The sequence below is a fragment of the Coffea arabica genome, chromosome 4c (assembly GCF_036785885.1).
Source record: "Coffea arabica cultivar ET-39 chromosome 4c, Coffea Arabica ET-39 HiFi, whole genome shotgun sequence".
Taxonomy (NCBI): domain Eukaryota; kingdom Viridiplantae; phylum Streptophyta; class Magnoliopsida; order Gentianales; family Rubiaceae; genus Coffea; species Coffea arabica.
The window spans coordinates 42355808-42499986 of NC_092316.1; the positions used below are offsets into that span (position 1 = coordinate 42355808).

The 144179-nt window shown below is 35.1% G+C and overlaps 4 protein-coding genes and 3 long non-coding RNA genes across 14 annotated transcripts; 4 read left to right on the plus strand and 3 right to left on the minus strand.

Moving 5' to 3' along the window:
- Positions 1-30866: 30866 nt before the first annotated feature.
- Positions 30867-36980, minus strand: LOC113738755 (urease accessory protein F). 4 transcript variants are annotated; one of them, XM_072046230.1, is made up of 3 exons: positions 36752-36980; positions 35105-35891; positions 30867-31204 (listed from the first exon to the last, which is right to left on the minus strand). In XM_072046230.1, exon 2 carries the CDS (start codon positions 35845-35847, stop codon positions 35107-35109), a length of 741 nt encoding a protein of 246 aa, XP_071902331.1. In that variant the 5' UTR covers positions 35848-35891; positions 36752-36980; the 3' UTR covers positions 30867-31204; positions 35105-35106. The 4 variants fall into 4 exon arrangements, with proteins under 4 accessions (XP_071902331.1, XP_071902330.1, XP_027121813.1 ...); XM_072046229.1 differs by lacking the exon at positions 30867-31204 and adding an exon at positions 34560-34990; XM_027266012.2 differs by lacking the exon at positions 30867-31204 and having other exon boundaries at positions 34560-35861.
- A 5823-nt stretch (positions 36981-42803) lies between these two features.
- Positions 42804-46904, plus strand: LOC140005353 (uncharacterized). The gene is made up of 3 exons (XR_011813180.1): positions 42804-43456; positions 45749-45804; positions 46723-46904. It is a non-coding gene; the product is annotated as an uncharacterized lncRNA (long non-coding RNA).
- Positions 46905-48951: 2047 nt separating this feature from the next.
- Positions 48952-53042, plus strand: LOC140005352 (uncharacterized). The gene is made up of 3 exons (XR_011813179.1): positions 48952-49604; positions 51897-51952; positions 52861-53042. It is a non-coding gene; the product is annotated as an uncharacterized lncRNA (long non-coding RNA).
- Positions 53043-55093: 2051 nt separating this feature from the next.
- On the plus strand, positions 55094-59190 carry LOC140005354 (uncharacterized). The gene is made up of 3 exons (XR_011813181.1): positions 55094-55742; positions 58035-58090; positions 59009-59190. It is a non-coding gene; the product is annotated as an uncharacterized lncRNA (long non-coding RNA).
- Positions 59191-85675: 26485 nt separating this feature from the next.
- On the plus strand, positions 85676-91110 carry LOC113738723 (protein ANTAGONIST OF LIKE HETEROCHROMATIN PROTEIN 1-like). Its single transcript, XM_027265972.2, has 3 exons — positions 85676-85938; positions 89228-89623; positions 90046-91110. Exons 2-3 carry the CDS (start codon positions 89446-89448, stop codon positions 91077-91079), a joined length of 1212 nt encoding a protein of 403 aa, XP_027121773.1. The 5' UTR covers positions 85676-85938; positions 89228-89445; the 3' UTR covers positions 91080-91110.
- Positions 91111-92787: 1677 nt separating this feature from the next.
- Positions 92788-109949, minus strand: LOC113740172 (protein LEO1 homolog). Of its 5 annotated transcripts, none has more exons than XR_003460400.2 (13): positions 109652-109945; positions 108407-108741; positions 107808-107940; positions 107508-107696; positions 104295-104471; positions 102403-102534; positions 101463-101642; positions 101230-101361; positions 101008-101118; positions 100641-100874; positions 94893-95042; positions 93434-93561; positions 92788-93223 (listed from the first exon to the last, which is right to left on the minus strand). XR_003460400.2 is itself a non-coding variant. In XM_027267697.2 (12 exons), the coding sequence occupies exons 1-11, from the start codon at positions 109772-109774 to the stop codon at positions 94908-94910; spliced, it is 1881 nt and encodes a 626-aa protein (XP_027123498.2). In that variant the 5' UTR covers positions 109775-109945; the 3' UTR covers positions 93263-93561; positions 94893-94907. The 5 variants fall into 5 exon arrangements, 2 of the variants coding, with proteins under 2 accessions (XP_027123498.2, XP_027123499.2); XR_003460399.2 differs by having other exon boundaries at positions 93410-93561; XR_003460401.2 differs by lacking the exon at positions 92788-93223 and adding an exon at positions 94572-94627 and having other exon boundaries at positions 93263-93561; positions 109652-109949.
- A 32295-nt stretch (positions 109950-142244) lies between these two features.
- LOC113739175 (uncharacterized) lies at positions 142245-143505 on the minus strand. The gene is made up of 3 exons (XM_072044956.1): positions 142936-143505; positions 142694-142767; positions 142245-142605 (listed from the first exon to the last, which is right to left on the minus strand). The coding sequence occupies exons 1-3, from the start codon at positions 143503-143505 to the stop codon at positions 142245-142247; spliced, it is 1005 nt and encodes a 334-aa protein (XP_071901057.1).
- Between the last annotated feature and the right edge of the window lie 674 nt (positions 143506-144179).

Consider the following 144179-nt stretch of genomic DNA (forward strand, 5'->3'; position numbering starts at 1 on the left):
TTTTTAAAAAAAAAGGAGAAAAGAAAAATAAAGGAAAAGAAAAAGAAGGAAAAAAAAGAGAAAAAAAGAAAAGAAAAGAAAATAGAGAAGTTCGGTTAGAATTAAACTGGGGTAAAATTTTATCTCTTTCCAACTCTAGACCGGAGCAAGTTTTTCGAAAGAGTGCTATCTTAAATGATTGTAAACCTATCATATGATCCGCTATCAAGCCTTTCCTGTCTCAACCTTTCCTTTACTACTTTATCCGATTCTAATCACAAGAGCCAAAATTGTTGACTTTTATCTTTTGCAGTATTTTGGGAAAAAATTTTTCTTAATCAACTGGCAAATGATGTAAATACAACTTTTCTGAAACATATCACAGATGATTGTCTCACTGATGCCATAAATACTACTCCATCCGATTCTAATCACAAGAGCCAAAATTGTTGACTTTTATCTTTTACAGTACTTTGGGAAAATTTTTTTCTTAATCAACTGACAAATGATGTTAAAAAAACTTTTTTGAAACATATCAGAGATTATTGTCTCACTAATGTTACAAATTCTCAAAATATGACTGGATTGATACATTTGGGGTTAAAATTGTCTTGTCCATGTCTCAAGGTGAAAACCTGAAAGGATACCTTCTTTAAAAAAAAAAGATAAAAGAAAAATGGTGGAGGTAACCTTAGTGAAAATCCGAAAGGGCGCTAAGGTAGGGTTTTGGATTATAAGAGGATCATGAATGCAGAACAAGATACTGAGATCTGAAATCTGGTGACTATGTTGATTTGGGTCTCTATCATGCTGTTGTTCTTTTGCCAACAATGAATTCCAAAATGGAGGACGTTGAAGGCGTCAGATAGAGCATTTTCTTCATCAAAGGCCGTCTTCTAAATATGTATCCAACTTTTGATCCTTGAATCCATGTTCATAAATTCAACAATTTTATTTTGCTATTCTATTTACTATTTTATTCATTTATTTTGTATCATTGTTTATTTCATATCAGCATTATTGCATGATGAATAATATATTTTTCAATAGTTTAAATTTCTCATTTATTGGATCTCATTCGAAAGACAATCCCCTATAATTTATCCTAAAGGAGTCATGAAATTAAAGGTCCTATGATAATAAAGTGCGGATAATTGATATTAGAAAGTTGCAAAGATTCTGAAGGGGTTGTAGACCAAATCTAAGGGAGCGATTTGTTGATATTGAAACTCATGTTTACACTGCTCTCAAGGCAAAGGGATCACATGGTGGTAGCAGTGTTTCTATCACAGTTGTTTCTTTTCCTTTTTTCCTTTTTGCAGGAAAAATTATATGACACAATACTGGTTTAGTTGAACATGATTCAAACTGGGGCAAACGGTAGAAGGATTGAGCTCCAAGTTTCGCTGTACATTTCCGAAGAAAGAAAAGAAAAATCATTATTTCCTTTCTTTTAAAATTCGAAAAATCAAAAGAGTTGTAAGTCCGTCAAGTAAGTTTTTCTTGATTTATTACCTTTTGAGCAACATGTATTCTGATCTTTCAGTTTGTTAGTATAGAACTTGTGTTTTCATTTCTTCCACTATTTAATTGGGCTCGGGTTTTATCCCACCAATTTGTATTTAATTAGGTTCGAATTTTATCTCACTGGCCGTTTTATTTTATTGGGTTTGGGTTATATCCCACCAACCTCGGCAAGCTCAGGTTTTATCCCACTGACCATTTTATTTTATTGGGTTCGGGTAGCATTCCACCAATCTCGGTAGGCTCGAATTTTGTTCCACTGACCATTTTATTTTATTGGGCTCGGGTTGTATCCCACCAATTTCGACAAGTTCAAATTTTATTCTACTGACCGTTTTATTTTATTGAGCTCGGATTGTATCCCACTAATCTTGGCAGGCTCAAATTTTATCTCACTGACCGTTTTATTTTGTTGGGATTGGGTTGTATCCCACCAACCACGGCGGGTTTGAATTTTATCCCACCAATCATTTTTATTTGCATTGGGCTCGAGTCTTATCCCACCAATCTGTTATTTCCTGACAATCAAATTTAATTTTCTATTGGCGAGTCTCAGCGTCCACCGCGCACCCTTCTACCTCACTTCTTAGAGCGTAACCGCATCTTTTTCTAAATCATGACAACCCACTTTTCTTGACTATTCTGATTAATAATTGTGCTTTATCATTCATTTTGTATTTTATGTTTAGAAGTTCTGAGAGCTCAGACTTTTTCGACTTTGCAAAGATCACAGATGGTCAATGTACTTGTTTCATTGTAGTTCACTTGTATTCGAACTACGTTTGACCTGATTCTCATGATGAGATACGTAGGTAACTCTATACGAGTTCGGTCACGTCTTTTGCAACATTATTACATCATTTTTGCCCAATAATTATAGCCAAATATTGGCTTCTTGTTTTAGCTCAGGCGCAGTTAGAAGAAGCAGGTGAGTATTTGGTGTCTATGTCTTTGTCTTGAATTTCTTCAAAACTCTAGACAAAGAGGGGCAAACTGTAGACACCAAATGTTCGCCAAATTTTTGTCAAATTTTTATGTGATGAGTCATTTATTTTCTTTCATTTTAATGTATATTTTTTCTCATTTTTTGTAGGTTTATTTTAAGAAAAGAAAATTATGAAAAAGAAAAAAATCAATCAAAATGAAATCATGACTAAACTTACACATTTTAATCATCTTCCCTACCAAAATCACTATTAACCCATTCCTACACTCAATTTTTTGACCTTTTTTTCAGTTGAAAATTTCGTCATTTTTATCCCATGGTTCTTTTTTGTCTTTGGTAAAAAACTATCATTTGGACCAACCTAACACTCCAACTTTCTGCATGAGAGATCATATATAGTGATTTGAAAATGTTACAACTTAGGTGCATTTGAGTGTCTGAATGTGCATTCAATGGCTAAAATGAAGTACAGAGGACTTATGAAAATTCTATTTCTTACCTCCCAAATAATGAAATTTTCAAGAAGGAAAAAAATCTGAAAAATTCCTACTGCTAACGTGACCAATAGCTGCAAAAGTATTTATACATAGCGTTTTAGATTTTTGATACTTCAAATCCTTCGAAAAGTGTTGTGTTTTCTCCTGTTACATATCCCTACATCTGAAATGCTTTTTTTGCCTTTAAGGAAAATGAGGCAAAGAATAGTAGTCTCTTGATAACATTAATTGATAGTAGTCTCTGGTCTAATTCTTTTCTGGTTTTTCTACCATTTTTCTTCATACATGTCTCTAGTTATTCTTATTGATTGGCTTCTTACAACTCAAACATTGATGTTATATGTTTTCTTCTCCCTCTCCCTCCAAAAAAAAAAAAAAAAACCTCGACATACTTTTTATTGTATGTTCCTTACCTTGAATGTTCTATTTCAGTCTTTTGGTTAATATTGCCTAGCTTGGTTCTTTCTGTGAATAGGGGACTAAGGTTTCAACTGTCATTTATGGAAATGACATTCGTTATTTTGTTAATCTGCTGCAGCCATATAAGCGATACTACATCACTGGTGAGACTATCAAAAAACAGGATGTAAAGTATAAAATTAGCGACTATCACTTCTCATTAGTGATTCATAACAAGACATTAGTTGAAAAGTATGTCGAGCCAAACCCACCAATGCTACTGTAGACACCAAATTTTTACCAAATTTTTGTCAAATTTTTATGTGATGAGTCATTTATTTTCTTTTATTTTAATGTATATTTTTTCTCATTTTTTGTAGGTTTATTTTAAGAAACGAAAATTATGAAAAAGAAAAAAATCAATCAAAATCAAAAGCAAAAAAATCAAAATCAAATCGTGATTAAACTTACACATTTTAATCATCTTCCCTATCAAGACCACTATTAACCCATTCCTACACTCAATTTTTTTACCCTTCTTTTCAGTTGAAAATTTCATCATATTTATCCCATGGTTCTTTCTTGTCTTTGGTAAAAAACTATCATTTGGACCAACCTAACACTCCAACTCTTCCCTCAATTGGCTGTCTCGGCTTTTTCTTGTTTCTTCCAATTGAAAACACACCATCAGAGAACTAGGAAAAAGGAGTCCACTCCAGGAGACTCTCTCGACCATTTGGTTTTCTTGCTCTCAACTCACAACATCTTCTCTAAAAACACACACAAGAGAAAAACACTCTTCCTCCCCCAAACTCAAACTCGGCTCCCCTCTCTTTTCTCTCAAATACTCGCATGCAACTAAAAAAAAAAGAAGGGCAGCTATCAGTCAAGGCTTGGAAACTTCATCAAATAACTGCAACCTAAAGATTTCCATATTTATTGAGGTATGGTTTTAGTTTTTTTTTGTCATATTAAATCAATGCTTCATTGTTTAATTTTCTTTTGTTTTTGCTGGCTTCCTTTGTTGTTGGGTTGCTGAATTTTGGGATAGGTCATGAACAAATTAGGAAAAAAAAAAGAATGATTTTTGTATATGCATGTTAACTGTTTGTGAAAATGGCAAAGTGAAAAAATAAATCAAATTAGTGAATCTTTTGTGCTTATTTTTTGTCAAAAATAGATGACCATTAGCTAGCAAAAGGTTCGAAAAATATTGGGTTATCTAAAATTTTTGAAATTTTGAGCTTTAAAGGCATTAGAATAATTTTCTTCATTTTTGGGGTTGTTTTGACTTAATACATCATTTTGTTGTTGTTTTCTTGTTAAATTAAGAACATAGTTGCATTGTGGAAATCACAAGTAGTGTTTTGGTATAAAATTTACAATTTTTGGGTGAGATTTTAGTGATTTTTGGGAGGCAAAACCGTGGCTGTCTTTTGGCCATTTGATCATTTTTCTTTCTTTTTTTTGTAAAAAATAACTCCGAAAATGAAATTTACGCGAAAAACTGAGTAGGGGTGTATTTTGGTGAAAAACTTGCTACTGGAAAATTTGCCGACAGCCATGGGCTGAAGCTTCTTCAATAGGCCGGACTAGAAGAAGAAGAAACGGAAGTGGAATGAGGAGAAAAAGAAGAAGAAAAAGAAAGGAAAGAAAGAAAATGGGTTGGGCTAATGTTTTAATTTTTGTGGGCCAATTTCTTCAATTTTGGTTGGGTTTTAGTGATAAAAAGACGGGCTGGCCTGTGTATTTTGGCTTGGACTTTGGATCGGGCCGGATGGCCTTGGCCCAAAGAAGCAATAGAGAATGGCCCAGCGGCCTGTTTTCTTAAGAATATTTGATACCGAAATTGCAGACTAGTCCCTATATTTTGGAATAATTTTGTTGTAGTTCTAAAAACTTTAGACTTCTTTCAATTAGGTCCTTAAATTAATTACATTTTAGTCCCTAAACTTTATCTTTTATTTAATTTTGACCCCTAAACTTTAGCAAAATGATATTTTTAACCTCAAAAGTTTTCAATTTTTGTAATTCAGTCCCTAGTGAATTTTGACTCTCTTTATTATGATTTTTTTCTTTAATAGTTAATCATGTTACTTTTGAGTATATTTAACTTGTAATTTTTAGATGATGTTAAATTTCTTTAAGTTTGACATGTTAAGATGAATTAGTATTTTTATCATTATTATTATTTTCAATTAAATTGGTGCCATGATTCTTTTGTTCATTTTGAGTATAAATAGGACAACTTGACTCCATTTAGTCACCACTTCAAAGGGAGGTACCCCTATTATTACTATTATTTCAATGTCAATTACGTGCTCTTATGTGCTCCTGTGTGTTCCAATGTGTTTATATATATTTTTATGTTTTATTTATTTCATTTAAATGTTCATTCAAATTTTCTTATATTTGTTTAGTTAATTTTTATAATTATTTGAGAGGCCTTTAAATATCTCAAGAATGTAATAGATAGGATAACTAGATTTGTTTTATTATATTTTCCCATTTAGATTGTAATTCGGTCCCCTATTGTAATAGATAGGATAGATAGGATTTTTTTATTATTTTATTTTATTTTATTTCCCCATTTTAGATTGTAGTTAAATTCCCCATTGTAATAGATAGGTTTTCACGTGTTTATGTGGTTTATGTGTTATGTGCTTTATTCACTTTTCTTAGAATTTTGCATCTAGATATTATGTTTATGTGTTATGTGCTACATGCTCTTACATGTTTATTTGTTTTAATTTATGCCTTATTTTTCTTACTATGTATTAAGAATGCAAGACGTCGCCACACTAGTCCAACGCTAGTTGTGGCTTCTCCCTCCGTTTACTTACTAGTCCAATGCTAGTAAGGATTTTTAGAAATGGGGTAATCCAACGCTAGACTCTTAAATCGTTCATGCGTTAGATTCATCTCTTGCGTGACATTCATTACATTTTCATGCATATTTTTATTTTAGGATATTTTTTTTTCATTTGTATGATATTTTTTATTATAGTATCCTCTATCCTCTATATGTGTTAATCATATCATTTAGAATTGCATCTCATTTAATAAATTGCAAAATAAGTTAGTTCATTTGCTTGTCTAGATTAGGAAAAATTATTCTTTGGACAAGGGAAATGGGTAATTATAACTTTTAGTTTGAATATCCCATCAATCCCTGTATAAGAAAATTATGTTACGAGTTTTGCCTCCCATACTCATTATGTTGCATTTCCTTTCCCTTTGATCACTTATACCTATATATATAAATTAATTTTCTTTTCTTTTAATTTCATCATTCGCATACTCGTGATCCTTTCAAGGAATTATTTTGGTCTTCGCAATTAATGCGATTGGTATCAATTAAACCCTTGAACGAACATTTTGTCCCTCTCGACGTTTTTATAAATTTAGATTTGCATCCATGTAGAAAACATTCAAACGTGATAAATTTAAGGGTTAAATTAGAGAAATTTCAACTAAACCACGCAACTAGCTTAGACTAGGTTAAAAGGGTGTTTTAGATTTGAGTCAATTGAACCTTTGCCTTTTCTTTCTTCAACTTTAACTCCCCAACTCATTTCTCTTATTTTTCTAAGATCTGGAGTTGTCGAAAAGGATTTTATTTCATTTCATTTCTATCAAAAATATTTTTGGGATGACTTGGTACACCAAAACTCAATACCAAGCGGTGACTCATAATTTTTCTTAGAAACCCTTTTGGACTAAATTTTGGATCCAAACTATCGCATAAGTCCCATTTTAGGTCCTTTTCATTTATTTTTAAATAAAATCACATCGTTTGTAAATACTATATTTTCATCGCGAAAAATGGGGCGCGACACTACCATGCACTTTTGAATTCACCAAATTTGAAGACCTCTTTAGGTTCGCAAACACAGAAAATGTTCAGAGAAAGTTATATCCATGCTTTACTAATTGAAATATAAATTCATTTTCATATTTCCTTTAATTATTGAAATATAGCTAACCTCTTCTCTTTTGGTTTGTACAAAGATTTACAGGCTGTTGTTGTCACTGCATTTGCGACAAAGGAATAGAATAACGGCTCTACAACAGGAGACTTCATTACTGTGAATGAAAAGTTAGTTATATAGACCTTACTTTTAATATTTCTATTCAATGCATAAAACTGTTGCATTCACATTTTCCCCATTTTTCCCCTTCTTTGTAAAGGAAAAAGCCAATGCATCTTACTCTTGGAATGAGTTTGAACAAAATCAAGGAACACAACTTGCAAACAGCATTGGGAATGCCAACGTTATCATTGGCATGAAACTGAAAATCACAACTTTAAATTGTAAGTGAAATTAATATACTTTTATCACCTCATACTTCTATGACAGTCATCCAGTTAGAATAACTTAGCCAATCACTATCTTGGAAATTGCTCTATTACTTAACAAAAACTTGTTTTTATTATTAAACTTATCCCTAACAACCAAGCCTGGAAGTGGCCTTCTGATTTATCCTCCCACTTCTGAAGCAAATGCATTCAAAGAATGGTACGTATGTTCTTCGACCATTTTAGTTAAACTCTTCCAGATCCCTTTGATATCTTATGGTCTGCTGCATTAATTTTTTGGATAGGTATAATGCAAATAAAGAAGAAATTGTAGAGTTGATACAACAAATGGCATACAAAGATTCATCTAAGCTGCTACCACCTCCAAGTGCTAATGATATGATCAGTGTAGCCAATGCATTTAACACACTCAAAGATGTAACTTTCTTTTTTTGTTTATAACCTGATTTATATCTTTTAGCCATCCAAAATAATGCAAACTCAGGTGTTCTTCTTTCTGTTCAAAAGACATCTATTATGTGAAAACAGCTTGGATAACAGGAAAACCCAGTTTGACCCTTGGACAACAAAAATTCTGGTTTGAAGCATGTGAGAACTGCCAAAAGGCTATCAATGTTGACATGGGATGGGTTATGAGATGCCCATCTTGCAAAAAAGAGAGCAAAGTTGTAGCAAGGTAATTACCAAATTAAGTTTCACTCTCTTGTAATGAAAAATTAGAATATAATGTTTTGTTTCCAATATGTAATAGGACCCGAATTGGAATTACAATGGATGATGGTCCCGGCTCCATAAATACTGTTATCTTTGGCCTTGATGCTGAAAAGCTTATCCCATTGACAGCTCTTCAATTCTAGGAAGCTCATAATGAGGTAAGCTAACAATCTTGCCAACACAAATTTTTTCTACAAGTTTAACTCTTGCTTAATGTTTAATGATAATACAACTACTAGCTTAATACATCTTGCTTAATGTTTTCGATTCTTTTTCCCCTTCATAGACTTCATCTATTCTTGTTTAAAATGCTGGTGTTGCGGAGCTCCGATGTTCATGAATATTATCAAACAAGAAACAATCATAACTAATAGGTTTATTGCATATAGCTAATAATAACCAAGTAACAAACTAAATGCTGACATGGGCCTAACTTTATCAACAAAGTATGAGTATCTATTCTTATATCATTGTTTGAGTATTAGAACAAGTAATAACTACCTAATAGTCTGATTTTTATGCTTTTTTTTTCTTGGGTATAAATGCTGCTCTCACCATGTAAAAGTGTAATGACTATAATCATTAGAATGACTATGTACAAATAAAAAAAAAATCAAGTATAAAAAATATTAATAATTTGTTTGTGCTTCAAATTAGTAGTACATTATGTGTTTAGTTGAATTTTTTTTTTAAAAAAAGGAAAGTTCTTCATTGCTCTTTATGACTTAGTTTATTCTCCAGTTTTGATCAAACAATATATCCATTTGGTTTTGCCTTTGTTTTAAAGTTGTTTCATTTGTCTTATACCATTTTTCTAGAACTAGGACAAATAGAATGAATGCTCGACATTGGGCTATATCCATTCTTTTTTCCTTCCATAACTTATGATTGGATCCAGTTCTTTTTGCACAACATGAAGTTACCCACAATTTGAATATCATTGCCCAAGTCAAAATCTACAATAAGAACTTCTACTTCCAAACAAATAACTAATATTTTAGGATACACTTGATAATTATTTATACTTTAAAACAAAAAATTGCGAGAGATTAACTTTTCTGCTGAACTAGCATCTGCAATCCACAAACATTCGATTGTGTGTTTCATCTGCTACTATGAGGTAGATTATCAAAGCTAGAAGAAAGGCAAGTATACTATTTTCAAGGCATACACTACTGATGAATTAGCTCACATTCCAATGGCAATCACGATTGCAGAAACGAATGAAAAAATTCCAGACCTTCATGCTACTGTCCTGCAGTCTGCTAAGAAAAATGAATTTTTCAATCCATCAACTAAAAAACTGTTTGATACCATCACTGAATATTCTGCTACTGCAAACAAAGTGCCGCATCCAGTGACCACAGCAAAAAGGGCCTTGGTTTTTGGAACTGTGCCTCCTGAAATTGGTTTGAATTCTGCTGAAGCTAATACACCTGCCTTTCTGTCCACCAATGCACTCTCAACTTTTGCTCCAACTAATCTTGCACCTGGAAGTCCCTTGAAGAAGCAGCATGATGATGAACTTTGAATTTGCTTGAAGCGTTTTGAATTGCTAATCTCGAAGCACTTTACAGCTAAATTGCTAATCTTGCATCTTTTGACACAATATTGACATCCATTAAGAAATTGTTCTTTTGTGCAACTTAATGGATCTCAATATGTGATATTTTGTAATGGCAACTTATCATTGCACTTTATATTAAGTAACCAGCATGTCATCTCCCATCTCTATAAGACTAACTTGCACTTGAAGATATCAAACTGTTTGTAAAACTACTTGCCAATCTTTTGTCATCTTCTTTTACCTTTTGCAATGTTGACGGTTTTTTTGGTTTTGTTTAGTCTTATATTGTTAGCCGCATGCTTGATTGGTAATTTATGATTTTAAGAATGTTATTTCACAAATATTACTGTTAATCTTATCTTATATGAAAATATATGACAACAAATTATAGGGGGCCTAGGTTGTGCTTAGCAAAGCCGAAAAGCTCCTACTACCTATTATATAAAAGTACAACTTAAGTTGTCCATGTATTGTCAAGTGTCAAGCTCTGATTGGAGGAAGGAACTTTGTTTTATTTATTTTGGACCTTAAAGAATGATAAATGTCTATTTGGGACTTGATCTTACAATTGAGAATTCCAATAGTAGCTTACTATTTAGGGGTCAATTGGTAATAATGGATTAAATATTTTTATTTTTTAATTTTGTTTGTGTTTTAATAAGTGTTAAAAGTCAGTTGCGTCCTTTCATGAATAGTGGTTGTGTGAATATTTACTAACTATTTAGGGCTATTTTTGTGCGTTCGAAAATATTTCCTTCTTATTTTTCTGTTTCGATGCAAACACTTTGATATTGTTTGTCGATTGACCTAAATGTAGACACCAAATTTTGGTGTAATTTCATTTATTTTTTATTTTAGTTTTTTATTTGTCATGTCAGTTTTATTTGATTTTTTTTAGTTTCTAGTTTTTAGCATTGAATTTCTTGAAAATGAAAATAAAAAGGAAAAAGAAGAAAAAAGTGAAAAGTGATAGAAAAATGAAAGAAAAGAATGAAAATGGCAAAAATGGGTGGAAGTGTGCATGTTGAACAAGTGTACAAAACAATCATGGGACAAGTGTCCCTTTTGTTTAATTGACAACACAACATTTAGGAGGACACTTGTTTAGCTTAGAAGGGAGGTTTTGAGAATTGGAAAAAAGGAGGCCACGGATGAAAAAAAAGGCGGGGGGAGATTTGAGAAAACAAAAAAAAACAAAAAAAAAGAGGATAAGGGGCATCGGGCAAACCCTCGAAGAGGCTTGAGAACAGGGGAAGAGCAAGGGAATGAAAGAAAAACAGAGAAAAAAATAGAGTGGCGGCTGAGGGGGTTTTGCGGACAACTGGAAAGGAAAACAGAGGATGGGCAGCGGATGAATTTGGGGGGGGGCCGAACAAAAAGCAGAGCAAAAGAAAAACTGAGAGGAATTGGGAAGGGAAAAACGGCAAAAGGAATCTGCAAAACTTGGGGTGGCCGGCTATAGGAAGAAAAGGAACAAGAAAAATCTGAAAAAGGGTAAGGTAGGCTCGGCTGAGGTTTTCGGCAATAGGGAGATCAAGAGGAAAAGAAAGAAAAGACCAAGAAAAGAAAAGGAAAAAAAGAGAGCCGGACTGAAACAAAGAGGAAACAGAGGCTTTGGAGTTGCAAAAGGAACAAGAACTAGAAACCCTGGAAAGAAATTGAGAGGGGGGTGTTTCTGGAGTTCGGACCGTGATTAGAAAGGAAAAGCTGTCGGGGCAAGCAAGTGAAAAGGGGAAGGAAGAAACAAGAAATAGAGAAAGAAAATCCGGAAAAGAGAGAGAGTCGAAAGAGGTCGACTTAGGAAAATCTGAGAAATTGCAATCGCCATCGCCGACCGCTTCTTCACCGCCGGCCGCCAATCGCCCCAACCCAAATCCTCCGATGCTCAGGTCAATGAAGTCACCGCTGTCGGCTGCTACCGACCATGCCATCATCGACCTCCTAGTCTAGCGGCAGCGGCAGGTGGTTGCTGCCCACCAGACGTTTCCTAGCGCTCCGACCGCTACCTCTGCTGCTCAAAACCACTCAATCTGTATCGGAGAAACCACCGTGAGAGGCCAAGGTAAGTTTTTCTTTCTCTTTTACATTTCAGTCTTCCTTCAAGTACGGGTTCTGGAAGCTCTCAGAGCATGGCTGCCGTGGGTCTGTCATCATGATTTTTTTTCTGTTGAGGGTCTGTAATTTTTTGTTCGCATATGTTTTCTGTGTGTGTGTTGGACTGAATTCCTTGTTTTTCTGATGATTTTGGGGCCGGTTGTAATGTAATTTGAGCAGAAATCTGTTGAGTTTTTTCATGCCCATTTGCTGTTAGTTAAAATGCCCGAATGAACCTTCTACTTGAAGATGATTAATTTTTTTTTTTATGGAAGAAAGCTGTGTTGATTCGTTGTAGTTTTCATGTTTTAGTCTCATACCTCTATGCTGAATTCGAATTGATGTTATGAGAAGGAGCATTGAGAGTCTCATTGTTCGTTGAAATGGTTAGAAATTGAAACCAGATTTCTGGTTGCAGAATGTTAATTGATGTTAGCTCGGCGGAGAAGACAATTACTTGTCAAAATTGTGATTTCAATCCTTCCATTTTGGTTTCGTGTTGTGTTTTCGCCCCAGAGTTCCAGAACTTCAGAATTTTGCCCCCCAAGCTGCTATAATTCATTCAATTGGGTTCCTGTTCTTGTTACATCTAAACCCCTCAAGTTGCCCTTTGTTCTGCATTGGCCCAGAAAATTAGATAATTTAACCAATTTTTGTCCTTTTAAATGTTTCCTTCTTTGATGCGATTTTATGTGACTTTGGATAGATTAATTTTGGGGTTTAATGCGTAATCAGAGGTTAGCGATTTTTTAGTTGGGTTTTATCTTGTTGGACTTTTCATAAAAATAAAATTTGATTTGGTGTGGACTTTTTTGTTTGGGCTCAAGCAAGTGGTTTTAGTTTATTTTGTTGGGTTTCTGACGTGGGTTTAGGAAGATAGAGCCCAACACTTTTGGTTGGGTTTTAGAATTGGGTTTGTGATTTAATTGGATCATTCTTAGGATCAGAATATTAGACTAGCCCATTTGTTTTGCTTGGATTTCTGTTGGGCCAAGTGAGTCTGACCCAAACAAATAAAAATGGCCCATTCTTTTTTGTTTTGAACTTCAGATTGGGCCAAGTGGTTTTGGCCCAAGAAATAATTAAAATGGCCCAACAGTTTGTTTGATTAAAAATCTGATAATTGGATTTGCGAATCAGTCCCTGAATTTCTCTTTAATTGTAATATGGCCCTGGATATTTTCAATCTCTTTCAATTGGGTCCTTACTTTAATTGCAAATAAGTCCTTGAACTTTATTTTTTCTTTAAATTTGGCCCCAAAATTTTGTCAATCTTTGCAATCAAGTCCTTTCTTCTTTTGACTTCTTAAATGTGGGTTGTTGACATGATTTAATTGACTCAAATTCATGTTTATTTTTTATCCTTTGTGATTATTTGCCAAATAAACTGGTACCTTGACCATTTCTTTTATTTTGGAGGATAAATAAGTTGATTTCACTCCATTAGAGCTTCATTTCAAGGGAGGTATAATTTCTTTTATCTTTTTGTGTCTCTCCTATGTGAATCAACGTGCTACGTGAGAAATACATGTCTACTTTGCTTTCTTAGCCTCTCCTTAATTTCTTTTATTTATGTCATTTACTTTTGCTTTTTATTTAAGTTATTCTTTATGAGGTATGTGTACACCTCTTGGCTTGTAATAGATAAGGCTTGGCGAGCTTTCTTGTCCAATTTCCTTTTCCCCCCTTTGTTTTAGTTAGCAAATGTAATAAGTTCAATGCTTGCTTTCGTTGCTACGTGTTTAATCGCTTTATTAGGTCCTTGCATCTAGTCAAGCATGCTAAGTGTTATGTGCTACGTGTTTATAAGTGATTCGCATGTCTACTCGCTTTGTATAGTCATGAATGAATGTGATGGATGAATGGACGTCACCACACTAGTCCAATGCTAGTTGTGGCCCCCTTTCCCGTCACCACCCTAGTCCAACGCTAGTTGTGGTTCATTGTTCCGTTTTCACTAGTCCAATGCTAGTAGAAATTCATAGAAAGGGCTAGTCCAATGCTAGACCCAATAAGCCATTTTCCCTTTCGTTAGTACATGATTTGCATGTTCATTACATGTCATGCATTTTTTTTTTTTTTAGTTTTATCATTTTGCATGCCCCTCGAACCCCTTTTCCCTCCATTTTAGGATTTTTGCATTCCATGCTAGTTATAGGGATCATTTGTTTGAGAGTCCCCTTAAATATGGGATATAGACGAGTGTGGCTTTTTCTAAACCTTAGCACGCTTGTATCCTCTCTATCAAAGGGCAAATTGAGTCACGATTTAGGTCTCCCCGTACCCATTATGCATGAATTCCCTAGGTTCATGCATCCACTCTATCATTACACTTTCATTTTTTCCTCCCATTTGCACACGTACACCTTTTTATCCCTTCATTTGCACACGTACACCTTTTATCCCTTCACTTGCACACGAACACTTTTATCATCACTTGCACACATGCACTTCATATTATCATTTCACATACCATACCTTACCCACTCACGTACACACTCTCACTTACACATTCTTGTCTTTTATTACTTTTTCAAACTCATGTCCTCACATTGCATACATGCATTCCATTCATTTGCATCGCACTCGCATTATTCGTGACTTCTTCAAAGGATCGTTATTGGGCTTTCACGATTAATGTGATTGGCACCACTCAACCTTTGAAGGGAAATTTCCCCCAATTCCCCTAGGTCTAGGGTTTGCATTCATGTAGTGCATCCAAATGTAATAAATTAATTGGTTGAAACAAGAAAATCTTTGATTAAATCATGCAACTAGCCTTGGCTAGGTCAAAGGGGTGCCTTGGATTTTATCCTTGCCTTCCCCTTTGTCAAATGTGACTCCCGAATCTTTTTCTTTGGTTTACGTGGACTAGGAGTCGTTTAAAAGGGGTTTCTTACTACTTTTTTCCTATTTTTTTTCTTTAAAAATTCATTTTAGGTGACTTGGTACACCTTAACTCATTACCAAGTGGCGACTCCGTATTTAGTTTTAAAAACCCTTTTTAAACTATAATTTTGGGTCAAATCGTCGCATTCTCAAAACCCCATTTAGACCCATTTTTCTTTTAAATCACGATTCATTTTCCAATCACAAAATACATTTTTTCAAACCATTTATTCATTTATTTATTTATCAAAAAATAGGGCGCGACAGTTGGCGACTCCACTGGGGACATTCGAGAGTCCGAGCAAATTTGATTTAACCAACTTTTTTGTTCTTTTAATCTTTTCATATATCACATTTGGGTGTTTAGGGTTGCATTTTTTTTAAGATTTTGCATTTTCACGCGTCTCAAACCACTCCCTCGCTCATGAATGCATGATTGGTTGATTGGATGTATGTTTACTTACTTATCCCGCGCTTGCATTGCATTTGGGGGGGTGTGTGCCACCTTTAGAGCCTCGCGTGGTTCTCAACCCCTTCCCTCAAAATAGGGAACACTTCATACGTGCACGTTTACTTATTGTTATCCCATTTTATTTTATTTTTCGTGGGCGCTATCCCACACCGCCTTGTAGGATTAGGATTGATTGCCTTGGGTAGGCGGATGGTGTGCACTGCGCCCATAGCGCTACCTAAGGAATCACTCGAGCCACCGATCGAAGGCCTTGGGAGTGATGACCCTTTGCCTTTAGGTCTGAAGGCTTGGGAGCCGAGCTTTGTCGAGTCTAGTTGCATTAGTGAACCCCAGCCTCATGCATCCATGTTAGCATTTTCCTAGGTTAGAGTCAGCCTCACCCTCTTTTAAGCACCTTAGGCACGAGGGAAGGGGTTCCACCCCTTTTACTTGTTTTTATTTGTATTTCTTAATTGCTCCCAATGTGTTATGTGTACTATCAATTGCACTAACCATTCTTTTGTTTTCTTGGCTTGCATTCATGTGCCTTAGCAATAAGAGGCCACTTTGGCACTCTTTTAGTGACCTACCCCATTAGACAACTCACATGTTTAAATTTCAGTCATTACACATAATTTTCAATAAATACATTTCATTTTAGACTTTTTTCCCCCCCGATGCATTATCTATGTCCTTTAGGCCATATTTGTGACATATTTACATCGCTTTAATAAATGGCATCATGCATCCACCTTAGAAGGGAATGCCACATAGGGAATCCCGTTTTAGAAATCAGCCACCCCATGTCTCGGATATATAATCCAATGAGACTTGCACGTTTACCTTTCTCGTACCATCCAAAGGGGTAGTGCACAAGGTAAGGTAGGATCCGATCATTTTTCATAAAGCGATCCTTGGAATATGAGCATCTAATAATCGCTTTTTGGCCATTTTTAAATCTAACTGGTAAAAATCCCTTGCGTAAAGGACATTAATTTGAAGAAATTCGCAAATGATTCCTCCTTTTTGAGACGATAAATAAATTGAGGCCAAATCGTGATTTTAGAAGGCTCATAGACTAATTTTTTTGAAACCATCAATGGCGGAACGATTCAATCGATCCATTTTGTCAATTCCTAATCAATTTTGAATAAATCAATTCATTTGACCAATTTACCCTTTTAGGGTGATTTGGTCGATTTTTGCATAAATCATCAATCTCCATTTTATTCATTGGACCAATTTACTCATTTCTTAGGTCAATTCAATCAATTTTGAATAAGTCATCCGATTTCATTTGACTAGTTTACCCTTTTTAGGGCGATCTAGTCAATTTTGAATCAATCATTCGATCCATTGGACCAATTTGCCTAGTTTTAGGGCGAGTTGGTCAAATCATCATTTCACTCGATCTGTTTGATCAATTGACTTCATTCATTTGATTAGTTTAATTCATTCTTAGGGTTATCCATTCAATTTTGAATAAATGCATTTGACCATTTTACCCTTTTTGGAGGCGATTCGATCGATTTTTGAATAAATCATCCATTTTATCCAATCCATTTTGTCAATTCATTCATCATTTGACCAATTCATTTGACCAATTTACCCTTTTTAGGGTCATCAAGTCGATTTTTGAAAAATCATCCATTCATTTAACCAATTTACCCTTTTTTAGGTTCATCCGGTCGTTTTTGAATAAATCATCAATTCATTTGACCAATTTACCCTTTTTAGGGTCATTTGACCAATTTACCCCTTTTAGGGTCATACGGTCGATTTTTGAATAAATCTTCTTTTCATTTGGCTAATTCACCCATTTTTAGGGCAATCTGATCGATCTTTGAATAAATCACCAATTTCATTCAATTCATTTGATTAGTTAGGGCATTTTTGTCGATTTTCGATAAATCATCAAGTTCATTGGACCAGTTTACCCTTTTAGGGCGATCTGGTCAATTTTGAATAAATTCTCAATTTCGTTCAATTCATTTGACCAAGTTCCTTTTTAGGATGATCCGATCAATTTTGAGTAAATTATCAAATGTCACTCAATTCATTTGACCCGTTTCCCTTTTTAGGGTAATCCGGTAGATTTTAAATAAATTGTCAATTTCATTCAACCCATTTGACCAATTAGGATTTCAATGTCGAATTTCAAAATGGAAAACCTAGTCGATTTTGAGAAAAACATCCATGGCATCCAGCCATTTGATTAGTTGGAGTTTTGACCCGTGCTCCACTGAGAAAATTTGTCAACGAATTCCAATCTCTTCGATAGAAAGTTCGTCAAGGTCAAAATCTGTACGTTTTTTTTTGCAAATTCTTATATCGATCAAAGGTGATCAATCCCTTCGGACGAGGTCCTCATTTTGACTATCGTCTCTTCTCATTCCAATGGGCCAAATTTTTCAAATTATTTTTCACTCAACAAGTTGATCGGATCCATCAGGTATTGTATGGTGCCTATTCTAGCGGATTGCATTTTCATGCTAGGCCTACCCTTGGCACAAAAAGGGTTCCCCCATAGGACATGCATACCGATTTTGCAGTTTTGCCTACTAACTCTAGGTATTTTTCTTTTGTTTTCCCCCTCCCCTGCATTCATAAAAATGTTTCTATAAGACGAAAATATTCTTCTATATCTGATGATAATTTTGATTCAATAAAGTTTGAAGATTACAAGTATTACTTGATTCTCGGGCAGACCTTGCCATGAAAACATGTAAGATCTATCTGGAAGCTCTATGCTAAAGCCTCTGAGAGATTTTGTAATTATTTCCAAAAGGGAAATTCTATTTATTTGATTTGTTAATACATTTTGTTCCAAAAGAAAAGGAGACAAAGAGTGTATATGTTGAGCTCTTTACGAGTTTCTCTCTTCTCATTTGTATCATAATTGAATGAAAATTTTGTTTCAAACTTTTTCAACAATAAAATTTTTTTTGGATAATTATTGTTTTGTGTATATTTATGTGCATTTCATTCTTTATTCTTACTCATTGGAGATTTCATGATGAATTTTGAGAAATAAGACCCAATTTGAGATTTCTCAACCTATAGCCTGAATTTCACAAGTGTATGCTTCCTAAAATCCTTACACTCGATTGGCAATCCGAGCCATACAATAAGAATGCTCAGGAAAAGAGGTGAATGGTCACTCAAAAAGCCCGATGAGATACCTTTTCTCCTTCACTTAACCCCAGAATAAAATCAGTCACATTGATTGATAAATTGCAAATTGGGGCCATCTTTGCTTGAAAATATCCATTGTGTAACCGATTCAATTCACATCTAAGTGAAAGCAAAAATGTGCATTATTCTTGTTTGTTTTGAAAATTTGGAATGATACTTCGAGCATTCTTTTCTCTACCCATACACATTTTATCATTTGCTCTCCCATTTGAGCCTTTGAAAGAATAATTTCGTTTCAAATGAGCGCCTTAATGATCACTACCCTTTATTGGAAAATTTTCAAATATCTAAAAGGGGAATGGATTTTCAATGACCATTTCGTTATTTTGGTTGTCATGAGGTGTAAGAGTGATGCTTTGGCCATCATTTCTACAACTTAAACACTGTTTTATCCCTTGCATCCCCGTTTGAGCTAAAATTGATGGTTCTTTTCAAAGCACCTATGATCGCACCCCATATTGGGGAAGGAGATTGGGAAATTTTGAAAAAAAGAAAAGGGGAAAGGGAATCGCGAATTGGGGAAATTTGACTCTACCTGAGCTTCAATTTTGAGAAAAAGAAGAGAGAAAAGAAAAAGGAAGAGTTTTGTCCGGTGGATCACCTATGCTTCACCGATTTCGATGAATAGGGTCTTCCTCAGTCAATTAATTCAGATACATGCAAGAAATTTCGCATTAATGAAAGTTTCCTTTCAGAGTTATTGTAAGGAACGGAATACAAGTCAGGCCATCTTCTTTTTCCGATCAAGCATTCTATCCCTAGTTATCCCTTTTGAGCCTTCAGAATAAAATACTTCATTTGGCAACCCCTGAGAATCGCAAACCCCACACTGGGGCAAGTTTGAGTTGAAAAAGAAATTTCAAGAAGTGAAAAGGTGAAAAATCACAAAATCAAAGGACAAAAGAAGAAAAGAGAACCTCAGTTCAAAAATAAACTGGGGCAAATTTTGTCAAATTTCAAAGGAATGGCAAAAGGCCGAAAAATCAAAAGAAGAAAGAAAATGAAAGAGAAAAAGCCTCAATTGAGCATAAATTGGGGCAAATTCTGATTTAACCCTAAAATAGGGTTGACGCAACAATGCGATCTCAGATTCTTCAAACCACTTTTGAAATCCGCTTTCAAGCCTTAACTTTTTTTTAGCACCCCACCTGACCCCATTACAAAAGCCGAAAGTCCTGACTTCTGTTTTTTGCAATGGCCCTGTCAAGAAAATTTCTGATGCCGGAAAATTTTAGCTGTATTTCTGAATTGCTTGGGTATGGGGTTGGCGCTACTCACCATATGAAAATCCACCAAGTTGAGGGAAAGGAAAAGGAGGCAAAAAGCAAAGCAAGAAAAGTAAATGTAAGAAAATGCAGAAAAATTCGACGCTGAAGTCCCTGGTGAGTGATGAGAAAAATGCAAACAAAGTTTGAGATCTTTAAGTTCAAAATAGGGGCAATTTTGGGAAAATACGATTTTCGGTGCAATGTCCTTGAAAGTTTTATTCTTTAACTATCGTTTCAAGCCGCATTACAAGCCAATAAAGTCCATCGTTGACTTATTCCTTCATGACAATCCAAAGTGAGGATCATGCTCATAAGAAATTCATCAAATCATTTGCGATCATGAGGGTATAACCCATTTCCACATGTTTAGCTATCACTTCTGTCGATACGTTACAAACCTAGAAAGCTTGTATGTTGACTAAACTTTCTTGAAAAATAAGGGTGACAAACTCTTTGCTTTCACTAAGATGTGGTATTGAAGGGATTACACACCATTTGGGCACAAAATTAAGACAACTCTTGACCTCCCATTTCCAAATCAGACATAACATCCATTACCCAAAGCATCGATGTTAAAGTGAGGAAGAAATCTTCTTGAATTTGGTGTTACTTCGAGGAATTCATCATGAAATTTCTGCATGAGTTCAAACTTGACGTTTAAAGTTTCTTCACATTGTTGTATATGTGCATTCTTTTCTAAATTTTAGAAAGTGCAGTTTTTCTTTGTTCAAATAAATGGAGAGGCATCCAAACCAATTTTTGCAATCAAATGGGCCCACACTGGGGCAAAATTTTTATTTGCAAAATTTTGCAAAATAGCCCACACTGGGGCAAAATTTTTGTAATACATTTGAGGATGTCAAATCAATCACGCTGTCCTTTCCAAATAAGAAATTTGAATGCATGTCATGCTTTGTTAAGCCCCCGGTGCAGGTATTCATGATTCAAAATGACGAGAAGCATCCCGTGAGGCGGAAGGCCGATACTGCAAAGAAAAGCCAAAAGAAGGAGGAAAAAATGGACCCGACAATGGGGCAAATTATTTTTGAAAAGATTCTCTCAAAAAATCAGAAAATTCAAAAATCGAGTTGGGCCTGGACTTTGTGCCGCCAACATCTCACAAATCACGTTGGGCCTGGATTTTGTGCCGCCAACATTTCAAACATCACGTTGGGCCTGGACTTGGTGCCGCCAACATTCCAAAGATCAAGTTGGGCCTGGATTTAATGCCGCCAACATTCCAAAGATCAAGTTGGGCCTGGATTTAATGCCGCCAACATTCCAAAAATCAAGTTGGGCCTGGATTTCGTGCCGCCAACATTCCAAATCACGTTGGGCCTGGATTTAATGCCGCCAACTTTACAAGATCACGTTGGGCCTGGATTTCGTGCTGCCAACTTCCCATTGGGCAGGCTTGGGTTTAATCCCACTGACCAATTCATCACACTGGGGCAAATTATTTCGACAAATCTCTCAGTCAAAAAAAATAAAAATCAAAAAAAATCAAAAAAAATCAAAAAATAAAAAAAAATCAAAAAATAAAAAAGGAAATCAAAAATGAAATCAAAGTCAAAAATCAAATCATGTTCATCACTGCAGGCTCGGGTCTATCCCGTTTTAAGTTTCCTGTTCGGGTCTATCCCAATTTAAATTTCTGTTCGGGTCTATCCCGTGGGTCTATCCCAATTTTACATTTCTGTCCGGGTCTATCCCAATTTAAATTTCTGTCCGGGTCTATCCCGTGGGTCTATCCCAAATTTAAATTCCTGTTCAAGTCAGTCCTGTTTTAAACTTCCAGTTCGGGTCTATCCCGTTTTAAATTTCTGTTTCGGGTCAGTCCCGATTTTAAAATTTCCTGTCAGGAGTCAGTCCCCATCGTTTGAGAAGTTCACCGCCGAATGACCCAGGTAAGCATTTGGTGTCTAATTCTTTGTCTCAAGTTTTTTCAAAACTCAGACAAAGAGGGGCAAATTGTAGACACCAAATTTTGGTGTAATTTCATTTACTTTTTATTTTAGTTTTTTATTTGTCATGTCAGTTTTATTTGATTTTTTTTAGTTTCTAGTTTTTAGCATTGAATTTCTTGAAAATGAAAATAAAAAGGAAAAAGAAGAAAAAAGTGAAAAGTGATAGAAAAATGAAAGAAAAGAATGAAAATGGCAAAAATAGGTGGAAGTGTGCATGTTGAACAAGTGTACAAAACAATCATGGGACAAGTGTCCCTTTTGTTTAATTGACAACACAACATTTAGGAGGACACTTGTTTAGCTTAGAAGGGAGGTTTTGAGAATTGGAAAAAAGGAGGCCACGGATGAAAAAAAAGGCGGGGGAGATTTGAGAAAACAAAAAAAAAAAAAAAAAAGAGGATAAGGGGCATCGGGCAAACCCTCGAAGAGGCTTGAGAACAGGGGAAGAGCAAGGGAATGAAAGAAAAACAGAGAAAAAAATAGAGTGGCGGCTGAGGGGGTTTTGCGGACAACTGGAAAGGAAAACAGAGGATGGGCAGCGGATGAATTTGGGGGGGGGCCGAACAAAAAGCAGAGCAAAAGAAAAACTGAGAGGAATTGGGAAGGGAAAAACGGCAAAAGGAATCTGCAAAACTTGGGGTGGCCGGCTATAGGAAGAAAAGGAACAAGAAAAATCTGAAAAAGGGTAAGGTAGGCTCGGCTGAGGTTTTCGGCAATAGGGAGATCAAGAGGAAAAGAAAGAAAAGACCAAGAAAAGAAAAGGAAAAAAAGAGAGCCGGACTGAAACAAAGAGGAAACAGAGGCTTTGGAGTTGCAAAAGGAACAAGAACTAGAAACCCTGGAAAGAAATTGAGAGGGGGGTGTTTCTGGAGTTCGGACCGTGATTAGAAAGGAAAAGCTGTCGGGGCAAGCAAGTGAAAAGGGGAAGGAAGAAACAAGAAATAGAGAAAGAAAATCCGGAAAAGAGAGAGAGTCGAAAGAGGTCGACTTAGGAAAATCTGAGAAATTGCAATCGCCATCGCCGACCGCTTCTTCACCGCCGGCCGCCAATCGCCCCAACCCAAATCCTCCGATGCTCAGGTCAATGAAGTCACCGCTGTCGGCTGCTACCGACCATGCCATCATCGACCTCCTAGTCTAGCGGCAGCGGCAGGTGGTTGCTGCCCACCAGACGTTTCCTAGCGCTCCGACCGCTACCTCTGCTGCTCAAAACCACTCAATCTGTATCGGAGAAACCACCGTGAGAGGCCAAGGTAAGTTTTTCTTTCTCTTTTACATTTCAGTCTTCCTTCAAGTACGGGTTCTGGAAGCTCTCAGAGCATGGCTGCCGTGGGTCTGTCATCATGATTTTTTTTCTGTTGAGGGTCTGTAATTTTTTGTTCGCATATGTTTTCTGTGTGTGTGTTGGACTGAATTCCTTGTTTTTCTGATGATTTTGGGGCCGGTTGTAATGTAATTTGAGCAGAAATCTGTTGAGTTTTTTCATGCCCATTTGCTGTTAGTTAAAATGCCCGAATGAACCTTCTACTTGAAGATGATTAATTTTTTTTTTTATGGAAGAAAGCTGTGTTGATTCGTTGTAGTTTTCATGTTTTAGTCTCATACCTCTATGCTGAATTCGAATTGATGTTATGAGAAGGAGCATTGAGAGTCTCATTGTTCGTTGAAATGGTTAGAAATTGAAACCAGATTTCTGGTTGCAGAATGTTAATTGATGTTAGCTCGGCGGAGAAGACAATTACTTGTCAAAATTGTGATTTCAATCCTTCCATTTTGGTTTCGTGTTGTGTTTTCGCCCCAGAGTTCCAGAACTTCAGAATTTTGCCCCCCAAGCTGCTATAATTCATTCAATTGGGTTCCTGTTCTTGTTACATCTAAACCCCTCAAGTTGCCCTTTGTTCTGCATTGGCCCAGAAAATTAGATAATTTAACCAATTTTTGTCCTTTTAAATGTTTCCTTCTTTGATGCGATTTTATGTGACTTTGGATAGATTAATTTTGGGGTTTAATGCGTAATCAGAGGTTAGCGATTTTTTAGTTGGGTTTTATCTTGTTGGACTTTTCATAAAAATAAAATTTGATTTGGTGTGGACTTTTTTGTTTGGGCTCAAGCAAGTGGTTTTAGTTTATTTTGTTGGGTTTCTGACGTGGGTTTAGGAAGATAGAGCCCAACACTTTTGGTTGGGTTTTAGAATTGGGTTTGTGATTTAATTGGATCATTCTTAGGATCAGAATATTAGACTAGCCCATTTGTTTTGCTTGGATTTCTGTTGGGCCAAGTGAGTCTGACCCAAACAAATAAAAATGGCCCATTCTTATTTGTTTTGAACTTCAGATTGGGCCAAGTGGTTTTGGCCCAAGAAATAATTAAAATGGCCCAACAGTTTGTTTGATTAAAAATCTGATAATTGGATTTACGAATCAGTCCCTGAATTTCTCTTTAATTGTAATATGGCCCTGGATATTTTCAACCTCTTTCAATTGGGTCCTTACTTTAATTGCAAATAAGTCCTTGAACTTTATTTTTTCTTTAAATTTGGCCCCAAAATTTTGTCAATCTTTGCAATCAAGTCCTTTCTTCTTTTGACTTCTTAAATGTGGGTTGTTGACATGATTTAATTGACTCAAATTCATGTTTATTTTTTATCCTTTGTGATTATTTGCCAAATAAACTGGTACCTTGACCATTTCTTTTATTTTGGAGGATAAATAAGTTGATTTCACTCCATTAGAGCTTCATTTCAAGGGAGGTATAATTTTTTTTATCTTTTTGTGTCTCTCCTATGTGAATCAACGTGCTACGTGAGAAATACATGTCTACTTTGCTTTCTTAGCCTTTCCTTAATTTCTTTTATTTATGTCATTTACTTTTGCTTTTTATTTAAGTTATTTTTTATGGGGTATGTGTACACCTCTTGGCTTGTAATAGATAAGGCTTGGCGAGCTTTCTTGTCCAATTTCCCTTTCCCCCCTTTGTTTTAGTTAGCAAATGTAATAAGTTCATTGCTTGCTTTCGTTGCTACGTGTTTAATCGCTTTATTAGGTCCTTGCATCTAGTCAAGCATGCTAAGTGTTATGTGTTACGTGTTTATAAGTGATTCGCATGTCTACTCGCTTTTTATAGTCATGAATGAATGTGATGGATGAATGGACGTCACCACACTAGTCCAATGCTAGTTGTGGCCCCCTTTCCCGTCACCACCCTAGTCCAACGCTAGTTGTGGCTCATTGTTCCGTTTTCACTAGTCTAATGCTAGTAGAAATTCATAGAAAGGGCTAGTCCAATGCTAGACCCAATAAGCCATTTTCCCTTTCGTTAGTACATGATTTGCATGTTCATTACATGTCATGCATTTTTTTTTTTTTAGTTTTATCATTTTGCATGCCGCTCGAACCCCTTTTCCCTCCATTTTAGGATTTTTGCATTCCATGCTAGTTATAGGGATCATTTGTTTGAGAGTCCCCTTAAATATGGGATATAGACGAGTGTGGCTTTTTCTAAGCCTTAGCACGCTTGTATCCTCTCTATCAAAGGGCAAATTGAGTCACGATTTAGGTCTCCCCGTACCCATTATGCATGAATTCCCTAGGTTCATGCATCCACTCTATCATTACACTTTCATTTTTTCCTCCCATTTGCACACGTACACCTTTTTATCCCTTCATTTGCACACGTACACCTTTTATCCCTTCACTTGCACACGAACACTTTTATCATCACTTGCACACATGCACTTCATATTATCATTTCACATACCATACCTTGCCCACTCACGTACACACTCTCACTTACACATTCTTGTCTTTTATTACTTTTTCAAACTCATGTCCTCACATTGCATACATGCATTCCATTCATTTGCATCGCACTCGCATTATTCGTGACTTCTTCAAAGGATCGTTATTGGGCTTTCACGATTAATGTGATTGGCACCACTCAACCTTTGAAGGGAAATTTCCCCCAATTCCCCTAGGTCTAGGGTTTGCATTCATGTAGTGCATCCAAATGTAATAAATTATTTGGTTGAAACAAGAAAATCTTTGATTAAATCATGCAACTAGCCTTGGCTAGGTCAAAGGGGTGCCTTGGATTTTATCCTTGCCTTCCCCTTTGTCAAATGTGACTCCCGAACCTTTTTCTTTGGTTTACGTGGACTAGGAGTCGTTTAAAAGGGGTTTCTTACTACTTTTTTCCTATTTTTTTTCTTTAAAAATTCATTTTAGGTGACTTGGTACACCTTAACTCATTACCAAGTGGCGACTCCGTATTTAGTTTTAAAAACCCTTTTTAAACTATAATTTTGGGTCAAATCGTCGCATTCTCAAAACCCCATTTAGACCCATTTTTCTTTTAAATCACGATTCATTTTCCAATCACAAAATACATTTTTTCAAACCATTTATTCATTTATTTATTTATCAAAAAATGGGGCGCGACACTAAACATATGGGTCAGTTTTAGGCCTATCACTAATAAGCCCATTTGCATCGTTCGTATCACACAACCCTTGTGACGGCCCCACCTTCTCTTAGGGCGTACCCCAGGATTCGGCGGGTCACCTGCCTAACTCTCGTCAAAACTCACTCACCCATATCTCATGCATACATCCATAGACAATAAATAACATCGCAATTCAAACTTATACCATACATCGATGCACAAATCAAGATACAAAACTTCTATACACCCAAAATACTGTCAAGTGGTTACAATTCAAGTACAAAGAACCCTTGTCGGGTGCTAGCGCGAGTACAATTCCAAAATTCAAAACAACTAAACTACGCTAATCTGTATACATCTCAGGCCTCGCTCGTACCCCCTGTAACGCTCGTACCCCCTGTAAGGAAAACAAATGGAGTGGAATGAGTTAAAAGTCCAGTGAGGTTCCAAATAGCAAGTTGACCATTATTTAAAGGTACACGTATCAACGTAGCAAAAGATAGCGAGCATAACAAATTCATAAAAGTGAACACTAACACTTCAAGTAGCAAATTTTCAATGAACGAGTATAAAGTGCTTTTGATTTTCAAAAGAACAATAATCCAATAAGCAATAATTATTTTCAAGTATAAGGATACGGATGGCTCTCAGGAGTCAAGTTCCCATTGCTTCACAGAGCTTGATCAAATATTAGTTGACACTTCGTCAACTTTCAAGTAAAGTAACCAATCCAGTATAGCACTACTTAACTCCAATCTCCGTCCACCAACCAAACCCCTTACCGGGCCCGAACTCCAAGATAAACACTGGTGGTAATAATCGAGTATACCGATTAGTCGAGGAGATAACACTCCACTCGACAACACTAGATACCCATGGTTCGTTATCTAATCGACCAAACCCTTGCCGGCTCGACTCGATTAACTAGCCAATGGGGTTTGGGTCCCCAAAAAGTCGATGAGATAACACTCCAATCGACTGAATCAAGATAAAAGTACGGAGACGGAAAGGAGAGGTACCTCCCACTCGGATCGAGTGTGCTATATACTGTCGCTCAATACTTACAAGTCACGCACAAGTATCTCAAATCAATTGCAATAATAAACAAGTACATATCACATTAGGGCAAGTGCAATAAAGTACACCCTTGCCCGATCATACCAATCACATATCATTCGATCATATTGGTCAAGTATTGAAAACCAGTGTCCAGTTCAATCAGGTATTTTGAAGCACTCACCAAAGGTCTAGTGCCTCTCAAAAATCACGTTCCGGTCCAACTTCTTGGTTGGAGTCCAAATCTGCGATAAATTATCATTTACGAATGTAAACCTTTCTAGAGTTCGAAACATAAGAGTTTCGTTTCAAGAAAATTAAGTAAATGCAACTCGTTATGTAGTATTCAAGATACTTATCAAATCCCAGAAAAGTCATGCTCGCTCTTAAACCTTTGAAACTTTGAAGCAATTTTACTTTGAAATACCATTTGAGTCAAAGAAATGGAGAAAACGTATTTCTATTAGTCATAATTTTCATTTTCCAAGGGTACAAGTTTCGGCCGAATTCTAACTCATATACCTCGATAAAAGAAGACGCAAATATCTTAGATGGTTCACGTGGTATTCGCTCTCAAGCCTTACGCGAGTCGCAAATATATCTACCTAGCCCTCGAGCATAAATTTGGGCAGCACGCCCTTTATATTTACCTATTTTCCAGCCATTTATGGTTTCATTCTTTTCTTCAATCAGTTCCAAAATCACACACAAAATAATTTCATTCCAATAGCTGTTCAATAGGCTTAAAGTCATACAAGTACAAAATCAAACTAGGAATATGTCCGGAAATGAAGTTTAAGTCATAAAATAAAAGACAGATTTGCCGTCGCTTAGCGTAATGGACACAACCGAAGCTACACTTATCGGATTGGCGTAAAATTTATACTATTTCGAAGCTAAGATAAAGGACTACAACTTTGATGAAGACCACTCAATCCAGTTCGTAGTGTAACTTGGTCAAAATTTCAATGTACAAAACCAGAATCTCACAAACAGGTTAGCTAACCACACTATGGTTAAACGACAATAACTCAGGCTACCAAAGTCTGATTGAGGCGTTTTCAGGGGCATTGGAAAGCTAAGACATAGCACTACAACTTCTATGTTTTGGCCAAATACTAATTCAGTACGGATCAGGGTGAACAGATGCGGTCAGATTGGTGAAATGTCAAAACTGTCCCTCAAGTTCTACCTATGGCAGTCAGGGGTATTTTTATCTTTTCACGTGATACAGTACTCAGATTGAGTTGAAATTTTACAGAAAGCTATAAAACATCATTCCCTACTACTTTTATGTTTTATTCTAAGCCTAATTCGACCTCCAACCTAGTCAAACAAAACCGGTCAGAACAGGGGAGGTGAAAAACTGAAATCTGGAATTTGGGGTTTGAAAGGGAAATCTCTTCATTTCTTGCTTAAATCACTACCACAACCTCTTATACAAGATTATAATCATCATATACCATCTATCCAACAAGAAATACAGTTGAAAACCTCAACCCTAATTCAAGAACATGCACCATATCCATCCAAACCATTGAAATAACTATCATTAACCAAAGATTTGAGGTGCTATACCAACTTAAGCAAGATTAAAAGAAAGAAAATGGTAAACCAGCATTATTACCTTACTAAAGATGCTTTCAAGAGTAACCCTAACTTTCCCTTCCTAACTTTTACCAACACACAGCCACCTAAGTACTCAAAGGAAGCTTTAATCGGTTTAGAATCTTGTTTTTCTCACTCAATCAAGCAAAACCCAAGATGGATTGAAATGGTTTCCTCTCTTCTTTTTCCTCTCACTCTCACGGCTGGAAGGCTGTAAATGAAAGCTCAAATGAAGTTTCAAGAAGATTAAAATGATAGAAATGAATTTGGGTCAAAGGTGACAAGTGTCACACTTTGATTGGTAGTCAAATTTTGTTCTTTTCTCTCTTATTTTGGGTCCAATATTTCGGCTGCCTTGAGGATATGTTGGGGCTGATATTAATCAATTAATAGCAAGGAGATTAAGATAATAAAGTAGTGTTCAAGTAGTGTACTCACTCGGTAACAAACAGTACCCGTCGATTCAACCCGTTTTTTCTTAAATCGCGTATACTAGAGTTTTAACTTATAATTCACTAACTTATTATTATCACTTCTAATCACACACTTAATATTATCTAAAACTCACTCTTAATCACCAAATTTGATCCACTCTCCGTACTAGATAGTCACACTACGGATAGGCATAAAAATCTTAGTTTACCCTAACGATAAATGCAAAAGGGAAAACTCTTAATTCTATTTTTTATTCTAAACATTGGGGATGTAAATGAGTAGTATAACTATTATAAGGGAATAAATGCCAAATAAAAAGAAATTTTAAGAAAATATGAAGGATTTTACAATTCTAGTGATTACAATTAGGGTTTTGATTCAAAATGAGAGATTTAAGTAAACCGATTAGTCACAAGTAAACTAGGATTTTTGTTTAGACTTTAGGTTTTCTAGAATTTAAGGTCTCTCATTTTTAAAACAAAACAATGTCTTAAATAAAGAAATCGTAATATTCTCTTGGAGACTAAACAACAATAGTATCCCAAAAGTTAGGGTATCACAACCCTAGTCATTAATTTTATGCTTCTGAAGAGTCTTCTTGAAGCTTCAAGAGATAGAAAATCTCTTCTGCTCGATTTCTTCCGCTCAGATAGCCGAATATGAACCTGTAAAAGATGCTACTGTTCTATCAATTTTCTGAACAAAGCATTGTACTTTCTTTCGGTTAGGACCACAAAAACCCTCCACATGCACGTGATTGCATTTCCCCCAAGAATCAGCTTCTTTTGAGGGATTGTAATTGGCTTGAATTTACCAGTGAATTCTTCCTTTTTTTTTTTCTGCTACGAAGTGATGTTTGCTTTTAGGAAACAATTTTTAATATCTATGGTACGGTTTCTAAAATCTACCATATATACAAAAGGGGGAAGGGAAAGGAGAAACCCTTTAGATGTTGGTTCTTTCATCATTTTGAGCAAAGGATAAAAAACTTAGGTACAATTATGATCTTGCCTTTTTTACTGTTGACTGTGATTTTTGCTTTAGATATCTTTCATATCTATTTGATTCAAAGAAAAACAGCTTGGCTTCAAGCAACTGTGAAACTTGCCTTTGGATACACTAAATACAGGAACAGTGAATGCAAACATTGATTGGATTATCAGTTGTCCTTCTTGCAAGCAACAAAGTGAAGTTGATATGAGGTAAAGTTACCAATTCATGCTATTTAATTACAATTTAATCCTCTTTCAGCATATAAATTGATGTTAATTTTTGTTGTTGAATTTGAGGGCTCGAATTCACATCGTTTTAACTGCTGATTCGGGATCAATCAATTGCACTATATCTAGAGAAGATGCAGAAAAAATGTTTCTATTCACTTCACTTCAGCATAAATAGGCACAAGAAAGTATAAGTGATAACTTTCGATTTTATATCCATGCATAACAAAAAAGATAACAACAGCTGACTACAACTGAAAAACTAATTTTTGCTGCAGCACTTTGAAGTAGACACTGAACTTAATGATTCCTTGAAAGAATATATAATTGTCTACTTTCTCAAGGCTTATGAGACTCACTTTTAAGATCAGGGACAAATTTATACTATTGTGTCCAAAGCTTACACCGCAGATGATCTGTTACTGTAACATTTCCAGATCGCACCGAAGTTTCTTCTGCAGTGCGCACTTCCTCACCAAGATATCAACAAAAAACAACAAACAAAGGAAGAAATGTTCACACCAACCACTAAGTTGGTGCTTGAAGAAATTGCTAGAGGCAATTGTTCCAAGAAAGATGATGGATATGGCAGCAGTGGAGTAAACAGGAGCCTTGATTTTCCAAAAGGGCTATCTGAAAATGAAGCTACACCAGTAAAAACACTATCCAAAGAGCCATCCAATATTTTTGAGCAGTGTACTAAAGAAGGTCCAGAAGACAGCAATCGCCTGAGAATATTGAAGATAAGTCCAGCAAAGAAGGTTAAGGGCAAGTAGGCCTGAAATGCTTTAATTATGTTACTTTAATTAAATCTTTTGTTAGCTAGCTAAATGATTAGGTCCATTGCTTTGATACTTTCTTTGGAACTGTTTCAGTCCTTGACAAATAATGGATCATAAGATAGCTATTAATAGCTTAGTTTGTTATCCTGCACCTGCATAGATCATGAAACTTAATTGCAGGTGCTAATATGAATGAAGATCCAATATTAAAGCACATGTGCTGTCAAAAGTTAATGATTTTGTTTATATAATCTTTGCCACTGTTTTAAATGTTATTTACCTCTGCCTTTTAAACACTATTTGCATATTAAATCCACATATACATATATTATCAACATCCACAAAATTATCTGGATTTTGCATAGGACAAAAAAAAAGGACTAAATAAACAGCGAAAATTATCAGTTGGTAGGCCAATGCATAGCACGGCTAGATCCTAGCTAGTACTTGGAACAATAAGGCAAGGAGGAACTAAAAATTTTGTTCTACTAATAGAGACCAATTTCCTCAATTACGAATGTGGACTTCAAGTCCTTAGAAAAACAAAACTATGAAAACCTATTCCAATTCGAACACCTAAAACACAACTCAACACTATTTCCAAAATCAACAATGAAACCAATTCTAATATAGTTACCAAATAACAAATCAATTTCTAAAAGGGATAATTTCAAAACCCTCTTCTAAGATTTCTAACAGTCTCACTGGCCTCCCTTGAAATTTTCAAAATATCAGCCACCCCCTTAAAACTAATTAGGTAGTAACAAACCCAACCCATTTCAAAAACACAAATAATATAAAATGTGTATTAGGAGAGAGGAAAAAAAGCTTGATTCCACAGCTACCCTTGATATTGTCATTAGTGGGTTCATTTGTAATGAGCAGTACTTAGGAATGTAACAAGAATGAAAATTCGGCAGCTGTATTTGAAACTCTCATCAAAGGCTAGGTTGCTACTGCATTTTGGAAACTAGCAACCAAAGGCTCTTTTCTGAACAGCTTTTAACGTCTATTTGCAGCCATACTCTTGCAGGAAACTCTATATAACAGCAAAATGAAGTAGCAATAGATACAAATGCATCTTGTTGGGTGTTTGATGAGTTTTGCATATGCTATTAGGATTATAATGCTTTAGAAGAGTAGCATACTTTGGCATCTTACTATATGAAGCAGCTTGTGTGCCTTCAATTTCATGTCTGAATCAAGACTTAAGTCATGTACATCAATCACAATTACAAAATGGCGCAAAAAAGGCACCTCAATTTGGCGCCCTTGCAAATGGTCGTTATTTCAATTAAGCACATTTAGTGATGATTTAATTAATTCAGTTAACATAATCATGAAATATCACATAAGTTCGGGGGGAATTAAGTCTTTTCACCATATAATTTGAAATAATCAGACCCATCAATCTGACAGGGAAGGTGGTTGATATTTTGAAAATCTCAGGGGAGACCAATGAGACTGTCAGAAACCTTAGGGGAGGTTTCTAAAATTATCCCTTTCTAAAAATATTAAAATTCTAAATATGTCAACATATTTTGTCACAAGTTTCATATGAATACCCGCCCTGTGAAAGTTCAACGGGATGAGAGAAATTATATATATATATATATATATATATATATAATACACAATATAATATATGTAATGTAAAATGAAGAATATGATATTTTCTTGTGATAATATAATATATTTTTTGTGATAAAACTTTTGTTATGTTAGTTTTTTGGTTATTCATGTTTATAAAAAAACTAATAATAATTGATTTAGAATTTATGTAATTTCAAATACAGAGAAACAGATTAACAAAGTCAAAATAATCTTTAAACTTTATCTCATGTTAAAATTTTTTAATAAAAATTCAAAAACATAATTAGTAAATTTATTATTAGTGTTCTACGTGTACAAAAATAAAATCACATAGAAAAGTAGGAGTAAACATAGTCGTGAGGTAGGACGTGAGCATCCATAAGAGTGACGGGATAGGCAGGATATGATTCAGAATAGCGGGGGATGGAACGAGGGATGAAAGAGCTATGAGGCAACAGGGTGTAGAGAGAGAGAGAGAGCCTACCCCACTCCAAACCGCCCCATTGAACTCTTTTTCCCCCCCCCCTTTTTTTCGAAGGAATCATTGGAGTTGAAAATATGAAGAATTTGATCTTGCCTTAGAAACTCATCTAGTGTTCGTAGTATTGGCAGAATAACAACTCAAATCCGTAGTCACCACTTGAGTTTATGTCTGCCACATTTCTCTCGTTTAGCCAGTAACATGCTAAGGAAAAATGTGGCTTTTGTCCTCAATATTTGGCATGATCTTCATGTTTGGCCCATTATATGAAACAAGTCTCTCATATTTCGATCAAAAAGAATATGGTCTCCAAAGTTTCTAATTTCAAGAAACATTTGATCTTTTGATACAAAGTAAAAAATGGCAAGCAGTCAAAATTTGGTTCTCAGATAAGCATGAACAACAGAAGGATAAAACCTGGAGACAAGAAAGAGCGAAGAAAAGAAGACAAGACACAAGAGTGAAAAGGCCGATCAAAGAATACAAATAGTTATGGCTGCATTTAGTTTCCTGGCAAATTTTGAAGACATATACAGGTTTTGGGCTTTCATTGCTCAATTTCTGGATGCAGACTTTGTGGAGAAAGAGCAATGGAGTTATACAGCTCTTGATCAAAAAACAGTTGAAGTCTAAGGTTAGCACATGTGTAGAAAGAGATTAGTGTTTTCACAACTGACATTTTTGAGGTTGAATCCAAAAATGTTCAGCATCATCTTAAAATTGAATGTTGCATCCAAATTATGAAGGAAGGAACTATACCTGGACATCTTGTAACAACTCATTTTCAGTGTCCTTTTGACTTTCAACAGAGAAAATAGAAGTTATCTTTTTGGCTTCTTTTAGCAAGATAACATCGCAATTAACCATCCCATATTTAAGTGTTTCACTACATTATTAACAGGACAGATGATAACATATATGTAGAGCATGAAATTTTCTACAGAAAGAGTGGCTATTAAGAAAACCAAAGTTTTAACATGAACTGTTACACCTGAAGAGAATCACAATTTTGTATTATTTACTTACGCTGCTATTAATGCAAGAGTTCAGTATAAATCATAGCTAATTGATATCCAAAAAGAAAATGACATCAGAACAGTAATTTAAGGTAAAGCCAAACTGGGGCAAAAGCTACAAAAAGTCAACATGGATTTTCTGGTTGGTCCCTTTAATATTCAAAATTGATATATTACACACTTTTGAGATCTAACAGGATAACCACACGTAAAAATTGTGTCGCTTAAACCCGACAAACTAGCAAGTATGACCCCTATGAAGTGGCCTATCTATTAAGAGGAAAAAATTTTGGAAAAACAGAGACAGATCTAGTACCTAATCGCTGACATGATGGCACTTTAATCCTGACTTAATACAGAAATTCGAATGGGGCAACTTCTCAATATTCAGGAAGGATAAGTTCCTGTTCAGATTGTTTCAAAAATTTGCAAATCTTTCTGCGTGGAAAATCCTTCAAACTCATTGATCTTGAAACTTGTTTTGAGCCAAAGTCTTCCTCAACAGGCTAAAACTGTGATTTACAATAGGATTCCATCTACCGGGACCCTTGAATGAGATTAGCAACTCATCATTCTGACGAAGCTAAAGTGGGAAACTCTAATATAAGGCAGAAAGATCAGACTTTCTAATAGAAGGCAGAAAGATCAGACTTACTCTAACCTTTAAGAGCAGAAGAGTCTAGAAAACAAATAGCCATGGCAGCCCTGGACTGTGTCAAGCAAAGGACTTGTCTGACAGGCTTCCTCAACAGCACGGTTCATCCATTTCTTTGATATGTCTTCCGCAACAATGGAGACCTGATGCTGCAACACAGCAGCTCCTAAAGGACCGACCAAATTTAGCCGAGTAGCAGCAGATATGACATCTCTCATTGTTATGAACATATAAGCCTTCTGAGAAGTTTCAGCATCTATTCCAAGAAGTCCACAGACAAGTCCAAAGATGGGGGCGTGGTGGAAAGATACAGTCCCCCTACTTAAAGATGCATTCCTCATAGACTTCAGGGAAGGAATTTCCAAGTAAACAGCAGCAGCTACTCTCATAAGTGCAGACCCTTGTAGGGTCGATGCCTTACGACCAACTTCATTTGTTAGTGTTGCATCCAACATTCTATCAAGCTTGTGCCACATTTCCAAATGGGGAAAGATGGTACAGGAGTATACATAAGGAAGAAGCAGGCTTCCAGTATTCTGTAGCACATGTATCACATAAGCTCGGAGGTCCTCAGGCCCAGAGACCAGACGAGCTTGAATTGCAGCCTCAAGACCAAAAGAATGAGCAAAGCCACCAGTAGGAAGTATGGAATCGAGCAGCTGCCATTGGCTCCATTGCACTAGAGATCCCATTTGAGGAGAATTTTCAACTTTGTCAAGATTATGGTCATTCCCCACTTTTTCCTCCATTTGAAGCTAGATTTCTGGTTAACAGAAGCAACACAATAACGCATCTGAAATAGGGTGCAATACCATCATGAAGTTGAGCAAATTATTAATCAAAAAGCAATGAAATTCTAATTTGACAAGCATATAGGAGTCAACCAATTATTGGACCAAAATATCTGTCAACTCCCGTTACCATTTTCACTGATATATGTGGAAAGGAAACAGCCGGGAATTGAGACCCAAGAACTACATGTCATGCACACTCTAGAAGAAAACATTTTTACAAGTATACCATATCCGTGCCTTAGAATCATAGATAACAGAGAAAAGTTTTACACCGAAGTAAAAAACATCCCTTTATTCAATTTAGATGGAATCTCAAAGAAAAGTTGCAAGATTCAGAACAACTAGTACCTAGTAAATGCACCCCAATAAAAAAAGTTAACACAACACTAAGAAAGGAGAGTAATTAGCATCTAGCAAAATAAATGTACAGCATGTGGTTAATACTTTAATGTAAATGGAGAATATTGAAAGAAAATGCCAACCCAGATTTCTGATCTAAAAGAATGAAGCTTATAAAATGTTGTTACTTGTCAAAACTGTATAATTGCACCTACCAAGAACCCTCCCCTCACCCAGTTCTTAAGAATTACAAAATCACTTAATCACAGACGTTAAATGGTTCTTTCGATTTAGGCCCTTAAAGATTGGAAGGATTAATGAAAGAGAGGTTAGCCTTGATTATCCAGCTAAACAAAATGTTCTTTTTTATCCAACTTATTTACCTTGCAACTACAATTTTCCGTTCTTAAATTTCAACATTAATCAAATAACCGTTTCCTCTTCTCCTAGAAACAAATTGAAAAAAATAAAAATAAAAACACAATCGCGAAGATATGAACAAGGTAGAGGAGTAAGAAACCTTGCGAGTAGGTCTCTGCTTAGTATTGCATTATTGGAACATAAGCCTATTTTGATTGGGAGTCTGCGGGAGGAGGATCGAAAGCTAGCGCTGAATTCGCCATTAACGTGGAATGCTGATGAAGACGACCAACAAGCAAACGACGACGTTGTATCATGTGAGCAGTAGTGGTTCAATGCCGACTCACCTTTCCAGTTTCCATGTCTCTAACTAATAAGTTGAAAGAAATTCACCAATTTGGTCCTGAGCTTTTATACTTAATCTAATTTCGTCCTTAATAGTTTTTTTTTCCAATTAGTCCTTAAACTGATTTTTCAGTTCCAATCAATGTTTTCAGAACCGACCGGTCCGGTCCAGTATTAAACCCGAAAGTTAATGAAAAATCGTTAGAAATCGGTTGAACCATATGAACCGTTAAAAACCGCACGAACCGTAACCCCGCGATTTTCTAATTTTCAAACAAAATATCAAGAATGTTGCTACGGAAGTTCAAACCTTGGTCTCTTTGTTCCTACAAGGCACTCTTCACCACTAGACCACAGCTTATTTTGTTGAATGTTCTACTTAACTTGACTAAAATATAGATTAAAAAAATCAAATCCTAACATTAAAAAAAGAAACAGCCGACGCACTTTTCTTTCAAGTTTCAATCTATCACTTTCTCGGCTTCAGGCGGCCAATGGGTCCAGTTCTCCTCTTGAATTTTTTTTCAATTTTTTTTTCTTAACCTTTTCAAACCCAAATATCCACAACAAAATTTTCTCAAGCCTTCACCTTTATCACTATCATCTTTGCAGATTGTAGACAAGTTGGAAATTTCAACTTTCACAAGATATTTGAAACTCAAGAGCTTTTCCTGTTTTCCATCATCTTGGTAAGTTTAATTTTTCCTTTTTCAAGGTTTTTGTTTTCTATATTATTATCTTTAGCCAATTTTTTTTGCATTTTCTTCTTTTTTTCCCCAATTTTCATCTGTTTTCCCTAATTTTTGTTTTATTTTTATTTGATTAATTAAGGATGAAATTATGAATCATTAATTAATTTGCAATCATATTTGGAGAAGCTATTTTTTTGGATGAAGTATCAAATTAAAGAAATTAGACATGGATGAAGTATCAAATTAATAAATTTTGTATCAATGATTGTTCTGTTTTTTCTATGCTATTTATTGTGTTTTTATTGCTTTTTCTATGCTGAAGTAATTAGTCTACTGAATGCTCATTCATCTTGAATTTTATAGGTTTCACTAAAGCAACAAATTAAAGACATGTTAAAGTTGATTTGTGAAAGTTGTCAAACAAAAGCTTAAAAAAAAAGTGTCAAATTGGACCACATGTTTGTATGTCTTGGTAAATTCCTAAATGGTAACCTCAGGACCACATGTTTTGTAGCAATTAATTTTTTATGTGTTTAGTTGTATCTTTGTTTTTTAAAATTTTTTGATTTTTTTTTTAGTTTGAGCAATTAGATTTATATTTTTATAATAAAATTTTAATTTTTTTCAGGTTAAGTTGATGAAATTGTGAAGGTGGTGTTGTTGCTTATCATGCCATTGATGGAAGTTTGTTATTCAAATAGTTTGTCCTGAATATGAGTTAGACTCTTTTATGGACTTTTTTAAGAATTGTAAAAGAATTTCAATATTTATTTTATTTATTTTTGTGTTTTTATTTGTGATAATTGGTGAACATTTGGATTATATCTATTCATGTTTGTAATGAATTTATGAAAAATTGTGGTGAATTATGATATTTTAATTATATTTATCATTCCAGGTTTTATGTATAACTTTTAGGAAATTTGTTATTATCTCAACTTAAATTTAATTATGTTGGTGAATGCATTTTAAAAACATAAGTTATCACTAACCATGTTAAATTGTACATTAGGTGTCAAGTTCAAGTGTAGAATGAAAACCTGTGAAATACTTAACACTCAAGTTGTAAAAAAAAAAAAAAACCAGAAAACCGGTGAACCGGCCGGTCGGACCGGTCAGACCCCGAACCGGACCCTCTCCGGTTCGCTGACCGGTCCGAGTTTTAAAACATTGGTTCCAATGTAGGATTTTTGCAGCAGCATCACCACATTTTGCCTCATTCTCACAATCAGGGGTATATTTGTCGCTCAAGGTCAGATTCTGTAATTTAGAGATTATGCAATTTAGAACTAATTCTTTCTCACAATTAGATCCTCCTTCACATGCAAAATTGGCGCACACTCGAAGACACTCAGCAAACCTTCGTTCATTTCCATTATGAGACTAGAAGGCCTAGGTGGTTTGGTTCTACTGCGGGATTGCTGCAATGGGACTACCTTAAGTTAGAACAAATTCGAATTACACGTACTTTAACTAACTTTCCAACCAAACACAATGCTTCCACAAGAAACCCATACAAAATCATCAAAATGCACACACCCTGGCGGAACAAGAACTTGTCCTATAAAAGATATACCAGCATCTTTGAGGATTTAGAAACTATAGAGCCAGCAACTAAATTAATCTATCATGCAAAAACAATCCTCAATAGACCTTAATGCATTGGCATATTGTTATGAACACATATTATGTGGCAACTTTGGAGAATATGCTTTGGTTGCTAAAAGCTGGTTGGTGGGGTCAAGTAGGTTTTAAAGTGGTCGTTAGTTCTGCAGTTATAAAGAAGGGGAAAAATCCATTTTTTATCCCTAAAATTTGAGTTAGAGACACATTTTATCCCCAAACATTTCAACACAACACATTTAGTGCATGAATTAATAATTTTTGGTCACATTTAGTTCAAAAACGGTAAATTGTTCAATTTGAACAGAGAAAGCTCACGTATTTAGCATGTGGCAAGCAAATTATCAGTCAAAACCAACGAAATTCAACGCAAAATTATACTCACACTTTCTTTCATCGCTTTCCTATCCAAATTTCCCCTTTTCATACCCATTTCCAATTTCCAATTTCAAACCCTAGCTTCTAGATCTGTAATCTACCAAGAAATGGAGTAGTGTCAATGGAGTAATCGGTTGGTTCAAGCAACAAAGCTTCATCTTCAATTGGTACTTGCCCTAAAATGAGGTCACGAAGCTCTGAATCCCCAATTTCATCCAATAGCAGCAGCTGTGTTTTCAGGTGTGGATTAAGACCAAAATTGATGATTTGTTGGTGGGATGATAATTCTGGAAGAAGATTCTATGGCTGTCTAAGATGGACGGTAAGTTATTCCTTGAATTCGTAATGTAATTTTTTGTAACTAAAGTGCAGAAAATTCACTTTGCTGATGCTGTAAGAATGTGGTTGCATTTGCAAAAGCCAAATATGTGTAAATATTTTGAATCGCTTGATGAACCAATCTATGCAAGAAGAAAAAGCATAATACCTGGTTTGCTGAAAAGGGTAAATCAGATGGAGGAAACAATTCAAAAAAGTTGAAGAAGGGAAAAAATTATGATTTGTATTATCCTAATGTTGGCTATGCTACTTATGATATCTGTTACTAGAAAAAAGAGGGGAAATATAATAGAGGAAAAGTTGGAACAAAGCTTGGAGTGAGTTACCGAATGGGAGCTGTTGATATGGTTTGTTTAGTTCATGGGGCAGAAATTTGACTAGATTTGTAAACATAGAAATAGCATGCTTTTGGATCTTGTAAATGATGGTATGCAATTCTCCAAATTAATGATTGATGTAGTATTGAAATAGTTGCTTGTAAGTCTGATTTAGAATGTTTATGTTGTGTACTAGTGCCCATGTTTTTGGTTGTTAATATGGAAGATGATTTGAATGGCTGTTGCATTGTATATTGTACACAATTTGGTAATGAAAATGCTTTGTTTCGGCAAAGGATAGTAAGCCCATATGGAACAACCAAAAGATGACCAGCACCATAATGAGACAAATTGTTTGTATGTAACAATAACAAGCCATTAGCCTCATTGTCGTTTCCTCCCCCTCTACGGTCATCATTAGGTCTATTAAAATTGTCATTACCATTAGTCCCTTTATTCTTACCAATCTAATACAAATCATAGCCTAGCTATTGAACTAAGATTTCATGGAATGAGACCTCAAGGTACAAAACAATTTCCCTATTTAATCCACCATTCCTCTTAATTTATCCATGCAATTGTCTATGTGTGTCTATCCTTTTAAAGGTGCTATTTTCACAACCATAGTACACTTTGTGTCCATACAAACTAGCATTTTCAGTCAATCCATCTACTTCAAAAACACTTGTGCCTATGCTTTTAACATAGTCAATGACAATACATCTCCACCCTTATAATGTGGATGAGGAGTGTATGAAATCAACCCTTCATGGTGCCACCTTAGAGTTATAAGTGTGCTACCTTGCTCTGACAACAAAAAAATGCACACATCAATCAGTCAATAATCAACATGCCATACATTAACAACAATGCACTCAATAATGCAAACATCATCCACCCATCTAAATATCATAATAAAAAATACAGACCACATACATATTATTCAAACATTTATGCTCCGACAATCCAAATAAAAATAATTAAACAAAGCAACCCAATTCAACTCTCATTAATGAGAATATACCCACAATGCGAACCTCAAGGACCACATTTAAATATTATATTCACAAAAGTTAAAAATTTTTACATTTAACTCTTTATCCAACAAATCAAAAACCTAGAAATTTTATTGTAATTTGCGGTGCTCGATCGTTGAATTCTTTCTTCTGAACCAACATTTTCTCCACATTGGGTGGCTTCAATCACAAATCGGAAACCTCCACTCTACTGATTGTGGATTTGAATCGATGTGAAAAGGGGAAATTTGGAGAAGAAAGCGACAAAAGAAAGTGAGAGTAAAATTCTGAGTCCAATTTTGTTGGTTTTGACAGACAAATTACTTTTTGTTAGCGGCCACATGCTAGACACATGAGCCTTCTCCATCCAAATAGAACAATTTACCATTTTTGGACTAAATATGGCTAGAAATTATTAATTCGTGTATTAAATGTGTTGCATTGAAAGTTTGGAGACGAAATGTGTCCCTAACTCAAAGTTTAGGAATGAAAAGTGGATTTTTCCCGAGAGAAGATACTAGACAAATGGCTTGCCTACTACAATTCCACACAGCTAGAAACTAATTGTTCATACTTGATCAAATTCGGCTTTTTAAACAAATTATCAGAATTCTAGGAGTGTATGATTTTTAAACAACTAATAATTCATAACAAAACACACCATGAAAAGAAAAACAAGAATTACCATACCCAATTTGAGAGCAAAAGGTGTACATGTCATGTCATTCAGTCTCTTTCTTCGCAGAGTTTATCCTGGCCGTCTGGGTCTGCCCAAGGCTACAATTAAGTATCTAATGGAGGTATCTATTTCTCTATGTATAAGCCATGAAAAGAGAGAGATGCGGGGGCTTATGCAGGGTTGGAATTCCAGAATGCTGTTCTATGTACTTGCCACAAGAATCTTTTGGTTTAGCTATGAAATTGTCAAAAGCATTTTTTTAATGCTAAAAATGGTTTAGAGAATGGCCGTATTTAAATTATTTTAATTCCTAAATTACAGAATTTGACCTTGAGTGACAAGTATATCCCTATTTGATTATGAAGTGTAGCATCCCATTTGTTGCAACAAAAGGGTGTTTACAAGAAATGTGGTTTTCATTTTACAAAAATAATTGAGTGTGAGAACCCTGAAAATATACATATAAATATCAGTGCATATTTTATTTGCATTTTAATTCTTTAATAAATTTTAGCACTAAGTCCCATTGTTTTTAAATAAGTACATAGAAATAAACGTTATGTGCAAAATAAAAGAATTGTGCTAGACTACCAAACTTCTTAGTTTTGTTACATTAACTTCATATTTCGATGGTAAACTATTTCATTGATCTAAGAATTAAATTTCTTTTTTGAATTCTAGTATTGTAATTAATTGTTTTGAAATAAAAGTGTAAAGATAATTTCTATGTAAAAAAAAAAATAATATAATTGTGCCCAATATTGAATTATTCGGTTTTGTTACACTAAATTAATATTTCTCGAGTTAGAGTAATTTTATTGCTTAAAAACAAACTCTTTGAATTCCGATAGCTAATTTAATCGTTAATAATGTTAAGAGTTAATAGGAACCTTAGTATTAAGTTGCATTTGATAATTTTAGACAAAACCATTACAAGTACACTTAGTATACTTAGGACGTTAAAATCTCGATAATCAAATCTTTGCGAGATTAGTATATTATTAAGTATTCAAATTACATTTGGGATAAATTTTGGAATTAGATTAAGTTAGAAATAGGGACTTAAGTGGATATTAGGAGTGGATATTAGGAGAGCAAGTGAAAAGATCAAAATTACCCTCACAACCTCACGAAATAACCGTCTGTCACCACCTCACATTCGGCCAATACATTTCTTTCCCACTCCAACACACAACCGCACAAGCACTCTACCTCCATTGCCAAAACCGCGGCTCCACCTCCACTTTTCTTCACAATCCAACTTCTCACCTCAGCTCCACAACACCATTTCCCTTTCGGATCAGCAGCTGGAGCAAGGTAGGAGAGCTGAAATCCGCAAGCTACACCCAGTTTTCCAGCCGCAACAACCACCACAGCTCCACCATCTGCTCAGCCAAGACAACCCCAAACCAGTCGCGAGCCTAGGGAAATAATTCTGCCCAGATTTGTTCGTGCGTGAACGGAGCATTAGCAGAGGTACTTCTTGATCTAGTTTGAGTTGATTAGAGGGTTCTGGAGCTAACTTAAAATCTTGCATGTTGATTATTAGACTTCGGATGGTAGTTACAAAAACAGCAAAAATTTTCTGATGTGCGATAGTGCTTCATCCGAGACTGATTGGAATGATGCTACCTTAGATGATCAAACTCTGTTATTCTGAGCTTGTTGTGATGTTTAATTAACTAATCACTAACTAATTAAATTGTTCAAAGCTTTGCATGGGAACTTGGAACTTTCGGATGATGAACCAAGGAACATAAGAAATTCTGTTTTGATGTAGTAATGTTGCCGTGAGCTTGAGCAGAAAATGTAAGTTTAACTTGCCTAAATGTGACCCTCTGAATTGATCCCTGTGCTTAATTAGTCAATAACTAATCAGTTAAGCTGTGCATGTAGCAATGAGATGGCCTAAACCAGAAAAATAAAAAGGAAAATTTGAAAGTGGTTCATGCATGATCACCGAGGCTCATGGGAGAATTTCTGGATTTTTGGGAAATTTGTAGTTGCTAATTGAATTCAATTTTTGAGTTAAAAATGTCAACTAGTTAGCTAAGTGTTTAAACGCTGAATTGAGTACCTAATACCATACTTAAACCAAGGAAAAATTCGAACTAAAGTAGATTGGTTGCTGGAAATTTTGGGTGATAGCCGAAGGGGTATGATCCAGAATTTCAATATCGTTGGGAAAATTGTAATTTGTTTCTGGAAATTTATTTTATTTCCTTGGATTATGGTGGCTCAGAATTTCATAAGAGATGCAAATTTCAAGATATACAATTTGTTTAGCAACGAACCAATTAGTACATATAAAGTTGGAACCAAAAACGCTAGTATACAATTGCTGGAAATTCTCTTGTGATTGCCGAATATTGAGTTGAATTATCAACTTGGATTCTGGAAATTTTCTTGAAAATATAATGGTTAAAATGCCTGGAATATGTTGTTTGGGAATCTATAAGGAATGCATGGACGGCTTGAAATAAAAACATGTTGGTGTTAAAAGAAAAAAAAAAAAGGAGTTTTTCATTAGTGGAAAATGAAACTCCAGATTTTCGGATGTCCCTGACCAGTCTCGATAAAATGTTTATATCTTGGTGTAGGAAAATCCGTTTAAGGCGCCGTCAGTGGTATTTGAAACTAGAATCATAGGCCTTTGACCTATAGAGATTTCGTATTTTTCCTCCATGTGTATCGCTGTCTGTGAATGTTTAAAGTAGACTGTTTTGCATGAATATCCTGTTTCTTTGAGAAACTAAACTTGAATTTGGATTGAGATTTTATCTTACTTGTGGTTCAAATTCTTGATTCAATTGTAGTTGGAAGTAACTAATGTCGTCAAGGGCCAATGATTGATGAAGCCCTTGGCCATTTGAATGACTTTATAAGTACCACGGTGTGATGAAAGTGAATTGCTGGAATGTCTTGGAAGCTTTACTTTTACTTTTACTTGCTTATGTTGGGTTTGCTGAGACCAAGTGCTAATGATTGATGAAGCCTTGGTTGATCATGTTAGCTTATTCGGAAATGCACTTGTTGAAATTTAAGGCTAATGATTGACGAAGTCCTAGTAATTTGTTATGTGATTTTTACCACATTTTGATTCATATTATGATTTCGAAACGGAATCGGAGCTGTGGAAGTTGTATCGACTTAGCGAACTCGAGTAACTGTGGTCAAATTAATCAAAAATATTTTTCCAGCTAGTATTATATTATAAAACTCCATATCTAGTGCTTTGCCTAAAAATTTTCCAACTCGATAATTTCCTTTAGCTCAAACTAGCCTTGATAGCTATAGTAAATAAGTTCTATAGCTTTTGAAAACTTTAAGTCTTATTTTAACTCCTTTTCTTTCCTTAAGCTTTGCACTTGGATAGTTAACTATAGGAAAAGTTCCAAAATACGAGTTTTACTAATTTTAGTGAAAAGCTTGAGAAACTTACTCGGCAAGAAACCTTATTTTTAGGTAAAATAGTTTAGTAATAATTTTGCAAAAACCATAGCTTTAAAGAAATGTTCAAAGTAACTTCCTAACGTGGATATTAAGAGATTTGTCGATTTATTTCAAGAAAGTAATACAAGTTATTTTTTTCAGGAAAAGTATCTTAATGAAAACTATAGGAAACAATCCTTCTACTTTGTCACGTATTAACCCAAGGGACTCTTGATTTCCTAAGGGAAAGTGAATTAGTAGTATGTAATTATACCTCAATGTCTATAAGCTTAAAAACGGAGTAAAAACTTATAGTTTCAATATTTGTTATTTTAGGGTATCGTGAGGAAGTGGAACTCGAATCCCAATTTGACATCTGAACTTCACTCTTGGTGAGTGTCCCTGTTTGTTCTATTCTTACATGATTAAGTGCTTCCTTGAATTTAAGTGTGATAATCGCAAAAATTGGTTTTGATCCATCGAAGTGAGCGGTGTGTACTTTACCACACTAGTCGTTCGAGTGGTGACTTGTGTAAAGCATTTTTTTTGTGAATCCAAGTGCTAGACGTAAAGTCGTTGGGTGAATCCCTCGACGAGTCAATAATAATAAATCAAGTGCTAGACGTAAAGTCGTTGGGTGAATCCCTCGACGAGTCAATAAGAGTAAATCAAGTGCTAGACGTAAAGTCGTTGGGTGAATCCCTCGACGAGTCAATAATAATAAATCAAGTGCTAGACGTAAAGTCGTTGGGTGAATCCCTCGACGAGTCAATAAGAGTAAATCAAGTGCTAGACGTAAATTCGTTGGGTGAATCCCTCGACGAGTCAATAATAATAAATCAAGTGCTAGACGTAAAGTCGTTGGGTGAATCCCTCGACGAGTCAATAAGAGTAAATCAAGTGCTAGACGTAAAGTCGTTGGGTGAATCCCTCGACGAGTCAATAATAATAAATCAAGTGCTAGACGTAAAGTCGTTGGGTGAATCCCTCGACGAGTCAATAATAGTAAATCAAGTGCTAGACGTAAAGTCGTTGGGTGAATCCCTCGACGAGTCAATAAGAGTAAATCAAGTGCTAGACGTAAAGTCGTTGGGTGAATCCCTCGACGAGTCAATAATAATAATGTAAGTTCAGGACGTAACGTCGTTGGGTGAATCCCTCGACCAGTCTAAGGTACACTTGGGTATTATCGCCTTCCTATTTGTTTACTTCAGTCGAATCAATACGTGCTAATTGTTTTAATTGATTGCATGTTTTTGGGGCACCACTGAGCTTTAGCTCACCCCACGTTTAATTGTTTTCCTTGACAGGTCTTGAAGTTTGAGAAATCTGAGCAGTGCTGATTTCTTTTAATTTGTACTTGAATCTTAAGACTGCAGTTTACCGTTGTATTGTATTGTGAATTGAAAAACGTATTGGTTATTTTGGATTGCCACTTGAAGCTGGAAAATGTTTAAACCCTAATTATTATGTTTGGCTTGTATGGTTGTAATCGTGGTGTGTGACAGTATATATCCGGATTGGTACGACCTTATACCTTAGAGGTAACGCGTGAGATGTATAAGAGCCGTCGACTGGCTATCTTCTTTACTGCTATCTCTGAAGTTAATGTAGATTTAAGGATGATCCTATCTGGGAAAAGTTGTTTTGTAACAGATTAGGTTATTCTTCGGAAGGATCCGGGTTAGTGTGCGTGCGTGAGTCCTGGCGAGAGCTGGGCAGACGGCCCGCCAACCCTCTGGTTCGCCTTAGGGGGAAGTGGGGTCGTCACAGGTGGTATCAGAGCTCTTATCGAGCTCGTGCCGGGAAAGGATTCTCGGACTGTGGGGATTGGCTTGTTAAGTGTGAAACAAAAGTCGATAGTTGAGGATATTAGATATGTATGTTGGGTAGGAATCTCAAATGTAGGTAAGTTACTCTTGGGACTGGCCAGCCTGAGATGTAAATTATCCTATTGTCGGATTCTTGTACCCGAATACCAGATATTTCATTCAATGATGTATTTGCAAATTTGGAAGAATTTAGTATATTGCATTATGATGTGATTAGAGATCAAATCCAGAAAAGTAGAACCGAAAGTATCAAGTTTAGCTTTTGAAAGATAAAAGTGAAGAGCCAATAGTGAGATCTTGAAGATTAGTGCCAATTCTGTACTTAAGATGAATAATTTTACTAGTCATTCAATGGTAAATGGAATATATGCCATCTCTTACCCAAAATAATGGTTTAGACATAGAATTGAGTGAAATAGTAGTTTAGACAGGAACTATGCAGTTGTGAACAGCTTTAAACCTTGAGGAGAGTCTTTAAAACTGAGGTGAGATAAGTTGACGAATTTGCCATGTGAGGTGAGTTATCGATGACATTGTGGTTCCTTAAGTTTTACTGGAGGACTATTCGGGACTAACGTCCAAAAGGATAAAGATAACTAGTTGTTAGGTTATTAGAAAAGCCAATGTATGAAATGTTTGAGATCATTTAGAATACTTAAGAGTCATTGATGTACTTAAGTAATGATCATGTTATTCGATTTAATATTAGACGTGGTAGATCTACAATCCACTAAGGTTAAGTTGAATCTAAACTAAGGGGTTGAGCTATTAGTTATGTGGTTATAATAATTTGCGTATTATTGAATTGTTTTCTTTCGTGTTTATAAAGATTGAAGTTTGAGTTATGTATGAAAATATTGAATGTATTCGTGAATTGTTTGGCTCTTGAAGTTGTATGAAATTGGTGTGCAATGTGACTCATATTGTGTGTATGAAACTTGATGACTACACGTCTACTTTGTTATAATGTTGAAAAAAAAATAAATAAATAAATTCTCGAACCAACTCAATTCCAAACACCAATGGGTGATAAGAATATAATCAGTAGCTTAACTCATAATAATTGCGAATTCTGGATCGGAGGGCATAAAATACTAGTGGATCTAATCAGAGTGGATATAAAAGGTTATGATGTTATTATAGGAATGAATTTTTTAACTCATCATCATGCTAAGCTTGATTTCAGAGCAAAAGTGTTAGAATTTTGGATTTCCGGAGAAGCAACTTGGGAGTAAGAAGAAGAAATACAGAAAAAGTATTCCGATTTGTTTCTCAAGAAAGTGTGAATTTTGAGGACAAAATTCATTGTAAGGAGGGGAGGATGTGAGAACCCTGAAAATATACATATAAATATCAGTGCATATTTTATTTGCATTTTAATTCTTTAATAAATTTTAGCACTAAGTCCCATTGTTTTTAAATAAGTACATAGAAATAAACGTTATGTGCAAAATAAAAGAATTGTGCTAGACTACCAAACTTCTTAGTTTTGTTACATTAACTTCATATTTCGATGGTAAACTATTTCATTGATCTAAGAATTAAATTTCTTTTTTGAATTCTAGTATTGTAATTAATTGTTTTGAAATAAAAGTGTAAAGATAATTTCTATGTAAAAAAAAAAATAATATAATTGTGCCCAATATTGAATTATTCGGTTTTGTTACACTAAATTAATATTTCTCGAGTTAGAGTAATTTTATTGCTTAAAAACAAACTCTTTGAATTCCGATAGCTAATTTAATCGTTAATAATGTTAAGAGTTAATAGGAACCTTAGTATTAAGTTGCATTTGATAATTTTAGACAAAACCATTACAAGTACACTTAGTATACTTAGGACGTTAAAATCTCGATAATCAAATCTTTGCGAGATTAGTATATTATTAAGTATTCAAATTACATTTGGGATAAATTTTGGAATTAGATTAAGTTAGAAATAGGGACTTAAGTGGATATTAGGAGTGGATATTAGGAGAGCAAGTGAAAAGATCAAAATTACCCTCACAACCTCACGAAATAACCGTCTGTCACCACCTCACATTCGGCCAATACATTTCTTTCCCACTCCAACACACAACCGCACAAGCACTCTACCTCCATTGCCAAAACCGCGGCTCCACCTCCACTTTTCTTCACAATCCAACTTCTCACCTCAGCTCCACAACACCATTTCCCTTTCGGATCAGCAGCTGGAGCAAGGTAGGAGAGCTGAAATCCGCAAGCTACACCCAGTTTTCCAGCCGCAACAACCACCACAGCTCCACCATCTGCTCAGCCAAGACAACCCCAAACCAGTCGCGAGCCTAGGGAAATAATTCTGCCCAGATTTGTTCGTGCGTGAACGGAGCATTAGCAGAGGTACTTCTTGATCTAGTTTGAGTTGATTAGAGGGTTCTGGAGCTAACTTAAAATCTTGCATGTTGATTATTAGACTTCGGATGGTAGTTACAAAAACAGCAAAAATTTTCTGATGTGCGATAGTGCTTCATCCGAGACTGATTGGAATGATGCTACCTTAGATGATCAAACTCTGTTATTCTGAGCTTGTTGTGATGTTTAATTAACTAATCACTAACTAATTAAATTGTTCAAAGCTTTGCATGGGAACTTGGAACTTTCGGATGATGAACCAAGGAACATAAGAAATTCTGTTTTGATGTAGTAATGTTGCCGTGAGCTTGAGCAGAAAATGTAAGTTTAACTTGCCTAAATGTGACCCTCTGAATTGATCCCTGTGCTTAATTAGTCAATAACTAATCAGTTAAGCTGTGCATGTAGCAATGAGATGGCCTAAACCAGAAAAATAAAAAGGAAAATTTGAAAGTGGTTCATGCATGATCACCGAGGCTCATGGGAGAATTTCTGGATTTTTGGGAAATTTGTAGTTGCTAATTGAATTCAATTTTTGAGTTAAAAATGTCAACTAGTTAGCTAAGTGTTTAAACGCTGAATTGAGTACCTAATACCATACTTAAACCAAGGAAAAATTCGAACTAAAGTAGATTGGTTGCTGGAAATTTTGGGTGATAGCCGAAGGGGTATGATCCAGAATTTCAATATCGTTGGGAAAATTGTAATTTGTTTCTGGAAATTTATTTTATTTCCTTGGATTATGGTGGCTCAGAATTTCATAAGAGATGCAAATTTCAAGATATACAATTTGTTTAGCAACGAACCAATTAGTACATATAAAGTTGGAACCAAAAACGCTAGTATACAATTGCTGGAAATTCTCTTGTGATTGCCGAATATTGAGTTGAATTATCAACTTGGATTCTGGAAATTTTCTTGAAAATATAATGGTTAAAATGCCTGGAATATGTTGTTTGGGAATCTATAAGGAATGCATGGACGGCTTGAAATAAAAACATGTTGGTGTTAAAAGAAAAAAAAAAAAGGAGTTTTTCATTAGTGGAAAATGAAACTCCAGATTTTCGGATGTCCCTGACCAGTCTCGATAAAATGTTTATATCTTGGTGTAGGAAAATCCGTTTAAGGCGCCGTCAGTGGTATTTGAAACTAGAATCATAGGCCTTTGACCTATAGAGATTTCGTATTTTTCCTCCATGTGTATCGCTGTCTGTGAATGTTTAAAGTAGACTGTTTTGCATGAATATCCTGTTTCTTTGAGAAACTAAACTTGAATTTGGATTGAGATTTTATCTTACTTGTGGTTCAAATTCTTGATTCAATTGTAGTTGGAAGTAACTAATGTCGTCAAGGGCCAATGATTGATGAAGCCCTTGGCCATTTGAATGACTTTATAAGTACCACGGTGTGATGAAAGTGAATTGCTGGAATGTCTTGGAAGCTTTACTTTTACTTTTACTTGCTTATGTTGGGTTTGCTGAGACCAAGTGCTAATGATTGATGAAGCCTTGGTTGATCATGTTAGCTTATTCGGAAATGCACTTGTTGAAATTTAAGGCTAATGATTGACGAAGTCCTAGTAATTTGTTATGTGATTTTTACCACATTTTGATTCATATTATGATTTCGAAACGGAATCGGAGCTGTGGAAGTTGTATCGACTTAGCGAACTCGAGTAACTGTGGTCAAATTAATCAAAAATATTTTTCCAGCTAGTATTATATTATAAAACTCCATATCTAGTGCTTTGCCTAAAAATTTTCCAACTCGATAATTTCCTTTAGCTCAAACTAGCCTTGATAGCTATAGTAAATAAGTTCTATAGCTTTTGAAAACTTTAAGTCTTATTTTAACTCCTTTTCTTTCCTTAAGCTTTGCACTTGGATAGTTAACTATAGGAAAAGTTCCAAAATACGAGTTTTACTAATTTTAGTGAAAAGCTTGAGAAACTTACTCGGCAAGAAACCTTATTTTTAGGTAAAATAGTTTAGTAATAATTTTGCAAAAACCATAGCTTTAAAGAAATGTTCAAAGTAACTTCCTAACGTGGATATTAAGAGATTTGTCGATTTATTTCAAGAAAGTAATACAAGTTATTTTTTTCAGGAAAAGTATCTTAATGAAAACTATAGGAAACAATCCTTCTACTTTGTCACGTATTAACCCAAGGGACTCTTGATTTCCTAAGGGAAAGTGAATTAGTAGTATGTAATTATACCTCAATGTCTATAAGCTTAAAAACGGAGTAAAAACTTATAGTTTCAATATTTGTTATTTTAGGGTATCGTGAGGAAGTGGAACTCGAATCCCAATTTGACATCTGAACTTCACTCTTGGTGAGTGTCCCTGTTTGTTCTATTCTTACATGATTAAGTGCTTCCTTGAATTTAAGTGTGATAATCGCAAAAATTGGTTTTGATCCATCGAAGTGAGCGGTGTGTACTTTACCACACTAGTCGTTCGAGTGGTGACTTGTGTAAAGCATTTTTTTTGTGAATCCAAGTGCTAGACGTAAAGTCGTTGGGTGAATCCCTCGACGAGTCAATAATAATAAATCAAGTGCTAGACGTAAAGTCGTTGGGTGAATCCCTCGACGAGTCAATAAGAGTAAATCAAGTGCTAGACGTAAAGTCGTTGGGTGAATCCCTCGACGAGTCAATAATAATAAATCAAGTGCTAGACGTAAAGTCGTTGGGTGAATCCCTCGACGAGTCAATAAGAGTAAATCAAGTGCTAGACGTAAATTCGTTGGGTGAATCCCTCGACGAGTCAATAATAATAAATCAAGTGCTAGACGTAAAGTCGTTGGGTGAATCCCTCGACGAGTCAATAAGAGTAAATCAAGTGCTAGACGTAAAGTCGTTGGGTGAATCCCTCGACGAGTCAATAATAATAAATCAAGTGCTAGACGTAAAGTCGTTGGGTGAATCCCTCGACGAGTCAATAATAGTAAATCAAGTGCTAGACGTAAAGAATCCCTCGACGAGTCAATAAGAGTAAATCAAGTGCTAGACGTAAAGTCGTTGGGTGAATCCCTCGACGAGTCAATAATAATAATGTAAGTTCAGGACGTAACGTCGTTGGGTGAATCCCTCGACCAGTCTAAGGTACACTTGGGTATTATCGCCTTCCTATTTGTTTACTTCAGTCGAATCAATACGTGCTAATTGTTTTAATTGATTGCATGTTTTTGGGGCACCACTGAGCTTTAGCTCACCCCACGTTTAATTGTTTTCCTTGACAGGTCTTGAAGTTTGAGAAATCTGAGCAGTGCTGATTTCTTTTAATTTGTACTTGAATCTTAAGACTGCAGTTTACCGTTGTATTGTATTGTGAATTGAAAAACGTATTGGTTATTTTGGATTGCCACTTGAAGCTGGAAAATGTTTAAACCCTAATTATTATGTTTGGCTTGTATGGTTGTAATCGTGGTGTGTGACAGTATATATCCGGATTGGTACGACCTTATACCTTAGAGGTAACGCGTGAGATGTATAAGAGCCGTCGACTGGCTATCTTCTTTACTGCTATCTCTGAAGTTAATGTAGATTTAAGGATGATCCTATCTGGGAAAAGTTGTTTTGTAACAGATTAGGTTATTCTTCGGAAGGATCCGGGTTAGTGTGCGTGCGTGAGTCCTGGCGAGAGCTGGGCAGACGGCCCGCCAACCCTCTGGTTCGCCTTAGGGGGAAGTGGGGTCGTCACAGGTGGTATCAGAGCTCTTATCGAGCTCGTGCCGGGAAAGGATTCTCGGACTGTGGGGATTGGCTTGTTAAGTGTGAAACAAAAGTCGATAGTTGAGGATATTAGATATGTATGTTGGGTAGGAATCTCAAATGTAGGTAAGTTACTCTTGGGACTGGCCAGCCTGAGATGTAAATTATCCTATTGTCGGATTCTTGTACCCGAATACCAGATATTTCATTCAATGATGTATTTGCAAATTTGGAAGAATTTAGTATATTGCATTATGATGTGATTAGAGATCAAATCCAGAAAAGTAGAACCGAAAGTATCAAGTTTAGCTTTTGAAAGATAAAAGTGAAGAGCCAATAGTGAGATCTTGAAGATTAGTGCCAATTCTGTACTTAAGATGAATAATTTTACTAGTCATTCAATGGTAAATGGAATATATGCCATCTCTTACCCAAAATAATGGTTTAGACATAGAATTGAGTGAAATAGTAGTTTAGACAGGAACTATGCAGTTGTGAACAGCTTTAAACCTTGAGGAGAGTCTTTAAAACTGAGGTGAGATAAGTTGACGAATTTGCCATGTGAGGTGAGTTATCGATGACATTGTGGTTCCTTAAGTTTTACTGGAGGACTATTCGGGACTAACGTCCAAAAGGATAAAGATAACTAGTTGTTAGGTTATTAGAAAAGCCAATGTATGAAATGTTTGAGATCATTTAGAATACTTAAGAGTCATTGATGTACTTAAGTAATGATCATGTTATTCGATTTAATATTAGACGTGGTAGATCTACAATCCACTAAGGTTAAGTTGAATCTAAACTAAGGGGTTGAGCTATTAGTTATGTGGTTATAATAATTTGCGTATTATTGAATTGTTTTCTTTCGTGTTTATAAAGATTGAAGTTTGAGTTATGTATGAAAATATTGAATGTATTCGTGAATTGTTTGGCTCTTGAAGTTGTATGAAATTGGTGTGCAATGTGACTCATATTGTGTGTATGAAACTTGATGACTACACGTCTACTTTGTTATAATGTTGAAAAAAAAATAAATAAATAAATTCTCGAACCAACTCAATTCCAAACACCAATGGGTGATAAGAAAATAATCAGTAGCTTAACTCATAATAATTGCGAATTCTGGATCGGAGGGCATAAAATACTAGTGGATCTAATCAGAGTGGATATAAAAGGTTATGATGTTATTATAGGAATGAATTTTTTAACTCATCATCATGCTAAGCTTGATTTCAGAGCAAAAGTGTTAGAATTTTGGATTTCCGGAGAAGCAACTTGGGAGTAAGAAGAAGAAATACAGAAAAAGTATTCCGATTTGTTTCTCAAGAAAGTGTGAATTTTGAGGACAAAATTCATTGTAAGGAGGGGAGGATGTGAGAACCCTGAAAATATACATATAAATATCAGTGCATATTTTATTTGCATTTTAATTCTTTAATAAATTTTAGCACTAAGTCCCATTGTTTTTAAATAAGTACATAGAAATAAACGTTATGTGCAAAATAAAAGAATTGTGCTAGACTACCAAACTTCTTAGTTTTTTTACATTAACTTCATATTTCGATGGTAAACTATTTCATTGATCTAAGAATTAAATTTCTTTTTTGAATTCTAGTATTGTAATTAATTGTTTTGAAATAAAAGTGTAAAGATAATTTCTATGTAAAAAAAAAAATAATATAATTGTGCCCAATATTGAATTATTCGGTTTTGTTACACTAAATTAATATTTCTCGAGTTAGAGTAATTTTATTGCTTAAAAACAAACTCTTTGAATTCCGATAGCTAATTTAATCGTTAATAATGTTAAGAGTTAATAGGAACCTTAGTATTAAGTTGCATTTGATAATTTTAGACAAAACCATTACAAGTACACTTAGTATACTTAGGACGTTAAAATCTCGATAATCAAATCTTTGCGAGATTAGTATATTATTAAGTATTCAAATTACATTTGGGATAAATTTTGGAATTAGATTAAGTTAGAAATAGGGACTTAAGTGGATATTAGGAGTGGATATTAGGAGAGCAAGTGAAAAGATCAAAATTACCCTCACAACCTCACGAAATAACCGTCTGTCACCACCTCACATTCGGCCAATACATTTCTTTCCCACTCCAACACACAACCGCACAAGCACTCTACCTCCATTGCCAAAACCGCGGCTCCACCTCCACTTTTCTTCACAATCCAACTTCTCACCTCAGCTCCACAACACCATTTCCCTTTCGGATCAGCAGCTGGAGCAAGGTAGGAGAGCTGAAATCCGCAAGCTACACCCAGTTTTCCAGCCGCAACAACCACCACAGCTCCACCATCTGCTCAGCCAAGACAACCCCAAACCAGTCGCGAGCCTAGGGAAATAATTCTGCCCAGATTTGTTCGTGCGTGAACGGAGCATTAGCAGAGGTACTTCTTGATCTAGTTTGAGTTGATTAGAGGGTTCTGGAGCTAACTTAAAATCTTGCATGTTGATTATTAGACTTCGGATGGTAGTTACAAAAACAGCAAAAATTTTCTGATGTGCGATAGTGCTTCATCCGAGACTGATTGGAATGATGCTACCTTAGATGATCAAACTCTGTTATTCTGAGCTTGTTGTGATGTTTAATTAACTAATCACTAACTAATTAAATTGTTCAAAGCTTTGCATGGGAACTTGGAACTTTCGGATGATGAACCAAGGAACATAAGAAATTCTGTTTTGATGTAGTAATGTTGCCGTGAGCTTGAGCAGAAAATGTAAGTTTAACTTGCCTAAATGTGACCCTCTGAATTGATCCCTGTGCTTAATTAGTCAATAACTAATCAGTTAAGCTGTGCATGTAGCAATGAGATGGCCTAAACCAGAAAAATAAAAAGGAAAATTTGAAAGTGGTTCATGCATGATCACCGAGGCTCATGGGAGAATTTCTGGATTTTTGGGAAATTTGTAGTTGCTAATTGAATTCAATTTTTGAGTTAAAAATGTCAACTAGTTAGCTAAGTGTTTAAACGCTGAATTGAGTACCTAATACCATACTTAAACCAAGGAAAAATTCGAACTAAAGTAGATTGGTTGCTGGAAATTTTGGGTGATAGCCGAAGGGGTATGATCCAGAATTTCAATATCGTTGGGAAAATTGTAATTTGTTTCTGGAAATTTATTTTATTTCCTTGGATTATGGTGGCTCAGAATTTCATAAGAGATGCAAATTTCAAGATATACAATTTGTTTAGCAACGAACCAATTAGTACATATAAAGTTGGAACCAAAAACGCTAGTATACAATTGCTGGAAATTCTCTTGTGATTGCCGAATATTGAGTTGAATTATCAACTTGGATTCTGGAAATTTTCTTGAAAATATAATGGTTAAAATGCCTGGAATATGTTGTTTGGGAATCTATAAGGAATGCATGGACGGCTTGAAATAAAAACATGTTGGTGTTAAAAGAAAAAAAAAAAAGGAGTTTTTCATTAGTGGAAAATGAAACTCCAGATTTTCGGATGTCCCTGACCAGTCTCGATAAAATGTTTATATCTTGGTGTAGGAAAATCCGTTTAAGGCGCCGTCAGTGGTATTTGAAACTAGAATCATAGGCCTTTGACCTATAGAGATTTCGTATTTTTCCTCCATGTGTATCGCTGTCTGTGAATGTTTAAAGTAGACTGTTTTGCATGAATATCCTGTTTCTTTGAGAAACTAAACTTGAATTTGGATTGAGATTTTATCTTACTTGTGGTTCAAATTCTTGATTCAATTGTAGTTGGAAGTAACTAATGTCGTCAAGGGCCAATGATTGATGAAGCCCTTGGCCATTTGAATGACTTTATAAGTACCACGGTGTGATGAAAGTGAATTGCTGGAATGTCTTGGAAGCTTTACTTTTACTTTTACTTGCTTATGTTGGGTTTGCTGAGACCAAGTGCTAATGATTGATGAAGCCTTGGTTGATCATGTTAGCTTATTCGGAAATGCACTTGTTGAAATTTAAGGCTAATGATTGACGAAGTCCTAGTAATTTGTTATGTGATTTTTACCACATTTTGATTCATATTATGATTTCGAAACGGAATCGGAGCTGTGGAAGTTGTATCGACTTAGCGAACTCGAGTAACTGTGGTCAAATTAATCAAAAATATTTTTCCAGCTAGTATTATATTATAAAACTCCATATCTAGTGCTTTGCCTAAAAATTTTCCAACTCGATAATTTCCTTTAGCTCAAACTAGCCTTGATAGCTATAGTAAATAAGTTCTATAGCTTTTGAAAACTTTAAGTCTTATTTTAACTCCTTTTCTTTCCTTAAGCTTTGCACTTGGATAGTTAACTATAAGAAAAGTTCCAAAATACGAGTTTTACTAATTTTAGTGAAAAGCTTGAGAAACTTACTCGGCAAGAAACCTTATTTTTAGGTAAAATAGTTTAGTAATAATTTTGCAAAAACCATAGCTTTAAAGAAATGTTCAAAGTAACTTCCTAACGTGGATATTAAGAGATTTGTCGATTTATTTCAAGAAAGTAATACAAGTTATTTTTTTCAGGAAAAGTATCTTAATGAAAACTATAGGAAACAATCCTTCTACTTTGTCACGTATTAACCCAAGGGACTCTTGATTTCCTAAGGGAAAGTGAATTAGTAGTATGTAATTATACCTCAATGTCTATAAGCTTAAAAACGGAGTAAAAACTTATAGTTTCAATATTTGTTATTTTAGGGTATCGTGAGGAAGTGGAACTCGAATCCCAATTTGACATCTGAACTTCACTCTTGGTGAGTGTCCCTGTTTGTTCTATTCTTACATGATTAAGTGCTTCCTTGAATTTAAGTGTGATAATCGCAAAAATTGGTTTTGATCCATCGAAGTGAGCGGTGTGTACTTTACCACACTAGTCGTTCGAGTGGTGACTTGTGTAAAGCATTTTTTTTGTGAATCCAAGTGCTAGACGTAAAGTCGTTGGGTGAATCCCTCGACGAGTCAATAATAATAAATCAAGTGCTAGACGTAAAGTCGTTGGGTGAATCCCTCGACGAGTCAATAAGAGTAAATCAAGTGCTAGACGTAAAGTCGTTGGGTGAATCCCTCGACGAGTCAATAATAATAAATCAAGTGCTAGACGTAAAGTCGTTGGGTGAATCCCTCGACGAGTCAATAAGAGTAAATCAAGTGCTAGACGTAAATTCGTTGGGTGAATCCCTCGACGAGTCAATAATAATAAATCAAGTGCTAGACGTAAAGTCGTTGGGTGAATCCCTCGACGAGTCAATAAGAGTAAATCAAGTGCTAGACGTAAAGTCGTTGGGTGAATCCCTCGACGAGTCAATAATAATAAATCAAGTGCTAGACGTAAAGTCGTTGGGTGAATCCCTCGACGAGTCAATAATAGTAAATCAAGTGCTAGACGTAAAGTCGTTGGGTGAATCCCTCGACGAGTCAATAAGAGTAAATCAAGTGCTAGACGTAAAGTCGTTGGGTGAATCCCTCGACGAGTCAATAATAATAATGTAAGTTCAGGACGTAACGTCGTTGGGTGAATCCCTCGACCAGTCTAAGGTACACTTGGGTATTATCGCCTTCCTATTTGTTTACTTCAGTCGAATCAATACGTGCTAATTGTTTTAATTGATTGCATGTTTTTGGGGCACCACTGAGCTTTAGCTCACCCCACGTTTAATTGTTTTCCTTGACAGGTCTTGAAGTTTGAGAAATCTGAGCAGTGCTGATTTCTTTTAATTTGTACTTGAATCTTAAGACTGCAGTTTACCGTTGTATTGTATTGTGAATTGAAAAACGTATTGGTTATTTTGGATTGCCACTTGAAGCTGGAAAATGTTTAAACCCTAATTATTATGTTTGGCTTGTATGGTTGTAATCGTGGTGTGTGACAGTATATATCCGGATTGGTACGACCTTATACCTTAGAGGTAACGCGTGAGATGTATAAGAGCCGTCGACTGGCTATCTTCTTTACTGCTATCTCTGAAGTTAATGTAGATTTAAGGATGATCCTATCTGGGAAAAGTTGTTTTGTAACAGATTAGGTTATTCTTCGGAAGGATCCGGGTTAGTGTGCGTGCGTGAGTCCTGGCGAGAGCTGGGCAGACGGCCCGCCAACCCTCTGGTTCGCCTTAGGGGGAAGTGGGGTCGTCACAGAGGGTCTTTCTTTGCTGTGGGTAGACCATCATCCATGGAGTAAAGAGGTTGGCTGCCTTTTACTCCATATATACTATTGAGTTAGCGAGGCAAGAATGCCCTTGCTAATTCCTCATGAAACGCACGTGATGATGTTTTCCATCATTCTTAACTGTTGGAACTGACAAAAGGACCAACATTTGGCACTTTTTGATAAATTGGAGACCAAAAGTTTACTTTTAATTATTGAAGGGACAAAAGTTCGTTAGGACAAAAGTTCGAGGGTCATTGGGACTTTTTCCCTAAATATTTCGACTCTTATCAAATTGGGCTATAGTTAAAAGGCTCCACGTCTACCTGACACAACCCTATTCTAAACTCTAAATTCCAGTAATCGTTATTAAACAACCACACCATGTAAAGCGCGACCATCCTAAAAATCGTGTCAACAAGAGGATACTACTTAGAGATGTTTATTACTTAGAGATGTTTACTTTCTGACAAGGAAGTAACCTGGCCTATTACTTTTTTTAGATGATGTTTATTTTTTGGGGTGTTCATTAGTCGGTAATCAGGAAATTTGATAAAAAAAATTTCAATAATTTGGGAATCAATTTTTTAATATCAATATTTGATTACCATCCAACTTTTAGTTATTAAATTGGATCGGAGAACCCGTAATTCGGTAATATCCAAAATATGAAATGTCAATAGTGAGTTAATATATTTTAATTTTCTCTAAAAATTTATTGTAACAAAATAATATCCTATATATTTTGCCAAACAAATTCAATTAACTTAACTCAAATAAACATGATATACAAAAAAAAGGTTCGTAATCCTAAGTCACAACTCATAATCTCAATTCTTAAATAACATTGAAATAAACAAGAAGTCCAAAGTTAATCATCAAGCAAAACTCCAACATGTCAACTTCCATCAAAATTTGACTTCCAAGAATAATGTTAAAGTGGATTTTTTTATTGAACATTATGTTTCGATTTTTTTTTGAATTCCATTTTACCAAAAACGAAAATTTGATCTATATTGGATTGGCCAGTTTTTAAGTTTTTTTTTTTGAAATATGAACACCACCAATTATTTTGGGGACCTGTCAAGTTGTAAAGTGGATCTTCCCTAGTTGAATTTGAAGTCCCTACAACAATGTTTTAAGGTTTGAACTGGACTAGCACATTTGATTGGTGGGATTGTGAATTGGCAATGTCTCTTATCTAGTTCATATCTATAGTTGACCAGTCACCAAAATCAGTGAAGACTGATTAAGACCGTTGAAATCATAGTACTCGGTTTGAATCGTGAATTACAATTTTGCAATTTGCTCATATTAAATTGCAATAGGAATCAAAGTTTTTCAAACCCTAAAGACTAATCTGGTAAGTTGACATTTGTTGTTCTCTCTCAGTTCTCCCTTTCTTATTCTCTTTTCTCTCTAGCTCTCCTCCATACCTTTTTTATTTTCTAGATTTATTCTCCCGCTTGCCCCTAGACTTGCAACCTCAATCCTCTACTACTGCTCTATCAAGAGATACCATAAACTCAAGGTTTAAAATACCCCAGTTAATTATCTTTATTTTTCCTTCTTTTTTTACCTTATACCAATTTTTCCTTTCATTTGTACACTTCCTTGTTTTTTCCCTCTTTTTAAAGTTTAGTTCTTTATGCTCTGCCGATTTTTTTCCTTTTTTCATGATTTTTGTTTTGGTTTTTGCTAAGCTATAGTTGATTTTATTTAATAAAATTGGCTTTGATTGTATTGGGTTTGGAAAATATTTGTGACCCGTGTTTTCAAACTCAAACAGAACCAAATTGATCCATTTGCCTGATTAAATCGAGAATTAGTCAAGCATTCGGTCGAAACTTTCCTAAAAACTCAGTAGGCAAAAATGCAGGGAAAATTTGCCAATTTAGTCTCTAAATATTTTTACTAATGTCAATTTAGTCCCTTAAAGTTTTTTTTATATGCAATTAGTCCTCAAAGTAAAATATATATGCCAATTAAGGACTTGTGTCACAACACTGCTCCCAAACATGTCTTTTATTTGAATAGACGGTGGTCCATTCAGGGGCTTTTTGGGTAGTTCACGCCAAGATCATTTTAATGCTTCGATAGAAAATAAAAACACGATTAAAAGGTAGAAATTAGCAAAGCGTATGAGAGAAAGAGTGTGTGAAACCAAATTAGGGCTTTTTGTTGCTGTCTGAAATCTGCATTAGTGGACATGAATCAGATGATGAAAAATGATCTGAATGACTTGGAATCGCTAAGGATAGAACAATTGGGTGAACAAAAGAATACAAAGGATAATACTGGTGAAATGGCAGTGGGAAAGTATGGTAAGTCCAATTACTTTTACTTGAAGTGAACTGTTGTCATGATTTGGTTACATAATCTATTGATTCTTTACTTATTGTGAATCATTTTTTGATTTTTTGCACTATGTCCATTTCATGGGTAAGGAAAGACTAGGGATTTGGGTGGTTGAATGTGGGGTATGATATGGGATAATATTGCTTTTTTCGATTTTTCTTTAACATATATGGTCCATTTGTTGGCAAAATTGCATTATGTTATTGCTTTCATGCTATTGGAAATAGGGACAGAATAAAGGTTGAGCACATGGAGAATAATTAATAAAAATTTTTGTCTTTTTCTGAAAAAAATAGAAACAAGACACAGATTTGATTATTTTACTCTGAAAATATTTCATGGTGGGGCACATTTTGGACCACCAAAAGAAAAGTATGTAGAGGATAGTATGGAATCTTTTGAGGGTGTCCTTACACTCGAGTGAGTTTGAATAGTCTTTCTTCCTTCTGTAATTTGCTTAGATATGAAGGCATTGTGAACTTGTATTATAGAGTTTTAGATAGAGAGGATAAATTTAAACTTTGTAAAATAGATAGTGAAGATGATGTTGCAGATATGGCTGCCATAAGGAGCCAAATTGGTGATGTTGAGCTATATTTGGTACAAGAATTCTATATTAGATTCTTGGACAGTAAATTAGGCAAGTGTAATGTTAGTATGGGCGAGTCTAGTGTATCAAAAGAATATTGTTGCTATGTTGACATAACCTTCGACGACTGCACTACTTTTGAAGATACTATAGTGTCAGTTGAAGTTATTGAGGAAGAAGATGCCTGCAAGGTTGATGATGATGCAGAATTAGAATCTACCGATGTTGAAAGTTTTCATGATAGTAATTATCACTTTAGCAAAGACGAATACGATGTGATTTTTTAGAAAGTTGTTGCTAGTGCTGAAAAGGAGTTAAAGTTGATCAGAAAATAGGAGAAACACTACCTGGTGGAGAGACTTGAGGCAGTAGAAATAATGTCACAAAACCAACTCATGATGCAATAGAAAGAATAGCAGCATGCAAATAAGAAAGTATCAAAGATGGAGCTGATGATGATTTGAATCTATATGATGGAGATGTCATTCCAGTGCATGAACAATCAGTCTCAATCAATACTCATGAGCTAAATAGCTGCTGTGAGTCCTCAGATGAGGAAGCCAAAATATGTCAAGTTTAGGCCTAAAATTGACATGGCAGACCCAAAATTTTATGTTGGGTTATTGTTCAATGATAAACAAATCTTCAAGAGAGCTATTGATTACTATAGTGTGAAATGGGGAAAAGTATTTTGATGGAAAAAGAATGATATTAGAAGCATGAGGGCCAATTGTAACTGGTTCATTTATATTTCTAAAGAGGCGGATAGTGATGCATTTGTCATACGAACCATGGGATCACCTTGTCATTGTGGTTGGACATTTTATTACAAACGGGCCAATTCAAGTTTCTTAAGTAGAGATTATATGGAATTCCTTAGGCTAAACAAGAGGGTGACAGTTGCACAGTTCAAGGAAAAAGTTCACCTTGAACTCAATGTCAACATCACTAAGCACCAGGCCAGCAAGACTTTCATGAAGGCCAAGTTGTTGATTAATGATAGTTACAAAACCAATACATAAAGCTATGGGACTATTGTAAAGAGCTGCTTACATGTAATCCCGGGACAATAGTGCATATGGAGACCTCTATTGACGAAGTTAGTGGTAAGGAGAGATTTCTAAGATTGTACATATGTTTTTTGAAGTATTGAAAAGATGTTTCAAAACTAGTTGTAGACGTGTGATTGGGGTGGATGGTTGTCACTTGAGGGGTCCAGAACCCAGAGTATTGTAAATAGCGATTGGTATCGATGCAAATTACTACATCTATCCTGTTACTTATGCCATAGTGGAGGTCGAAAAATAAAAGTTCATGGAAGTGGTTCATAGAGTTCTTAAAGTATGACTTGTTAATTTATGAACAAAAGAGCTGGACCTTCAATAGTGATAGGCAAAAGGTAACATTTTGTTGCTTATGCTTGCTGGTTTTTTTTTTATTTTCTATGTCAATGAATCAACTTTTGCTTATTGGTCTACACTTGTAGGGTTTAGGATCTGTCATTCAATAAGCGATTCCAAGAATAAAGCATAGACATTGTGTATGACACCTACACAATAACATGAAAAAGTTTCATCCCGTACAATCAATAAAGGATAGATTTTGGGCGTGTGCACGGCCATCCTATATGAAGAGATTTGAAAATGAAATGGAAGTTTTAAGAGAGTATGATGGCAATGCTCACAAGTGGCTACTAGACAACACAAATCCAGCACACTAGTCAAGATCACACTTTAGAGAAGCAGCAAAGTGTGATATTCTATTGAATAACTTGTGTGAGAACTTTAATTCAGTCATCCTAGAGGCCCGAGAAAAACCAATTCTTGGTATGCTCGAGATCATTAGAGTTTATCTTATGAAAAGATTAAGGACAAAAAGAGAATGGATAAAGAAACGGACTGATGACATTTACCTAAAAATTCAGAACAAGTTGGAAAACGCCAAAATCGAGTATGCTACCAATATTGCTCGACAGTCGGATGACAAGAGATTTGAAGTATAATACATCTATGGTGGAACCTATGTGGTGGACCTAGACAAGTGTACGTGCACTTGTAGAAGGTGGGAACTCACAAACTTGCCTTGTTGTCATGTCGCTCCATGCATTTCACTTGTATTTGGCAAACCAAAGGACTATGTGCACAAGTGTTATTCAAGAGAGGCATATTTGGTTGCATATGAGCCCGTTATTGCTTCAATAAGTGGCCCAAATGCGTGGAAAGTCTCGGCGAAGAAACCTATACTGCCACCTAAGAAAATAAGACTTCCGTAAAGGCTTAAGAAAGCAAGGAGGGAACCAGAAGAGCCTCGAAAAGGTAGTAATAGAGTTATAAAGCTATCAAGAGCAGGAGTCACTCTACTAAGTTGCTTTAAAATACCATGAAAAAGGACACACTAAAAGAAAATGTCCACAGCTTGTACCACAAGAGTAGTTAATTGCACATGGTAGCAGTAGGGAGCCATCTTTCAACACTAACAGGTGCAGCAATTGTTAAAAGTTGGGTTATAATAGAAGAACTTGCCCAAAAATTCATAACAACAAGAAAATTTATGCAGTTGCAAATGGGTTAAATACTTCAACAGCTGGTTTATTATTCCTAGCAAACACCTACACTATTTTGAGTAATATTAAGTACATTTTGTTGATGTTTTCTCTTTTTATAGAGGGGCCAGAACCTGAGGTGTCTAATGCACAACCAGCTGTTAAAAAACAACCAAAAGCTCATGAACATCATGCTTGGCAAGGCTGTACAGTTGAAAAACAAGCTGTTGGAGATGAAGAATATAGTTGCTACATGCCTAAATGACAACTTGCATGTTAATTGTATCTATATTGCCACTAATTTTTTTTTCTTGTACATTGATGTGCAATGGACTGAAATTCTACAACCTGCTGAAACAATAGAGCTTACACCTTCAGCTCCTAGTCAAGTTCCTGAACAAAAGACAGAGACTATAAAAAGCACATTTTGTCAAGCTCTAGGACATAACAGGAAAACATGTCCCTCACATCAAGCACAATCTTGGAGAATACGGAAGGCATCTATGGATGCTTATGGTCCATATGTTGAGTCAATTGGGAAAAATAGAGGATAAAGCAGAGGGTGAGTTTAAGAGATGAAAAATGGCTTCTACTTTGCATGGTTTCTTTATGATAGCACTTATACTTGCATGCTTATATAAGCACATAGGCTCATAGATGAACCAGATGAGGAGAACGAACCTAGAACTAAAGGCCATCTAGCTGGTTATGAGTAATATCAAGTAGCTACAATAGCTCTCACCCAATGTTGATCAACATAATTCATCCATAATATATGGACTGATCAATTAGTTTGAGCCTACTTATATATTTTGGCTGAACATTTTTTGTGAGCCTACTTCTAGAACATGTATCCTAGTTCCCTAGTTAAATCATAGGGTTAATCACATTTAATCCCCTTAAGGTATACCCCATTTTTCAATTTACCCCCTAACCTTTAATTTTGCTCACTTAACCCCCTATAGGACAAAATTGCTCATGCATTATTTTGACTTTTCATTTACCTTGTTTTCCTTTCTTTTATTTCTTTTTTTCTTTCTTCTTTATTTAATTCTTTCTCTTTCCCACAAAAATCTTCACCTTAATGGTTGAAATTAAAAAAGAGGAATTGCAGAGATCTATCTTCTCCTTAAATGATTAAAAAAATATTCAAATCACTTTCTTAAAATATAATTTTTTTAGCCTTTCAATTCTTTTAATTTTGGATTTTCGTCTTTCCTTTCTAGTTTCTCATTTTATTCTTAAGAAAATATCTTAAAATGAAATTGTGATATGATTAATAATCATCAATTGAAATTTGTGACACGTGGCATCATACAAAAAAGCAAAATTAGTTTTTGACGCCTTTTAAACCTTCACCCAAAAATATGTAATTACAAACTCAAAACAAAAATTTTCGTTGAAATTGAATTTTCTATTGGGAAGAATGAAAGAGATAAGAAAGAGAAAAAGAAATCAAAGAAAGAAAAAAAATTCCATCTTATGGTATTTTCTTGAAAATAAAATGAGAAATTAGAAAGAAAAGAGAAAAATCCAAAATTAAAAGAATTGAAAGGCTAAAAAAATTGTATTTTAGGAAAGTGATTTAAATATATTTTTTAATCATTTAAGGAGAAAATAGATCTCTATAATTCCTCTTTTTTAATTTCAATCATTTGTGGAAAAGAGGAAGAATTAAATAAAGAAAAAAAGAGAAAAAGAAATAAAAGAAAGGAACAAGGTAAATAAAAAGTCAAAATAATGCAAGGGCAATTTTGTCCTATAGGGGGTTAAGTGAAAAAAATTAAATGTTAGAGGGTAAATTGAGAAATGGGGTATATTTTAAGGGGATTAAATGTGATTAACCCTAAATCATATTAGTTGGAACAATTTAGTTTGCTGGAATTGCATTGTTATTTTGGTACTATATGATCATGTCCAACTTACATGAACATATCTTTTTTTGTTAATGGTTGGACTGATACTCATTGACAGGTTCTGAAATTTTTTAGTACTCAGGTTGTTACCTAGAAAAAGTTAACGTATTATGTATTTGGTTGCTAGTTAGGATTTTTAAAAACGAAAGCAAAACTCTGCAGACTTTTTTTTTTTTTGTGAGCAACTTATTGCATTGAAATGACATACTTGATATCTAGTTGCAGTTATAGCTGGTAATTTTGCTGTGGCATCACTATAGAGTTTGGTATCAAAGTTGGGATTGTTCAAATTTAAAGCGAAACTCTACTGAAAACTTTTTTAAACATGAGAAACAAGAAGCTAACCATGTTTCAATAATCATACATAACACAATAGCTTTACAGGTCCTAAACTAAGTTTAACATCCAACCTCTAATTCCAATTGATGACTAAACAAACATATCAACACTAGATTGCCTTTTTCCAGCAACACCATTTGAGCTACTGCAACATTTTGAGTCCCTGTCCTACATGCCTCTTTTGGGCATTATCACTAAATGCTGCCACTAATAAAATGTAGTATTCGAACACTACCAACAGAAACAGTTTCATCCTTTTTTCCCAACTTTTTAATTTCTTTCTTCATGTCTATGTTCTTCCTCTCGGCTTGTCTTAGCTCTAGTAGCAATTTCACTATCACGTTTTTGGTGTACTCCGACATGGCAGGATCGTGCCATAAAAAGAAATAGCAAGCATGGTGTGTCTACAAATTATCATATATTCTATGATTAGTAATACAAAAAAAAAAAGAATTTGTTTAAAAAAAGGAATGAACCCAAATAAATCCTATTCTAGTTGGTCATATTACGCCGTAATTTCTACATCCATAAAACCTTCTTGATGAATTTGCTGCAATCCACGAGCTAACTATTTTGCATACTTCTTGGCAGCAGCACTTCACCTTGTCATCTCCATTATAGCTTTCAACCTATCCTCAGATGAATCTTTCAAGAGTCAAAGTGCGATATGTCTCATTCTTTGGATCTCCATTGGTGGCTGAACTGGATAACCCCTCATCCATATTTCTTCTTCTATTATGCATTCAAAAAGAGGAATTTGAAGACATTTTGGAATGGGATCTGCTCAAGACCCTAATTTGGCTAAATTGGGCTACACCTCATCTCGTCATTGCCTTTATATCATCTTCCATCTAGGTTTTCATTTGTTATTTTTAATTTTTGAAGCACTAAAATGATCTTGGCATGAATTGCCTAAAAAGCCCCAAAATGGACCGCCGTCTATTCGAATAAAAGACATGTTTGGGGCGGCGCCGCGACACACGTCCTTAATGGGCATATATATTTTACTTCGAGGACTAATTGCATGTAAAAAAACTTTAAAAGACTAAATTGGCATTAGTGAAAATGTTTAGGGACCATTTTGGTAATTTTCTCAAAATTCAGTCAGATGCCATGAGAAACCAGTGGATACCCTCTTCTTTTTCATTGTGCTGAGCTAGATTTTGTTTGACTAACCAGTCGTAATTCCTAATTCATTCCTGAACCGCTCACGCCAACCGTTCGCCACCACAATTAACGCATGGGTATCCACTGGTTTCTCATGGCATCTGACCGAATTTTGAGAAAATCGCCAAAATGGTCCCTAAACATTTTCACTGATGCCAATTTAGTCTCTTAAAGTTTTTTTTACATGCAATTAGTCCTCGAAGTAAAATATATATGCCCATTAAGGACGTGTGTCGCGGCGCCGCCCCAAACATGTCTTTTATTCGAATAGATGGCAGTCCATTTAGGGGCTTTTTGGGCAATTCATGCCAAGATCATTTTAATGCTTCAAAAATTAAAAATAACAAATGAAAACCTAGATGGAAGATGATATAAAGGCAATGACGAGATGAGGTGTAGCCCAATTTAGCCAAATTAGGGTCTTGAGCAGATCCCATTCCAAAATGTCTTCAAATTCCTCTTTTTGAATGCATAATAGAAGAAGAAATATGGATGAGGGGTTATCCAGTTCAGCCACCAATGGAGATCCAAAGAATGAGACATATCGCACTTTGACTCTTGAAAGATTCATCTGAGGATAGGTTGAAAGCTATAATGGAGATGACAAGGTGAAGTGCTGCTGCCAAGAAGTATGCAAAATAGTTAGCTCGTGGATTGCAACAAATTCATCAAGAAGGTTTTATGGATGTAGAAATTACGGCGTAATATGACCAACTAGAATAGGATTTATTTGGGTTCATTTCTTTTTTTAAACAAATTCTTTTTTTTTTGTATTACTAATCATAGAATATTTGATAATTTGCAGACACACCATGCTTGCTATTTCTTTTTATGGCACGATCCTCCCATGTCGGAGTACACCAAAAACGTGATAGTGAAATTGCTACTAGAGCTAAGACAAGCCGAGAGGAAGAACATAGAAATGAAGAAAGAAATTAAAAAGTTGGAAAAAAAAGGATGAAAGTGTTTCTGTTGGTAGTGTTCGAATACTACATTTTATTAGTGGCAACATTTAGTGATAATGCCCAAAAGAGGCATGTAGGACAGGGACTCAAAATGTTGCAGTAGCTCATATGGTGTTGCTGGAAAAATGCAATCTAGTGTTGATACGTTTGTTTAGTCATCAATTGGAATTAGAGGTTGGATGTTGAACCTAGTTTAGGACCTGTAAAGCTATTGTGTTATGTATGACTATTGAAACATGGTTAGCTACTTGTTTCTCATGTTTCAAAAAGTTTTCAGTAGAGTATCGCTTTAAATTTGAACAATCCCAACCTTGATACCAAACTCTATAGTGATGCCACAGCAAAATTACCAGCTATAACCGCAACTAGATATCAAGTATGTCATTTCAATGCAATAAGTTGCTCACAAAAAAAAAAAAAAAAAAAGTCTGCAGAGTTTTGCTTTCGTTTTTAAGAATCCTAATCAGCAACCAAATACATAATACGTTAACTTTTTCTAGGTAACAACCTGAGTACTAAAAAATTTCAGAACCTGCCAATGAGTATCAGTCCAACCATTAACAAAAAAGGATATGTTCATGTAAGTTGGACATGATCATATAGTACCAAAATAACAATGCAATTCCAGCAAACTAAATTGTTCCAACTAATATGATTTAACTAGGGAACTAGGATACATGTTCTAGTAGTAGGCTCACAAAAAATTTTCAGTCAAAATACATAAGTAGGCTCAAACTAATTGATCAGTCCATATATTCTGGATGAATTATGTTGATTAGCATTGGGTGTGAGCTATTGTAGCTACTTGATATTACTCATAACCAACTAGATGGTCTTTAGTTTTGGGTTCGTTCTCCTCATCTGGTTCATCTATGAGCCTATGTGCTTATATAAGCATGCAAGTATAAGTGCTATCATAAAGAAACCATGCAAAGTAGAAGCCATTTTTCATCTCTTAAACTCACCCTCTGCTTTATCCTCTATTTTTTCCAACTGACTCAACATATGGACCATAAGCATCCATAGATGCCTTCCGTATTCTCCAAGATTGTGCTTAATGTGAGGGACATGTTTTCCTATTATGTCCTAGAGCTCAACAAAATGTGCTTTTTATAGTCGCTGTCTTTTGTTCAAGAACTTGACTAGGAGCTGAAGGTGTAAGCTCTATTGTTTCAGCAGGTTGTAGAATTTCAGTCTGTTGCACATCAATCTACAAGAAAAAAAATTAGTGGCAATATAGATACAATTAACATGTAAGTTGTCATTTAGGTATGTAGCAACTATATTCTTCATCTCCAGCAGCTTGTTTTTCAACTGTATAGCCTTGCCAAGCATGATGTTCATGAGCTTTTGGTTGTTTTTCAATAGCTGGTTGTGCATTAGACACCTCAGGTTCTGGCCCCTCTATAAAAAGAGAAAACATCAACAAAATGTACTTAATATTACTCAAAATAGTGTAGGAGTTTGCTAGGAATAATAAACCAGCTGTTGAAGTATTTAACCCATTTGCAACTGCACAAATTTTCTTGCTGTTATGGATTTTTGGGCAAGTTTGTGACAGCCCCACCTTCCCCTAAGGCGAACCAAAGGGGTTAGCGGACTGCCTGCCCAACTCTCGCCAGGACTAACGGTTCAGTTTACGTCGATCTATTACGTTCCGGAACTTACCATTGCGCGCAAACAAGTCAAAATCACAAAATAAAAAAAAAATGAAAAATCGAAGCCGAAATTTATCCAAACCACGGCCAAGCATATCTATACATTGGAAATCAACATTTACAAGCCAAACGGCAAACCAAGATATTCGTCTAGTTCATACATGTACCAAAAGCCATTTACACACCAAACATTGGTGGAAACAAAACACTTAGGGTTTTTACCCTCAAGAAGCTATTCAAAAATACATGTACAAGAGCTTAACTTGTCATCCAACTATCACAATCTTTTCCAAAAGTTTCATTTTCCTGTAAGGAAAACAAATGACACGGAATGAGCTATATGCCCAGTGAGAATACAACCACCATAGCAGCTAAGATCACATAAGCATAACCGTTCAGTTCAAGTATGCAAATAAGAAGTAAATCAAATCAGTGAAAGGATACGGACGGCTCTCAAGAGCCCGTTTCCTCGCTTATATTCTTGATCCAACCTCATTGACCCTCCGTCAATGTACAGAAATAACCAACCGTAGACAACTCTTTACTTCCATTCCTTCCACCCAACATTCCGCAACCGGGCCCGCACTCCAATTCAGTAGCTTTTGGTAATACTCGAGTATACCGGAACCAAGAGTCTCATTACTACAAGGTTCCTCAGTACAGTCCCCGTGGCATGACAATTTTCACGACCAAGCCCTCGCCGGCTCGATCCAATTGACTACCAAACGGGGTTGAGCTCAGTAATACAGTAAGGCCGTTGGACATTCGTCCAAATGACACCAAAGCAGTTTCCATGAAATGGAATTCACCAACCAATATATCAGGTTCAGTAATGCAGTAAAACGGTAGCTAATCAGTGATACTATCAAAAGGGGTGAGGGCGGTCAAGTACACCCTCACCTTAATCAATTCCAATGTCCAAGTAAGCCTTCAAGGCATCACATATACATTTAGCAAAGCCACATAGTAACAATTAAGTGAGTAGTATACTCACCAAGTGAGAAAATGATGTTTCATGCACCGTCGTTAAACGAACGTCGTGCACCACCGTTTCCTCCTAGAACAAGCAAGCAAATACCATGAGACTCGATAACGAGTCATAAAACAATGCTGAACACAACCCCAATAGGGTCTCATATGCATAAATAAGCATGATAGCAAACCAGAAATTAGAAATAGCATTAGTCTTGGCCCCGAATAGAAAAACTGTTTTGCCCTTATTTTGCGGTAATGGCGTCAATTTCACTATGATTATCGGATGGGGGTGTAAGACCCACCGTTTCGAAGATATGGAACAGGGCTACAACAATGTAGAAGGCCACTCAGTCCAAATCCTAGCACAACTAGCCAAAAATGCAGAATACCATTACCTGAACCGTAATTGCAGGTTCCCAAATCGCACTATGCTGTAATGAACACAACTCAGTCTATACAGGTCCAAATGCCGAAATTCCAAAGGCATATGTTATCTAAGACATCCAGCTACATTTCATCAGAAGACACCAACTTCAAAATCCAAACCAATTCCAGTCAAAACAAACGATTACAAGCGCAGTTTTCACATTCTGAGCAAAGCAGAACAGCTACAGTAATTCCGACATAACTCACTCTACACTAATCCAAATGACCTGAAATTTTACAGGCACCTCAAACACATCAATACCTACAACTTTCATGTTTTGAGAAAAGTCCAATTCGGCCTATAACCCTATGATCTAAAACCGGAAAGAATTAGGGGATTATGAACCCTAACTTTCCATTTTCCATCCAAATCCAAAATTGATTGCATTTATCAACAATTCACACCTACTAGAGTCATTTTAAACCATTACCATTCATCATACAAGGCCACAACATCCCATTCATATTAAACCAGAAAATTCATCATAAAATGGAAAACTTCACCAAATCACTTCAAATCAAGAAATAAATCACATATTCCATCACTCAAGCCACTTCTAAGCATAACATAACCATCATTAAGTGTAAGGGAGTAGTCAAACATCACTTACCTAAGAACAAGAGATGTAGAGATGTTGGCCACCTTAGACCTTCAAACAAACTTCACTAGACCACTCACTAGCACCCAATGGATAGATTTTATGGAGTAGAATCTAATTTATGTGGTTGGTTTTGGAAGATTGAGTGAAATGGAAGCTAGAAAGTTGAAGAATTTCTTTCTTCTTGGCTCAAGGAAGAACCGGCCATGGAGGAGAAGAAAATGGTGATTTTTGAACAATTTTTCAAGATATTTACTCAATTTGGTCAAAAGTCAAAATAGTGAATAGTAAATCTTAAAGTAAAACCAATAAGAGGGTGACACTTGTCACCTCATTAATGCAATCTTATCACTTCTTTTTCTCTCTCACATCAATCATTTCACACACTCTACTTATCTCTTAACACCCGATAAATTTTACACAGTATCCGAAACTTAACCTTATTGGCCGAATTTTTCCGAACTTTTCGCACTAGTGGGTCCCACGTCCAATATATATTCTTAATTTTCTAAAAATTCTCCAATACTAGGAAAATTATCTAAAAACTATAATTACTCATAAAATTCACCAGAAAAATATTCCTAAGCCAGAAAATGCAGAAAACATGCAATTAAGGGGTAATAAACCCTAGGAAAAATATTAGGGTTTTACGGGTCCTCATAAAGTTCTTCTATTATGACCCAACTTTTAACAATTGCTACACCTGTTAGTGTTGAAAGATGGCTCCCTACTGCTACCATGTGCAATTAACTGCTCTTGTGGTATAAGCCGTGAATAGAGCTACAAACGAGCCGAGTCGAGTCGAGTTTTGGCCTAATCGAGTCGAGTCTCGACTAAATTTTACCAAGCTCGAACTCGAGCTCGAGTTCGATGAGCCGGCAATTTAAAGCTCGAACTCGAATCAATTCGAGTCGAGCTCGAGTTAGAAAAAAATAAAAAATAATTATTTTATTTTAAAAAAAATAAATAAAATAATATTTTTTTCTTAATAAATAATAAAATATTAAAGATATATATGTAATTTTACTATTAAAATAAGAAAATAAAAATATATATATACTTAAAATAAAAATATATATATACTTAAAATAAAAAAGTAAAAAATATTATATATATATATATATATACTCGAGCTCGTGAGCCGAGCTTAATATTTTGAGCTCGGGCTCGATATTGATCGAGCTTGACTCGAGCCGCTCGTGCGCGGCTCGATTTGTTTGCAGCCCTAGCCGTGGGCATTTTCTTTTAGTGTGTCCTTTGTCATGGTATTTTAAAGCAACTTAGTAGAGTGACTCCTGCTCTTGATAGCTTTATAACTCTATTACTACCTTTTCGAGGCTCTTCTGGTTTCCTCCTTGCTTTCTTAAGCCTTTAAGGAAGTCTCATTTTCTTAGGTGGCAGTATAGGTTTCTTCGCCGAGACTTTCCACGCATTTGGGCCACTTATTGAAGCAATAACGGGCTCATATGCAACCAAATATGCCTCTCTTGAATAACACTTGTGCACATAGTCCTTTGGTTTGCCAGATACAAGTGAAATGCATGGAGCGACATGACAACAAGGCAAGCTTGTGAGTTCCCACCTTCTACAAGTGCACGTACACTTGTCTAGGTCCACCACATAGGTTCCACCATAGATGTATTATACTTCAAATCTCTAGTCATCCAACTGTCGAGCAATATTGGCAGCATACTCGATTTTGGCGTTTTCCAACTTGTTCTGAATTTTTAGGTAAATGTCATTATTCCGTTTCTTTATCCATTCTCTTTTTGTCCTTAATCTTTTCATAAGATAAACTCTAATGATCTCGAGCATACCAAGAATTGGTTTTTCTCGAGCCTCTAGGATGACTGAATTAAAGTTCTCACACAAGTTATTCAATAGAATATCACACTTTGCTGCTTCTCTAAAGTGTGATCTTGACCAGCGTGCTGGATTTGTGTTGTCTAGCAGCTACTTGTGAGCATTGCCATCATACTCTCTTAAAACTTCCATTTCATTTTCAAATCTCTTCATATAAGATGACCATGCACACGCCCAAAATCTATCCTTTATTGATTGTACGGGGTGAAACTTTTTCATGTTATTGTGTAGGTGTCATACACAATGTCTATGCTCTACTCTTGGAATCGCTTATTGAATGATAGATCCTAAACCCTGCAAGTGTAGACCAATAAGCAAAAGTTGATTCATTGAAATAGAAAATAAAAAAAAACCAGCAAGCATAAGCAACAAAATATTACCTTTTGCCTATCACTAATGAAGGTCCAACTCTTCTGTTCATAAATTGACAAGTCATACTTTAAGAATTCTATGAACCCCTTCCACGAACTTTTATTTTTCGACCTCTACTATGGCATAAGTAACAGGATAGAAGCAATAATTTGCATCGATACCAATTGCTATTAACAATATTCCGGGGTCTGGACCCCTCAAGTGACAACCATCCACCCCAATCAACGTCTACAACTAGTTTTGAAACATCTTTTCAATACTTCAAAAAACATATGTACAATCTTAGAAATCTCTCCTTACCACTAATTTCATCAATAGAGGTCTCCATATGCACTATTGTCCCGGGATTACATGTAAGCAGCTCTTTACAATAGTTCCATAGTTTTATGTATTGGTTTTTGTAAATACCATGAATCAACAACTTGGCCTTCATGAAAGTCTTGCTTGCCTGGTCCTTGGTGATGTTGACATTGAGTTCAAGGTGAACTTTTTCCTTGAACTGTGCAACTGTCACCCTCTTGTTTAGCCTAAGGAATTCCATCTAATCTCTACTTAAAAAACTTCAATTGGCCCGTTTGTAATAAAATGTCCTACCACAATGACAAGGTGATCCCATGGTTCGTATGACAAATGCATCAATATCCACCTCTTTAGAAATATAAATGAACCAGTTGCAATTTGATGCCTTGCAATTGGCCCTCATTCTTCTAATATCAATCATTTTCCATCAAAATACTTTTCCCCATTTCACACCATAGTAATCAATAGTTCTCTTGAAGATTTGTTTATCATTGAACAATAACCCTTGGGTCTGCCATGTCAATTTAGGCCTAAACCTGACATATTTTGGCTTCCTCATCTGAAGACTCATAGCAGCTATTTAGCTCATGAGTGTTGATTGAGGCTGATTGTTCATGCACTAGAATGACATCTCCATTATATAGATTCAAATCATCATCAGCTCCATCTTTGATACTTTATTGTTTGCATGCTGCTATTCTTTCTACTGCATCATGAGCTGGTTTTGTGGCATTGTTTCTACTGCCTCAAGTCTCTCCACCAGGTAGTGTTTCTCCCATTTTCTAATCAATTTTAACTCTTTTTTAGCACTAGCTACAACTTTCTAAAAAATCACATCGTATTCGTCTTTGCTAAAGTCATAATCACTATCATGAAAATTTTCAACATCGATAGATTCTAATTCTGCATCATCATCAACCTTGCAGGCATCTTTTTCCTCAATAACTTCAACTGGTACTATAGTATCTTCAAAAGTAGTGCAGTCATTGAAGATTATGTCAACATAGCAACAATTTTCTTTTGATACACTAGACTCACCCGTACTAACATTACACTTGCCTAATTTACTATCCAAGAATCTAATATGGAATTCTTGTATCAAATATAGTCCAACATCACCAATTTGGCTCCTTATAGCAACCATATCTGCAATATCATCTTCCCTATCTATTTTGCAAAATTTAAATTTATCCTCTCTACCTAAAACTCTATAATACAAGTTCACAATGCCTTCATATCTAAGCCAATTACAGAAGGAAGAAAGACTATTCAAACTCACTCGAGTTGTAAGGACACCCTCAAATGATTCCATACTATCCTCTACATACTTTTCTTTTGGTGGTCCAAAATATGCCCCACCATGAAATATTTTTAGGGTAAAATAATCCAATCCGTGTCTTGTTTTTATTTTTTTTCCAGAAAAAGACAAAAAAAATTTATTAATTATTCTCCATGTGCTCAAACTTTATTCTGTCCCTATTTCCAATAGCATGAAAGCAATAACATTATGCAATTTTGCCAACAAAGGGACCATATAAGTTAAAGAAAAATCGAAAAAAGCAATATTATCCCATATCATACCCCACATTCAACCACCCAAATCCCTGGTCCTTCCTTACCCATGAAATGGACATGGTGCATAAAATCAAAAAATGATTCACAATAAGTAAAGAATCAATAGATTATGTAACCAAATCATGACAACAGTTCACTTTAAGTAAAAGTAATTGGACTTACCATACTTTCCCACTGCCATTTCACTGGTATTATCCTTTGTATTCTTTTGTTCACCCAATTGTTCTATCCTTGGCAATTCCATGTCATTCAGATCATTTTTCATCATCTAATTCATGTCCACTAATGCAGATTTCAAACAGCAACAAAAAGCCCTAATTTGGTTTCACACACTCTTTCTTTCATACGCTTTGCTAATTTCTACCTTTTAATCGTGTTTTTATTTTCTATCGAAGCATTAAAATGATCTTGGCGTGAACTACCCAAAAAGCCCCTGAATGGACAGCCGTCTATTCGAATAAAAGACTTGTTTGGGAGCAGCGCCGCAACACAGGTCCTTAATTGGCGTATATATTTTTACTTTGAGGACTAATTGCATATAAAAAAACTTTAAGGGACTAAATTGACATTAGTAAAAATATTTAGGGACTATATTGGCAAATTTTCCCTGAATTTTTGCCTACTGAGTTTTTAGGAAAGTTTCGACCGAATGCTTGACTAATTCTCAATTTAATCAGGCAAATGGATCAATTTGGTTCGGTTTGAGTTTGAAAACACGGGTCACAAATATTTTCCAAACCCAATACAATCAAAGCCAATTTTATTAAATAAAATCAACTAGTTTATTTTTTTAAGCATTAAAGGAAAAAATGATAGCTTAGCAAAAACAAAAAAAAAATCATGAAAAAAGGAAAAAAAATCAGCAGCTTAGCATAAAGAAATAAACTTTAAAAAGAGTGAAAAAACAAGGAAGTGTACAAATGAAAGGAAAAATTGGTATAAGGTAAAAAAAGAAGGAAAAATAAAGATAATTAACCGGGGCATTTTAAACCTTGAGTTTATGGTATCTTTTGATAGAGTAGTAGTAGAGAATTGAGGTTGCAAGTCTAGGGACAAGCGGGAGAATAAATCTAGAAAATAAAAAAGGTATGGAGGAGAGCTAGAGAGAAAAGAGAATAAGAAAGGGAGAACTGAGAGAGAACAACAAATGTCAGCTTACTAGATTAGTCTTTAGTGTTTGAAAAACTTTGATTCCTATTGCAATTTAATATGAGAAAATTGAAAAATTGTAATTCACGATTCAAACTGAGTATTATGATTTCAACGGTCTTAATCAGTCTTGACTGATTTTGGTGACTGGTCAACTATAGATATGAACTAGATAAGAGACATTGCCAATTCGCAATCCCACCAATCAAATGTGCTAATCCAATTCAAACTTTAAAACATTGTTGTAGGGACTTCAAATTCAACTAGGGAAGATCCACTTTACAACTTGACAGGTCCCCAAAATAATTGGTGGTGTTCATATTTCAAAAAAAAAACTTAAAAACTAGCCAATCCAATATAGATCAGATTTTTTATTTTGGTAAAATGGAATTAAAAAAATTGAAACATAATGTTCAATAAAAAATTCACTTTAACATTTTTCTTGGAAGTCAAATTTTGATGGAAGTTGACATGTTGGAGTTTTGCTTGATGATTAAATTTGGACTTCTTGTTTATTTCAATGTTATTTAAGAATTGAGATCATGAGTTGTGACTTAGGATTACGAACCTTTTTTTTTTGTATATCATGTTTATTTGAGTTAAGTTAATTGAATTTGTTTGGCAAAATATATAGGATATTATTTTGTTACAATAATTTTTTAGAGAAAAATAAAATATTTTAACTCACTATTGACATTTCAGATTTTGGATATTACCGAATTACGAGTTCTCCGATCCAATTTAATAACTAAAAGTTGGATGGTAATCAAATATTGATATTAAAAAATTGATTGCCAAATTATTGAAATTTTTTTATCAAATTTCCTGATTACCGACTAATGAACACCCCCAAAAACTAAACATCATCTAAAAAGTAATAGGCCAGGTTACTTCCTTGTCAAAAAGCGCAACATCTCTGAGTAGTATCCTCTTGTTGACACGATTTTCAGGATGGTCCCGCTTTACATGGTGTGGTTGTTTAATAACGATTACTAGAATTTAGAGTTTAGCTCTAGGGTTGTGTCAAGTAGACGTGGAGCCTTTTAACTATAGCCCAGTTTGATAAGAGCCGAAATATTTAGGGAAAAAGTCCCAATGACCCTCGAACTTTTGTCCTAGAGGACTTTTGGCCCTTCAATAATTAAAAGTAAACTTTTGGCCTCCAATTTATCAAAAAGTGCCAAATGTTGGTCCTTTTGTCAGTTCCAACAGTTAAGAACGATGGAAAACATCATCACGTGCGTTTCATGAGAAATTAGCAAGGGCATTCTTGCCTCATTAACTCGACAATATATATGGAGTAAAAGGCAGCCAACCTCTTTACTCCATGGAAGATGGTCTAACCATAGCAAAGAAAGACCCTCTCCATTGCAGTCCACAAAGATGGGATGCAACGCATTGCAACCTCCACAACCAGGGGAATAAAAGTCAACTATAACCAATCTATCACCAGCATTTATCAATGAATCCACAAGTTCTTGTGCAGAATGGATCTCAATCATGTTGGCCTTAAGAGTCTTCTCTCACAATCTCAAAGCTTTGCAAACACTAATTGATGCTTGTACCTAAATATATTCATCAAAATTTGAGCTATGTAACTTTGAAGCCACATATAAATATTTAAAGTAAAAAAAATTTAAAAATGGTCAAGAACATGATTCATACCCTATAATAAAAAGTAGCTGAAGCTTTGACATCCCAATAGGTTGAATTTAATCCATTCGTTTCCTTATGAAATCTTTTAATCTTAAATCTGAAAACTGGAGCGTCCCAACAGATGACAAAACCACTAAAGACCCCTTGGCTTTAGGATTACGAAGGGTATCACTTGAACCAAAAACACAAATGAGTCTTCAAATAACAAGCCATTTTTTATACTTCCTAAACAAATATTTCAAGCTTATAACATTAAAAGATTGAAAACCCAGAAAAACCCACTTCTCTTTTTGGATCAAGAACAATTCTTTCTATCCAATGGATATGAAATTCCAAGAAAGATACCTTCTTTGTTGCTCAAATGCCAAACTTGTAGCTTTGTACCTAGAAAGAAACACAAAAAAAAAAGAAAAAAACAAATCCTTTGTTTGACAATTTATTTATTTTTTATGGTTTAGTGTTGACCTTGGCCCCTAACTTTTGACGTTTACAAAACAATGGATAATACTAATATTTCTTCAAAATATACTTTCAGTTATGAAGTTATTTAATTTCATGAACAAGTGCAATTGAAAGAAAACAAAGGTTGCTGAAAGCTGTCGGACGCTTGTGATGACAGTACCGGATATCCGATAATCATTTCACAACTTCGGAGGCATGCTTCGGACGTCCGATAGGATCCTTCGAAATCGACGAAACCATCGGACGCTGAATATGTTTCCACCGGACGTCCGATAGAATTGAAGAAAATTTCTCAAACTTACTGCCTGCTATCGGACGCAAAAAACAGGAGTACCGGATGTCTGATACTCCAAACGGCTAGTTGACTCTTCAACTACTTTCTATTCGTTGGAAGTATTAATAAGGCACTTTCTTGGTCCTATATAAATAGTGGTTGGTCAGATACATCAAATAACTTTTGCACACTGAAGATACAAAAGATCTAGAGTAATTTTAGTGAGAAAATACTTTTCAAAGAAGATTTGTAGTCTTAGTGGTGTGAGATTCATTGTAAACTTTCATTTGTGAGTGAATACTTCATGAGTGTAGCTCTGTGAGGGTTATCTTGAGGGATAGTAAAACTTCCTGACTTGACCGAGTGGTATTCGGAACAAGGAGGAGGTGAACCTTTCTTTGTGCGCAAGAGTGATCGTAATTCATTAACTTGAAGAAGCTTATTTGAATTAATCTACAAGCTCAAGAGGAGTTGGGTAGTTAATTGGTTTGCAATTTTTTCCTTTTTATTTATTTATTGTTACATTTGTGATCTTTACACTGCTTATCTCTTTCACTTGGTTGTCTTCGATTCTTACAATTGGTATCAAAACTTGGTCTCCTAGAGATTAAGTTCAATCGGCTTGGGAGTAAAAATGACAACCAATAATGCCATGTTTTTTGAAGGATATTCTGTCATTAGACCACCTATGTTTCATGGGTCAAATTATGTGAGTTGGAAAGAAAGAATGATTATCTTTTTGTAATCTATTGATATTGAATTGTGATTTATTATTAGTGAAAGTCCATATGATGCCTCTCTTATAGATGAAAATACTCATAGATCTAGACCAAAAACAAGAAGTGAACTGACTGCTATAGATAAAACTCATCTCACTTTAAATGCAAAAGCCATGAATGTGTTATATTATGCTTTAGACTCAAATGAATCTATTAGAGTCAAAGGCTGCAAGTCAGCTAAGAAAATTTGGGATAAATTGAGAGAAATTCATGAAGGTAGTGAGAATGTTAGAGAACAAAAAAAGTCCATTCTAGTTACAAAGTATGAATCTTTTAAGATGAAATCTCATGAAAATATTGATGAGATGTACTGTAGATTCAGCGACCTTATTAAGGATTTGGAGGTGCTGGAAAGGAATACTCTCTAGGTGAGAAAAACAGAAAAATTCGGAATGCTTTTTCGAATGATTGGGAGAGTAAAGTAACTGCCATTGAAGAAGTCAAAGATCTAAATACCTTGCCTATTGAATCTCTCATTAATTCACTAACTTCTTATGAGCTAAAACTCAAGTCCAAGGTGCAGGAAGAAGAAGACACAAAAGTGAGAAAGAATATTGCTCTGAAGGTTTCATAAGATGAAGATGATACAGCCTCCGTAAGTGAAGATGACATGGAAGGTGATGATAGTGATATTGCACTCATCACACGAGACTTCAAAAGAATACTCAACAAAAGGAGATTCAGAAGAGGAGGACTAGTAATTCAGATTCTAATAAATTCAACAGTACAAAAAACAAAGGAAGATATGAGACCAAAAAAAAGTAAAATGACAAATGCTATAAATGTGGCCAATTTGGACACTACGTGAGTGAGTGTCCAATAAAGAAGAGAAAATGTGAAAGAAAACCAAGATTCAACAACTTTCAATTCACATGGAATGAATGCAAATCCGATAGTGAAATTGAAGAGGAAGAAAAATCTGTTCAATTGGTTTTTATGGTCATTAGAGATGATGAAGTAACATCTTCTAACTCTCAATTTGAAAGTAATGATGAAACTGATGATGATTTTGAATCTTTCATTATAAAATTGCATGATAGTTTGAAAGAATCTTATGTTAGAAACAAGAAATTAAAACATAAAATTAGTTTTTTTCTTTAAGACAACGCAAATCTTTTTCAACAAAACAAAAAGTTGAAAGCTGAAAATGATTACTTCAAAAAGAGTGAGACTGCTTTACACTAAAAACAAAGTTTTGTGAATTGTTCAAAAAGGAACAAGGTGATTTGAAAAGAAGAATGGATGGTTTAAATGAGTTGCTTAAACACAAGAAACAAGTCTGTTTTCAAAAGAATAGTTTGAATTCTAATTCCAACGAATTTGCTATTTATAAGAAAAGACAAGTAAAATTTATTAAACCTGTTCATATAAATAACTCCTTGATTATGTGTAATTTCTGTTGTCAAAAAGATCACATAAAAAGTGATTACTATGTGAGAAAGAATATGAAAAAAGGCATGAAATGCATGTGGATAGTTAGACATGATACTAAGTCTAACAAGTAGGAGATATTGGTAAGATTGATGAGATTTTTGTTCATAATATTTTTTTGTAATTCTCTTTTGATATTTCTGATGTTTTGATATGAGTTTTCCTTGATTTTTTACTGAATTTGTATGATGTCAAAAAGGGAGAAAAAAGATTAATGCTGATCTCATGATGATTTGCTGTGATATGTTGGTGATTTCTGTCATTTCTCTGTTTTTATTTGAAATATTGGATTCTCTGTTATTGTTGTTGGATTTTGGCAACTGGTTTTTACTCTCATCTTATGATGACAAAAAGGGGGAGAAATGGATGCTATGTGTTATGGGGAGTTATTCTGAGATTATAAGTTTGAATGCAATGAGTAAGGGGGAGCTTATGCTCATTTGCTCAATCTTTTTCTTTTTTCCATCTATTGTTTTGTCATCATCAAAAAGGGGGAGAATGTTGATCTTGGTCTCTAACTTTTGATGTTTACAAAACAATGGATAATACTAATTTTCTTCAAGATATACTTTCAGTTATGAAGTTATTCGATTCTATGAACAAGTACAATTGAAAGAAGACAAAGGTTGCTGAAAGCTGTCAGACGCTAGTGATGACAATACCGGACATCTGATAATCATTGCACAACTTCGGACGCATGCTTCGGACGTCCGATAGGATCCTTCGAAGTCGACGAAACCATCGGACGCTGAATATGTCTCCACCGGACGTCCGATAGAATTGAAGAAAATTTCTCAAACTTACTGCCTGTTATCAGAAGCAAAAAACAGGAGTACCGGACGTCCGATACTCCAATGGCTAGTTGACTCTTCAGCTACTTTCTATCTGTTGGAAGCATTAATAAGGCACTTTTTGAGTCCTATATAAATAGTGGTTGGTCAGATACATCAAACAACTTTTGCACATTGAAAATACAAAAGATCTAGAGTAATTTTAGTGAGAAAATACTCTTCAAAGAAGATTTGTAGTTTTAGTGGTGTGAGATTCATTGTAAGCTTTTCATTTGTGAGTGAATATTTCCTGAGTGTAGCTCTGTGAGGGTTATCCTGAGGGATAGTAAAACTTCCTGACTTGACCGAGTGGTGTTCGGGGCAAGGAGGATGTGAACCTTCCTTTGTACGCAAGAATGATTGTAATTCATCAACTTGAAGAAGTTTATTTGAATTAATCTACAAACTCAAGAGGAGTTGGGTAGTTAATTGGTTTGCAATTCTTTCTTTTTTATTTATTTATTGTTACATTTGTGATCTTTACACTGCTTATCTCTTTTACTTGATTGTTTTCGATCCTTACATTTAGACCTAAAGAGATATGATGAGGCTTAATGGAGGAAGAGGGAGCAAGAAAGCAAAGGTGAATGGGGTAATAAACAACTAAAATAATAGAAAGGGGAAAAGGGATATAATGATGCTTGTTGATCTTGAACATTGTTCGATTTTCTTGTCCAAGAGATTTAGACACGGGAAGTAAATTTCTTCCATGTTTGAAGTAAAGAAAAGGCGCTGTAAAATACTCCTTCAATTAGGTTTTTTTTACGGCCTTTCACTCGATGAATTCTCATGGGTGGATGAGAATGCCCTATTAATTCCTCATGATTACACATGATGTTGTTTTTTATCATTCTTAACTGCTAGAATTGACAGAAGGACGTACATTTGGCACTTTTAGTAGATTGGGGGCAAAATGTTTACTTCTAATTATTGAAGGGCTAAAAGTTCATTTGGACAAAAGTTGGAGGGTCATTGGGACTTTTTTCCCAAATATTTATTGGTATGTGGTTTGTAAGGGATAATTGTTAGCTTCTTTTCTTTGTTGACTTATTACTTTTAGTTTTTTTAAAGGTTTTGCATTTATTTTTTAACAAAAAATAAATTTCATTAACGAGATGGCAGAAATCATTCGGCATGAGTTGATTTATATCACAGAAGTTTGCACTAATGACAAGTTAAACATCCTTTTAAAATAATAACATACATGTAATTTAACAAATGTAATGATTTGAAAATTTAAAAAAAAATTCAAAACTTTTGATAATAAGATAAATCGCTACAATTCTCTTCCATATATGTTACAATCGCCAGATTTATTAATCAACTCTAATAATAATTATGGGATTGGTAGAGATAGGTGGTCTGCTAATAATATATATATCCTCTCTCTCTCTCTCTCTCTCTCTCTCTCTCTATATATATATATATATATATATTCGTGTATTTTAAATGTCTGTTTTTTGAAAAGATTGTATATCAATTCATAAATGTCTTTGTTAATATTTACTCAATAAGCATAATGACAACCCTTTTTCCTTTCAAAACACTTGGTTGTTCCATCCATCGATGCACATGCGATCGGATGCGTTCAAGCAGTCCTTGTTCACAGTTTTGTCAGTATATATTTTTTACTATTTTAGTTCTAACTTAGAATTACTTGTAATTAATTATACAGGCACAGAAAGAATCCGTTGTTGGGTAAATTATGGGAATTTTCTACGAAAATAGCTAACACATACAAAAGCAATACATTATATAGACAAATACTATCTATAGAATCAAATATGCAAATTTAATTTCAACTAAAGTGATGGATACGTCTCAATAACACCATCCGATTAATTGTGTATTGTACATGCACAACTATATGTATTGGTTCAAATGTATAAAATTAGTGTCTCTGTATCTTGTCTCTTCAATTGTAATTAATGGTAATCTTTTAAGCCCTTCGTTACTTAACTTTCACATAACATACTAGCCTCTAATATCTTAATAAGGTGATGTATCAATTGAAATACTAATGTCTAGGCTCCAAAGTAAACTAAATCGTTAACTCTTGGATCTCTCTCAATCTTACAAGTCGCATGCCAAAAAAAAAAAACTCTCTCTCTCTCTACACACATTTATCCACAAATCAAACACAAAAAAAAAAAAAAAAAAAAGAGCAAGCGGTTAGACGATATAGCAGTTTCATCAAAAATTTTTAACCAAGGGACCACCTCTTTCATCGAGGTATTTTCTTGCTTTTAATCATATTAAATCAATGCTTTGTTGCTTAATTTTCTCTTGTTTTGTTGGTTGTTAGTGTATTGTTGAAATTTGGGATGCGTCATGAGCAAGGATGGGGAATAGATAATGGTTTTTGTGTATGCCCTCCATATGTTTGAAAAAATGCCTCAATGGAAACTAAGTTGAAGAAATGAATTTTGTGCATATATTTTTGTTAAATTAGATGACATTAACTAGTTCATGGCCTGGAAAAAAAAATTTTATGAAAAATTTCGAGTTTTTTTTAGCCTAAAAAGCAAGAAATAGGTTTTTTAAAGTTAGGGACTGTTTTGCGTTAATTCATCATTTTTTGTACTGTTTCTTGTTAAATTGAATTTGCAGTTGTGTTGTAGATTTCGTAAGGGTCGTTTTGCTATATTTTCCATGGATTTTTGTTATGGTTTAGTTGAGTTTTAGAAAAACAAAACCCGACTGTAAATTCATCATTTGACCCCTTTTCGTGCATTTTTGTCAAAAATCAAGTCCGGAAATGAATTCTACACGAAAAATTGAGTGACGAGGTGTAATTTGGTGAATTTTTGCGAGCGGAAGCAAGCGGTGGTCCGATGGCGGCGCCGCTGCCAGCGGCCGCTATGATTGTCGGCAAGAAGCTTGGTCTAGCCGGAGGTGAGGAAGAAGAAAAAGAAGAAGAAAGAAAAAAAAAAAAAAGAGAGAAATAAAAGAAAAAAAGAGGAAAGGAAAAAAAAAGAGTGGGCTTGGGCTTGTTTCTTTAATTCGCATGGGCTTGATTTTTTTTTTCGTTTGAGTTTTCACCTAAGTTTGGAATGGTTAAACCCAATACATTTCTTAGTTGGGTTTCTAGGAGGTTTAGTTAGGTTCTTTCGTGTTTTTTAACTAGCAATCTTCACTTTTCTCTTGGGCCAAAATTGTGTGGCCAAAATATCAAGTAGTCCAAATTTGTTTTGTTTGCATTCTTCTTAAATTAGAAACGATTTTTTCAATTGGCCCCTAATCTTTTGAGTAATTTTATTGTAATATAAAAATTTTAGATTTCTTTTATTTCAACCCTTAGTTAATTGTATTTTAGCTCATAAACTTTATCTTTATTTAATTTTGACCCTCTAGTTTTTTAAAATTCTATTTTGACCCAAATGTTTTTATTTTTACAATTTAGTCCCTAGTAGTTTTAGGATTTCTCAATTATAATTGTCCCTTCCTTTAATTATTAATTATGCTTCTCTTGCATGCATTTAAAATGTAATTTTTGAGTGTTTTGAGTTTATTTACATTTTTAAACATAATAATGTGAATTTAGTACATTTTTTTATATTTCCAATTAACTTGGTGCCATGACCCTTTTGTCGATTTTGAATATACACATGGTAACCTTACCTCATTTAGTCACCACTTCAAATGGGAGGTATCTTTTATTATCTTTTGGATTTTAATTACATGATCTTTTGTGCTCCTATATGTTTACATGTATTTATATGTTTTCTTTTATTTGTTTATTTTAAATTTCTATTCAATTTTTATTTATTTTTAGTTAATTTTTATAATTATTTGGGATGTACTTAGATACCTCAAGATGTAATAGAAAGATAATATTTTCTTTTTCTTTTTTCGTTTCTTTCTTTTACAAAAAATTGTAATTAGGTAAACCAATATAATAGATACGATAGATAAATTAATTTTGTTATATTTTTTCATTTTAGATTGTAGTTAGACCCCCAATATAATCAATGGATTTTGTGTGTTTACGTGTCTTATGTGTTTATGTGTTTTATCAACTTTCTTTAGGATTTTGCATTTAAATATCATGCCTACGTGCTATATGCTCTATGTGATCCTATGTGTTTATTTGTTTTAATCTATCTTTTATATGTTTTATTATAAATGATAAATGCATGACGTTACTACACTAGTTCAACGCTAGTTGTGATTTTTCCTTTCGTGCTCTTACTAGTCCAACCCAATTCAGATTATGTTGCTGCATCGAAAATTAAGCTTGAAACAAGATATTATAGTGTTTCAAAGTAAGGGAGTTGATGAATATACATAATGACAGCAATATTGCCTGTGGAACATTGGAAGTGAAGTAAAGAGATGTCATTTTTAATTATTTTTTCATTGTCATAAGATTTTAATATGTATTAGATTTCTATTTAGTTTAGTTTGCTAGATTGAATGGATTTGGAGGTTGTTTTTCCTCATTTGTGAAGTTATTGGTTGGCTCATATGTGTTTGAGTTTTCAAAGTTGGTTCATATGCGTAGGGAATGTATACAAAAAAGGAAAACACCAAAGTGCATGTACTATTTATGATATTTAATGTTATATATATTTAATATATATTTATGACATCATGATGACTTCACTCGGTTCTTATACCAGTCTGACCATGGTCGAACCCATTGACCCTTTACCCCTGAGCTCGACCGAGTCATTACCCAATCCAAGTTTCAAAATATAGTTTGTGACAAGACAATTTTCCTTGGTTTTTTAATGTTTCAACTTATAGAGATTACTAATCAAGAAACAATTGATTATGAAACAACTTTTCCTAAATTCATAATGTAAAGAAGGATGTTGATATCCATATTTAATGGTGTATTGGCTTCTTCTAGTCAATTTCTTCTTACATACAACTTAGAGTTTGGCTCTGGACTTCAGGAGTTGATTATTGGGATGTCTGCCCAATCTTATTGGAATCTACTGGAAGGAGAAAATGATCTCACTTAACTTAAATTTAAAGTTGTTTTTATCTTTTAATTATTTGGTTTCACTTAACTTTTGCCTTTTCTGGAGTTGGTTTAAATGATGAATATCTTGGTGAACTTGCTTCAGGAGTTTGTGTTTGATTTGCTGGTATCAGATGAGGATGAAGACTTGGAAAGAGTTTTTTTAAGTTATCTAGTTACCTAATGATGAAGATGATGATAGGCCTTCATTGATGTTGCTTGGATATTTTGAACTGGATTCTGGACTTTTATGTGAATGTTTGTTTGTTGGTTCTAGTGTCTGGAATTCTAATTGGGTTGACTTTTATGTTGGTTCTGATTCTAGAATTTTGAATTTTAATTTAAATTCTTATGATTTTAGTGTGGTTGTAATGGAGTTCGTATGCTACAGATGATTTTTCTTTGAACTTTTGAATTCTTTTTTCAGGAATGAGGATGCATTTATTTATCTTAAGAGTCCTGCTTTACAATTCCTAAAATATTGTGGAAATCTCCTATTTTTTTGGGAGATTTTGAATATGTATGGCATGTGATGTGTTCTCCTGTTGGCAGGTACGTAATATTTTTAAAAAGAAAAAAGAGAACTGTTGAACCGTGGTTGAACCATGACCTGGCCACTCATCTGATTCATTTGCCAGTCCGAGTTTCAAAGCATTGCTCTAAAGGCTGTTAAATTTTTTCTTTAACTGGAGAGCGCAGAAATTGTCCCACCTACTACTAACTTGTAAGTAGTAACTGCTAAGGTTGAAGAATTTTGGTGGCTGTGAAAGATGGTCCCTCCTAAGAAATCCAAGAAAAAGAAGAATGATTCAAAACAGTTAAAGAAAACCAAGAATAAGAAGAAGGGCAAGCCCAAGAGTATAAGACCACCAGTACCTTTGGAAAATGGAGCCGCCATTGATTCTGATTGGTGGAATTCTTTCTGGACTAAGAACTCTTCGACCCCAGGTATCCATTATTCTTTAATTTCTTTCAAAAAAAAAAAATTCGTTTTAGAAATTCTTGTTTCATAGGATCCCACTTGAAAGTGTCCTCAATTTCGGTCATCCTGAATCCACAGTTGTCTAGACTTTGGATTTTGGAGTGTTATGTAGGCCATTCTTCTGCAAGGCCCAAGTGTTAAACATATTTTGAAGTGAAATTCTTTTATGCCTTGTGTTTCTTGGTTCAGCTTGTTTTTCTTTGTTAGGCGAAATATGATAGAAGTCAAATTGAACCAGTTAAAGAAAACAAAGGGGTAAGAACAGCCTTTAGATGTTAAACCATTAAAGCAAGCTAGAATTAGCTGGGCATATTATGTTTTCATATAGGGATAGCTCTTAAGTGATCAGCTCATTCAGTTCTGACTGAGATTTGGCTCAAATTTTCAGATTCCAATGTACCTTCTGATGAAGAAGAAGGATTCAAATATTTTTTTCGCGTATCAAAAAAGACTTTTGAGTACATATGCTCACTTGTTAGAGAAGATCTTATCTCGAGGCCTCCTTCTGGTCTCATCAATATTGAGGGAAGGCTTCTCAGTGTGGAGAAGCAAGTTGCTATTGCTCTAAGAAGATTGGCTTCTGGTGAATCCCAGGTTTCTGTTGGAGCTTCCTTCGGAGTTGGCCAGTCCACTGTTTCCCAGGTGACATGGAGGTTCATTGAAGCACTAGAAGAACGTGGCAAGCACCACCTTAGTTGGCCTGGCTCCAGTAGAATGGAGAAAATCAAGTCTGAATTTGAACTGTCTTTTGGCTTACCTAACTGCTGTGGCGCAATTGATGCGACACACATTGTGATGACACTTCCGGCCGTTCAAACGTCGGATGATTGGTGTGACCAAGAAAATAATTTCAGTATGTTCTTGCAGGGAATAGTTGATCATGAGAAAAGATTTTTAGATATTGTAACAGGTTGGCCAGGGGGAATGACTGTGTCCAGGCTATTCAAGTTTTCTGGATTTTACGAACTTTGCAAGTCTGGTGATCGGATGAATGGCGATATCAGAAGGTTATCTGAAGGAGCTGATATCAGAGAGTATATAGTTGGTGGTGTTGATTATCCTCTTCTTCCATGGCTTATAACTCCCTATGAAGATGATGATGACCTTTCAGCTGCCATGCTGAATTTCAATAAGATGCATGAGGCTACAAGATCGGTTGCTGTAAAGGCATTCTCGGTGCTCAAGGGCAGTTGGAGAATTCTCAACAAGGTTATGTGGAGACCTGATAAGAGGAAATTGCCGAGTATTGTCTTAGTCTGTTGTTTACTTCATAATATAGTTATTGACTGTGGAGACAGTTTGCATCCAGATGTTGCATTGTCCAGTCATCATGACTCAGGTTATACCGGCCAGAGATGTAAACAAGTTGACCCTTTAGGGCAGCTGTTGAGGGACAACTTAGCTAAATACTCGCTTCATTGAAATGAAGGCTTCATGCACTTGATTTATCCAATTGTTCTTCTATTCCAAGTTCCATGTGCTGATCTGACCTATTCTTATGTTGCAACCCGCGAATGAATCTTCATTACTGTGTAAAATGTAGTGGTGATTATATATATATATATTTGTTTATATTGACTGCATTCTGTGGATAATCGTTCTTGATTGAAACCATTTAATTCGTTTGTGTCGGACCCTTTCAGTTTATGACCAACGAATTTGAATAAAAATCAAGGAGATACCTTTCTCCTGTGTTTCAAAAAGTGGTTTTTTAAACTGCTTACCATATGACTCTGTGTAGCTTAGCTACAATGGTTATGTCCCTTCTTTACAACTGGCGTTGTTTTACCAATTGATCTGTCGAGGTCAGTGGAGTTCATAATTCGAAAGAATGCTGCTTTGGCTTGTTCTGTTTGACTATTGCACTAGAATTGATAAATGATGAGATCTGCGACCATAACAAATGGATTGTTTGTTGGCAAAAAAAAAGACCATAATAAATGGTATCTTTTAGCAATTCCTCACCGGAGGCATTGTTACTTGTTAAATGCACTAAGCAACTAAAAGATTTGGTTTGCTTTCACTTAATTTGTTGGAAATATAGTAAACTTTTGGAGGTGAAAAATTCTTCCGTCTGTCCTCTATTCGCCATTGGCCTGGATTGAAAAGAACACCTTGCATCATCTAGTCTTGTTTTAGTTGTTGGTTTATCAAATGCAGTTGTTCTGCCCTAAGGTGGTTCGTGTCATTGGATTCTGTTGTTTTTTGAAAGTTTCGAATATCAACTTTTGCTTGAAAAAACTTATAATGGTAGATGGGGATCAAATGATTGTCAGATAAACTGTTCTTCCACGATTTTGTTCAATTCAACAAAATGCTCAAATGATTGCCAAGGTTACTAGGTGAGTCGTCCTGGGATTAGAAACTAGGAAAGTCACCCACTAATCCCTAGCTTTGGGAATTACTAGAATAGGAGGAATATTGTAGGAAGATTTAGGAACCAAGGATAAAAGCTACTACTCTACTGCCAAGCTAGTGAGGAATGGGAAGATCAACGGCTAAAGGATGTGAAGGAATTTTTTAGGTTACAAAATAGTGATACGTAGTGGATTTTATTCACGTAAAAAATGAATAATCTGTATTTAATTAGATCAAAACAGATGGGAGGAGCTACCACTTGCTATACCATTTAGAATTTTATAGGCCAATATCCATTTTCAAATTCATTTGAACTGGGTTAATTTAAGTAATTTCATTCTGGGGATTTCCTCATTTTTGGTAACCTTTCAATCCGGTTTGTTTTTCTTCCCAATCCAAATGCTGCTCAAAATAAACGTAGGTTTCATGTTCGATTTATTTCCTTCTTATTCCCTCATCCTTTAGAAAAGTTGATAGTGTTCGAGTCTTTTAGCTCCCTCGTTCACCATCACATCCATATCTCCCAGAGTAAACCAATTCCAAGTGTGTTCAAGCTTGATGATTTTAAAGTTCACAAACATAAAAAGGCCTATCATGTTTGTACTTCGGCAGGATTGTGCTTTAGCTCGAACTCAAGGAACTTTCACATACTCAAGTTCTCTGTACTAACACAGCCTGCGTCTAGCAATGATCTGAAGAAAGGGAAGATTTCTTTGATGACGCAAAATTAGTGCCATACAATTAACCTTTCGTGCATGAAATAATTCAAGGGTGAAAGCCAAAACACACCAACTCAGGTTTTTTTTTTAGAACAAAGAGAGAACAATAGGATAAACAAATGTACTTGTAAAACTAAAAGGTCGTAAAATAAAGTGTTTGATTTTCCAAAACAACAACATTTTGGTAAAACATAATTGATGAGATAAAATGGCTGGTGCTTATGCTTCCGGGACATGAGTTGGCAAGACTGTTTTGCCATGGCTTCCACATTATTTGACCAGCAACAAAAGCCACCTCCTGTTCCTCTCCACCATCCTCTCCGTTCAATCACTCTCCCCAACCACAACAGTCGACCTCCATAACCCCATAAAGAGTTCCTACCCCCCACGGGCCCCACTGGATTCCCCAATCTGCCATATCTCCCTCATTTCTTTGATATCAGGCTCCTCCAGCTCCAAATGTTGAACATAGGAAGAAGGTACAAAATCCTGTCAAAAATAGGTAAGGAGATGGGCAACGGAAGAACATAACAAAGGATTGAAAACTACATTCATGTTGCTCAAAATTCAGTTGCTTAATTTTTTTAACCTAGTCAATACAAGTTACTTCCTTTCATGTGGTTATTCAGCAATTAAGCACAAGGAATATAAGAATCTCTCTCACTAATCATGTACATCATAAAACTTCTGAGACTTCACCGCGTATCATATTGACTTCTTAGCGGACGACGGACAAATTTCTGACTAGGCACTGGATATCTGCACATGAAATCAGCAATGACATCAAGCATCCATTCTAGCCTTACAAATCCTATGAGCAACTTATCCTGCAAAATTCAAGTTCAGCATTTGTCAGTTACGTCTGGATCTCAATAAAAGAAGCAAGGTGTTAATTCAACACAATTGCTCAGCTCAACAATCTATAATGACAACAATCTAGAAGCTCTGATCTTTTTGGTATTCCTTTTTCCCCTTCCACTAAAAGTCAGACAACATACACAGATATCTAGTAGCCTATGTTACCATTGGCAATCCTTTCTGCCAAAAAAAAAAAAAAAAAAAGGATTCTTAGTTATATTTGTATAGATAGTGCAATTTGAAAAGTTATTATTTATTTCAAATATCAAAAACTAACTGGCAGATGCCATATATTTCACTTACAGATTATATGTAAAATGCAAGACACCCACAGCAATAAATTGTTAGTAATTGCAGAGTGGCTGCACTTTGTTAATTTTCACCTCAAATTGGACATTTTAGAAGTCACACAATGGTTTGCCATTACATCACTACCTATTTTGCACATGATGAAGATCTTGCCATGGTTCTGTGAGCTCTAATCTGACCCACAATGCATGACTATTTATTTAGTGTATTTTCTACTATATTGACTTTCTTAATGACTAGACAATTGTAACTAAAGTCCAAACAAACCAAACTTGATCATAAGTTTATACTACAAAAAGCTACGTTTAAAAGAAATATAACTAGCAAAGATGGGCATCAAATGTAGCCCAGTGATTATGAATGTTTCATTTGATCCTCATTTTAAAAAAGTTTTTGTTCCCCCAAGCTTCATGCTTCTTTCTTCCACTCCACCCTGAAAAATGAACAGACAAAAAAATCTAGCTAGCAGATACAATCAAGTACACAAACCAAGCACATAATAATTGAGAAAATTACAAATATAACAAGGTTGGGATGCTCATTAACAGGAAAGAAAAGTTTTAATTAATCACAAGAAGTAGGAGAAAATATCAACCACACAAGTTTAGTAACGGATTAAGTAGAATCCAAGTCAGGAGTAAGCTAAAATGGGAGGGAAGCAGGGGGCTACCATGTTCAGATATGTGGGGTTAGATTTGTATGTGCATTATAGAGAAGAATAGCATTCTGCATAACACAGATAGCAAAAATTCACCGTTAAAATAACAAATCAGTTGAGCAAAAAATACTGAAAGCCATGAATTAACTACATCTATCAGATTAGCAAGTCTTTATGAATAGCACAGCAATTCTGAATTGCGTTTGCAATTTTTCCTTGGCCACGTTTTAGAAAATTTATCAGCAATTTTTTTTAATCAAACAGCTTTCTTGCGCGTCAGCCACGCACTTACTGCTCCAGGACCAAAACTATTAGTTGAAAGGAAATACTCACTTATCTGAGATTCATTTATTCATCATCACTGTCATAAACAATTGCCATTCGACGATGTGTCGCAGCTTTCCTGGGAGGAGAGTCCTCATCAGATTCAATGTCCTTTCTCTTAAGACCGGTTCCAGGCTCCTTAGATTTTCTCCTTGGCTCCTGAGAAATTTAATCTAATCATTAAGTCACTTTGACAATATAGAGCATATGCATTTATTATGACACAATATAAAACAGTATCAGCATACCAGTTGTCAAAGAAGTTTATTATGATACACAATTTGGTTTGATTGCTGCAAATTTTTTTTTTCTTTTACTTTAGTCCTTGATTAACATAAACAGGAAAATGGAGAACACTTTGTTAGGTGCTAAGAGAGCTCCGGTATCAGTGTGGCCAGCTCATTTCAGTTATTCAGTAAAGCTTGAACATTATCCATTCAGTCTCCTGCTTGAGGAGTGAAGCTTGGAATCTTTTGGCTCTGATGCAAGTCTCCAACCATAAATCAGGTTCCTTATTGGCTTGCAATAATTTAACAACATAAGTGCAGGCCAACTCATCAACATTTAAGTTATCACCAAATGCACCGAGATGGACTCTAGACCAAATATAAGACAATCCAAGGAAAGAATTTATTGTAACTTTATTTAAAGACGGACTCGAAATTTTGTTTGCAGCAAAAAAAAAAAAAAAAAAATCCTTTTAATAAGTTACTTTTCTCATACATTTCCTATTTATCTTACTCGTTAACTTTTTACACAAAAACTTGTGCACATCCCATGCAAAGCTAAACATGCCTAATTGAGGTGGAAACTATAATGTTCAAAATTGCTTGAATACTTAATCAGCTTAAAACGTGTTTGAGCTCAGTTCAACTACTATTCAAGCTGAGCTAAAACTAGAAGACGAGTGGACTCAAATTTTTTGCTCATCCAACCTACTCAAACCCAAGCTTAAAAAGTTAATGAATGATATGTCTTGAAGTCTAATCTTTGATTTATGGCCAAGCCAGCTACAAACGGGCTCTTCTGTGCGAGCTATGGTCCATTCAAGTTCTGAGTAGTATGGTTGGCCTTTCAACCTGTCTAACTTCGAGCATACGGCTCCTGCATTATTGAGCTTAGCTTGAATCACCAAAGGAAAATCCAACCTAAGGCCAAATGAAAAGTGGAAGGCAACCATGAAGATTTCCAGCTTAAATAGAAGCTTCTTTCCTTTCCATTTTTCAAGGAAAACTAAGAGCTAGTTTGGATTGCTATTTTTAGGAGCCTTTTAGAAAAATGTACTGTAGCGATTTGATTTATGTGAGGTAAAAAGGTGATTGGGAAAAAGTAAATTTGATGATGTATTTCCCAAACTGCTTCCTTTCCTACTATAGAACACAAGATAATTTTATTATAAAGACAGGAAACCTAACATACATTTAATCCATAAGCAATAGACAGCAACATTATGCGGCCGAAATACATCAACATAGAAAGTCACCACAAATTATCATGTTTAGACATTTTTACAGTATGTTTCTCCATGTATAAAAACTACAGGAAATTTTGAATTCATATTATTTTGATTTGAGCTATATCAGGATCTTAGCATCACTCAACATCAGATTTAGCTTAAACACCAGTAGAACAAGAATCAATGAGAATCATGATTTTAGGCTTAGGCGATACTAATATGGTATCGTGATCCAATGCTTGTTTAATGAAGAATGCTTCTTGCATTAAATTCTTCTTCCTACAACCCTTCATTTCAACATGATAAAAACTAAAATCTCTTTTTAGTGACCACATCACCTCCGCACATGGAAAGATTTCTTGAATTCTACAATTAGAACTCATGATTGCTTGGCATTAATTACCAGTTTGCTTATAACAAGGAAACAACCAGGACAACCAAATGTCTAAATGTCCATTGATTATCCATTAAATTCATATATTTCAGCACAAAAAGATATAGAATCCTCTTCCTAACAATTTTTAAAAGAACATTTTGAAGAACTAAGATTGACAAAAAACTTGGTAAGGCAACCACAAAATCACTGATCATCTTAATCTAATATGGCCAACGGCCCAAATCAAGAGTCTTAAACCTGTAACCAATCTTGTCTATGTGCCTTCCTGGAAGACATTGACAAGATCAGATTTCTTTCCAAAAATATTGGCAGCACAAAAACTGCATGTTTTGAATATATTGTCGAAAAACTGGTTTGCTCTCAAATATCTTCTTCCAGTAAATGTCGCATGACATCCACCTCCAAAATTTCTCACTAAAATTGATTACATTCCTAATACACAAGTATATGCAAATATCAAACTATTGTTCATTAAAATTCATATTGTTAAACTCTGAATAAATCTCTGGGGTGAAAGAGGAAAGAAAATAAGTATGATATCACTATGGTGAAATTTAGAACTATTTAACCACCACCAAATACAAGGAGGGAGATCATGTTAGGACCTTTACTGTTACAGAGAACAATTGACTGGCGCTTTCCTCAAGCTTAATTGATAAATGAAGAATCTCATTAAATTGAAGATTTCTTGATTGATTACTACGTGCTTAATTCCTAATTGAACATGAGAAACACACGGAAATTTGACATCCAATAAGGAATGGGATTACATATAGGAGAATTGCCTAGATGTATAAAAAAACTCGGAAGGGATTATACCCTGATATATAAATCTCACAAAGGAAACAGATAATATTAATCATCTAGTATTTTATGTTACTGCTGAATGGTCAAAAAAGGAAAACTTTATCCATCAAGCTGCAGAAATGAAAATTGTTTCTTAGGGCCTCCAGCCATTCTTGCTTTCTAACATTTTTTGTAGATTTATTTGAGTCTCAATTTGATCCCAAGTTATCAAGAGACTGAATTTAAGTATCGGTTGAGCACCCAGAGAAAGACTATTTCTACCGTAACGGATCGAATAGAAAAGAATGTTAGCTCATGGATGAACACAAGAGGGCTACTGTTCAGTGGACCAAAAGCAGGTCCAGAACAATACAGTCTTGAAAGCTATTGAAAGTGGTAAATGCCAAAAGGCCAAGCCTTGACAATACCTTCAGTGCTATCTAACAACCTTGGGTAACAAGTTGCGCTAAGATGGATGTGTCGTAATCCAACAAGCTTCACTCAAGCTGCTTTATCTAACTAACTCACAGCTTGAAGGCTCAAAAAAATATAACCTTTGATCACTTTAGGCTCACAAAGACCCCATACATAAGGTATGCTAATTTCCACAATAACGAGTGAGGTTGAAAGGTGAGTTCATAAATTTGCTATCCGTTTCTAAGGAGGTTACAGACTTCAAGTTATTTTATATTATGCTAGTTACATTGCAAAGTTGTGATATAATATATCTGTACCGAAAATGACTGATTATTATAGTTGAAACATCAACTCACTCGAGCTCAAGGCGGCCAAAGCTTGTTTTTTGAGATTTTGAACAACAGCTTTCTTCACAAGTTCAGCATGGAGGTAAACAAAAGTAATCTACAGCATGCCAGATTCAAGTTCGACCAGAATGGTCAAGCCAATATTGAGAGTTGAAAGCTCGGAATGGCCTCAGCAAATAGGACTTTACTTAAAAGGGTAAATTGTGTCACCAATAGGGATGTACGCAAGCCGAGTCTCGAGCTACACATTCGAGTCGAGTTCGAGTCAGAATTTTGCAGCTCATGGCTCGACGAGTAGCTCGTCAAGCCGTATAATTTAAATAATATATATGTATTATAATTATAAAATGACCGTTGTGGGTATAATTTATACTGAATTTAAAAGTAGGTATCTAATCAAAAAGCTTGATTACTCGACTTGATAAGGCTTGACTAAAGGTTGAGCCTTATCGAGTCGAGTCTCAAGCTTTTTAAGATTTCCTCGAGTCAAGCTCAAGTTTGAGATTTTTCGACTCGATTGAGCTCGAGCCGAGCTCGAGCCAAGTTATTTATAGGTCGAGTCGAGCTCGAGTATAGTAATGCCCGGCTCGGCTCGATTACATACCTAGTCACCAACCCTCTCAAACCTCAGAACTATGCCATGCGTTGCCTTCACAGTGTCCTAGATGTACTTGGTTTCCAAGTACAGATATTGTTTGACTTCCATGTCGATTATCAAGGGAAGTAACTTATAGTTCTTGCAAAGCCCTCACTTAGAAGAAAAACATTGTCATCATAGTGTTTAATACTCACAAGATACATGAGAAATTTTATGTCGCCGCATAGCAATTACTTGGCATTCCTAGTAGTTGGTCCAAGGCCAACAGAAAAGTTCCACATGTATATATAAAGGCCCACTTGTTAATTCACATGCTAAATGGGGTCCACTTGGCATGTTAAATGGTACCAAGTGGGGCCCTTTTATGTTCACATGTTTGATAACTTTGTGAGTACACATATTTTTAAAATTGGGCAGTTACTACTCCTTCTGATTCACCCTTAGAGATCCGATCGAAGAAATATTCCTTTCCTGGACTTCAACATTTACTGAACGATAAACATGATGCACTGGTCCTTTGTTAGAACTGACAAGAAATTTTTTTTTTCTACTAGGCCTCAAAGATTTCCTGATGAACAAACAACCGACATCCTAAATGAATGAAAAAGTCATATTGAGATAGAGCTTTGGCTAGTGAAAGTCTAATGGCCAACTTATGGAACTTTCCTTTCAACGAAGACATTGAAATAAGTCACTTTCACAAATTTCATGGTGAAACACTAAGATTACTCTGAAGTATTGGATCTTGGTGTTAGTCAGTTTCAATAAGATTGGGGACACATCCCATTCAGAAGGCAAAGCTCTTGAAAGATTGATGCTGTTGTTAGTAGTCATTTAACCTCAGATTGTAATTCATGGGTCATACTCAACTCTGATACTAAACAGATGCATTTTTGGGTGCTAAGGAATGTAATAGTGAGTGAACATGTGAAACAAGAAAATTACTTATAGACCCCTATTTAGGTAGTAAAGTCAACCTTTCCATATTCAGCAGTTGATTTCAGGGAGAAATTATCAACCGAGAAGGCATGAAGTTTTTGTGATACATCAACATCCAAAACTCCATTAACTTAGAGTGGGGATGAGTATAACTGATTATAATTTGAAGCTAGGCCAACATTAACACCCAAAAGGATATATAATGAGGATAAAAGTGAGAACCCAAAACTCACTCACGTACATTCTTGTCAAAAGTACATAAAACCCAAATGAGGATAAAAAGTTAAATAGCAACAGAAGCCAAGAGTAAAGAGATAACAAACACATGCCACAATATCCCAGAATCATATATATGGCAATCACATATAGCAGCTTTACCTTTTCTTCAGCATCACAGGACGATGTTTCAAAATCCCCAAACAGAATAATGAAAACTAACCTCAATTCTAAAAACAATTTTCGCATAATGCAATTGTTTATTGAGCTTAATGACATTTATTCCAATGTCACTTAAAATATTTCAATGTTCTTTGACAGACAGAAAGAAGAACATTGAAAACAGAACCACCTAGAAAATACTTGTGAGCATGTAAGCAAGGTCATAGCTGTCTCATTCAGTGAAATATAGCTTAATGCCATGATAACAAGAAGTAGATTGCAAATTTGTTCCAAACACATTTCACAAATCAGTTTAAGTACTAAAATGAAGAAGAAAAAAGAAGTTTCTGGTTACAATTCCACATTATCTTTAGTATCCAGAATACAGCCCATCTTTTAGAAGTTTACCCTGAAACTAAAGTTGAGAACTTCCACTTACCTCTGGCTCCTCTTCTGACACCTCATTTGCTTCTTCCTCCTCTTCATCATGCTCTTCCTCATCTTCATAATCCTGCTCTATGTCTTCTGCCCTCCCATGCGCTGCTGACCTCTCATCTTCTTCCTCTTCTGTTTCATATTCAGACTCTTCCTTTTCACTCTCTGAAAAGTCCACTGGCTGTCGAGATGATTTTGTTGTGGACATTGATGGCTTTCGTGCAACATCTTTGTGCCCCTGATAACATTAATGCAAAATGACCTTTTGATAAGTATATTTCATAATGCAAGAAAAGCAAAGACACAGGAAGGGGAAGTGGGGAACAAGTATCTTATAGGGGCATTTGTTTCACGCAATCCAAGTGACATGCCTTTTTCGCATTGATAATGCGCTTCTCAGCTTGAGCTTCCATTTCTAGGTCTTCTTCAAAGCGACGTCGAGCAGCAGAACGCCGAGATTCATAATAATCTGGGTCTTCTTCCTGATCAATCAAAGGAGGAAAATTAGTCAGAAATGGATGAACTGACCTGAGTCTGTGAAGGTATAATTGCTACCAGCCCAAAAAAAAAAATAGCAGACAGCAGAATGTCACCTCCTCAAGTGCATCCTCTAAGAAACCAGGTGAAAGTTGGCGCTCCCTGCGTACAGTTTGTGTATACTTGCGATTGACTTTCTCCTTCTTCCGATTGAGAAGTTCATTGGCTCTGATTGTTTGACTCTCAGCCTACACATTTGGAAGAAATTAAACCCAAAGAGTATAGGGAGGGAGAAAAAGAAAGAACATATAAGGAACAGCTAGTAACAAGGATATTCTAATATAAATACCTTCTCCTTTTGTTCTTTCTCCCTCTCAGGGTCAATGTCGGTGATGCAATTCTTGACCCTATAGACCTTTTTATGCCGTGAGTCGACTAAAGCAGTCAACAATCTATGAGAGTTAGATGATAATGATGAAGGCATAAATCTCATCTTTTTTAAGATTCTCCCTTGTGATTGGAGAATTCCCTACATTGACAACAAGTAAATAGAAAAACTGGTTAACAGTGTAGCTGAACTGTTTTGCTAAATTGATCCCACAAGAAATATCATTAAGCAAAAATTTGATTAACCAATTCTTTCCCAAGTACAGTAGGCAAGCACAAGTTAGATATATCTGCCTGTGAAATAAGATTTTGACAATTTGCAGATGTTACAAATTTTAAGGCATATTTGATATGAAGCTGGTCGTTCAATGAAGAAAGAACAACCCAGGTCACTTCAATCAAATAATCATTCATCTAGCAATTGACTAACTACAACATCTGATCGAGGCAATAAAGCACATACACATCCAAGAAAGAAGTTTAACCACAAATAGCACTCTTTAACTGTTGCCAGAAAATTAGCAGGTTCTTATCTGGGTAAGATATGCTTTAAATAAATTTTAGCCACCTACGTTGAAAATAATGCCAACGTAAGGATGAGAGATACTTAAAAGACAAAATTATTACCTCATAAACTTTACGACAAAGCATATAAGAGACAGCTTGTTTTTTTGGATAAGTATATCAGACATAGCTTAATGAAGCTGAACTTAGTGAAGAAAGAACGAAATTGCACATAGTTGACAAAGAATTGATGCAAGTAATCAAAGGAAAATTCTTGTTTTGCAGATACACAAATTGAATAAGAATTGAGTTTTCCAAGGTTGTAAAAATTTCTTATAGGTTTTTTAAGAAACAGTTTTTGTCCTCATTAACGACTAATTGAATACATGCATCATCACCTTTCCATGTCTAAGAAAAAGATGTGCTTGATCATGCTGTGCATCCTGCTCTGATATGTCAAGAACTTCATTTCCAATTAACAATTGTAAGCTCCCATCTGACCATCTCACAAAGCGTGCATTACTTTCAATCTACAAAAAAATTGCATTTTATAAAATGAATCCCGTAATATTTGTAAAGCAACTATACTTTCAAGTCAAACAACAGAGGACATTAAAGCACTAGAGACCAAATAAAAGAGAAACAATCCAAAAAGAGAAGTAAATTACAAGCAAAAGAGGTCCAGCAAAGAGCTCAAGCTAAAATGCTGCATAAGTTCCAACTAATTGAAATATCTGAAGAAGAAATTTAAGATAATTAAACTACCATTGTCATAAATTCTCTGTTCACATTGGCGAAGGAACTCTAAATTTTTTTAAACATCTCATGCAACAGTTAAAAATGACAACTTTATGTAAATCAACTGCTTTTCACTCCATAGCAAATTTAGGAATAACAGAAGCTTCAAGATCATAATTAACTCCAGAACAGGAACTGGAGGTACCATCTTTGAAAATTACATACCACTTTAAAGCATAACACTGTATAGGCCAAAGAACTGGTGATGTGCATTGTGCATGATGTACTTTTACATCTTGCACTAGCACAGTATAGTTAGCATCATACAGCCAGTCTCATGAGAACCAGATAAACCAAGTTTTGAGAAGGACAGGAAATTGAAATGGAAGGCCAGATACTACCAAATATATGGAGGCTTAAGTTAGATGAGGGTTCATGGCATGCTTGATGTGGGTGCAAATGATAGTCATTTGTGGAAATTATTTACATAGAAATTAGTTTTACACTTGATACAAAATTTGTAGAGAAGTTTATGAAAATAAAAATATGAAAATTAATAGTTATTCGTTAAACACCTATAATCATGGGTAGTTACTAACATGATTCAAAAAAAAAGAGAGAAATTTTTTGCATGTCAGACCGTCTTTTTAATGTTTAACACCAAATTCCTTTCCTCTGCCCTCATACATAGCATAGGAATGGATTATTAGAGCAAAGCACAGGGAATAAATTTCCAGCGGCTAACAATTAGAAAGAGGTGAGAAAAGAGAAAATTTGGATCATTGATGATTACTCATTTTTTGTGCTTCAAAGTGGAAAGATGCTATAACATAATAGTTTTTTGTGTGGATAATAGCAAAAGTGGAGCACTGGAACCTAAAACATGCAGATTGAAAAGGTTCAATCGGACCATTCAAATAAAATTCGGCTGAGATTGCTCAGTCTGCATTTAGTTACTAGCACCATTCACCATCAAAAAGCTTATTCTCAAGGATGTAATGATAGGATCTTTCACAGATCTTATATTCAGTCAAATGCATGAAGGCTTAATGCTTGATATGCAAAGCTTTAACACTATCGGCTCCCCTGATATGCACCTTTGCCATCCAAATAAGAATTTCAGCAAATTTAAGATTAATTATCAGCTAATAGATTTCTTTGGATTGTTCTCCAGATAATTAGAATGACCTATAGATGGGCCTACCATCATTTGTTTATTCTACAATGGTTATCTTTTTGCAACAGGACATATATTCATAACTATCGAACCACAGACATTCAATTGTTCCACCACTGCATTTTATGTGTAAATGTCCAAATAATCATCAACACAACAATCTGATCCATGACTAAATGGAATATTCTTTCATGTAGGACATCCAAATATTTGGAACATAAATTAAACTTTCAAAGGCTAAAATATGGTCATGTCAAGATATACATGGGCAATGAAATTGAGTTAATAAGAGTAGGAATAAATAAAATATTTCTGGTGTCAACAAAGTATCATAAGCCTCTTCTATAAGCAATGCAAACCAGTAAGTACACTCACAGAAGTTGTGCCAACAGGATTTGTCACTCTCCTCCACCGAACAATATTATTTTCCAAGCGGATGCGTCTCTTCGACCCAGATTCATCTGTCACAAAATGATCCTCTTCAATATATGTTTTGGGATCAAAAGGCTTGGGGTCGATGCCCATTATATTAGAAACTTTGATCATGTTCATCTGCAACAAATTGGGAAAAGGGAAAAATTAAGAAAAAGAAGGCATTAAATTTCATAACTTATTCTACCAGTAAAAGTTGGTATTCCATAAGGATCCTAAAGCACAAAGAACTAATCTTCTTTCATTAATTTCCCAATCTAAAGCAAATCAAAGTGAAAGAAACCAAAAGCATAGAAGAGTTATCATTTCAAAGGAAATCTTATTGCCTTTAAATCCCAATTGTGCAAGACATCTAGGCAAATAAACCTTGGAAGAGAAAGAGAGAAACATGAGAAAAATTGGGAACAGGAGAAACATGAGGCATCTGCAATAAATTGGGAACAGGAGAAAAATGAATTTGGGAGGAAGAGAAAAAAATTAAGAAAAAGAAGGCATTAAATCAAACTTATTCTACCAATAGATGAATTGGGTATGCCTAATGATCCTAGAGTACATACAGACTATTAGTGTATATAGAAACTAACCTTCCATTAATTCCCCAATCTACAGTGAATCAAATCAAAAGACAATAGGTATTTGGGAGGAAAACATCTAGTCACCATATTATGAGTGACCAACTAATATTTATAGAAGTACAAACCTAACAAACTATTTACAAGAATACCCTTACTAATTTATTATTTACAAGAACACTTATATTCTCTTAACACTCCCCCTCAAGTTGGAGCATATATATCATAAACACCCAACTTGTTACAAATGTATTTCACTCTAGAGCCCCCTAAACTCTTGGTAAACAAATCAGCCAATTGATCTACAGACAGTACATGAGATGTCTTGATGACTCCGTCAATCAATTTCTCTCGAATGAAATGACAATCAACTTCAATATGTTTTGTTCTTTCATGAAACATTGGATTAGATGCAATATGAACAGCCACCTGATTATCACACACTAAATTCATAGGCTGTTTATGCTCAAACCCAATTTCAAGTAACATGCTCTTCAACCAAACCAACTCACACACAGTGTGAGCCATAGCGCGGTATTCAGACTCTGCACTTGATCTGGAGACACCTGTTTGCTTCTTACTCTTCCACGACACTAAATTACCACCAACAAACACACAATATCCTGTGATCGATTTTCGATCTGAGGCAGAACCAACCCAATCTGCATCACTATATCCTTCAATATCAGTGTGTCCATAATTTTGATACAGCAACCCTTTTCCAGGAGCACTCTTAAAATACCTGAGAATCCGTATAACAGCATCCCAATGACTAGTACGAGGGATATCAAGAAATTGACTCACAACACTCACTGCAAACGAAATGTCAGGTCTCGTTACAGTGAGATAATTAAATTTACCCACAAGTCTGCGATATTGCCTAGGATCATCTATTAATACACCTTGATCTTCTACTAATTTCACATTAGGATTCATAGGAGTATCCACAGGTCGGCAACCTAACATCCCAACTTCACTCAGCATATCGAGTACATATTTCCTCTGACATAAATAAATCTCATATTTAGACAAAGCTGCTTCAATACCCAGAAAATACTGTAGATGACCTAAATCTTTTGTCTAAAAGTTTGCATGCAGATTGGATTTAAGTTTCTGGATCCGCACAACATCATCACCTGTAATCACAATATCATCCACATAAACAATTAATAAAATTTTACCAGCATTAGAATACCGATAAAATACAGAATGATCTACTCCACATTTTGTCAGACCGAACTCCATGACAACACTACTAAACTGGCCAAATTAGGGCCTCGGAAACTGTTTCAATCCATATAAGGATTTTTTCAAACGACAAACCAATCACGAATTCTCCCCCTGAACAACAAAACCAAGAGGATGTTCCATATATACCTTTTCTTCCAAATCTCCATGAAGAAATGCATTTTTCACATCCAACTGATGCAATGATGTAAACCGAATAGAACTTTTGCTAGATGTTTAACCTTAACCCTAGGACTTTTGCTCTGATACCATGACAATAGGTATTTGGGAGGAAAACATCTAGTCACCGTATTATAAGTGATCAACTAATATTTATAGAAGTACAAACCTAACAAACTATTTACAAGAATACCCTTACTAATTTATTATCTATAAGAGTACTTATATTCTCTTAACAGATACCAAAAACAAAGAAGAGTTATCATTTTAAAGGAAATCTTAGTGGATTTAAATCCAAATTGTGTGAGACATATAGAAAAGTAAACCTCAATAAAGAGAGAGAGAAACACAGGGCATCTTATGAACCACACAGTTATCATGGTAAGGTAAACTTTCATTACATTGTGACATAGGGCTGTGTAATTGGCAAGATAGATCCAAAATAACGAGAGCGTGGCCCACAGTGATACAACACCATAACATACCATGAGTAAATAGTCCAGTAAATCAATATCTCATCATTGATCTCGAACATGCATTATGCTCGGGAGGAACACTTGATTGGCTAGTCAATAATTTAATCCATAATAATAACACAAGTATACATGGCATGTCATACAAAGCTTAAAAATAAACCATACCGCAATCTTTCTTTTCACAGAAGAAACATCATTGAATAATAGATAGAGGTGGGCCCATAACATGCTAATAATTCATCAAATGTGAAATTCAAATCTTGTACAGTATGAATCTTCTGACACTAACAAAAAGTACGTAACAAGTTTGATCACTCGCAAAATACGAGAGGTAAGAGTATAAATCAAAAAATTAAACTGATTAATCTTCTTGGAAGAAACAAGGCAAATAACACATTAATCTCACCAAAAGTCTAGTATATTAAACTAGATTCAAAAAGCAAAGCACTCAAAACTATATAAGCTAAAGCATTGTTAGAACTTTGATCATCAATTCTATCATCAGGCTGGTCAAGAAGTTGTCCAGAGTCAAGACTTAACTCCGGTATTCTTAAAACGAGAAGATAGCAATACAAGTTTCGACTTATTTATTAATCTGGAGTCAATGGGGAGTTCTCTATCATAAGTCCAAATGGTAACATGAAAGGTACTATGCATCCAATTATGCCTCTAAAAGTTAAAAAGCAGGGGAAAAAAGAAACCTTTTCAGGGAGAGCAGGAGGCGGACGCAGCGGAATCTCCAGCTCCAATGGAGGACCAACTGGTTTTTCCCTTGGTTTAGCCTCAGGATGCTCTTCCTCAGATTCATAGTGGCCCTCCTCATCAGCCAGCATATCCTCTGGTTTGAGTTCCTTGTCATAGTCCTCCTCATCCTCTTCCATAGGGAATCTCTGTGAAATAAGCAAAGCTAATAATTGCCATTCATATAGCATATATATGCATTCTCAGCTGCAGAAAATAAGAAAAAAATCCACAATCACATTTTAGCATCTAATACAAACATTTGCCTCATCTTCAATTTGATTTTGAACCCCAAACTCCACTGGTTCTTCATCATCAGAGTCCCCAAACACATCACGGATCTCAGGAGCTGAGAGTGAAATATGAGCCTCATCTCTCTCTTGACTAGGAGATCTGATGTAAAAGACAACGAAGTAATGTATTCAGCATCATCCAAAATAAAAGAGTCAGCTAAAAAGCAATTTTCTTGCAGATGTTTGTTAGTGAACCATAGCAAGACATACACAATAGTCATACACAGTCATTTTAAGCCCTTTAAACTGAGAATACAGTCATGAAAAAATGCAAATAAATAATGAATAAATAAAAAGTATTTTTTCCTGACGTCGAATCTTTGCTGTGTAATATCTCGAGTCCTAAGGAAAATGTTACTAGCAGCATCACTTCTTCCTTTGATAAGCAAAAAGGCCCTCACTTAAGGACGCAAGTGAATATTGGAGCAAGCGTTGTTGGTTCAACCACTAAAGTTCTCGTTTGGAAAAAAAAAAAAAACATCGTTTCACATTGTTAATCAAGCAGGAGAAAGGAAATAGTACATGGTACTTGTAAGAAAGCATATTTAAAATAATTAAGCAGATACCTAAGATTTCTAGCCTGATTCACTTCTTCATCTTCATTGTCAGCATAAGTGTTGTCCTCAGATCTTTCTGATTCACTGATGACATCACCACGTCTCCTGCTGGTTACAACTCTCTGATCATATTGTACTTTTTCATCACTCTCCGAGTCTTTTTCTCCACTTTCTTCCCTGTGATCACCAGCTTCAACTTCTTGAGAACTCTGTTCTCTTTCACCCTCACTTTCACCACGATCATGATCAATATCTTGTAGTTCAGCTTCACTTTCTATTTCTGCTTCACCATGGCCTTCTACTTCACCTTCACCCTCTGGCTCCAGCCCTCCATCTCCTTCTTCCTGAATGCAAAATTAATTATGAGCACAATAAATTATCAAAACCAGTGTAGAACATGGATCAATTCAAAAGCCATTTCATCAACATTAAGCAGATAATATCCATAAGTCATACACTAATATGAAGACAAAAATTCGAGGGACTCAGAAAAATATCATAAGAACTTTCAGACCAAATAATTCCCTATTATTTCAGAACATAAACTAATTAATATTCGCTTTCTAACCAAACTCAAAATTAAAATGACAAAACCTGATTAGTTCAAGTTTTAAAATTTAATAAATACATACTGACGATAAACTTTAGAACAAATGCATAGCATTTCCTTTATAAACACATGAATACAATCCAATATATGGATAAGAAAACAGTCGATGGGCAGATATACTTAGAAAACCCTAATTCTGCAAAAAAAAGTTAATTCTATAGATATAGATGGATATAATTTCCGTGCAAATTCATTATACCTGACACAGAGTTGAACAAAAAACAAAAATCTCTTTCCTTTAATCTGGAAAAAATGTTGGAATAGAATGATACTAAAAGAGTTCTTCGGGCAACATATGAATTTATGAATTTAGTTCTTTGATTACACAAGTACACCAAACCATGTAACTTTTAATCTTCGGGTAAAACCGAAATTACAAACCTAATTCTTATAACCCAAGAAAAAGGGCGAAATTAAATTCTTTCAGCAAAGAAAGATCATCATTTGCATCATCTGCATATACATGCATGCATATGCAATCACACATCTGCCTATAACCGATAACCTAAAGTTTGGGGCTTGGGCCAATTCACCAATTCTAACTAAAGAAATACACAGAACAAGGGAACATTATAATTCCAAATTAAAATTGAGACTGTATAATCAGTAAAATTTCGATTAAGAAAAAGTTCAGGAATTGATACCGAAGCATAGCCGGGCTGGCGATTGGACTCGTGCTCGGACTCGACCTCCTCTTCTTCCTCTTCTTCCGATTGCTCACCGAACAAATTCTGCATCATCTGATGCCTCTTCTGTTCTCCCACCATTTTTTCTCTCTTTTTCTGCAACTCCGAAGCTCTTCTTTCACTTTCAGAGAAAACTCTCGCTGTGTAAGTGTGCGACTGTGTGCAGAGAGAAAAAGAAGGCTTACAAGTAGAACTCTCCGAGTTTTGTAACGGTCGCCGAAAGGAAACAAAATTGGTAAAAATGTAAAATGAGGACAAAATTTTATCTCTAGGGATAGGGTAAAAAGCAGTTAGAGAAAAGAATGTAACGGACCAATTGAAAATTTTAATATTTGAAGGAAAAATTTAGAAATATATGCGGAAAATCAAGTTCGGTAGCTTAGGTGAATGTATTTGGCTACTATTCGCTCATTTGTTTGCGACGCACTGACGGTACGCTATATTCAAAAAGGTTGGAGTGATTAGGCCTGTCAACGGATCGGATCCGGATCGGATCCAGCAAATTATTTCGGATACGTGTAGAAATTTAATTTCGTTACTCAGATTCGGACTCAAATCTATTTTGTCAAACAAAAAATGGGTCGGATATGGAATATAGTATTTTAACCCATATCCTATCCGGATCTGGATATAAATGAATTAATAATTTAAAATATATATTGTACGCGATAAAATTTCAAGTCTGCAAAAAAACAAGAAATGTACACGACAAATGTGTAATATAAATTTAAGAAAATATGTGAGTACAATCTGTGGGATTTTCTCAGACTTGTAGAGAGTTTCCCTCGATTCTTCTCCTGGAACGCTAATCCAAGGGCTTCGCAGTTTGTTCTTGGATCCACCACTGGTTCCTTCAAATCTTGAGATGGAAGATTCAAAGAACTTGAAAGATATTTTGAAAACTCAAGTCTTGATATATGGAAGACTTGAAGAGTTTGAAGACCCGGACCTTTCGTGGCTTGGAGTTTCGATGCTTGAGCGTATGAGATGCCTCTGGATATGTCTGTGTCTTTGATTTGGTTGAGAGACCTCTATTTATAGCTGTAACAAGAGGTAGAGGTTGAAAACCTGTGTACTACTTTACTTGTCTTGCAAGACGTGCAGTCATATTAGAACTGTGTTAGTCAACTATTATCTCTTCATTTTATATAATAAAGAGATAAATAATTTATCGATTGGCTAAACTCGTGGGGACACGTGACGTGGTGTCATTTGACTGGTCAAGCTATTGCAGTATATAAGAAATATACATGGACTAAACAACTCTAAATATTATTTCTTTAATAAGAGATCAATATTTAGATATTTATCCAATAGACATGATATGATTTGGTTGGCGGGACATTCCAGTAACTTTAATTGATTGGCACACTTCAACTTGACACGTGGCTAAATATAATTGGCCAATATAATTGGCCGTTTTAAGAACCAATTTTTCAAGTGTATATGACATATGGCAATATTCCATTGGATAAAAATGAGCCATAAAAATAATTTATAGACCAATAGTAACTTTTGAAATTTAATTAACATTCCATTGTCTACAAATGCCCCCTCAAAACTTGTTTGCGAATGCTAAAGATTGAAACAAGATTTGAACGAACAAGTTTCGACATTTTGTTTTTTTTTCTTTTTTTTTTTAAATTTGAGCACCGTCGGGGTATTAATTCTCAAATGAGTCCATAAATAGACTAAACTTGAAGATTTAGTGACTTAGTGATCTTAACATAAAGTCTAATGACTTAGTAGTCTCAAACTCCACGTGAAATACCACCAATGCATCTCTTATTGATTTCAATTTCCAAGATCACTAGCTTTCAATTTCCCGAGGCCGGATCACTTCATTTGGAAGCTTTACATCCACCGTTTGAATATCAATCCAAATAAAGTCCATTCAATGCCATGGCTTTACTCAAAGTTTTGCAACTCAAATATCAATTCATGGACTTTATTCAAAGCTCTGCAATGCCGTGGCTATTGAACCAATGAACGACATGGTGTTATCAAATGCCTCATAGACCACTATAGACCAATGATAATTTAGAGAGGGCTGCTTTTATCAACATGAGATGGTCGTGCAAGACATTTTAAATTCCCCCGCTACGTTATCAAATGCATGCATCTTCTAGTAGCATCCACTCCCAAGACCGAATGATATCTTCGTTCACTTATTCGAATTTCCAAGTTTTCCTTTGCTGCCAAAATAAATAAATAAATGATGGCCACCAACTTCAATTATGGACATTTGTCCTCAAGAAAGTCCAATATATTGATATGTGGGACATTGCATATTGTATGCTTGATCATTCACGTGCAAGGCATTTAAAAAATGAAGTCATAGGAATTCAATTGATCTTCCATGCATATTGTCTATCAATCACTCACAGAACTTCACCGCTCCAAACTTCAAGACCACTTCTCCTTGTCAGTCTTGGGAACTTGAGCGGCAAATCATAAAAAATTCCTCCAATATGACTAGAACTCTTGAATTAACAGCTCCCATTCCTTGTTAGTTTCAAAGTTCAAGCAATCTAGAAGTCTGAAACCAACTGCAATGGAGCCTATCATCAGCGCGGAGCCAATCTCCCAAAACTTAAAAGACTTCGAAAGTAATTGTTTTTCTTCGACCAAAAGACTTTCGACTGATATAGAGACCTAATTCTATTCGAAATAAAGCAACGATCTTGCTCATTTTCCCTAGGATTTAGGATCCATTCTCCACTTTAAATAGTTAAGCCCCGCTTACACTAAATAAGAGGGACCCAATTCCTTTAGCGAGTAAACTTCCTCGGCTCTACAAATTAACCCGCTAAGTCGCAAATAACGAGCCCTTTGTCGGCTCAAATTAAAACACCTTTGATCGGAATACTTCTTGAACATGGAGAGCATATTTGCTATATATACTCGGGGGTCGAGGCGTTAGTTTACCCACAATAAAAAAAAAAACTCTCCCTCATTTTTTTGTTAGTGTTATTAGGCTACTGCTTGTTCCTCGTAATTTGCTTCTACTGCATTAACCTTAAGTTGCCGTGCAAGCCATTTGCAAAAATCTGGTTGCTGCTTCTACTACAGTTTTGAAGGTAATTATCTCCAATTCTCGTTCATAAATATTCATACCTTCGTATATCGATGGTGCCCATACTTATTTTAATTTGTCTTGACTGTGAATAATATTTGAAATTTGCATGTTAAGCCGCTATCTCTCAAACTTGTGAACCTAAACTACCAACTGACTATAAGACAACATGATTTCCAAATCTCGAAACTTGTGGGTAGTTAGTATATGAATCTTTGCATGTTTCAATTTCGAGTAACTCTACCAAGTTGCATTGGGCTCTCGGCACTTTACGCCTGACAAATCAATGTGACTTTTTAGAGTTTCACCACAAACTGAACAATACCTTTGCCACTGTAATTGCACACATGATTCCTTACTATTGAGACTCCACCAATCTATGTTGCCGATCTTCTTGACATCCGACCTCTTAAGCACACATGATTGACTTGTCGAAACTCTAACTGTTTTATCAATTATTTGGCGTCATCCTGTCTCACTTTTATTTACCCTTTTATTGTCAGGTCTAACTTCGATAGGAAATCGGCATCCCACTCAAGGAATTAGATACTCGCCCCGGAGGTAGTTTGATTGCTAAAGTCTTGTAAAAAAAGAAAAAAAAATTTTACTTTTTTTTCCTTTTCTTTTCTCTTTTCTCTTTTTACCAACCCAACCCTTCTTTTTTTTTAAAAAAAAAATTTTAGCAACCATGCAAATTAAAGACTACACCACACCGATGCCCCATATTTCATTGACGGATGAACATGGAGGATCTCAAACGAAAAGTCTGTCATTACATGTTAACAAACCAACAATTTGTGCCTTTGCTGAGTCTTTTATACCCTTTGAAGGATGTTTTCATCTTGAGGATTGGACTAGCAAATGGACTAAGGAGTTGTAGCACCATCGACTTTCTCTACTATGTCGTGGGAAGAAGAAGTGGTCGTATTAAACTCGTCATTTCACAACGGAGATCCAGAAATAGCCAAATTTAGGCTTCCGTTCGTGGGATTCAATATTGACAAAACTACATGGAAAATTCCCTCATCCTTCTTTGGTGCGGTGTGCTTCACTTCTCATTATTGAGAATGGGTCGAGGACATTCTTGGAGGGTATAAAGAGGTACTCACACGCGCTGGCATATATGAAGCTGTCTATGCGTCAAGATACTCCTATGACCGCTATGAAAATATCTTGCGAGCCTTCTTCAAATATTGGTGTTCCTCGACAAATACACTTCATACGCTCGTTGGAGAGTTGTCTATCACACTTTGGGACCTTTATCGACTTGGTGGCCTTTCAATCGATGGCTCGTTCTTTGATGAAGTTGTTCTTTTGACGCAAGAGCTTCTCACTCGTGACAAAGAAGGGAAGCCACTTCTCTCTGAGAGTTGCAGGCACCTCTTTTCCGCTTACTACCACCTTTGGACGAATGACCAAGGGGTATGGATGAAGGACTGGATTCACTTCTGATTCAAAGGAGAGGCTAGATATAGGGCTCCTCCGAGTAGGGTGAATAGAAAGAAGACCACATCTAAACTAAAAATGACTTACAACTCTTCTAGAAGCGTAGAGCCTTACGACCTTACCTATACGAATGATTTCAACGTCCCTTTTGACACACTGGATATTCCAGAATTTTTAAGAAATGAGACTTATATTGCGGCATTCATAGCGTGCTGGATTTGCAAGTTTCTTTTGTCAAGCAAAAAAATCGATCGCATTCGACCAAGTGTCTTCAAAATTGCACGTGTTTATCTCAATTCATATCTTTTGATGATTACAAAACAAATGGATGTTACTAATACTTTTTGTAGAGACCCTTTTCAGAAATGACACTAAACAGGTTTGTGGACTTAAAGCAAAAAGGAAGATCAAAAAGGATGAAGAGTGCTGAGAAAGATGTCGGACGCACAAAAGGAGAGTATCGGACATTCGACATCCTTTGAGTATCTTCGGACGTGTGAAGAACTCAGACTCAGACGTCCGAAGAAGACAAGCCAGGGCTTCTACGATTACTGATCACGATCGGACGCTCAACACCTGAGTATCGGACGTCCGACAAGTGTTGCTGCACTTCGGACCCAACATTCTAGACGCATCGGCCGTCCGAAGGAATTGAAGAGGAAATTCCAAGTATGCATCTTACCCTCGGACGCATGGTGATAAGGGATCAGACGTCCTAAGAGATTCAAGAAAAATTTCAGAACTCATTGATCTTGTTCGGACGCATAAAAATTAAATGTCGGACGTCCGACAGCACCAACGGCAAGTTGACTCTTCAGTTGCCTTCTACCCGTTGACAGCATTAATTGAAGAATTTTCTGGTCTCCTATAAAAAGAAAAAAGTCAGCCACCTCAGGATAACTTTGCACATCAAGTTTATATCAGATCGTGAGTGATTCAAGTGTTAGAATACTCCAAAAGGAACATTTGTATTCTTAGCTTGTGCAATTTTCTTGTAGTTTTTCAAGTGTGACACAGATTCTTCAATAGTGTAGCATTGTGAGGGTTTTCGAGTGTTTGTAAAACTTCCTTGCTTGACCGAGTGAGATTTGGGGCAAGAAAGAAGTGATCCTTCTCTTGTACACAGGATATTGGTTGCAAGTTTGTTCAACTTGAAATAACCTGGTATATATTAGTGCTGTTCGAACTCCAGTTGAGTTTGAACCCTGGTTTGTTTCTCTATTTTCGTTTACAGCTTTTCTATATAAACTGTTCTCCTCTTATCTTACGAATACCTGTGCTGTCTTGTAATCAGATCCATTGGGTGGTCTTTGAGAAAAGAAAGGTAGGCTTTGAAGAAAGGTGACCTATATCTTAGTTGGTTTTTTAAAAACCTAATTCACCCCCCTCTTAGGTTGTTTTCGATCCTTACAATTGGTATCAGAGCCAGATTTCCGTGAGATTAAGCTCAATCGACTTGGGAGTAGATATGACAACCAACAATGCCATGTTCTTTGAGGGACAATCTGTTCTAGACCTTCAATGTTCAATGGATCAAACTATGTGAGTTGGAAGGAAAGGATGATTATATTCTTACAATCTATTGATATTGAGTTGTGGTTTATTGTTAGTGAAGGTCCATATGACGCAACTATTATTGATGAAACTACTTATAGGCCGAGATAAAAGGTCAGAAGTGAGCTGACTACTGAAGATAGAACTCATCTCACTCTAAATGTCAAGGCTATGAACGTTTTATACAGTGCATTAGACTCAAATGAGTCTATTAGAGTCAAAGGCTGCAGATCTGTAAAAGAAATTTGGGATAAACTTAGAGAGATCCATGAGGGAAGCGAGAATGTGAGAGAGCAAAAAAAATCCATTCTGGTCACTAAGTATGAATCTTTTAAGATGGAGTCTCATGAAAATATTGACAAAATGTACTGTAGATTCAATAATCTGATCAAGGATTTAGAGGTGCTTGAGAAGGAGTACTCTGTAGGTGAGAAGAACAGAAAAATTCTGAATGCTCTATCAAAGGACTGGGAAAGCAAAGAGACTGCCATTGAGAAAGCCAAGGATCTAAATACTTTATCTATTGAATATCTGATTAACTCTCTAACTTCTTACGAACTGAAACTTAAATCTAAGATGCAGATAAAGAAGACACAAAAGTAAGAAAGAGTATTGCTCTGAAAGCTTCACAAGACGAAGATGAAACAGGCTCACAGGATGAAAATGATTTGGAAGGTGATGACAGTGATATTGCACTCATCACAAGAGGCTTCAAAAGATTTCTCAACAAGAGAAGATTCAGGAAAGGCGGATCCAGCAATCCCTTCCCAAATCAGACTTCAGAAACAGAGGGAAACTGAAATTTAACAAGAAGCTGAATGATAAATGTTTCGAATGTAGCCAACCTGGATACTATGCAAATAAGTGTTCAATGAAGAAAAAGAAGGAGAACAAGGTTGAACGAAAACCAAAGTTCAACAATTTTCGGATCACCTGAAATGATTGCAACTCTGAAGGTGAAGTTGAAAAAGAAGAGAAATCTGCTCAAGTGACTTTCATGGCCATTGGAGATGAAGAGGTAATACAATGCAACTCTCAAACCGATAGTGATAGTGAATCTGATGATGATATTAATTCTTTTCTAGAAAAAATGCATAACAGCTTGAAAGAATCCTATGTTAAAAATAAAGAACTAAAGCAGAAAATTAGCTTTCTAATACAAGACAATGCAAATCTTTTTCGACAAAACAAGTGTCTTAAGCATGAAAATGAGAACCTGAAAAGGACTGAAACTGATGTGCTTGCTGAACTTTACAAAAAGAAAAATTTCTGTGACATACTCAGAAGTGAGCAATGTAGCTTAAGAAAAAGGATGGATGATTTATGTAAATTGTTACATCATATGAAACAGAACCGTCTTCAAAAGAATGACACTGAACCTTATGTTAATACTCATCAAATAAGACTGAATCAAAATGCAAATGAGTTTGCTATCCACAGGAGAAGGTAAGTCAGATTCATCAAACCTGTTCATTTGATTGATCGAATGTCAGTATGCAACTTTTGTTGTCAATTTGATCACATGAATAGCAACTGTTATGTTAAGAAAAACATGAGAAATGGCATGAAATGCATGTGGATAGTTAGACATAAGACTAACTCTCAAGGACCCAACATGTAAAGGGTACCAAGTATTATCTTGTGGGTTTGTGTGTAGGTGAATCAGGATAACATTGCTAAAGAATCAAAATGGTTTATTGATAGTGGATGTTCAAGGCATATGACTGGAGATGTATCACAATTCATTAAACTCAAGCAAAAAGCAAGTGGAAATGTAACGTTTGGAGATGATAACAAAGCCAAAACTGTTGGTATTGGTGATGTTGGTAAGAATGGTCAAACCTCTATCCACAATGTTCTTCTCGTTGACAATCTGAGTTACAATTTATTAAGTGTTAGCCAACTGTGTGATAGGAATCTATTTGTATTGTTCAAAAAGATTGAATGTCTCATATTTGACTCAAAGTTCAACATTGTTTTCAAAGGAAAAAGGGTTAATGATGTCTATGTAGTTGTTCTTGAAAAATTTGATTCCTCCTATCTCAAATGTCTCAAAGTTGCAGATGAGGACCCATGGTTATGGCATAGAAGGCTATGTCATTTCAACATGGATTTGCTAAAGGAAATCTCTAAAAAGAACCTTGTTAGAGGTCTCCCAAAAATCAGATTTGAAAAGGATCGGATATGTGATGCTTGCCAATTTGGAAAACAAGTCAAGATATCATTTAAACCCAAGAAATGTGTTTCTACTTCAAAACCACTTGAACTTTTACACCTTGACCTATTTGGTCCCACACAAACTACAAGCCTTGGTGGTAAGAGATATTGTTTTGTAATTGTTGATGATTACTCTAGATATACTTGGGTGATATTTCTTGCTCATAAAGATGATGCCTTTAAGAATTTTACTTCATTGTTTGCTAAAGTGCAAAATCTGCTTGGCTTGAAAATTGTTAGAATTAGATGTGATAATGGGACAGAATTCAAGTTCTGTGATTTTCCAGAATTTTGTGATCATAATGGCATTACTCATGAATTCTCTATTACTGGAGTCTCCCAACAAAATGGAGTTGTAGAAAGAAAAAATAGAACTCTCCAAGAGGCTGCTAGAACCATGCTTAGTGAATGCAATTTACCAAAATATTTTTGGGCTGAAGCTATAAACACAGCATGTTATACCATGAACAGAGTTCTCCTAAAACCAATTTTGAACAAAACCTCCTATGGGCTCATGTTTGACAAAAAGCTTGTTGTTGGTTATTTCAAAATATTTGGTTGTAAATGTTTCATTTTGAATATCAAGGAACATCTTGGAAAGTTTGACAAAAAATCTGATGAGAAAATTTTCTTGGGATATTGTGACAACAAAAGAGGCTTCAGAGTTTATAATCGTAGAACACTAATTATAGAGAAGGCGATACACATTACGTTTGATGAATCTAATGGTGACATTTCTATGAGTTGCGGTGAAGATGATGATACAAGTGTTCAAGAAGAACTAAAGAAGCTAGCAATCAATAATCATGACTCCGCTTCACCAGAAATTGATTTAAAGAATGCTGTTACTCAGGACAATCCAGCTGGAGAAATGAATGACTGAAATACCACTGCTCCTAATGATCTTCCAAGGACCTGAAAATTTGTTCATAACCATCCCAGGGAGCTTATAATTGGTGATCCATCTGAAAAGGTCAGAATTCGTTCTTCTAGACACCTAGTAGATAATCTTGCTTTAATATCACATATTGAACCTAAAAATGTTGTTGATGCATTGAATGATGAGCACTGGATTTTAGCTATGGAAGAAGAGTTAATCCAATTTGAAAGAAACAAGGTTTGGACCCTGGTTGCTAGACCACAAGATCATCCTATCATTGGCACAAAGTGGATTTTTAGAAACAAAATGAATGATAAATGGGAGGTTGTTAGAAATAAGGCCAGGCTGGCAGTTAAGGGATACACTCAAGAAGAGGGAATAGACTTTGATGAGTCCTTTACTCCTGTAGCTAGGCTGGAGTCCATAAGAATGCTTCTAGCATTTGCATGTTTCAAGAATTTTAAATTATTTCAGATGGATGTTAAGAGCGCTTTCTTAAATGGTTTTATAGATCAAGAAGTCTATGTTGACCAACCTCCTGGTTTTGAAAATGAATCTTATCCAGATCATGTTTTTAAACTTTCAAAAACTTTATACGGTTTAAAGCAAGCTCCTAGAGTATGGTATGAACGTCTGAGTGAATTTTTGATTGAAAATGGTTTTAAAAAGGGCATTGTAGATACTACACTTTTTCACAAAACAAAGCTCACGAGATCTTTTAATTGTGCAAATATATGTGGATGATATCATATTTGGTGCTACTAATGAGAGCTTGTGCAAGGACTTTTCCATCATCATGCAAAAAGAATTTGAAATGAGCATGATGGGGGAACTGAACTTCTTCCTTGGACTCCAAGTGATTCAAACCCAAGATGGAACATTTATAAATCAAACAAAATACACCAAGGAGTTGTTGAAAAGATTCGAAATAGAGGACTCAAAGCCTGTTGGAACACCTATGTGCACATCTACCAAACTTGACAAAGATGAAGAAGGTATAAAAGTTGAGGAAAAGAAGTATAGAGGTATGATTAGAAGTTTACTTTATTTAACTGCTAGTAGGCCTAACATCATGTTTGCTGTATGCTTATATGCTCGATTTCAATCCTGTCCAAAGGAATCACATTTGAATGCGGTAAAAAGAATTTTGAGATATCTTAAAGGAACCTTAAACTTTGGCTTGTGGTATCCACAATGTCATGAACTTCCTTTATGTGGATTCTCTGATGCTGACTTTGGTGGTTGTAAAATAGATAGAAAAAGTACTACTGGTATATGCAACTTTCTTGGAAATTACTTGGTCTCTTGGTTTAGTAAAAAACAAAATGCTATCTCATTGTCCACTAGTGAAGCTGAATATGTTGCTGCTAGTGCTTGCTGTGCTCAATTGTTATGGATGAAAACACATTGAATGATTTTGGTTTGGTATATGAATGTGTACCAATGTACTGTGACAACACTAGTGCAATTAATCTAACAAAAAATTCCATTCAACACTCTAGGACTAAGCACATTGATATAAAGCATCATTTCATTCGCGATCTTGTCTCCAAGGGGGTAATCCGTGTTGAGTTTGTTTGTTCTAAAGAGCAGATCGCTGATATCCTCACAAATGCTCTTCCACTGGATCAATTGGTGTTCTTAAGAACAAAATTGGGCGTTTCAGAAAAAATATTCTGAGTTTTGTTTCTAGTCAATCTTTATCGGACGTCCGACAGTGTTCTTCGTTCAGTTTCAGAAAAACCCTGGTTCGGACGGTTGTGTCGGACGCTTCACCTCGTTCGGCCGTCCGACATTCAAAAATTGAGTCCTATAAGGCAGTTACCCATCCTTCTCAGTTCATTTTCTTCCATAAGTCTCGGACGCAACCTTTCAGTTTCCTCTCATATTTGAAATTCAAATTCCTCTCTCATCAAACCAACTTCCAAGAAATTGACTCAACCAACTTCATTACACCTCTATTGCTCATTAACCACTCATAAAAATCACTCCTAACCCCCAACTACCCTAAAGCTCCCAATTTACATACGAAACCCTAACTTCACATAAATATCTTCTTGCGGCATTTTAGTGCATTCTAGTTGGCTCGTACTGCACTCCTCCTCTATACACCACATTCTGCATCAAAAATAATATCCACATTGCATTATGGTTAGAATCAGATGAGGATCTACTAGTGCCGGACGGTCCTTTAGCCTTAGAGATGAGGACATTGAGATTGTGGAACCACCTCTTGTGGCACCTAAAAAGAAGATTGTGACCCGTGGTGGTAAAGTGAAGCAAACTGCCCAAAGAAAATTGGTTACTCCAACTGCTGAATCATCTGATGAGCAGATGGACGGGCAGAACTCTGAAGGGAACATTGTTGGTGGAAATAAGGAACCAGAGCAGGCTACCTAGGGTGATGAAACTATCACAAGGTCATCTGGTAAAAGAAAGAGAACTGCAAAGAGGAAGAGCACTCCCCAATCCAAGAAAAAACAATCTGCTGGTCTCTCTGTTGATCAGCAGGATGAAGGAAACATTACTGAAAATCAGCAAACACCTGAACCCTTCACCAGGAAGTCTCCAAGGACAAGGACTGAGACTCAAAATATTGGGGCATCTGCCACACAAACCTCAAATAGGAGACGTTCTGGAAAGGCTCCTGTTTCTCAACCCGTAGAAGAACCCACTTCTCTCCCAAAATTCATTGATGATGAAGCCAGAGACAGATTTGAGCTAGTCTCTCAAAAAGGGTTCATCACCCAAAGGCTCATCCTTCCCTATGAATTTCGTAAGCTTGATCTTGAACCTGTTATTAAACTATTTGAATTCCAGGAAATGGACTCATCTTTTGACCATTCCTAATGTCTTTTACCCTGACATACTTTATCAATTCTTTGCTAACCTTAGAAAGGGTAAATCACACACTGAACTCATCTCTAGAGTCAACTCTGTAGACATCACGTTAACTCCTGACATTGTGAATTCCATTCTGAAAACTAGTATTGAATCTGATTTCAAAGGAAAAATTACAAATTTCTTTTCGTATGAGAAATTTCCTTTTGCCTACCATCATTTTTACATTGCTAAACTCATGACCTATTTTCAAACCCACTTCAATACTCCTGCTGAGGCAAGATTGGATGATGTCAGTCCTCAGAATCTGATTATCTTCACCATCATTTCGAATCTGTTGGTGCCAACTGATGGCCACAGAACAGATGCAAACAAAATGGAACTCTATTTTTTCTACGTGTACCGGGTATTACCGATTTGACCACCACTTTCTTGCCATACAAGCTTATCACTAATTGAGCAAAATATCTTCCCTCTCATGATTACTTTTTGACCAAAATATGTGGCCCAAAATGCAAGGAAAGAAAGAGAAAATTGTGTGGTTGAGGTTGAGCCAAGTGTTGGCCAAACTTGTGGTTAGAATTAAGTCTTATCTTTCTACCTTCTTATAAGACAAACTTAGCTTAATCTCCTTCATTTTATTCTTCATCTTGGCTGAGCAAGAGAGGGAGAAAGGGAGAGCAAGAGAAAACAAATTCCTTCTTGATTTACACCAATCAAGTGCTAAAATCGAATTCTAAACCGATTGATTGTAAGTTTGGAAGCTTGGGAAGCTAAGGGAACCAAAAACTTCAAGAAATAGTGGAGGATCACTCTTGCAAGCCTTCTTTTTTGAGGTATAAAATCTGATCTATGGCTTTGATCCTTTTATTCTTGTTTAAGATGTTAAATAGTTCATGTTTTGGGTTAGATTACAAGTTATACAAGTTGTTGTGATGATTTTTGGATGATATAAGTGAGTTAGGATTTCATAAATTTCTGCCCAAACTTGCTATATGGTTACTATATGTTGAATATAAGATTATACAAGGGGATTTGGTAGTGATTGGAACAAGAAATTTGAGAAAGTTTCATTGAAGAACAAAAATTTCAGATTCTGGAAAATTTTCCCCCTTTTTCTGTCCGGTTTTGTAGCCTCATGTTAGAGGCCGAATTGGCCTTAGGTCAAAACATGAAATTTGTAGATAATGGTATTTTATAGTTTTCCACAAAATTTCAGCTCAATCGGAGCAACGTAGCTTGTGAAAAGACCAAAATACCCTCGCTGATCTAGGTTACTTTCCAGAATTCCGCGTGGACAGTTTAGTCTCTTTGGTTGTGTTTGTTCACTATAATACGTTTAGATTTAGCCAATTGTCAAAACATGAAAGTTTTAGTACCCTGTATTATCTTTTCAACGCCGCCAAGAACACCTTAATCGGACCTTGGTAACCTGAGATATAGTCATTTAAAGATAGTGCAGCTAATTAACCGACTAGTTGGATTTTGAATCTGTAAAGTGGGAATTTGACTAGATTGCACTGTAAATCTGACTAAGTCATCTTCATGAGAATTGTACACATTTGTGTTAGCTTTCATATGGCTTTGGAATTACTGGATTTGGAGTTATGTGTACTGAGATCAGAGTGGATGAATCAAGACTACCACCATAAACCTTGAACTAGAAAATCTGGGATTATTTTGATAAATTTTACCTAGATGCAGGGCAAACTGGAATGAGTGGTCTTCTTCAACATTGTAGCCCTGTGTCTTAGCTTCGAAACGACATAATGTTCATCCCAATCCGATAAGTGTAACTCCGGTTGTGACCATTATGCATGAACCCGTCAAAACTGTCTTTTGTCAAATTGCATTTCCGCACTTGTTATTACTTTGATTTTTGTTCTTATATTGTCTTGAGCCTATGAAATGGCTATTATGATGAGTTTGTGCTGTACATGATTTTGGGTTTGGCTGAGAAAAAAATCATGAAGCCATAAATGGCTGGAAAATTAGGTAAACACAAAGGGCATGCTGCCCAAATTTTCGCCCGAAAGCTAAGTTCTATTTGAACTTGTATAATACTATGACCGTTTTTCCATCTTAAAAATATGATCCTTCTTCAATTGGAAACTCCAAATGTTTACTTACTCTTACCAAATAAAGAGGAGTAGTTTAGGATTTTTTTGAGTATTTTGTCCTCTCTTTTTCATGAATTTCATTAAGACAATTAGTCTATAATATCTGCTTGAATATGAGATAAGTTTCAACCATATAAACGATTCCAAAAACGGTATTTCTTAGTCTATCTAGTTGGATTTTGACTTGTCTTTAGTTCAAGTGTTTCCATTAGAAAATTTTATAACCCTTTTGAGTTTGATTTTATGTGTGGTCTATGAAACCCTAGTTATTTTTGTCCACGGGTCCAAATGTCCTCGTTCCACTTTAAAGTCTTTTTATACGTTCTACTCATCATTCGTCGAGCCTCTTTGATTGCACCTAATTGGTTGTGATAAATGAGTGGTAATATTCTTTTCATTTAATCTTAGGTTTTCTCGGTGACTAAAGATAATATCCGGAAGAATATTTTGCACGTTGTTGTGCGTAAATAGGTGAGTGTTCTATATACGTTTTGTTTATATGACTATGAGGATTGTTGTGACTATGGGATTATTTGTGAATATTTGATTAAATGTTAATTGTTTTCTATGATTTCTAAAATGAACTTTTTCTAGGTGAGTGTGTACTTTATCGCACTCGACGTAAATAAATATGAAATTTTCGGTGATTAAATGTTGAAATACTAGTTGCGCATGAATGTAAGCCTCTTTGGCTGAACTGGGCCCTTGCCCTTGTTACCGATCACTCGAGCCAGAAGCGGACTCGGTCGGGCGATATGGTGACCTGGGTGAATTTGGTATACTCGAGTATTACCTTGTAGTCCGGCCACGTCCGGATGGGTGGAGTCCGGCCAACGTCCGGAAAGGGATGAATGAACGAACGCAGGCACGAGGGTTTTACTTCTCAAAAAGGAAATTTTCAAATCATTGGTGGAATAAGGGGAAATGTCAAGGGAACGAACGAACGAACAAATAACTCCTTGTGAGCCTGTATCCTTTTAATGAATGTATTATCCTTGCTTTATATTGGACATGTTTTCTGGATTAATTGTTATTACATGACTAATGTTCCTTGTTTAATTACTTGTTTATATATATATAACCTCACTGGGCTTTTTAGCTCATACCACGTCAATTGTTTTCCTTAGCAGGGGAAGGCGAGCAAGGACGAGAGTTCTATATAGTCTAGTTGATCTAATTCTTTGGCCTTGTAATGGTTCTCGCCCTAGTGCTTGGCACGGGCTGGTTGTATGAGGAATGAGAACCTTCGTATATTCAATGTTTGTACTTGAATGGTAAAAACTTTGAACATTTCTGGTGTGTAGAAGTTTCTTATCTTTTACTTGAGCATCTATTGTCTATGGATGTATATACATGATACGAGTGAGTGAGTCCTGGCGAGAGTTGGGCAGGGGACCCGCCGAACTCTTTGGTACGCCCTAGGGTGAGATGGGACCGTCACAGGTGGTATCAGAGCTTAGGCTTCAGATTTCTGTAGTGTATCCTAGGCTTAAAGTTTGGGATGCCGGACTGTGGGATTTGATTTGATTTGAAAGGTAAGCAATTGAGAGATAAAACCTATAGCTGCTTCGCGTGGTCTTTGCGCGGAGTGAGCCTGGACTAAGTGGTGAATAAGTATGAAGGATTAAGTGTTCGTTCGAGCATAAGTTATGGATCATAAATATTATCGGCCTTAAATCTTTCTCATGGTATCTGAGGACCATAGATAGGTACGTCAGGTAGGAATTTCGATTGTAGATAGTTTACTCTTGGGACTGCAGCTCGAGATGTGAATTATCTTGTTTCGGATTCTCGTGCCCGAGTACTCCAGAGTTGAGGCGATGCTAGCTACTAGGTACTTGAGACTTGTATTTTGGAATATGAACAGGCTTTGTCCGACTAAAATGAATATAAGAAATCTACGGACATCGAGTGACTAGGAAGTGACGTGAGAGACCGGACGGGGTCATCTTAGCTGAGTCTGGAAAATAGTGTAACCCAAAAGATCCTTGTGGTGAGATTGAAATGATTCTTAGTACGTGATCAACTTTCGAGAACTATTTTTGATCTGATTAGTGCGAGTTGGAATATCGAGGTCGAAATTCTTTTAAGGGGAAGAGAGTGTGAGGACTCGCAAAATCCTTACATATTTCTCAAAAATTCCCTTTTATTTGAAAATTATTTGAAAATTATTATTTCATGTTATTCATGGTTCAATCACCCTAGAAAAGTGCCAATGACCATAGGAAATTAGGGTTTTCCTATTCGTTTTCAATTCAAGGTGAAATCGGATTTTTCGTGTAACCGCAGTATAATTATCCGGTACCGAGTAAGGATCAAATTTGGTGCTTAAGAGTGACTTTTAAGTGAGAAATAATATATGATTAGGAGCAATGATATAAAGTTGGTGAATAGGAAGTAAAAATCCTAGTACAGGGGATTTAAGGAAAAATAGTGCAAACCGACGTGTACCGGGTATTACCGATTTGACCACCACTTTCTTGCCATACAAGCTTATCACTAATTGAGCAAAATATCTTCCCTCTCATGATTACTTTTTGACCAAAATATGTGGCCCAAAATGCAAGGAAAGAAAGAGAAAATTGTGTGGTTGAGGTTGAGCCAAGTGTTGGCCAAACTTGTGGTTAGAATTAAGTCTTATCTTTCTACCTTCTTATAAGACAAACTTAGCTTAATCTCCTTCATTTTATTCTTCATCTTGGCTGAGCAAGAGAGGGAGAAAGGGAGAGCAAGAGAAAACAAATTCCTTCTTGATTTACACCAACCAAGTGCTAAAATCGAATTCTAAACCGATTGATTGTAAGTTTGGAAGCTTGGGAAGCTAAGGGAACCAAAAACTTCAAGAAATAGTGGAGGATCACTCTTGCAAGCCTTCTTTTTTGAGGTATAAAATCTGATCTATGGCTTTGATCCTTTTATTCTTGTTTAAGATGTTAAATAGTTCATGTTTTGGGTTAGATTACAAGTTATACAAGTTGTTGTGATGATTTTTGGATGATATAAGTGAGTTAGGATTTCATAAATTTCTGCCCAAACTTGCTATATGGTTACTATATGTTGAATATAAGATTATACAAGGGGATTTGGTAGTGATTGGAACAAGAAATTTGAGAAAGTTTCATTGAAGAACAAAAATTCCAGATTCTGGAAAATTTTCCCCATTTTTCTGTCCGGTTTTGTAGCCTCATGTTAGAGGCTGAATTGGCCTTAGGTCAAAACATGAAATTTGTAGATAATGGTATTTTATAGTTTTCCACAAAATTTCAGCTCAATCGGAGCAACGTAGCTTGTGAAAAGACCAAAATACCCTCGCTGATCTAGGTTACTTTCCAGAATTCCGCGTGGACAGTTTAGTCTCTTTGGTTGTGTTTGTTCACTATAATACGTTTAGATTTAGCCAATTGTCAAAACATGAAAGTTTTAGTACCCTGTATTATCTTTTCAACGCCGCCAAGAACACCTTAATCGGACCTTGGTAACCTGAGATATAGTCATTTAAAGATAGTGCAGCTAATTAACCGACTAGTTGGATTTTGAATCTGTAAAGTGGGAATTTGACTAGATTGCACTGTAAATCTGACTAAGTCATCTTCATGAGAATTGTACACATTTGTGTTAGCTTTCATATGGCTTTGGAATTACTGGATTTGGAGTTATGTGTACTGAGATCAGAGTGGATGAATCAAGACTACCACCATAAACCTTGAACTAGAAAATCTGGGATTATTTTGATAAATTTTACCTAGATGCAGGGCAAACTGGAATGAGTGGTCTTCTTCAACATTGTAGCCCTGTGTCTTAGCTTCGAAACGACATAATGTTCATCCCAATCCGATAAGTGTAACTCCGGTTGTGACCATTATGCATGAACCCGTCAAAACTGTCTTTTGTCAAATTGCATTTCCGCACTTGTTATTACTTTGATTTTTGTTCTTATATTGTCTTGAGCCTATGAAATGGCTATTATGATGAGTTTGTGCTGTACATGACTTTGGGTTTGGCTGAGAAAAAAATCATGAAGCCATAAATGGCTGAAAAATTAGGTAAACACAAAGGGCATGCTGCCCAAATTTTCGCCCGAAAGCTAAGTTCTATTTGAACTTGTATAATACTATGACCGTTTTTCCATCTTAAAAATATGATCATTCTTCAATTGGAAACTCCAAATGTTTACTTACTCTTACCAAATAAAGAGGAGTAGTTTAGGATTTTCTTGAGTATTTTGTCCTCTCTTTTTCATGAATTTCATTAAGACAATTAGTCTATAATATCTGCTTGAATATGAGATAAGTTTCAACCATATAAACGATTCCAAAAACGGTATTTCTTAGTCTATCTAGTTGGATTTTGACTTGTCTTTAGTTCAAGTGTTTCCATTAGAAAATTTTATAACCCTTTTGAGTTTGGTTTTATGTGTGGTCTATGAAACCCTAGTTATTTTTGTCCACGGGTCCAAATGTCCTCGTTCCACTTTAAACTCTTTTTATACGTTCTACTCATCATTCGTCGAGCCTCTTTGATTGCACCTAATTGGTTGTGATAAATGAGTGGTAATATTCTTTTCATTTAATCTTAGGTTTTCTCGGTGACTAAAGATAATATCCGGAAGGATATTTTGCACGTTGTTGTGCGTAAATAGGTGAGTGTTCTATATACGTTTTGTTTCTATGACTATGAGGATTGTTGTGACTATGGGATTATTTGTGAATATTTGATTAAATGTTAATTATTTTCTATGATTTCTAAAATGAACTTTTTCTAGGTGAGTGTGTACTTTATCGCACTCGACCTAAATAAATATGAAATTTTCGGTGATTAAATGTTGAAATACTAGTTGCGCATGAATGTAAGCCTCTTTGGCTGAACTGGGCCCTTGCCCTTGTTACCGATCACTCGAGCCAGAAGCGGACTCGGTCGGGCGATATGGTGACCTGGGTGAATTTGGTATACTCGAGTATTACCTTGTAGTCCGGCCACGTCCGGATGGGTGGAGTCCGGCCAACGTCCGGAAAGGGATGAATGAACGAACGCAGGCACGAGGGTTTTACTTCTCAAAAAGGAAATTTTCAAATCATTGGAGGAATAAGGGGAAATGTCAAGGGAACGAACGAACGAACAAATAACTCCTTGTGAGCCTGTATCCTTTTAATGAATGTATTATCCTTGCTTTATATTGGACATGTTTTCTGGATTAATTGTTATTACATGACTAATGTTCCTTGTTTAATTACTTGTTTATATATATATAACCTCACTGGGCTTTTTAGCTCATACCACGTCAATTGTTTTCCTTAGCAGGGGAAGGCGAGCAAGGACGAGAGTTCTGTATAGTCTAGTTGATCTAGTTCTTTGGCCTTGTAATGGTTCTCGCCCTAGTGCTTGGCACGGGCTGGTTGTATGAGGAATGAGAACTTTCGTATATTCGATGTTTGTACTTGAATGGTAAAAACTTTGAACATTTTTGGTGTGTAAAAGTTTCTTATCTTTTACTTGAGCATCTATTGTCTATGGATGTATATACATGATACGAGTGAGTGAGTCCTGGCGAGAGTTGGGCAGGCGACCCGCCGAACTCTTTGGTACGCCCTAGGGTGAGGTGGGACCGTCACAAATAATAATAGCACTTACACACTAGTGAGACTATAATATTCAAGGAATTTCACAATTTATAATAAACACTCTTGAGTAGGATATAGAAGCTCTCCGGAGCTAATGATTTCTTATTTTGCCTAATACTCTCTCGGGACGACACTCTGTCCCCCGGGTAGGTAATTGAGTTCATAGCCTTTCACGTATTTCATGTATGTTTTTGAGACGACTCGAGAGGTACCTCCCACCCAAATCGGTGTGGTACTTATTATCGTTCAATTTATAGTTCTGGGACGATTCGAGAGGTACCTCCCACCCAGATCGGTGTGGTACTTACTATCGTCCAGAGGTCGATGAGACATCGTTCCAATCGACTTAGAATGCTTTAGGATTTTGAGACGATTCGAGAGGTACCTCTCACCCAGATCGGTGTGGTACTTACTATCGTTCAGTTTATAGTTTTGGGACGATTCGAGAGGTACCTCCCACTTGGATCGGTGTGGTACTTACTATCGTCCAGAGGTCGATGAGACATCACTCCAATCGACTTAGAATGCTTTAGGATTCGGAGACGATTCGAGAGGTACCTCTCACCCGGATCGGTGTGGTACTTACTATCGTTCAGTTTATAGTTCTGGGACGATTCGAGAGGTACCTCCCACACGGATCGGTGTGGTACTTGCTATCGTTCAGAGATCGATGAGACATCGCTCCAATCGACTTATGCAGCCATAGCATAATTAATCATTTTATGTCATTCAAGCATTTAATACATTCAAGCATTTAATACATTCAAGTATTCATTTCATTTCCATCAAGTCATGTAATTCAAGCACGAGTCATTTATTTCAAATGAGAACGAGTGCGATAAAATACACACTCGGCTCTATTTTCAAATCTCAAGTCATTGATAACAAGTAAGCACGTATCAAGTTCTCAGGATTTCAACTATTCATGCACGTAATATCCATGTACAATTACCAATCGTATTCATTCAAGTAATAAGTATCACGTAGTTACACGAGAAAAGGACGAGGGAGATAAAGTACACCCTCACCTCGGCAAGTTTACGCATCATGTATAACATTTGTACAATTAATATCTCAATCACACAAGCATTTAACATACACTTGACACTCACCAAATAAACAAAGAAGAAATGTCACTTGACGCTCAGGCGTCCACCGTGGAATCTTCTTGAAGGTCTTCATGCGAGCCTGAGCAATTAATAGTGAACAATTACTTATAAACCCCAATTATCAAGAAAGATTGCACGCTTGTACAATCTTAGAAGATCTCGCTAAAATGAGCCTAAATTACTCGCGAATTAAGGCTCAAAAGAGGGGTTTTAAAGCACAAGAGAAATTGAGTTTTCATCTTTGAAATCAAGTGTAAAATATTCAAGTAATATCGAAAGAATAAGGAGGATTCGAAAAACTCCATTTTCTTAAGATTCGGAAATTGCAGTTTTGATACGAGATCTTTCAAAAATCGTATCTCACTCTTTACAAGTCCAAAATTGGAAAATCTGGTACCGTTGGAAACCTCTTAGAAAGTACTAAAAGTTCTTAGAAGATAATTTTCTATGATTCCAAACTAAAGGTATCCAAAAATTAGCTCAAAGTTGCTGTTCTGGGGCATTGAAGACAGGTTTAGGTTGGTTTTTGGCCAACTTTGAAAATTCGGTAAAATTCACTTGATCCAAACTAACCTCTAAAATTTGGAAATCTATTAGAGTATCAATCCAAGTTTAAAACAAAACAAACAGAACAAGATTCAGAATTTTGAGCACCAAGATACGGTAGCTCAAAGTTACCCAAATTTCCTTGCTAAACAAGGGTTTTCCAACATCAAGTCATGAAATTTGGAAATTTAGTTGAACCATGAAACTGCCTCGGAATAATACCAAAATTAGCAGTATAATACTACCATATAAGGGTTATTCCTCTACCAAATTTCATGGAGAAATAAGCGCAGAAAGTGGATTAACAAAACCGTTGAAATCACAAGAAATTTTAAGGCTAAGCTGCCTTTGAACTTCCATTTTGCCATTTCCAAACATTTGGTCAAGGAACATCTCAAACATGGTTCATTCCGGTAGGAAATGTCCAAAATATATTCAAGGTACATTCGATAGATGATTTACACTAAGAAGCTTCGGATAACAAGTCTCAAACCATAGTTAGTTTCAAATCTGTCCAAAACGCTGTTTTTGTTCACAAAGTCAGTTTTGAATTTCGATCATAAATCACTCAATTCAACTCAAAATTGAGCGTAGTTTATGGCGTTAGAAAATAGACTTATAAGGCTATATTTTCTCAGAAGAAACTATTTTCCAAATCTGTCCATAACTAGCTCATACGTGAGCATCAAATCGCAGTTCATAATCTGCCTCCCAGTGACAAACGAAACAAGACAGCAATTTTTAAACGAATGGTTTGGCTCACTCGAGAGGAACCAGAAGGTAAATTTTATACCAAATGAAAGCTGAGAATGTCTAGTTTCCAGTGCCACAAACGGCACTCGATTCCGATATCAGAGCAATGAATTATAGCCGAAACAAAATGACTGTCTGGTAGTGACGGGAATCATTTTCCAGTTTTCTAAACTTTGGAAATCACTTCATTTAACCAACTAAATCATATTATTTTTCCATGAAACTTTTTACACAATTAGTATAACATGTAAAAAACATAAAAAAGCCATTAGAACCTCAAAATTTTGCACAAAAGTGGTCGAACAAACCAGGGGCAAAATGGTCACTTTTTCCCATTGCACCTCATTTGAGTTTCCATCAATAACCCAACATTAATCCACCAATATAAACACTAAACCAACATTATTTCATCATCAATCACCCAATTAGTCCACATATCCAAGGTGGGAGTTCATAGAGCCCACCAAACAAAGATCCATCATAAACAAGACTACCCACATGCATGCAAGAGCTTATATATGCTTTACTACTTCCATAAGACAAGATGTAAGGGTTTGATCGTCATATACCTTCTTAGATGCTAAAGGTCAGATTTTTGGCCACAAGAAAGCTCCAAGAAACTGTGGAAATAAAGCTCTTCTCCTTGCCTAAGTGAATCTCCAAGTGGTTTGTGAGTTGGATGCAAATTTTGAGATGAAATGGAGGAAGATTGGTGCAAGAATGAAGAAACTTTTCTTCCTTTCTTTCCTTTGCTGTTTGGTCGGCTGTTTTGGGAGGGAAAAGAGAGTGTTTGGCCGGCACTTGAGGTGAGAAGAGAAGGGTTTTGATCTGGTGTGATACTTCCTTGAGAAGCCTAAGAATGTGTGGCCCAAAATGCTCCAAAAGTCAATTAAGAAGAGTGCGCGTACGCGCGCGTTTCGTGCTCATTTCCTCTCAGGTTTGTTTCACTTGTGCATTAAACCTCTAATGCAAATTCATACTATTATTATTTACTCTTAATGGTTAAAAAAATAAAGGCCTTAAGTCCCTTAATTGATCGCGCGCGTAAAATTGCGTACTTCCAATTTTGCGCGATAACGCTTAACTTTCAAAAAATTGTTATAACGATTGTATTACTAACTAATACTTGAGCACTTATAAAAATTCCTAATTTGAGACTAATGTACAAGTCTCCAATTTTCCAAACTTATTGTATTCTTGAATCAATTATTTGCTCCAATTGCGTATTCACTATTTTCACTTAACGGGTTTCGAGAAATTAATTTTTGAAACGAGCCACTCTAAAAATATAAGTAAGTCATAGATCAATGTAATTAGGTCTCAAGAGACTAGAAAATAATATTCGGGGCTAACAGGCAATTAAATATTTTAATAAACTCGTAACAGGAGTTTAAAAATAAATAAACATTTTTTTTTGCGAGTCCTCATGACTTTTTCTTAATTTATTATTGATCATTCTTACTTTTTCAAAATTAATACACTCTCAATTCAAATATAATATAGAAAAACATGTACTCGTTGTTCCGAACTAAATGAGTTTTCGAAAAGTAATTTTCTAACAAAACGCTTTAAAAACATAAGAGAGGCATTTTTCCATATCAATAAATTTTAAATAGTCGAATTGATTAATTAATTAAGCCAGTAAAATAAAATAAAATAAAAAAATTTTTGGGTCCTCACACAAACAATATAATAGTCTTATAGATTTAGTAATATCTTTAGGGGAATCCTTAGAAAATTATAAAAATAATCACATTCGAATGTTAGAATCTTTATTAAAAACGTCTCAAAAAGAATCATTAGATCAAATAGTTAAAAATCAAGGTTATATAAATGAACAGAACAATATTATAATTAAAGAATTAAAAATTTTAAAATATATTGGAAATAAAACTCAAGTAAAGCAATTATTAGAAAAAAATATAAAAAATAGTATTAGGATAATTTATGAGTAAAATACCTCCTCATTTTAGCACAAACAAAGAGTATCTTGTTGTACTTGAAGAATTAAAATATTATCATCAAGAACCTTTAGGTTTAACTAATTATGTACGTCCCTCTAATTCAGATATGGTGTATCCTAAACAAAATAATTTACAAATAGCCTTATTAATAAGAATTTTAGAGAAACTGGAATATTTAGAAACAAGAATTAACGATTTAGAAAGAAGTAAGCAAAAAGCAAAATTTAAATTTGAATCAAAATTAGACAAAGTTACAGAAAAAAGTTAGTGAAATACCTGTAGAAAGAAAAACCAGTAAAACTTCTAATAAGTTTGGATAAGATGAGAAGACATTCTTTTTCGGGACCAAGTAGAACTTTGATAGAAAATACTGAAGTTGAAACCAATATTCTAAATAGATTAATTAGTAGAAGAAATAATAATACTATACACCTTGAAGAAGAAATATATATAAATAGAGATCTAGAAATATATAGAAATAATGAAATAAATCTATTAAATCCAAGAAGATTGTATAATGTAGGTATATTACAATTTAGAACAGAATTATTTAGATCGAGTAGAAAAGAACCAATTAGTGTTACATCAGAAGCGGTATCATTTGATCCAGCAGATGGGTGCATCTTTTCACCATATATTCCGTGAGGCCAATTCGGTGGCGGACGCATTGGCTTCTCTGCAATTGGGAGGGCAGCAGTACTACATCTCAGATGCGGCTCTGCCTATCAGGCCCAGAGGAGAGGCTCTTCTGGATCATCACGGAGTACCTCGGATCCGTGAGGTGCTCACTAAGGCTTGATTGTTTATGTCCTCCCTTCATAGATCACATTTCATACACTCCTTGTAAACATTCTTTTTCTTATCAATAAAATGAGACAAGTTAATTGAAAAAAAAAAAGAAGCAGTATCATTAAGACTGATAACTAGTGAAAGCATTAGGGGATTAGAAAGAATTATATATACAATAGTACGAATGATAATGGAACATTATAATATTTTCACAAAGAATATATTTGCACAAAGAATTATAGAAAAGACATCACATTGAATGTATCTAGTATATATTTTCATTACTTCTATATGTTGAGATATAATAGTAGTATACTAGAATATTACTAGTATGTTAAATGAAACACTATTATATGATGATATCACTAGAAACCTACACATATAATATGGTATAAAATAAGGTGAATTATAAAATAGTAATTACACAAAATTTGTATAATTATCTACATATATTATATTTGGTATCGCCAATATATTTTGTTCACAATATGAACACATTTTGTATTACATAATTCTGTACAAAAGTAGTTTTAACATTATTAGACAAAAGACATAAAAATATAGAACAAGCACTAATAGCAACCATAGAAGTAGATATGAACCAAAACCAAGGGATATTTTATTATAGTCCAGATTTTATGATAAGTTTAGAAGATTTAAAAAGTATCGAGATAGGAATACAAACAAAAGGATATGAAGAATTTACAGGAAAAAATGTAGCAATAAGTATAGGGGTAATAGGAAGATTAACAAACAGCAGTAAGACAAAATATAAATTAGATATAAAACCAATTATAGAAGATATGGTAAGTAAAGGAATAAAATTAATAAAATCCTTAGAAATAAGTCCTAAAAAATTAGCACGAGAAGAATAGAATCTTAGTAAATTTATAAAAGAAAAAATTCCTTTAGTACCCAAAACTAGTAAGTGAAAAACAAGTATTAAATTCCTTGATTATGAAAAAAGTACAATAAGAATGAAATAAAAATAAGAAGAGATATATGAAGAAAATATATTAATAACAGAATATGTAAATAACATAGAATCAGGATTAATAGAAGATAAAATATTATATCCTAAAGAATTAGAAATGAAATTAGATGATAAAGAATTAATGAACTTAGAAAGGCAACTAGAAAGAATAGGGCATATTAGTGTAAAAGAAATACTCTACTATGATCTAGAAGGAAATATTAGAATAAAAGAAGAAAACACAATAGGAAACATAGAAGACACGATAGAAGAATTAAACTCAGTAGAATATATGGAAAACAAAGGAAGTAGTAGTAACCTACCACAACAAACACCAATAGTATATAATGTAGGAAACATTTCTAGACCAATATATAATGAATACCGGGAACCAATAGTTAAATATGAAACTAAAGGAAAGAAATATCCATTAGAAACACTTGACAAGAAAAAATTATTAGATGAAGGATTAACATTAAACTTAATAGCACACAATCCACAATTATGGAACAACATTATAGATCATTGAAAATATAAAAGTAGTTAGACACTATATATAAAAAGGATTTGATCATAGTACCTCGGAAATGTATGCATATTTAGAAACATTTTTAGGAGAAACAGCTAGGTTAGCATGGGAAAAATTTAAAGAAAAAATCCCTAACTTATTAACAAAAAACATGGCCTTAGGAAATAACCCCCATAATTTTACAAATAGAATACAGTCTTTATTAATAGCACAAAGTCCTAATAGAGGAACTCTAATGCAACAACAAGAATCAATCAGAAAATTAGAACAGTTTAGTATTAGTAATTGGAATCAAATAAAAAATTTTATACAAGAATATATATATTACGCATTATTAGCAGCATGTTTCTATGATGAAGGAATTATGAAAAATTAGTATTAAAACTACCACGGCAGTTAGGAAAAACTATATATGACAAATATAAGACAATACAATGGACTGAACCAACTTTAAAAAACATAATAAGAGAGCTCGGATCCAACTGATCGAGGAATACTTGGAGACACATCTACAAAAATTTCGTATAGGATTCCAAAAAGAAGTGATCCAATTAATCAACATATACAAGAGGGTCGGATCCATATGATTTTGCACTTCTCGACAGTCATTCACAACCACTGATGAAGGATTCCTTGAAAAGTCAAGGATTAGTAATCCTTTTTAGAAATTTAGAAATCGAATGGATTCGGTCTTATACATACGCGAGGAAGGTATTTTTAGATAATGTATCTAAAAGAATTAGATTCTATTTCTTCATCTTTTTTATTTCTGCTCTTTTTTTGTTCAAAAAGAATGTTAATACTTCATATATATTCAAAAGACATATTCAAGGGGTTAATTTTATTGGTTGAGATCAAATCTAGAGGAATTGAAATACACAAGTGATACAAATAAATAGAATCCAATATCCTTTATTATAAACTCTCAGTAACGAATGATCGGGTGAGGTACAAATTCTTTAGTTTGGATTTTTATGGCCAAAAAAAAAATAGGATTCTTGATTATTTAGACCTTAATCAAATCATATGTACTGGTTATTGTAATTGCATATATCCTAGTAGTAGTAAAATTTATAATGAAAGAATTAGAAGAAAAATGTACAATGATAGCAATACAAAAACAATTAAAAGGAGAGCACAGTTTTTGTAAAAAAATTTATACACCCCAGAATTATGATAAAATAGAAAAGAAATTTAAAAAATATAAGAAAAGATATACTCCTAAAAAGAAATATTGTCTTAGAAAATCTAGAGCTAGAAAACCATATTTACAAAAAGAAAAACATATTAGAAAATATAGACCAAATAGAAAATATATAAATAAACTAAATTGTTATGCATGTGGAGAACCAGATCACTTAGCAACAAATTATCCAAGAAGGAAAAATTTGTATAATAAACAAAGCCAACTAGTGGAGACTGTTAATGAAAACTTAATAGAAGTAGATGAACACATGAGAGACATAGAAAGTATTTATAGTATAATATCTTTAGAATATAGCCAAGATACAAATAGTGAAGATGAAGAATCTAAGTTTATAGAAGATATAACAGACCAAATGAATAATTTTACACCTTACTTATCAGAACTTGTAGAAAATAATTGTAGTCATAATTGGTTACATAGGCAAGGCATAGATAGTAAGCCATGCTTTAATTATGAAAGATATCTTGCAATAGAACTCAGGTTTCAATGTAATAACTGCATGATAGCAGCATGCAAACTTTGTCTAGATAAACCAGAATTTATTTATAGTATAGAAAATAATAAAGGAAAAATTGAAATATATGAAAATGAGCCGATAGAATATCACCTAGAAAGAAGGATACGAAATAATAGATTATGACAAAAGAACTAAAAAATTTTTTACAATAAAAATTAAACTCATAGTACAAATAAAAATTGGAAACATGAAGTAGAAGTCATAATAGACACAGGATGTAGAAATACAGTTTTAAACAGTACAATAGTACCAATAGAATATCATACAAATGCCTCATAAGTTGTAGCAACCAAACAAATGGATGGTAAGTTTTATACTTATAATACATCAGTAAGACAAGTAAAATTTTAATTTAAACACAATGATTTATACAGTACTCCTTATTATTTAGATAAAATATATATAAGGCCCATAAGATTTCAACTTATAATAGGACTAGATTTCTTGTTCTACTATTATCATGGTATGATACTAACAAGAAAAGGCATTACCATACTAAAAAAACCAACCTTAGAAATAACATCAGAATTACGACAAATGATTAATTCAAGAGTGGATTTTATTTCTTTGAATACATTTTCTTTACTTTACTTTATTGCCTTAATTTCCTAAATATTTTTATAAGAGAGTTAAGATTTTTAACCATTTTTCTTGTATAAGTTAGTGCATGTTAAGTTCGTTTGTGTGTGACAAATTTTTAAAGATTAAGAGGAGTTTTGTGCAAAGGGATATTATTTTATAAGGTGTTAAGAGATAATTAGAGATTGATTAAATATTTTAGCATTTGGAAGACAAATAGATGAGAATTAATCTTGGAAAGCCAAGTGTCACCAAAGCCAAGGAGTTTTGACTTTGACAAAGACCTTTCTTAACCTTTAATTAACAAAAAAATTGACCAAAAATCTATCATATTTCCTTTCTTCTTGGGTGACCCTCTTGAGGAAAAAAAAGAGAGAAAAACTTCATCTTCAACCTCCAAATCTTGCTTGAATCCTTGAGTTTTCACCATAAACTTGCAATCCAAACCATAAAAAGTGACATTTAGGAAGGATTAAGGACTTTGGTGGAGAGATTTGGGAGAAAGAAGCTCTTGGTTTCCATTTATTCTTAGGGTTTCAAGGTAACTATATCAAGAAACTATCTTCTCTTTTATTACATGCATATGAGTAAATTTAAGGCTTGATTTTGGTAGTTTTCATGGAAAAATTGTGGCTTGTGTGGTGGTTGGAAAATTCCAGCTTTGAGTGAGAAATTTCAACTTTGATATGATGATTTGAGCTTGGCTACAATCTATCAGCCTTGCCATGTGAATTTTCTAGTTTTTATACGTTATTTTGGCTTCATTATAGAAAATTTCAGTTTGAAGCTGTAAATTTCAGCTTAGGGTTATATTTTTTCCAGCTTTATTAGGGTAGTTCTTGAGTTAGATAATTGGCTATTTGGGTGGTTTTGTGACCTTAAACAAGTGCACTTTATAGCCTATAACTTGTGGTTGTGATTGACGTTGGAATGCTATGAATATAGCTGTTGAGTTTGGAAGGGAAAGTTAAGGAAATAAGGGGAAGTGCTGCTGAAATTTTTGTTACTTCCTTTCTTGTAATATGAGTGATATTAGAGGGGTGATTTTGGGTTAGTTTGGACATAGGTTACTTATGATTGCTCGAGTCCACCTTGGTAGTGGTGTATAGGCTGAATTTTGTCCAAAAACCATGTGTAAAACAAGAGGAAAAATAATGATTTTTTCTATTATGCTCTCTAGTTTCGTTTGCCCAACTTTAGACTCGAAATTGGTTGTTTTTTCTTCAAAAGTCGTGTGTATATCTTATGTATGTTTTGCTAAGATTCATAAGCTATAAATATCCAATTTTCCTCTTTTGGTTTCTTACATCTTGTGAGTCTAAGTGCATTTTATTTTACACTAATAACTCACTTGAACCAAAGCCATAGAATGCACTTGGATATTCTTTGATTAGTTTTCAAATTTGTCTTTGAACTTTGTGTTTTGAGAGGCCAAACCTAGATAGGCATATGGCTCATAATTAAGTCTAAAGTGAGCACTTCATTAACCTAAGTTTTGAATGGTCAGACCATGACATTTTGTCTTGTATATAATGTAATACACAAATCAAAGAAACTTATTTTCTAGTATATAACAATTCAAACATGGTATAATATGTAGGAGCTAAATATATCCTCCTACACATATTTTCCTTATTTAGTTAAATCAGGAAACACTATTGTTAAAGAAAATCCCAAAAACTGTAATAAACATCCTTTGTGAAAATATATTCTTTTAACTATCCATATGTGCAAAAAGACTATAATGGATCTAGAAACCACATTATATGTAAGAAATAGATATTGTTTCTTCATGAGTTTTTATTATCCATATTATATAATTTAGAAGATAAAATTTAAAGCCATTTCTAGTAATATTCACAGCACTATTTTATTTATCCATCATACTATATCATGGAAGAAAAATGTTGATTAAAGAAAAAATCAACATGTTTTTAACAATTCTGTACCAAATGTAATAAAAACAACATTATTGTACATCCTGTGTTTATTATGGCTTCTACTTCATGTTTCCAATTTTTTACTTGTACTATAATTTTAATTTCTATTGTAAAAATTTTTTTAGTTCTTTTGTCATAATCTATCATTTTGATGAGTTGTCCTATATTATCTATACTTCTTACTTCTTCTATTTTTTCTTCTATTTGATTATGATTTAGATTTTCTTCTATTAAATCTACTTTATGTTCAAGTATTCGTATCCTTCTTTCTAGGTGATGTTCCATCGGCTTGTTTTCACATATTTTATTTTTTCCTTTATTATTTTCTATACTATAACTAAATTCTAGCTTATGTAGGCAAAATTTGCATGCTTCTATCATGCAATTATTACATTGAAACCTGAGTTCTATTGCTGGATATCATTCACAATTAAAGCATGGCTTACTATTTGTGCCTTGCCTATGTAGCCAATTATGAGTACAATTATTTTCTACAAGTTTTGATAAGTAAGGTGCAAAGTTATTCATTTGGTCTGTTATATCTTCTATAAACTCAGAATCTTCATCTTCACTATTTGTATCATGGCTATTTTCTAAAGATATTATACTATAAATACTTTCTGTGTTTGACATGAGTTCATCTATTTCTATTAAGTCTTCATTAACGGTTCCACTCATAGTTATTAAACCCGGCCCGGAGCTCAACCCGGAAGGGGGACCGGGTCACCGGGTTAGTGGTTCAACCGAGGGTCGACTGGTTGAACTGTCGGGTCCTAAAAATAATATAATTAAATATTTATAATTTTATATTACTAATAATTAAAATTATACAAAATAGTAAAAATATAAATTACTTCAAACTTCAAACTTCAAAGTTGCATTACATCATCTTGAAACATTATAATACCTAATTACATATCCCAAAAGTTCCAAACGGTTTCATCCATTAACATTAACATAAAACAAGTGTTTCAAACTTGTAACTTTCAAGCTTCCAATCATTAAACAAAAAAAAACACAAAAACAAAGATAACAAATTGAACCAATGACAACATATCTTCTGAACTATTGATCTCCATGGTTCCCAACTACTACCAAATTCATAACCCCCTTGAGTTGGATCATCTATGCAGTTTTGATTAAGTTCATTTCCTTCAGCATTGTTTTCATTGTTGGTATCATCTTCATCATCACTTTCTACTTCATCCAAATTCAAAATTTCTTCTACAAAAGTAAAACAAAAGAATAAAGATATACACCAAACACTCATATGTAGTAATAATTAAATGAACAAAATAGACAAGTGAAAATACTTATTTACTTGCCATTTTGTGAGTTGCTTTGGATATCACATGCTTCCAATTCATTCCTAAAAGTTTCCAATTCAGCTACAGTCAAAGTTGGAGGCTTTTCTTCTAAAATCCAAGTCTCATTTGTATCGAACTCCCCAAAATCAATAGGGTTATAGTTTCTTCCCCTTGCGTTTCTAAGCAACAACAAAAAGTGCTAATGTAAATATCAAGCCAAAATGAGCAAAATCAGAAATTCCAATAAGAACTAGGCAATAATATACCTTTGCTGTAATTTCAAGTTATAGTGTACATAAACCAAGTCATTCAATCTTTGATGTTCCAATCTGTTTATTTTTTTCGAGTGGATATGTTCAAAGATACTCCAGTTCCTTTCACATCCAGAAGCACTACAAGTTTGGCTTAAAACATGTATAACTAATTTTTGCAAATGAGGCGCGCTACTACCATAACATGTCCACCATTCATCTATGAAAATAAGTAAAAAAAATTAGAAGATGAAATTGGAATCTAATAATCAAAAATGAAATTCTTGTTTGTAATTCACTAATTCGTATACCTGAGAGCATGGAATTACGATCTCTTATTGCAGAAACTCTTCCAAAATCACCTTCAGCTTTACGAACAGCTTCATTTCGCTTGTTAAATGAGTCATCAAATCAGAATTTTCATACGAGTATTTCTCAATCACATCCAAAAGTCCTGATGTAGTATATCTATGCTTCTCTAATTCAGTAGAATCATATTGGTAAGCAGGATTTAGCCAAAAACCAGCAGCATGGACATTTTTGTGAAGTTGGTTATCCCATCTTGAGACAATTATATTCAAATAAGTGTCAACTCTTTTCTTTCTCTTTGCAAATCTTTTCAACAACTCTTCTCTTGCCTTATGCATAGCAGCATACAAATACCCCATTGAAGGCCTTTCATCACTATCAACAAGTCTTAAAACCCCATACAAGTGGCTATGTTAATTGGACTATTGTAGCACATTCTTGCCAAAACATAGATTCCAATACTAGATCCACAAACCTTTTTGCTTTACTTTCCTTAGCATATGCAGAAAGAGTCCATTCTTTTGAAGTGACCATGGCTCTCAAGGCATCCTTTTGTAGCAAAATGCTTTGCAAGGCAATGAAATTAGTAGTAAAGCGTGTAGGAGCAGGACGAATTATTTCTCTCCCTCCATTGTGTTTTCTCATCAAATACAACAGATAACAATGGTTATATATATATTTTGTTATCTTAGAAGCATGTCCAACCACCTTACCTACCTCATCTAGCTTACCAACATCTTGCAACATCAAGTTTAGGTAGTGAGCAGCACATGGAGACCAATAAAGTGTTGGAAATTTCCTTTCTAATAATCTCCCGACAGCAACATAATTCGCAGCATTATCAGTGACAACATGCACCACGTGTTCCACACCCACGAATAACACAACTTCTCTAAATAATTTGTACAACATGTCTGCAGTTTTTGAATTATCTAAGGCATCAACAGACTTCAAAAATATTGTTCCTCTTGGACAATATGCTAAAAAGTTTATGAGAGTCCTTCTTTCTTGGTCAGTCCATTCATCTGCCATAATAGTACATCCTATTTCCTTCCAAGTCGATCGAAAGCTATCAACAAAGTTCTTGACTTGCTCAACATTTTTTATTAATAAGTAACCACACAAATCATAGAAATTAGGAGCTTTGTAACCTGTTCCATAAGAGCAAGCTGCATCAAACATGGATTGATAATATGCTGAATTAGCTGCATTAAATGGGATTGAAGCATCAATCAGCCATTTTGAAATGGCTAAATCAACCTTTTCCTTTGCCTCTTTACTTTGCATAACACTCTTGATGGTAGGTTGTCCTCATGGTCCCAATTGTCTTTCCTCTTTTATGATCTTGAGCAAGTCCTTTTCCTTTTACTTCTTTAGATGTGCTAGTTGGTTGAACCTCTTGAATCTCATCTTCATCTTGCATGTACAATTGCTCCTTAGATTGTCTTGAAGACTGGTTGTACATGTCACTTGCTTTTAAACGATTTTGCAAGCTGCTTTTTTTGTTGGACACAGCTTGTAAGTTATTTTGCATTTCATATTTTACTTGTGGTTCAACTTTTGGACACGGACAAGTCTCTCCTTTTACACCTACAAGGTGTTGCTTGAATCGATTGATACCACCATCCTGTATCTTTTTTCCACAGTAACGACATGTCAAACATTTGACTTTCTTATTAGATATAGAGCCTTCTAAACAATGAGACCAAGCTAGATCCGTTTTTCCCCTTGTAGGTTGAGATTCTGAATTTGAAATATTTGGTGTTGCACTTGTAGGCGTTTCTCCAATAGAATCCATCTAAAAAAAATACAAATGCAAGCCAGTATTCATTGGATAAAAAAAATGTACCAAATGAAGCAAGAAAATTAGGCTCAAGAATTGTATAATGTAATCATTTAATTAGCTCAACTTTTTTTAAAAAGTAATCATACCAGCAAAAATTAGCATAAGGTATTCAAAA

What these genes read in the sequence shown, in the direction of transcription:
- LOC113738755 (XM_072046230.1), bottom strand. Translation starts at nt 35,847, where the DNA reads ATGGAGGAAAAAGTGGGGAATGACCATAATCTTGACAAAGTTGAAAAT.
- LOC113739175 (XM_072044956.1), bottom strand. Translation starts at nt 143,505, where the DNA reads ATGCAAAGTAAAGAGGCAAAGGAAAAGGTTGATTTAGCCATTTCAAAA. An exon ending in ATGTTGGTAAGCTAGATGAG is followed by an intron (nt 142,768 to 142,935) that starts GTAGGTAAGGTG and finishes TTGCTACAAAAG; the next exon opens with GATGCCTTGAGAGCCATGGT. An exon ending in AAGGAAAGTAAAGCAAAAAG is followed by an intron (nt 142,606 to 142,693) that starts GTTTGTGGATCT and finishes TGGGGTTTTAAG; the next exon opens with ACTTGTTGATAGTGATGAAA.
- LOC113740172 (XM_027267697.2), bottom strand. Translation starts at nt 109,774, where the DNA reads ATGGTGGGAGAACAGAAGAGGCATCAGATGATGCAGAATTTGTTCGGT. An exon ending in ATCCTGTTGGCACAACTTCT is followed by an intron (nt 102,535 to 104,294) that starts GTGAGTGTACTT and finishes ATTTTTTTGTAG; the next exon opens with ATTGAAAGTAATGCACGCTT. An exon ending in TGTCAGAAGAGGAGCCAGAG is followed by an intron (nt 95,043 to 100,640) that starts GTAAGTGGAAGT and finishes TAAATTTCTCAG; the next exon opens with GAGCCAAGGAGAAAATCTAA.
- LOC113738723 (XM_027265972.2), top strand. Translation starts at nt 89,446, where the DNA reads ATGGTCCCTCCTAAGAAATCCAAGAAAAAGAAGAATGATTCAAAACAG. An exon ending in TAAGAACTCTTCGACCCCAG is followed by an intron (nt 89,624 to 90,045) that starts GTATCCATTATT and finishes TCAAATTTTCAG; the next exon opens with ATTCCAATGTACCTTCTGAT.